A 121,194-nucleotide genomic window follows, 5' to 3' on the forward strand; every position below is an offset into this window, starting at 1 on the left:
TCCAATTTTAGTAAATGTTTTATTCAACTTTACCATTTACAATAAAAAATTTTAATTAATTTCAAATTATGTACAATGTTTTATTTTAGTAAACAAAATATATTTCTATAGTTAAAATTTGTGCAATTCTTATTTTCATTCAATTCCTTGTTCCTATTGTGCAATTTAATAATATTCATATCAATAAATATTCTACCGAGAAAAAGACGTTGTCACGTAAAATCTTCGCCCGTAAAACCGACTTTACAGGCAACCATAATTTTTTTTTGCAATATTTCGAGGCTATTGCACATTTCATTCTCGAGATTCCTGTGGTCAAATAAACAGACAGACACACATAAAAATAATATTTACATCCTCCCGGCAGACCGAAAACTTCTGTCACCATTCTGAGTGATAGGATTCAATGACGCTCAGCCAAATTCCATGGTTGGACAAGCACAATCATAGAACATATTCTTTACTATGTAGAAATAGAATTTCATGTAAAGATTTAAGGTTACAGATGATCATTATCGTGATATCTTGCCACATGATGCATTAACATTTCGTTATGTTTCAGAGCGTGTTTAAATAATAAAATTTTGGTTGAGGTGGAGTAGCCAGCAGTGTAATATTGCTCCAAGAAAGGCATGATAGATACAGAGATCCGGTCTTTATGTTGATACCCTACAAAACTCTCAACTGCTACATTAGCCTCGCACTCCTGCTATTCGGGTTGCTTGCAAATGTAGTTGGGTGCGGCTTCACTCGCATAGTTTTCCAGAACTTCCGTCCACAAACATGACAGTCTTGGTGTACTCAGGGATGGTCTATAAGAGTTTGATCACGGAGAAAGTCCTACTGACGGTCGTCCAGTGGCATGTAGCAGACACTTCTTTGGTGAATATTTCCCACACCTGTGCATCAGCTGGGAAATGTGAGTTCGGGGAGCCTTCTTGTGCAGAAGCGTAGTGAAGGCATTGCCTGCGATTCCGCGAGTGCTGTCTTATGCGTTCGCCTACATACCTATAGTTAGGCTACAAGTTAAAATAAGTTATATGATTATGGTGGGAGGACAGAATTAAAATAACACATTTGGTGGTTTACGCTTTCAACCTTCATGGGTACCCGCGAGCATAAGGAATACAGGTTATCACAAACAAAATTCTATTACACTTGAGCCTGGTGCGAAACTGGGCAGCTCCTAACTGAGATTTTAAAATCAACAATTGACAACCCTGCAACCTTTACAAAATGATCAAATAACATATTACGTACAGTTTACAGTTTACTCATAGTGATAACTCAATTTCTGTCCATTTATCACCAACTAGGCTAGTAAATTTATTAAAAATCCCCTTTTCACTTCATGACGATGATTTTCCAAAAATTTTTAAACAAAATTTGAAAAATATGTATGCTAAAACCTTGTTTTTGGATTCCAACATAGCGCACCGTCCATGGTAACGAAAGTCAACCCCTAGGGATCCATAGGTTGGTCAGACGGTGAATTGAATATCAGTACCGGCCTCTGAGGCTTGAGACAGCCTTCTGACGCCACTCAGAAATCTTTATTATTCACCTGTAGCGACAAAAGTGAGTAGAAAGCCGGAACCAGTGTCTCACAAAAAGAACAGTGTTCACAAACACGGCAACTTTCAACAAATAATTCATAGACAATTACAAATTCTGTATATAGCACGAATCTGATAAAAAATACAAATCTAACATTAAAAAACAGATTTTTATGTTATAAATTATTACTTTTTATCATTTGGTTAATTTTTGAAGTAATAAAACTTTTTGCTTTTTGTTTAGCCAAAGTTTTATAAATAGGCAATAAGTATTAAAGTATTAAAAAAATATAGTATGAAAACAAATTTTAGCTTCATTTAGTTATTGTTATAAAAAAATTTTGAATTTTCGTGCTAAAAAGTTTTGAGTGTGTTTATAAAGACTATGTTTTTTTAATATTTTGGAATTAAATAATATGATTTCCTAAATATTCTTCTGAGTGTACAATACAAAATTTATTTGCATTTTATAACCACTTTTACAAATAAAATATAATATAGTTGCGAATGTACAAATTAGCTCACTGTAGCGAATTTATGAAAACATTACCATAAATACAGTTTTTATTTTATTAAAATATACTACATATTATATTATTCCTAAGTAAAGTTTTCACATTTTCAATATTTTCGATTTTGTTACGAAACTTTTTTTTATTCCTTATGTGTTCAATGTTAGAGCTTGTATAAAAATGTCCATTATTTACATCCTAATAACATAATAATTGCGAAAGTGCCTTTGTTTCTTAATTTTGCTTTCACGCGTAAACTATTTAAACGATTGTACTGAAATCTTACATAAACATTCTTACGGTCCCTGGGATAGATATATGCCTTTTTTTATTTCAAAAATCCTTCAAAGCAACACCTCACCTGTTTCTAAAGTTGCGAAAAATCCTATCTTGATCTCTAAAGTTGTGAAATATTAATTGAAAGGGCCTGTCAAATGTAATAAACTAATGTTTTATGACAGCATAACCAGGTTTTAAATTAATTTAACTACTATTCCCAATTTTCTTACATTTATAGTGTGTAGACTATCTAAGGATTAACGGTCTGTTTTACGCAGTTTTTAGATGTCAGAGATTAGGTAGGTATTCATCTACCTTAAAATATTTGTCTAAGCCATAACATGGTCAGAATTTGACTCCGAAGACTTCCTGTGAAGAAGGCAATAACTATGCTAGATGACAGTTTTCTAGGCTGTACAATTCCAGCGTAAAATATTCTAAAATATTGAAAATAATTTTTAGTTCGTAAAAAATAAACACGTATACAGTGTCCTTGTTAATGTACTCTTAACATCTGTTGCCATAGAGTACATATCTGTTATTTTTATCAGATATTAAGTTACTATCTAACTTCTACTATAAATTTAAAGACTTATAAAACCCATCTTAGTAGGCTTCTCTGATCTGTGATATACAATGACCTGTCTTTCAATCTATAATTTCAAATTATTTTAACACGATTTTTAAAAGAGTTTTATTGGTACGTACTTTGGATGACCACCGATACAGTACACATCTGGAGAGGTTCGCCTGCAAGAAAATCTTACGTGTGTGTGGACTCTCGAAGAGTTACTTTTGATGAGGAGTGCGGAGGAATGCTAGAAAAAGGTTTATCACCAGTATAAGTGTCTTTCTGAGATCACTCCATAGGTGTGATCAGGAGCACCTAAAACATGAACTTCATAAAACTAAAAACTAATTATTAAAACCAAACTACAGAATACAGGTCACAATAAGTCGGCACTCACCTACCAACCACATAAAAATAGGTTGAAATCGTGGGAGCTATTCTATAAAATATACGGAATGTGCCCGCACAGAAATTGCGGGCGAAACAGTGAGTATGTGCTAGTAATGTTATAAATGCAAAAGGGACTTGATTTTTTGTTTTCTTATCACGCTTAAATAATTCAACCGATTGTTCTGAAATTTTACATGGACATCCTTAGGGTCTCTGATATGAATATAGGCCTATTCTTATTTCGAAAATTTTTCATGGCTACGCTGCACTGGTCCCAAAATTTGCGAAGTATCCTATTTTGGTCTCTAAAATTGCTAAATCCTAGGTGAAAGAGCTTGTTAAATGTAAGGAACTGTTCTATATACATTGTTTTATAGGAGTACAACCAAATGTTTAGTTAATTTAACGACTACTTTCAATATGATTACATTTGTAAATTTGAAAGCATAAAATAAGCTTTATAGTAATTTCTTATTTAAGTTTTCTACTAGCGCTGTTGAGCACAGAGTAAGGAAATATCCAGATAAGAAAATTAAACGTTTTAGTAAAAATATACTTTAACTGTATATTTTAGCGTTTATTAAGTTACGCTGTACTTGGTAAGTACTGTAATACAGATATCAAAGACAAAGTTATCATCGAACTTTTACTATAAATTTTAAGACTGTTATAAAACTCTTAGTTGTCTTTGACAGAAGTAGGCTTCTCAGACCTATCTATGTATATATATTTCCTTGATCGGTGAATAAAAACAAAATCTACTATGGCACAAAGAATACTAAGACCGGAGTAAATTACAATGACCATAAATATGAACATTTCAACAAAGTTTATTTGTCGTGGCAACAAGTCAAACGGGACATTGGCGTCGGAAATACAATGACAGCAGTGTTCATACACGTGAAAAGCCTTCGAAATTGCGCGCGAAGCCGCGGGTAACTGCAAGTGGAATCACAAAGAAATACACCCGGCACTATTGTAATGTTTAATTAAATAAAATCTTCGAAGTAAATTGCGTTTATTTTTCACTCCATCGCATTATATCCTTAAGGCTTTCACTAAGAAAGCTAAGAAATTTGGGTTTCTTCAGATCAATCTAAAATAGTTCCGGCGTTGCTGAAATAGTTGAAACTATTCAATGGAATGTTAGGTACAATGTAATGCAGATGCCGCGGGTAAGTGCAGGCCTCCTACAGTTCCACGACTAAAAATGAGGTTGTGAATGTGTTCAGTGTTGTTCGTTGGGGCCAAATTAAAGTGGTCAATGGTGAAATCCAAAATGCCAAAAACACTTATCAAACAAGGAAAAGGATTGGGGAAAGTTGCGCTTTTCCAATAAAGGACGGGGTCTTCTTGAACTCTGAAGTCTTCGAAAAAACAGAATGAATTCTTAGTTAGCTGATATCCTCATAAGTCATCATTTTGACAATAACAGTAAAATTAGAAGATCTTTCATGAAATTTTATTCTATTTCCCGTTGATTAACTTTTCGGATACAATATATAAACTAAAGGTCTTTAAAAACTTAGTGTTTGGTGTTTTACGGTCTAGAAAACGTTTATTTTTATTATAATAAATAAATGAACTTTAAATTATATTTTTATTTACAAAAAATACAGTTTCAACTAGGTCTTTAAAAATTATTTCAAAGAAATACAAAGAAATAAATATTTAATAGACTTTATGTTTTTGAATATACACTGTGGAAATAAAATGTGACACACTTATTTTTATCATATTTTTTTTAATTCTGATGGTATATGCGCCTACATCATGCAAACCATTTGAGTTGAATGATCTTATATGATATAACTAATGTTATCAGTAGACGGATAATAAAGTTGCTATACTTGTTATCATCATTATTATTAAGGAACCCTTGAACTCTTAAGCAGGCTATTGTAAACCTTTATTTCCAATTCTAATGTCTGTACTGGTCAGTTCAGTTACTAATCTGAACCAAAAACCTCTCTCTCTCGGCGGTGCACTACGCTAGAGCAATTGCTTTCCTTTGTTTGAAGTTTTTTTAGACGATGGGACGATTGTGAAAGAAATGGGACTTTTCCAGACACTTGCCATCGTTCAGCGATAAAATTCAATCAGTAACAGTACGTTTCGATATCTGCAATCTGACCTCTTCGTCAGGTAAATAACTAAACTAAAGCATGACTATAACCTAGGTTAAAGTAAACAAAACGTACCAGAACGTTGTAACATTCATAAGTCAGGAAGCACAACAGTCATGATGTGTGTCTATTCCATGCACACTAACTCTAAAACATGCACTTAATAAAACTAAACACTAACTACAATTGTTTTGATTGAAATTAACTAACAGTACGTGAAGTTGCAAGTGTCTCAGGATAAGCAGATACTTGATGCTATCTTGTGACATTTGCCTCTTCAGCAGTGATTCGGTTCAGACTGATAGGAAGCTATGAAAGAAGAACAGGTTCGGGGCGAAATAGAGTTACAACCGCAAAGAATGACAAGTATGTTGTTTCTTTGAGTCTGATGAATTGGTTTCGAACATCCTTTGAAGTTTGTAACGGGCTAAGAAGGATTTGTGGAGTTGATGTAAGTACCAGAACACTTAGGAGAAGACTTCAAGGAGCTGGACTGAATCCCTATCGCCCGGCTACAGGATACAGACTTCAGGCACGCCATCGAAGAGCTCGTTTCCAATTTTTTCAAAATCACGTTAACTGGAAACAACGTCAATGGAACAGAGTTACTTAGTCAGATAAGTTACAATTTAGCTTACGGTCTCCAGATGGACGTGAGAGAGTGTGGACGTGCTCTAGAGAACGATGTACTCAGTGCAACATTTCCCCTAGGGAGAGTTTCCATGGTGGCTCTCTCATGGTTTGGGTAAGTATTTCAAGGGACGCACGCACATACCTTGTGGTGTTTAACAGAGGCATCATAAAGGGTATATGTGGAGGAGGTTTTTCGGAGCCTGTGCTAGTTTTTGCTGGGTTTATTCGTCCTAGGTTTATTTTCATGCATGGTAACTGCCGACAACTCACTGCCAGGTTTGTGCAAAACAACCTACACGAGATAGAAATTAATGTTTTATACACCGACCATCAAACAGCACAGTGATCTGAATCCTATAGAGCACATGTGGGATCAAATAGAAGAGCCATCAGATGACGTCGCGGTGAGTTGCAGACTCTAGCACAGCTTGTCCTACAGGAGGAGTAGGAAAACATCGATCAGCAGGTGATCACAGCCATGATCAACAGTATTCTATGCAGATTGCAGGCAGTCATTGCAGCCAGGGGAGGCAATAACAGATATTAAAAACAGTTTTACCATTATGAGCGATAAAAGTGTGACTTATGATGTTTAAAATTTTCAGAAAACTTGTGCGTTTTAAAATTCCCTCAGTGTAAAATCATGTTTGGTGTTTAGATTGTGTTAAGAGATTTCCTTAAGAATCCGCTCCTGATCTTAATTAATTATTATCCGTCTGAACTGAGTTTTTCTAAGACAAAGGATGAGTTTCCATTGGGATTCTCCGTTCATTAATAAGAAATAGGGTTAAATGTTTTCATTTGATTAGTCGAATAAAAGTTTATCTCTTCTTTTTATTTGGCCATTGACGAGATAAGTTATTGAATTACCGTGACAGATGGTGCTGCCTCACGGCTGCGGTTAGAAGCACGAGTGCAGTGGTGCGCCCTGGCGGGAACTGGAGGTAGTGCCGGCGCGCAGGGCAGTAGCGCGGATAGCCTCACTTTCCCTGAAGGCGGCGTCAGCCGTGTCGATGGTGAAAATGTCGGAGTGTGTGTGACTATAGCTGAGTGCAGTGCTGAGTGCAGTGAGTGTGCAGTGTAAGTGCAGTGAGCGCCATGGATACACGCGATCAGTCAGCAGGACTCGCCACCTTGGACAGTCCCAGGAGAGACACTACCGCTGTACACGATAGCCACACATATCCGCAATGAGTATTGTAAGTCCTGTTGGGGTTATTTTTAGGCCACTCAAACTCTTATCTCAAACACACTGGCTCGTCCAAGGAGAAATAAAATAAAAAACTATTGAACTAATACTTTATAATATTTTTAAATTTTAAATAAATTATAGTCAAGTATACAAAACTAAAAGTGTTTTACAAAACGTAATGATTAATTAATGTAAATAATCTTTATTAGAACAAATTACGGAAAAGGTAATTAACAAAATTTGGTATAACGACGAGAAACTATTTGACAGATTCGTGTATTAAGTGGGTTGTGTCACTATCAGAAGATAATAATCAAACTAAACTATCATTGTACGTGCCTACGTTAATTTTAGCTTAAGACTAGATCTAGGAAGGACATACGATTTAATCATAAAATACAGTACAATGGATGACAACCTAAACATATAATTATAACATAACGATGGTTTCCAATTACAAACGAGACCGCTGCAACACTAGTGTTTGAAATTGTTACACTTGAAACTTTTTAGTTTGAAAAGTAAAATATGGAAATGCAGATAGAGAGGGCGTTGTTTACATAAGTGGTCCGTAGCCCCAGACGTCGAGCCTGACCTAGTGACCCATATATGATGCTGCTATCTATCTAAATCCCCTTCATGCTCTGGCCACCCTTTTATTATGCCATCCGCTAATTTAAGTGGTATCCACGACACGACGTGACGCTATGTACGCAATATTTGCTACATTATACAGTCATTCATTATTACGGCTTATATAACTTTTGAAAGACAGTTATTTGCATTTTCAATTAAACTTTAGGACATGAAGGAAATTTCATTTGAGGCAAATGGTTTTTATGATTGAAACATTGAAAGATATATGTGCTATGAAATAGTTCTTATAAACACATTATTATTTCATTATAAAAGTTATCAGCCTAACTCCAATAATTCTAATTTATTTTAAAGTAACAACGATTTTATCCCTAAGCCGTTTAGGGATGAATTCATTTAGGCTTTAATTAATCTAAATCATGTAATTGTCCAGTGCACATTTTACACTGTAGAAATAAAAAAAATTATTGCTACTATAAAAATGTTGCAACTTTTACTGTTCTACCGCACACTATTTTTAATCTTATTTTGCATACTAACACACGTGTAATATGCTTCTAAACAAAGGAAGGAAATAATAGAAAGTTTAAGTTAAAATTATTTTAAACTTTTAAAAACTTGTTTTTAGATCCCGTATTAAAGTTTTGAATAAAAAGAAAAATAAATCTTACAATCAATAATAACCACATAAGGATAAAACCAATTTTAACACGATAAAAACGCACACATTTTTAAAGAATTAATTTTTCACAAAATGAGGAAAAGAGTCTCCTCAATAAAGGAAAGAAAACTAACTTAAATTATATAAAGTTGATCACGTAATATATGCAAATATTTACGTTTACGACTTAAGAAGACAGATACAAATTTCAAAACTTGCAAACGTGGTTTAAAATCGGTTAAGCGGATACACATATTTTAATAGATTTTCGTACACATTTGTTACCTATTTATATTCAGTTATTTGAGGGGTTACGTCCTGTCGTAATACTGTCATCATCATGTAGATTCTCAAATTTTGTGTAATGCTTTTCCAAATATAGCAGTCTGTGACTTTGTTTAATTGATTACTAAAATGACAAAAATTTATTGAATATTCACGTGGTAGTCATGAATATAACTCCCTTATCTACGTGTACAAAGCGAAATGATTGTGGAAGCGTACCAAAAATCAATAACGTTAGTTGAAAGCAATCTCCGCAACCAGCATATCTTGTTGCACCAGAAATTTCTTCCCTTCCACATTTATTGGACATCGTGAACCCATAATTACACAAATATTAATAAGGAACACCAGCAAATTATATACATAAAAGCTGGTATGTAGCGGTAGCTTTCGTCTAGTTTTGCCTATAAAGTACAAAGGCGACAAAACTAAGTTTCTTGTTCAGTGCGATCCCTCAACATAATAACTCTTTTTTCCATACCTTCGGTGTAAAACGATCACGGAGTTTACTTTACTTGTATCAGCTACGTCTGGTGAAGTGTTTACTAAGTTGACGTTTTTTGTCCTTTGCTCTCCCAGTTCCAACAAACTGTAGTTCGTTATTGTGGGGTAACAGCTCAACACTAAACGACTCGAGAATTTTGAAATCCATAAGCCCTTTAAGACAACTTCTTTGAAGGTAGACACAGTAGAACGAATTGTTACTGACCACTTTATGAAAAATTGGAGACATTTCAAGTAGCGAATTCATGCCATTTTGTAATCAGGTTCAAATTAAATAGTCCTTGAAATAAAAATGCGTTCTTTTTACAGTATGCACAACAGTTATATACTCAATCAGTGAAATTTTTTTATTGATTTGTAGCTCAAAGATATTATATATTTTTAATTAAACATATTTAAGGAAATTTCATTTAATGGTTATGTTAATTAAGCCTTTTAGGGATTTGTTTATACGAGTACATATAAAATACGTAATCCGACTAGTCATCTTTTATGTACATTCTATAAGAAATCCATATCCTTTTCTTCAACCCTTTTTGGACCCGGTTGATTTGAAAATCCCAAAATGTTGCTTCTAACTCCTACCACTTCTCGTGATATCATTAAATAAAATAAAATAATATTTACAAATGTTATTTTCCTGCCATCTTAAAGTGCTGGTTGAATAACGTTATTCAACTAAAACCGATTACACAATATTCATGTTCAGTTATTTTTATAATGGGGAAAAGTTACTTAATAAACGCATATGAATACAATAGGCCCAACAAAGAATCTTTTAATCATGGAACATTTCACAAATACGTACATTTCTAAGATGCACATCCGTAACGCCTTCAGGGCCGAGATATGTGATTGAGATGCCACGCGCATAATGCGTTCATCCTTTTGAAGAATGTTTAATGTAAATCTGGGTAGTCGTTCAGATATTCCGTATTCAGTTATTTAAATTCTTTTCACTCACATCAGGCATCGTTTATACTGAATAATTTTGTAGTGTAAACATAATTTTATCTCCTTAAAATCTGGAGTCTAAGTAAGTTTTATTTATTTGGTTTGTTAAAATAAATACATTTAATTAGTCATGGATCTTCTTTTTGTAACTACACTAGTATTTTGAGTTTTTATCTCTTTGTCCTTGTGAGTACAATCCGTTATATTTTATTTTTTTTGGAGTAGAGACGGGGAAAGTAATGTTTCTGAATAGACTACAGTCTCACTTCTCAAATATTGTTTAAATTTTAAAAGCTTTATTGCTTTGTATGAAACTGCCACATGAACATTAGAACATTGAATAATTGATAATATTATTCCGCAAGATCAGCAGAGTATTGCAACATTATAACATAACATCAATAGTTCTATAATATTATAACTCAATAGATCAATATAGTTTGGTAACATTATAGCACCACATAAATAAAGTTTTGTGTGACAATAATAGTAATCATTTATTAACATATATAAATTTAAATTATGAAACCAGAATTCTGCAAAAAAATCTCTTTTCAATTTACAAACAGTTTGATTAATAATTAATTATTTAAAAATGTATATTCTTGGAAATATCTAAATAATTAAAAATGTAAAAATGAAAATATGGATTTAGTTAATTATACTGTGTCATGTCGCATTAATTCATCTAATGCTCAGGATTATTACATCATACCAATAGTTCGGTAACCTTATCAAGATCAAAGCAATTTCGAATAAGCAACGGGATTTGCGTCTTAAAAAATTTGCAGGCTCTTCAGGAATAATTTATTTGTTTGTATAAACTATAAAGAAATAGTACACCACTGATATGTTAAAATCTAGCGACACAATTAGTGGAATTGTTTTAGTGGAACAGGAAGGGGTATGAAGTAGGAGGCTGGGCTGGAAATTAAGAAATTAAGTAAGTAGTCGTTGGCCTAAGTCTATGATAGCTTTTTCCCGTATAATTATATCTAACGAGCAAAGTAATGGTGCCATATCTAAACAATTAAACAAATTTTTATGCCTGGAATGTATGCCAATCAGAACCATAGTTTTCTGAGTCCCTAGTAGATTGTCCAAAACGTACGTTAATTGAATCGACAAATATTATAGGAATTCAATCGCCCTGAAATTGAGCTTTTTCTTGCTTTATAGTGCGATGAAACCAAAATGTTATAGGAAGACATATCTTAATAGTATAATATCTCGCACATATATATATATATATATATATATAAAATATATATATATTATATAATTTCAATAAACATTGAATCACAAAAAAGTACTTGCTCCGCCGGGACTCGAACCCGGATCTCTCACTTGCCGGGTGAATGTGCTACCTGCTACGGATATATATATATATATATATATATATATATATATATATATATATATATATATATATATATATATACACTATTTAATAACTTTTAGCATGTTACTAATTCTCAACAATTTTATTTTCTATTATAATACATTTTTAAATCCGGAACACTTACTTTTATACAACCAATAGAAGATGCTATTCAAAATAATTATTAATTAAACTGGTTTTACATATTATCAGTTTGGTTTCATGTGTTGGAAAAACACATATGGTTTAAGAGCAGGTAGAGGCGTAATCAATGAAAGCCCCTACCCCAAAAAAGTCTCTTCTCTAGAATTACTTTTAACGCGTACATTTTATGCTTTTTATTTCTAAACTAAGCACTTGATTTAGGTGCGATACACTTTTATTAGTTACGGCAACCAATCATTAATGCCAGGACAATATTTCTTGAAATACAGATTTGCGATTGGTTCATCGATGGGCATGCTCGCTTGTCGCACCATAATACGTAAAAATATTATCAGAAAAGTTTGAAGTTTGTGTCTATCCATGAATTATTCCGTCACAACCCGCTTTAATTGTATTATATCCTTATCAATAGGAATATTATAGAAGTAAAATAAAATAACCATTTGCATCTGACTTTAACTATTGGTAACAGAGTTAATATATAATGCATACGTATGAATACCGTTATCATATAATATTGGCAAAAGTACAATCCATACGATAGTATGTTCATGGTATTCAAACAGTACAATAGACAAAAGCATAGGGGAATCGTTATCATGCACCTTTTGTGTGATACCAGATACCCACAGCTGATATTATTTCATACCTTCACGTGCGTTACTAAGTGAATAAAGAGACTGGTACATAGTGGTAGAAGATAGGGGCATACGTGAATCGTTATCATGTACCTTTTGTGTGTTACCAGATACCCACAGCTGATATTATTTCATACCTTTATGTACGAGTATGTTACTAAGTGGATACCGAGACAGGTAAATAGTGGTAGAAGATTGGGGCAACCGCGTATCGTTATCATGTTCCTTTTGTGTGTTACCAGATACCCGTGGCTGATATTATTTCATACCTTCACGTGCGTTACTAAGTGGATACCGAGACCGGTACACAGTGGTAGAAGATAGGGACATACGCGAATCGTTATCATGTACCTTTTGTGTGTTACCAGATACCCGTGGCTTATATTATTTCATACCTTCACGTGCGTTACTAAGTGGATACCGAGACCGGTACACAGTGGTAGAAGATAGGGACATACGCGAATCGTTATCATGTACCTTTTGTGTGTTACCAGATACCCGTGGCTTATATTATTTCATACCTTCACGTGCGTTACTAAGTGGATACCGAGACCGGTACACAGTGGTAGAAGATAGGGACATACGCGAATCGTTATCATGTACCTTTTGTGTGTTACCAGATACCCGTGGCTGATATTATTTCATACCTTCACGTGCGTTACTAAGTGGATACCGAGACCGGTACACAGTGGGAGAAGATAGGGACTTACGTGAATCGTTATCATGTTCCTTTTGTGTGTTACCAGATACCCGTGGCTGATATTATTTCATACCTTCACGTGAGTTACTAAGTGGATACCGAGACCGGTACACAGTGGTAGAAGATAGGGACTTACGTGAACCGTTATCATGTACCTTTTGTGTGTTACCAGATACCCGTGGCTTATATTATTTCATACCTTCACGTGCGTTACTAAGTGGATACCGAGACCGGTACACAGTGGTAGAAGATAGGGACTTACGTGAACCGTTATCATGTACCTTTTGTGTGTTACCAGATACCCGTGGCTTATATTATTTCATACCTTCACGTGCGTTACTAAGTGGATACCGAGACCGGTACACAGTGGGAGAAGATAGGGACTTACGTGAATCGTTATCATGTACCTTTTGTGTGTTACCGGATATCCGAGGCTGATATTATTTCATACCTTTACGTGCGTAACTAAGTGGATACCGAGACCGGTACATAGTGGTAGAAGATAGGGACTTACGTGAACCGTTATCATGTACCTTTTGTGTGGGTTACCAGATATCCGAGGCTGATATTATTTCATACCTTCACGTGCGTACTCTAAGTGGATACCGAGACCGGTACACAGTGGTAGAAGATAGAGGGACATACGAGGAATCGTTATCATGTACCTTTTGTGTGTTACCAGATATCCGAGGCTGATATTATTTCATACCTTCACGTGCGTTACTAAGTGGATACCGAGGACCGGTTACACAGTGGTAGAAAGATAGGGACATACGTGAATCGTTATCATGTACTTTTGTGTGTTACCAGATATCGAGGCTGATATTATTTCATACCTTCACGTGCGTTACTAAGTGGATACCGAGACCGGTTACACAGTGGTAGAAGATTGGGGACTTACGTGAATCGTTATCATGTACCTTTTGTGTGTTACCAGATATCCGAGGCTGATATTATTTCATACCTTCACGTGCGTTACTAAGTGAATACCGAGACCGGTACATAGTGGTAGAAGATAGGGACTTACGTGAAAATCGTTATCATGTACTTTTGTGTGTTACCAGATACCGAGGCTGATATTATTTCATTACCTTCACGTGCGTTACCTAAGTGGTTACCGAGGACTTGGTAAATAGTGGTAGAAGATAGGGACTTACGTGAATCGTTTTATCATGTACCTTTTGTGTGTTACCAGATATCCGAGGCTGATATTATTTCATACCTTCACGTGCGTTACTAAGTGGATACCGAGACCGCGGTAATAAATAGTGGTAGAAGATAGGGGACTTACGTGAATCGTTATCATGTACCTTTTGTGTGTTACCAGATATCCGAGGCTGATATTATTTCATAACCTTCACGTGCGTTACCTAAGTGGATAACCGAGACTGGTATAAATAGTGGTAGAAGATAGGGACTTACGTGAATCGTTATCATGTTACCTTTTGTGTGTTACCAGATATATACCGAGGCTGATATTTATTTCATACCTTCACGTGCGTTAACTAAGTGGATACCGAGACTGGTACACATAGTGGTTAGAAGATAGGGGACTTACGTGAATCGTTATAATCATGTACCTTTTGTGTGTTACCAGATAACCGAGAGCTGATATTATTTCATACCTTCACGTGCAGTTACTAAGTGGATACCGAGACCGGTACACAGTGGTAGAAGATAGGGGGACTTACGTGAATCGTTATCATGTACCTTTTGTGTGTTACCAGATATCCGAGGCTGATATTATTTCATTACCTTCACGTGCGTAAACTATAAGTGGATACCGAGGACCTGGTACACATAGTGGTAGAAGATAGGGACTTACGTGAATCGTTATCATGTACCTTTTGTGTGTTACCAGATATCCGAGGCTGATATTATTTTTTCATACCTTCCGTTGCGTTACTAAAGTGGATACCCGAGACCGGTACACAGTGGTAGAAGATAGGGACTTACGTGAATCGTTATCATGTACCTTTTGTGTGTTACCAGATTTCCGAGGCTGATATTATTTATACCTTCACGTGCGTTACTAAGAGAATACCGAGATCAGGTACACGAGTGGTAGAAGATTAGGGAATTACGTTGAATCGTTATCATGTACCCCCTTTTGTGTGTTACCAGATATCCCCGAGGTGATATTATTTCATACCCTTCACCAGTGCGTAACTAATAAAAGTATCCACTGGTACATAGTGGTAGAAGATAGGGACTTACGTGAAATCGTTATCTTGTACCTTTTTGTGTGTTACCAGATATCCGAGGCTGATATTGATTTCATACCCTCACGTGCGTAACTAAGTGAATAGAGGACCGGTAACACAGTGGTAGAAGACTAGGGACTTACGTGAATCGTTATCATGTAACCTTTTGTGTGTCCAGATACCCGAGGGCTGATAATTTATTTCATACCTTCAGGTGCGTTTACTAAGTGGATACCTGGTAAAATAGTGGAGATAGGGACTTACGTGAATCGTTATCATGTACCTTTTGTGTGTTACCAGATATCCGAAGGCTGATAATATTTCACCTTTCACGTGCGTTTACTAACGAGACCGGTACACAGTTGGGTAGAAGATAGAGGTATACGTGAATCGTTATCATGTTCCTTTTGTGTGTTACCAGATACCCGAGGGCTGATATTTATTTTCTTACCTCTTCACGTGCCGTTACATAAGTGGATACCGAGACCGGTACACAGTGGTAGAAGATAGGGACTTACGTGAATCGTTATCATGTACCTTGTGTTACCAGTACCCGTGGCTGATATTATTTCATAACCTTCACGTGCGTTACTAGTGAATAACTGACAGTACCTGATATCCGTGGCTGAGATAGGGAAATACGTGAATCGTTATCATGTACCTTTTGTGTGTTACCAGATACCCGTGGCTGATATTATTTCATACCTTCACGTGCGTTACTAAGTGAATAACGAGACTGGTACATAGTGGTAGAAGATAGGGACTTACGTGAATCGTTATCATGTACCTTTTGTGTGTTACCAGATACCCGTGGCTGATATTATTTCATACCTTCACGTGCGTTACTAAGTGAATAACGAGACTGGTACATAGTGGTAGAAGATAGGGATTTACGTGAATCGTTATCATGTACCTTTTGTGTGTTACCAGATATCCGTGGCTGATATTATTTCATACCTTCACGTGCGTTACTAAGTGAAATGAAATGAAAAATGCCTTTATTTACAGAGGCGAAGTTAGGACTTAAAAGTCCTCTCTACCACTTAACCTCCAAAAAAAACAAACAAAGTAAAATATTATCATACCTATTACAACATTGTAATTGACACTTAAACTAAATCACTTTAATAATTAATTACATATTGGATGTAACATAATAATGTATATATATAAATTATAATTAAAATTAACCATTTAGATTAAACTCTAACATAAATCTCTTTACAGGCAACTAATAAAACTATCCTATCCTAATCAGCTTTCATTCCCCATCCACGCAACTCACATACAGTTACCACAAGTGTGACCACAAGAACCACCAACCGTCACTCCCGCCGAGTCCGCAGCAGAAAGGCCCGAACCTCCGCCCCAAAGCGTTAAGTGGATACCGAGACCGGTACACAGTGGTAGAAGATAGAGGTATACTAGAACCGTTATCATGTACCTTTTGTGTGTTACCAGATACCCGTGGCTGATATTATTTCATACCTTCACGTGCGTTACTAAGTGAATAACGAGACTGGTACATAGTGGTAGAAGATGCTTTGTTGTTTAATCCATTCATGTTATTCTCATAAAACTTTCTCTCTAAATTTAGGTCTACATTTTCTAGGGATCTAGCTCGTAAAATACTTAATACTCATATGACAAGAGGCCTATTTACCCATCTCTTCAAAAGGTAAAAAATTGTAGACTGATATATTACGATAATTTAATCATTTATGACCAAAGAAAATGGAATCTTCGCAACTTTCAAACTATTCTGAAAAATTATAATTTATTATAGAGAACATTATCCAACGACCTATGTACAAATGTACATGTTTAATAATTCTTAACGAGTTCCCACGTGTTAAGTCCCAATGATTGTAAAAATGGGGAGTAACCTTCCGATACTAACTGGAGATGGTGATCCAGTAATTTTGGTTCTTGACTTGTTGTTGGTGTGATTCTATTAATGCTATTAAAAGTTTTATCAGCACGGTAAGCCAGTTGTGGACGTTTTCCTTTTAGATTAGAACCTCAATCGTACATATTCTGAGACGTAAAAAATATAATTATTTTTCAATACAAAGTACATACAAGGCTATCAATAGATCTAGTAAAATATCTAATCCAGATATTCAATATAATTTCCAATTTTCGCGGTTTATTTCAACATTTATGGTAAAAGCTAGACAGAATTTCACACCTACTAAATGGCACATAAACAGTTTCATAAACATGATTTTTTAAACTAACGCCCCATTGATATTATTTCTGTTGACATAAAAAATAAATGAACATTTACAAGTAATGATGGACTCGTAACTACAGAACTGCCGTGTATTTCGTGTCGTAAATTACAGGTTGGTAGCCTAATCCTATAATGTAAACAACCATTACTTCGCCTCACTGCAAGAATAGACTGACAAAATAAGCTTCCGACAACTAATCAATATTTGGGCGAGTGAGTGGCTCAATCATTGCCTGTTATCAGTTGTGATAGCAACGCAGACGGACAGACAGACATTCGGGCGGCTGTTATGTTGCTTAGCAACACCCACGCTCTCCCACCCACACTGCTTTAGGTGGAAACTTCGTCTTTACTAAATTACCAAGACAACACGTTTACATCCTCCTACATCGTGTTACTGTGTTTAATAAACAATCCCTAACTAAACTCGCTTTAGAAATCTAGCAATTATTTACAAGTTTACTGAATTATCAATACAGCACGTTTACATCCTCCTACATCGTGTTACTGTGTTTAATAAACAATCACTAACTAAACTCGCTTTAGAAATCTAGCAATTATTTACAGTTTACAAGTTTTTACTAAATTATCAATAGAGCACGTTTTAATCTTCCTACAACGTGTTACTGTATTTATAAACAGTCTCTAACTAAACTCGCTTTAGAAATCTAGCAATTATTTACAAGTCTTTACTAACTTACCAATAGAGCACGTTTTAATCTTCCTACAACGTGTTACTGTATTAATAAACAGTCCTTAATGAAACTCGCTGTATAAATTTTGCAATATTTACAACATTATTCATCAACTTTGGACAAACTTATTAATGAATACAATGAGTTCAACATTTTAGTCGCATACTTTACTCTATTTTAATCAAATCATGTGCAATTGTTAAGCTGATGAAAAAGAATTAAGAAAGAAATGTACGCATTAGTAAGTTAGATATATTCCAGGTTAATCTATGTGGATTATTACAAGGAGATATTGAATACAATTTGAGAGAACTTTTTGTGATACCCAGTAATATTTCATATATAACATCTATATACTATTCAGTATATTTGTTGTTTTTTCATGTATTGTACATAAATAATAATAATCTGCAATATTATTTGTATTTATAATATGAATAGGTACATATTATATTGTACAATATTATCCATTTAATAAAAAGAACTAATTAATTTAACTACACCGTAGTTTTTCAAACCAGAATTATGTGTTTTTTTAGTTAATATTTACAAGTTTAGGTATATTTGATAGATTTTGTAGAAATTTCAATGTCGTACACCCAACTATTGTGTTAGACTACATTAATTGTCAGGAATAACAGATTAATTCTCGGTTTCGTGAAAGTGTGTGAACATCCCGCATTGGGCACCCTGTTTTCGCTTTTGCTAATAGTACTATGGAGTTCATACAGTTACTAAATGTTTTATCTATGAATTTTCATTTCATAATATTAGAAAATCTCAGGCCTATGAATGTTATGCTTTACCACGCTATCCTCTGTATAAACGAATGAAGTCAATAGGTAAATTTTGTTCTTTAATTTTGTTTAAATATTTTGTGGGTGTGAACACAATATAAAATTGCAAAAAATCTGTTACTTTATATAAAAACCAACACATCTTAAAACCTATTCAGAATTTAGATGTAGTGTGTGTTAACATGGGCAGTCGGTATACTTTTTCATAAGGGACTATGAAGTCCCTTTCCAAAATGTTCACATTTTTTATAACAGTTAAAACAAACATAGTAAATAAAAGATCACGTTAGACTGAATATATCCGGGAGTGTCGATAGCCGAGCAGTCTAGGTCGTTGGACTTTTGGTCTGAGATAGCGCAGGTTCAAGTCCTGTCTATAACCGTTGCACTTTTTATCAGTACCATCGACCTTGTACTGTATCGACTCTCCCTCTTATTCTGTTGGATAAGATCGTCGCACAGGCCAGTGGCCAATGAGGACGGACAGATTAAGGCTTAAAAGGGGATCGGTCTCTCCTTAAAAAAAATCCTCTACTAAATTATTATAAATTGTGCGTGATCATGCACTGAGAGATATGTTTTGATACGAACTCCAGCAATACGGTGTCGGATAGTTGAGATTCAGAGCTTACATTGTTGTGAGTCTTACACATAAACCACTGAGAATTAATTTTCAAACTTGGCTACAATGAAAACTTTTTTGAAATATTATTTATTAGTATATGGTTCTTTTAAACCTTTTACGTAATTTTATAAACGTAGCAACAGCGTTTTTATGTATATAAAATAATCTGATAATTTCATCAACATGTTACATTGAAAATGAGAGAAAGTTAGGACAACAGAGTTCGGCACATGTGTTTTATATGTACCTACAACATACAGTATACTGTTTTGTTTTTATTGATTGTTTTTGTCACCTCCTTGATGTTTATATATATCTTTCGACAGTTATTGTACTTTTGAGCCAAAAAAAAAAATATAAATGTTATCCATTTTTATGATATTTCATAGACATATAAAACCTTTTTTTCAAAATAGATATGCTATATTAATATTTTATAGGATACAGCTCTTTAACCAAACGATCTTTTATTGTTTTGAAACATCATTTAATAATAGATGATCCTTTCAACCTACTAGGTAATTCTCTTAAATAGATAGTAGTTTTGTGCTAATCTAACATCTAGAAACCTTAAAATGCCTATGTCTTACGAAAGTAATTGAAATGTCACCAATATAAAAAGTTGAGGATGAAAAAAATGAGAGCGTAGCAAATTAAAATTGGCATATGCTTACAAAATATTCTGCTTCAAAATAAATTCTCATTTCCTTAATTTGTATCTATTTTCAACACACGAGGAGTAACACTTAATTAAAATTAAATGATATTTTACATGTTTTTTGGAATATTTTACAGATGTATGATAGAGTTTTATTACGCAGGTTAGGTCTGTATTGACAAGGCACTGTACAGAGCAACCACCGAAGCGTGTAATACAGGGTGAGGACGTCTACCCCCTAGTTATCAATATTCTACTCCAATCGACCACCTAATGGTCACCCTAGTCTTGCAACCGTAAACCTATCCCTCCTGGATTATAATAAAGCATCCTTACATTCTGGAACATATCCTGATCTATTGAAAATTGTGAGTGCAGATAAAAGTAAGCAAACACCAATAACCATTTAACACCGTATTGTACACTATAACCATTAAAATATATAAATTAATAAAGCTTTTATAGCAAAACACTTTGTAAAATATCTAAAACTTAAAAATATTACAATTTATGGCATGAGGAAACTTACAAATGTGATACAATGTACAAAATCCTGTGTTGACTTTAAATAACTTAATTAGAGTTACGATGTCAAGCCAGTCACGATGTTCAACGAATTGTTTACCACACAATTTTCAATTAAATATTCGTATATTAACGTGACTATGAAGGGTTGTTAGCATTATCTGTATAAATAAACTAGCAGTTAGCCACGACTTTACACGCAATTTGTTGCTGACGAATTAGGACTTGATAGTTATATACTTTACAAACATACTAAACACTCCGCCATTCTAGTGACAGCCATTGGAAGATATTCCAGTCTCCTAATCCATTTTTGGATGATTTGACTTGCACTTGTTTCTGTAGTCTTTTTATGAGAAACACTTATAGTATAACATGATGAACGGAAAAATGCATCTATCAAGCATATATTATTCAGAAGTTTATCGTTAAGAGGATCAGAGGTTATGCAATATTGTGACTGGCTTTTATTTTAGGTTTTCTGCGTATGGGAGGGAATGAATTATAAAGGTGGTCCAATAAAACCTGACAATTTTTAAACAGATGTTTCTCAGCTGTTAGTATGTTTAGAGTCTTGATTATTATAACAATTAGAAACAAAGCTGATGCCATTTCAGTAATCATGGAGCAGTAGACAGTTCAACATCGTACTTTTGTTATTGAACTTTTCTTTAAAAATAATGAGTCTATGATTGCTACGCAACGGTCATTTCGTAATAAATTCCATGCTCCTCGTCAAGAAGTTGGATTTTGAGAAATTAAAAGGTGGTTGAACAATGTCAGAAATTGGGCTTCTGCATTAAAAATTGAGAATAGAAATGGACACATTATGGTACCAGCAAGATGGAGCTATTGCGCACACGACATATGTCTCAATTACTCTAACGGAACATCTCATTTCACGTTTTGACGTGATCCTGATCTCCGGATCTCACTACTTGTGATCTTTGGTTGTGGAGTACCTTAATAGCAAAATTTTTTTACGAAACTTCACACCATTGCCGATTTGAAGAACTGCATTAGAACTGAGCTTAATGCATTACCAACGTCCATGGTACGCCGTGAAATGGCAAATTGGCAAATGTCCAGAAAAGATCACAGACATGTGTGGATGTTGGTGGGGAACATTTACGTGATGTTATTTTCCATAAATGAAAATGTCATCACTATGCACATACTTTGACTACTTTAATAAATTTTAAGTATTATTTTTTGTAATGATATTTCATTTCGAACACTGTTAGGTTATTTTCAACAACGCTTTATTCCGTCTCCACTGTTGAGATTGCCTTCTTGTCATGCAAGAAAATGTAGTTGAGTCTACCTTGTTGCCTTGATCAAGTAAATTTGTAATTTACCTCGTTATAAGGGATAGAGTAATAAACCTAACCTTGTACGTGCCGATCCCTCCACTGTTGCCAACACACCTACTCACCAAGATATGATACTCAAATGCAATAATTATGATGAATTGGTATAAATTTTAATAATGTTCAACGCCGAATAGTACTGTATTGATTTACTTTTTGCCATGAGTAAACTTTATGGGCTGACGTCAGTATCGAACACTGAAGCCTTGTATTTTAAAGGTATTAGCTGAGCCCGGCGGAATCAAAGAACATCGTCATTAACGTGCCTTAGACAACAAAAACTCATAAAGCCAGGAAATTGTTATTTCAAAAAGTTTGCTAATTAGTGTACTTTGTGGATTTAATCAAGAGCCATCAGTTGTGATGAGCTAAAACACAATACTGCAAGACTACAACAAAGGCTTTGAACAACTCCACAACAATACGAGTACAGCACGGTAGTCAAACCCGCCTAACCACTCTGCGTCGCGGGTATTCTGATTAAAACCTTTCTTCAAGCCGATATTTTCTATTTTTATGAAGTTTATGATTTATTTTCTAATAACAGAAACATATTAAAACATATTTGTAAAACGTTAACGGACAAGTTTGGATATCACTAAAGAACATTAGTCAGTAATTTATCGATTTTACCGTGCAATATTTCCCCATTTGCCGTAGTGGTTGGTAAAAAACAAACTGTGTATGCTTTTATTGAGAGACACTATAAAACTATATAATAATTTCAAATACAATTTCATTAATGTTGTATAATATAATTGTCATTATTTATTAGCTAAGAATCCAACAGAATCTGAATTAATACGTAACGAGGTAGGAGTAAGCCACACCACGTGTCACGTAGCAGGCTTCGTTGAGGTTGCATGCAAAATTTCAAGTCTACAGTTCATTTGGTTATAAAAATGTCCTGTAAATAAACAGGTAGACACACAGTCAGATAGAAAATAAATATTTACAGCCTCAAGGCAGACAGCAGTGGAATTCAGCCAATCTAATGAGTGTTGGACCCCCGTGACCAAATCAGGGATGGACACCATCATTGAACTCATTATTGTATACTTAGGTTCATGCAAATTTTGAAGTGTTCATATAATAACTTTCTCGAAATATCTTGTGTTCGTTCTAAGTTTATTTACAAATTTATTTATTCTGATATCTTCCTCCACATTCCCATTGTCCAGCCTATTATTTTCCAGATCTCTGCCAAAGTAAGCAGATGCAGAGTAAGTGAAGATGAAGTTTTGAAGAGCCGCCGAGTTTGGACTGTTCCAAGGACTGTGGCTCCGACGGCATCCCTCTTTTTGTTCTCATGATGTACAGTGATCTATTTCCGCACATCACCTACGTCTGCAATATATCTCTTAGAGCTGGAGTTGTTCCTGAACTCTTTAAACCCGTATATGTGATTCGTGTCCCCAAGTCTAAGGATGTTAGCAATGAAACATCTTACAGACTAATTGTCATCCTCTCGTCTCTGTCTAAGGTCTTGTGGTAAACTTTCTTGCTTCGGCATTCAACCAGATCTCATGGATGTACAGCACAGATTCCGGTCAGGAAAATCGACTACGACAAACCTATTCTCGCTGTAGACTTTTTTTGCCTTTGGGGGCAGCATCATCTATTTAGACTACGCCACAGCCTTCGATAAGAACAACCCATCTTCTAGTGAAACTCGGAAGCTGCTTGCACAGTTGTCTGAGTAGCTGCTGCATTGAGGTGAGGGAACTCCCAGTTCGTTTTGCTTCGAGCATCTCTATGTCGTTGTTAGGATCATCCGGTGTTTCCTAGGTATCTCTACTGGGCCCATACCTTTTCAATTTCAACATTAACGACGTGATCCGGCCAGTTTTGGTGAGGATACTTGTTTTCCGCGGACGATACTAACATTTTCACAGGTGGCCTTTTTACGAGGTGGCAGTTCCTAAGGATTGTAGGAGTCGTCAAGCGGAGTGTACCGAAAAGAGTGCGATGTCCTTTAACGTCTTCAAGTGCAAGCTCCTTATATTTCACAGAATATCTCACTCTATCTTTCACAGTTACTTCATTGACTCTGGACGTTTGGAACGTTGCGTGGACATTTACCATCTTGGAATGCTTCAGCCGTGACCTATCCCCGAGCCACGTATCAATAACTTTTGCAAGAATGCCAAAAGATCAATGGGGCTTTTATTCCGTCTTGGGCGAGATCCTTTTAGCACAAGAACTATACTTTTTAAAACAATTGTGTGGTAAATTTTTATTGCGAAACCTCTACTATTCTTTAGTCCAGTCATGACTTCAGTACGAAATAATCTGTTGGGGAGGTGCGTACAGAAGTCTAAAAGATAATCTTAGTGTCACAAAATCATATAGTGCGCATAATGCTAGGAAAAAAACTCAGAGATAGCTCGTTCCCCCTATTCCAACAAATTAGATCTCTACCTATTCAACATTTATATGTGTACAAAGTACTGAAACTATTTTATAGAAGAAGTGGCAATGAATGTACAACCTTCCTTGTATATGGAACAAGAAACGTAAATAAAAGGATTTTTAGAGTACCAAAAGTAAAAAAGGAAATATTTAGACTCTGCTTTCAGTACGTAGGTCCAAAATTCTTTAATAAATTACCTATTAATATTAGACCAATAGATAAATTAAACCTTTTCAGCAATAGTGTATTTGACTGGTTAATTGAGATAAATGATGTTAGATTTTTTAATAGAGCCATTAGCTAAAGTTAAAAGTTACTGTTTATTTTATTTAAAAATTAATTTGGTTTCATGTACCAATTGTATATAAATGGTTGTTGTATATATGTATAATGTACTATGTGTTATTGAATGCATGTAAATGCATTGTGTAATATTGAATGTGCTTAATAGCGCATTGATCATTCTATGACAGAAGTTATTTATATGTTTATAATGTTGATTTGTTTTCAATGTACTATGTTTGCTGTTATGTTTTTAATTTGTTTTTTGTTTTTTTAATTCGAATTCTATAAAGAGGATACTAATTGTTATGTTGTTTTACTGTTAATATTAGATTTTTATTCTGACATTATATGGAAAAGTAGTTCGAATTATTTCTATGTTGGTTATATTTTTTGTATTTTTATTTTTAGTTCATTTGTAGTTTCAGGCACCTCGGAGAGTGGCCAGCATGTAATTTAAAGCAACTGAACTCAAAAAGTACTATTAAGTTTATTTTATTTTGTTAAACCTAATCACACTACAGGACATGTGATTAGGCTATTCCTAAAATTTTATTTTTGTAATGTTTTTTTACTTTTTTGAAGGAATAAACCATTATTCTCATTATTCTCATACTTCTGATTTACAACTTCCTCGTACAGCAATGCTGGAATATTGTAGTATAGTGTGGGTATCGTACCTCAGTAATTATTGTGTAAGGTTGGCAGCAATTCAGCGGAGATTCTGCAGACTTGTTGGTGTTAGAATTGGCTTTCCTTTTTTGGATGCTCCAGTTGCCGGTATTATCTCTTAGTTGGGATTTGACTCTCTCTTAGTGAAGTAGCTGACCTCTAGCCTACTTATACAGACTATTGAGTGGGAACATCAGAAGTCCCGAGCTGCTCTCGCTAATCGAGTTGCGAGTTCCTTAAAGGACGAGATCCCGTGACCTATTGTTTAGGAGACACCATGCTACAAATTACCTACTCAATTATCCTCTCCCGATGATCAAACCGGGGAAATCCGAGTCCTCGGGGCTCGATCTTTTCTGCGATGCCTGTGCTCTGGCATCTAGAGGAAAGTACGTTATAATATCTGATTTTGTCTCTCGAGTTGGTGATGACACCTAGTATCACATATGGACTCATTGGCCAATGATTGCGTGAGGGTGAAGTTTAGTGCATGCAGTAGCGAATTCGTTCGTAATTCAAAGCATGTGTTTCATTTTCGTCCTTGTCGCGTTTCATATTAGTATTTCTTCACAGGTTTAGGTTTATACGAGATCGCTTTTTATTTTTTTATACTCTTACATTGAGCGTATTGTTAGGTGTTTGTCGATGATCCTGTTACCATATTACAATCATCGGTAACTTTCTTGTCGCTGTATTGTATTGCTATAAGTTAAATTCACTTGTTATTATTTATTGTTATAGTACTTTTGTTATGTACCTGTATGCATGCACCTGATGTACCTGTATGCATGCACATGATGTACCTGTATGCATGTACCTGATGTACCTGTGCAACTGCATGTACCTAATTTATATCTGACGAATATGGCAGCTTAGTTACCAATTTATTTTTAGATATTTAAAAGTTTTGTTGCAAAAGTAGCACACTGATGCATGTTAGACTGATTGCATGTAGTTACCATTTTAGTTGTTGAGATTCAGCTGAAAGTGACATAAATGTTTACTCTTTGGATGTTCCTTTTCTGCCACTGCTATCTGGTATATGCATGCTATATCCTGAATATGAATAGTTCATGTAAACGTATGTGTTTGATAAATAACACTGATCTGGATTTCAGTAATTAAGCTGGGCGGGATCGGATATAATAAATCTTAACATAATGTGTTAATATAGTTGTTAAGATTCTCAAGTAATAACCAAATGAGTCTGCATGGGCAATTCTACTGAATCTAGCTTGAGAATACGATTGTGAAACGTAAACGTTGGCCTGTTATACTAACGATAATTATTTGTAACGTCGCAGAGATAATGACTCGAGGCAGACCATGAAAACTCTTATCAGAGCGAATCATGTTGCAGAGGACATCTAATATGGCAGGTTCATAATAATATGAACGACGGAAGGTTCCCTTGAAGTACAAAAACTACTTCTCATAAAAATTCTAAAACTTGAAGAAACGTACTGCAAATAGATTAATAGAAATTCATTGACCATTTTTTATTTTATTATAGTTTTTATAGTTGTATTTTATATCATACTTTAGTTACTTACTTAATAGTATTTATGGAATACATTGAATAATGTCAGGATAATGTTTATTTATACATATATATGCAGTAATGTTCAAAAATCGATTCTTATCAACGAAGTAATATCACAAAGTAAAATTAAACACAGTTCATCTTACATTTAATTCGATTGCACTTTTCGTTTTGTTTGTCTGAAATGCAATCAGTTAAGGAACACAATATCAGATGCTTTGCCCTGCAAAGGAATTCGTCATAAAGCAAGAGAGTTGTAAAGAAAAGACGTTCGTGTGCAAGATTCAGGATTTCCGTAGCCAAGTGGTAGTCTAGTCTTAATATACCAAGACAACTTCTTTCCAAGGTACTCTGGTTTGATACTCTAGTGTTAAGTCTAGATCGTCATCTAGATTCTCACACAAGCATTTATTTATTCCAAGTACGACTTTATAATTATGATATTAAAACCACTACCCAATGAAAAATCATTTTCCTAATACGACAACACAAGTTCTCTTCTAGAAAAAATTATAAATCTAAATCAAAATTAATATTGGTTAATATTGTTCTGAAAGACATACAGAGGAGGCTTTTCCGGCATGTCGGCAAACGTATTGGCTTTCAATATCAAGAAGTGCCGTTGGATGAACTGAAACCTCAAAGTGATCTACATCCCTAGAGTGCCAGAGGTATAATCTCGGGCTCAATGCTGCAGAAGAAGATCATTACATTTTTAGTGGACTCACTGGAGTTGTTGAGCATGACTGTTTATTTTCGAGTATATTTTCGAACCATGATTCTGTCCCTCAAAGTACCATTATTCCAAAGATTAATCACCTGGGGAACACCTTACATGGCATTTTATACTTAATTTTCTTGCAGTTATGATGAAGTAGGCTTCCTTATATACGAACTGAATAGGGATGTGTTGATTAGGCAGTTTAACTCTTGTATATGGATTTGCTGTTGTGAGGACTGATGTATCAGACACATATAAAAGAATTTTTCAAGAATGATAGTGCTAGAGGTGATACTAAAGTCTACATTTAATTATTGTTTAAGTTTTAAGTTTTCGAAAACACATCTAATGTCTTGTAACGAATAGCTGTCATGACATAGCGAATGAAGAGTAGACTGTAATTCTATCAATATACCGGAAAAGCACTTTGAGAACTTATGAAGGAGGTATAATTTATTATTATATTTAAATAACGCAACAAAACACACACACACACAAGAACTAATACTCGTGTGTATAATTGGACAATGAGGTACAGCTTCATACTCACAATACGTTCGTTAACCTTTTATAAGTGATCCAGAAATATCCATAGCTAGTTTTAAATAGGACAAGACTAAGCACTTCGTAACACTTTCAGGGTAAATAATGATGAGCTAATAGTCGTACCATACACCAGGTAGCAGAAGGCCACACAACGTGTCGTCTAACACGCTTCGCTGTAGTTGCATGCATTTCAAGTCTATAAGCATTTCATAGGCTAAATTTGATAATATTTAACATGTCATATGATTGCATGCAATTTGTTTACACATGTATTTATTCTGTGATTCTCTCGTTGCCATAATGGTTACTCATAACACCAACGTAAATATTTTCGCTAACGCTCAGCCAAATCCCGTGGAGTGACGTGCACCATCGTGCGGAAAGACAGACATAAATAAAATTAGTTCAGTCCCTTGAGTGATAGGCTTTACCAACGCTCAGCCATTTACCTTATAGATGGCATTAATCCACCAACATTTAATATCACTAACATAGTTATTAAAGATTAAATGCTGAGACTTGAGATAATAAGACAACATTGGTTTGAAAATTAGCTGTCAGAGCAGCGTATCTGTTGAATCACGGGATGAAATGCCGCAGGGGAAGAAGTTTGGACAAATGGCACAATCGTGACTGCACGACTAAACATGTTACACACTATCTTTGGCGTCGATCCTTGCACTCTCCGCCGGGTGGGGTACAGCCGTCCGTAACATTTCTTTTTGAATTCTATGAGATTCTTCTTTGTATCCTGGTTAAAAACGAAAACATCCTTAAGAGCGCGAGAATTTTGTTCCCTGTCACGAACAAATCTGCAAATTTTACAAATGAAGCTGATCCCCAAATTTTGCCTTAAAATACAGTACTCATAATTACAATAAGCACCAAACTAAGCGTGGACATGGGGAAAAGCGGTTTTAAATAAAGACAATGTTATTTAAAACCCTAAGTTTTAATAAATGTGCGAACGATTGACTTTAAGTATTTAATTTTAATTTATGAAAACATACTAGTGCAGTAGTTTTTTCTAGCTCAAGCAAAGAAAAAGTATTCCCTAAATTATAAAAATTGTAATTTTTAATTGTATTGTTTATTGTTCAGGAACATTTCCTGAACGCCACAAAGTAAATAATTTTAATAAAGATTCGTGAGTTCTTTATCAACAACGCATTTAACTTAAATGTTTTACATTATTATTTCATATTGTACAGGAACATAACTTTGAATGTACAGGAGTACAGACTCGTGTCTGTATGAGGATTATGTGCCAGCTAAACTGTGTGGCGGTGGCAATTTCTTTGAGGCAATCTTTACATAGGACGAACGGGCAAATCACTAAGCTCATATTATAACAGTTATGTACTGTGTAACTATTGTATCTACTGAATATCGCTAAGTATGCTACCACGCAGTCCGAATGTTTGACATTTTAGTATTAGAATGATGTTAAAATATTACATAACCAAAGATGATAATTCGCACGATACTAAAATTAAATATGAGTTTTTTCTTTTTTCTGATATTTACAGCGCTGAATAATGACAGATCGAGACAGCTCGTATTTATTTTATCAGTAACGAAACTCTGTTTTTTCGGTACCGCTTACTTTTCATTTTCCTACAAGATTAAAACATTATATTTACGCAACGATTATTAAACGATTATTTTTTTAGCTAAGTGGAAAAGTTCCATTGGATAATAATGTCTCCAATAAGAAAATAAACCGGTACTACTGAGTATTGAATGGCCCGCAGAACATTACGAAAGATTTATCGGAAAGACACCATTTGACTTTTTGACCCCAAAATAGTAATAATTTATGGGAAACGGCGAATCTATATAAGAAGATTCAAATCTATTGAAAAACGTTATCGCTACACAGAAAAACAGAAGGGCGGGATACCATTTCAACCTTTGACCCCAATATAATGTTCTTTTATGAGCCACGGCGAATCTCTATACCAAGATTCAACTCTCTTGAACCATGATATCAAATGTTATCGCTCACACAGAAAAACAGAAGGGCGGGATACTTATTTCAACCTTTGACCCCAAAATAATGTTCTTTTATGAGCCAAGGGGAATCTCTATACCAAGATTCCGATCTCTAAAACCTTGCTATCAAGGTTATCGCTCAGACATACAAAAACAGAAGAGCGGGATACTATTTAAACCTTTGACCCAAAAATAATGTTCTTTTACGGGCCAAGGGGAATCTCTATACCAAGATTCAGATCTCTAGAACCTTGCTATCAAGAGTTATCGCTCAGACAGACAAAAATAGAGGGGCGGAATACTGTTTCAACTTTTGACCCCAAAATAATATTCTTTTACAGGCTATGGGGAATCTCTATACCAAGATTCAGATCTCTAGAACCTGGCTATCAAGAATTATCGCTCAGGCAGACAAAAACAGAAGAGCGGGATACCATTTCAACCTTTGCCCCCAAAATAATATTCTTTTACGGGCCAAGGGGAATCTCTATACCAAGATTCAGATCTCTAGAACCTTGCTATCAAGAGTTATCGCTCAGACAGACAAACAGAAGAGCGGGATACCATTTCAAGTTTTGACCCCAAAATAATGTTCTTTTATGGCCAAGTTAAATCTCTATACCAAGATTCAGATCTCGAGAACCTTGCTATCAAGAGTTATCACTCAGACAGACAAACAGAAGAGCGGGATACCATTCCAACTTTTGACCCCAAAATAATGTTCTTTAATGGCCAAGTGAAATCTCTATACCAAGATTCAGATCTCCAGAACCTTGCTATCAAGAGTTATCACTCAGACAGACAAACAGAAGAGCGGGATACCATTTCAAGTTTTGACCCCAAAATAATGTTATTTTATGGCCAAGGGGAATAAGCAATATTTAATATCAAGATTTATCGCGCAGACAGACAAAAACAAGGGCGGGATACCATTTGAAATTTTTACGCAAAAGTAGTGGGATATAATTCATAATACATTTCATAAATTAGTACATATGTTATATAAATTTAATCTCTAGACCCAGGGCTAAAAGATAATAATAATAAAAAACCTAGCTACAAATTTGTCAGTACACTCTCTTTATAAAAATAAATTTAGTAGCTGCTGTATTAAATTTCAAGTTTAAACATCCAATCAACCATGCAACTCAAGAACTCAGCAGATAAGGGATTGTTTATAGTCTGGAAATTGAGTCTAAGGGGTGTTTACATTCAGCCCAAAGCACCACTTAGAAAAGGGACGGAACGTGTCTTAAATTCTACACCTACGTGATCTTTCAGTATCATTTGATGGTACATGAAATAAAAGTGAATTCTTCTCTAACTACAGAGGTTGAGTAGTTACTTAGTTGTAAACAATTATTATTTATTGTTTAAATCCGAGTACTAACATATTTTTACCATTATTCAAAGTCAACTGAAAAAGGATCACACGGTTTGATGTTTCGGTTAAAGGACAAATCGTGATGTTAAATCAACACACATATTCTTAACTACCATGAAGATCATGTTTTAATGATGTCGACAGTAATTAGAATAGTGGTTCCGGCTGTTGTCTGATGATGATTATAAAGCTTATTTCCAACTAATGAATTTACAATTTTACGAAAATTACACGATAGCAACATACGTTTTTCCTTGGTATCGCAAGGGATAGTAAAACTAATACTTTTTTTTTTTTTTTTTTTTTTTTTTTCCTTTGTAATTTAAAGATTCGATGAGAAATATTCTTACAGATTACTACAGGAAAAGTATAATGCGGAATACTATGTACTATAATAAAAGGTCTCAACAATTGGGTTATAGGGTTATATTTCAGTTAATCAGCTAACTGGTTATCAGCCAACGTAAACCTTACAACATAAAAGCTGTCCTAAAGCAGAGAAAAGCTATGCTTTTTCAGTCGTGCCTTGGATAAATGCCAAATTACTGGAAATTCATAAAAAGGCATAAATATCTGAAATTGTTTGAAACACATTTCATCTGTCAACCAGAAACTTGCATGCAGACAGAGAGGTGTTCTTAAGGCCTGGCTTAAAATGTAAAAGACAGGCCAAATAAGTCAATATACAGCTTTTTGTCACATACTGTTTTACACAACGCTTTAAAGAAGACAATAGGGGCCAATAATGCAGTATATGTTCTAGGATTTAAGTCGAAAAACGTTAAAAAAACTCTTTATCTGTTAATATTATGAAAATGAAAAAAGAGAAATTTAACAAAAAAAGCACGATTGTAAGAGACTATAGAAGCATGGCGATTTCAAAACAGAAAACCTTTTGAAGTTTCAAAAGCATTTAAATAAATTATTAAAATTTTTTAAGGAAGTCTATAATATTAATATTTACCTTGTGAAACTTTAAAGTTAAAAGTAAATAATCTAATATATTTTCTGATAAACGCTAAAAACTTTATTATGTAAAATTTATATCTATAGAGTAATTCATATTACAGCTTTTACATATATATTATCTGTAAAAAGTTGTATAATAAATATATCATTAAGTAAATTAAAAATATAATTATAGTTGATATTATAAAATTGTCAACGGGGATGTAAAATAACAATCTCTTTTTGATATTTCTAAAGGAAATTGCTAAAGTAGTCTTATGCATTTTTTTTAATAAAGTTCTTTCTCATTCGTTTTGTAGAAGTAATCGCTATTAAATTAAAAATTGGTGCTTAAATAGGTTTACATTTGGGGATACACGTAAAATGAAATTTTCCTAGTCCAAAAAAATGTTTCGTTTCCTCAAAAACTCTTACAGGAACCCACGATATTGCTAAGCTAAGTGTTACAAACAGAATGTTGGAGAGAAAGCTCTTGTTACTTTTTGAAGGATTCCCTAACGACATGAAACAATGAGATTTCAAACAAAACCAGAGGCGTGGCCTGTGACCCGCTTGCGAAAATATGTCCATCGCGGCACGCGTAGTCTCAAACCGTATTTACGTAATTTACTCGTCAACAACATCTACTCGTATCCTTGACAAATTGAGATATGTTCGTGTTTAACACTTTTATACTTATCTTATTTATAATAATCTCAATAATTCCTAATAAAACGTTAAGAATCGAGAATACTTCTTGTTGTATAATTGACTTGCAAACTAAAAAATGTAGGTACTCACTTCCAAAACTTTTCGGAAATAAAAATAACATTTTTATTGCTAAGACATTTCATTTTAGGTTCTAATACATTACGACTTCTCTGAAAAGTTCAACAGACAGTGTAACATTCCTCTGATTTCATTATTAGTGATCATTATTAGTGATTAGTAATTATTAGTGTTTAATTGATTATAATTAATATCCAATGAAGTTAATAACTTAACACGTCATATAGGTGGAGGTGGATGGTGAAACATAATGTAAAATAGTTTTAAAAGTGTGATTAAAATCCCACAAGAAACATAATACACACCTAATCATAAAATCACTAAAACTCCATGGAGTGACATACCCCTAAATTCCAAGTCTACAATAGGTAAGTACGTACTCGCGATGTCGAGCGGACAAACAGACAGAGAAATGTCAGTTTTACAACCCTTCGATAAGTTCGCAAACTCTCAGACAATAATATATTTATAAACTTAATTGTTTTACTTTTTATAAATTCTTAAAAAATAACATATTAAAGATTGTTTTAGACAGAACAATCACAAAGTCAGATTAGCCAGATAGCCTTATTAATATTTTCAATTAAGCGTTCTTTGGATAATATTTGGGGATACTGTTTGTTTCACTTAGTAGTAAAAGAAAGACCAAAAGATATACTTAGCGGGATTGTGAATACAAGGTTTTATAAACGTTAAGTATCCTAACCACCATAAACTTTGTCCATATATACTCAGATACTCTTATATAAAATACTATCTGTTGCTCGCGGCTTCACACGCTTTTTGTAAGCTTTGTCCGTGTATGTGTACTTCTGGTTGAGGTGAATTACATTTCCAACGCCGATGTAGAGTTTGCCTTGTTGTCACGATCAAGAAAATATGTGTATGTTTATAGCCATTGTACACGTACATGTACTTTAAAGTGGTCTAAGACTCAAACTTTAAGTTGAACCAGAAATTTATCTTAAAGACAAATATGCATCATAACTTAGAGCCTTCAATTAGTATTTGGCTATTTAAATACATTACTGTCTCTTAATTGCAGTTTATAGTGAGCAGGCACTTTGAAAACTTGTATCTTTTGCAGCGCCACCTGGTGGCGAGTTACATCAGTGGGCATAGCATACAAACCTTCTCTGTGGAAAAATACATATACATACAAATTTTCATAATAATTGGTCAAATAGAGTACGATTCTATAAAGGACATGCATACAAACATTCATATATGTATATTTATCATAGAGTGATGTTTTACAACAAAACCCCTCAAACAACATACGTCTGCAACATTAAATCGAGAGGTTCTCTACAGATTGGAATTTAACATAAAATATTTTACAAAACCAAACATAACCTAACTTTTCTAAGTTTTATGTACAAATTACATAATAAAGTTTGAACAATTCGTTTTAATTCTGCTATGCAGCAAGATACATTCCTTAACCTGCGATTGAACCAAGGCTCGCGGCCTAGTTATCACAAGTACTGCACTCTGCAATAGCTCTCGAGTAAACCATCTTCAAAAGCAATCTTTGATATGGTGGATGATAAATCTAGTCTATATAAACAATTATTTATTGTTATATACTGTTTTCAAAAACAAGAGGTGAAAAATAACTGTTCAAAAAATATTCACAATAATTAGCCTAGTACGTTGTTAATATATTGTTGGGTTTGCCGTGGCAAGTGTTTGTAAACCTAAATCAGCCTCTACATGCATTCGCTACATGGATTACTAAGAATAATGATGAACGAGTTTATGTAATAAGAAAACAATAGCATTTATGTGAAATAAGGGATTTATGTAGACTAGATTTTTACTTTGAAGCGATTACAGGAATGTTTTTCAAATACCTCAAAAAACTGATGTGATCAAGTTAAGTGAATACTGCAATCTTATAATAAGGGATATTTTGTAACTCATAATGTAAATGGGATTTACTTATTTCAGCACTTTATCCAGAAAACATGTATTGAAAGTTTGAATGCTTGACCCCACTCCGTGTTTTAGCTCATAAGCTGTGGTCGCAAGAAACTTTCAAGAATAATAAAAACTATCTGAAGTATTACAAAACAAATATATTAAAATATGTTTTTAAGATTTTGAAGATCTGAAATTATTCTAAAATGTGTTTGTAACTTTCCTAGATTAAAAACTCTTATCATCAGTACCTTCAGGTAGAGAAGTCCTATGTGTATATTAATAGACCTACATCGGCGGAGTAGTCTTTATTCTTTATTATTTATTCAAAATCTTTAGGTTCTGACAGGCGTCAATGTGCAAAATTTCATAAATCATCATTGAAAATAAACAAAAGCGGTGTGGGCACGAAGGTTGCTAGCGAATTTATTTAATCGGAGTATAAGATCCCCGAGGAATACAGCCTGTAAACTGTACGAACGCTGACCCCAGGTCAAGCTCGCATTTATTATATTCTGGCCGAAGATGGAATATTATCGAATTTACAGATAGATAGATTCTGTTTTCTGTAGTGCATTAAGATATGATTTGTATATTTAATATTATCACAGTAATAACATTTTATAGATAGAAGAGTTTGTATTACCAAATAATTAGTTTTCAGAGCTAAATTATTAATTTGTGCTTCAAAGTACCAAGTGTTACATAAGAAACTATTATATTACTTATTATGCAATAGTTATCATAATAAAAAGTAATTAGCGTATTACTTGTAGTATTAAAATTTGGAATAAAATTTTCAATGTAGGGTCATAGTGAGACAAACATTCCTCTGAATTTATAACACTAAATAATAAATACATTATTAGAATTAATAATGTCCAAGTTTGAACACGAAAAACATGGAATCATACACTTCCTGTACGTTTTTGATAAGTAACATAATGATTTTAACAACCATCATGTGAAGTTTGATCGTGTACATACATATGTTATGTATAAATACTATAAAAAACAAACATATGTCGTATAATGTATTGCTTTCCACTTATCTGTTTTCTAATAATCAGTATTATGATTTAATTAAATATGTTTTATCAAATACACCAGCATAGTAACAATTCAGAATCTAAGTTAACTATTTATGGCAATAGTGTATCAAATGAGTTTTAGATCTAATTAATGTATTGTTACAAAACATAATGAAAACCGGTAGTTTAAAGGTATATATAAGAAAATCTAAAAAACAAATAAAAGTTTCATGGCGTATCGTTTATTTAAAACGAAAAATAAATAATGGAAGAATACATTTTTCGGTCGTTATTAGAAGCCGAATAAGACTACGTCACTGTTAGTACCAGGTTAAAAAATATAAATTAAGTATATATTTAGTAATAAATAGTGTGATTAACATTAAAAGTAAGTTTAAGTACAAAATCTCTATTTTACGTACTTTCACCCAGAGGCGCTCCGACGGGGGGAGGACGAACGGATCCGCCCCCTCCAAATATTATTTTATTTTATAAATCAATTCCATATTAGTTTATTAGTTAATCCCATATTCGGTTTTACTACGAGGCAAAATAGACCTGGGCAGTGTCACGATTTGCGCGTTAAAACTAGCAGTTGCCGGTTGTGGTAAATTAACAAAACGTGTTCAATTTAATCTGCGTTAAAAAGTTTTACAAAATTAGGTGTTTAATGACGTGACCAATGCCGAATTTTGAGGATCTCCCAGTCAAGAATTATTCACATACTATTCTAAGATTCTAAAACATTACATACTCAATTACAGCACTCTTGCTATATCTTGTATAAACACTTAATCATTAACGAATCACAAGTGTCCGAATCACGAATGTTAAAAGTTGGAGTTTGGTTGAAAAGTGCCAAAAACCGATATTATTCTCGTTGTCATTGATATATCATGGAGGTTATTGTTAGTAAACAGTTATAAATGTAAAAATTCAGAAATGAACAAGCTAAATGTTAATATAATTCCTATTATTGGAGCTCTATTAGTTTTTAATCAGAGAGTAGACATCAATATTTAGCTGTACTCTTGATTTGTGATTTAAACTTAACTATTACGTTACATATTTTGTTAATGTAATGATTAAATTTTGTTTTAGTTAAAGACAGTCTGATGTCATTAAAATAGATTTTCCATTTTATATATTTTCTTGATTTTTATTATTTTATGAATAGTTGGATATACAAAACACGTATATTCACATTTGCTAAGCCATCCAATTAAATTTTACAACGTTATATGGCATAAGGTTGATTTTTTCATTTGTGATTCTTATACTAATACAACTTTTGAAATATGAAGTTTTTGCTAAAGGAATTTGATCAAATATGATGAGATGATAAAAATGCCAGAGTAGCAGCAAGAACTAAGAAGAGGAAGCTGAAACACTGGAAGAATAATCAGGGTTTTATAGACCTGGAATTGATGATGTTATCTGAATAGACACAATCCTCTTTTGTCTTGATTTGCAAAAACTTCAAAGTTTCAACTATAGGTGCAATTTTTTTAAATATTTAATTTTCGCTACATATATCTTTGAACCTACTTTTTATAATATACATGACGTTAATAATAACCATTACTAAAGTATAATTTCAAAAAATTCAAGTTTTTAGTGTTATTTTTATTTACAAACACTGTGACACCATCACTTTTCCCTCCTTTTATTTGACAAAAATACTAGAAAATAGCCATTTTAGGACACATTATTTCTCTGGGGAGTATCCCTGTTCCTGTCCCTCTTCCAGGGGTTGTTTCCATACCCCCGACTTAACGATGAACCGGACACCCCACGGAAAAGATTTCTGGGTGCACCACTGCTTCCACCCAAGTGGTAAATTGTCATCGACGAATGAATTATTATGTCACTATTTTTAAAAACATTTAATTAAGTTACAAGTTGTAAATATCTATAAACAAAAGAGTAAATTTGAGATATTCACTAAAATGGTTACGTTTACAACAATATGTTTATCCCCCATTTGCCACGTGCCGAGGCAATTCAACAGAGACATTACAGACAGCCTTTATTGTTGTGCTATCCCACACACGAGTAGTATCCCAGCTTGTTATACTTACAACAGCAGGAATCTCAAGTCTAGCCATGTGGGACTATAACTTCTCAACGATCGACAGCCACGTGCCGAGGCAATTCAACAGAGACATTAACAGACAGCCTTTATTGTTGTGCTATCCCACACACGAGTAGTATCCCAGCTTGTTATACTTACAACAGCAGGAATCTCAAGTCTAGCCATGTGAGACTAGAACTTCTGAACGTCTGACTGCCACGTGCCGAGGCTATTAAACAGAGACATTACAGACAGCCTTTATTGTTGTGCTATCCCGCATACGAATAGTATCCCAGCTTGTTATACTTACAACAGCAGGAATCTCAAGTCTAGCCATGTGGGACTATAACTTCTGAACGTCTGACTGCCACGTGCCGAGGCCATTAAACAGAGACATTACAGACAGCCTTTATTGTTGTGCTATCCCACATACGAATAGTATCCCAGCTTGTTATACTTACAACAGCAGGAATCTCAAGTCTAGCCATGTGGGACTATAACTTCTGAACGACTGACTGCCACGTGCCGAGGCTATTCAACAGAGACATTACATACAGCCTTTATTGTTGTGCTATCCTACATACGAGTAGTATTCCACTTTTGTTTAAGTTCTATGCTAATGTTTTGGCACAATATAAGTTTGTGTGTGTTTGTTAGAAATTATAAATCGTTCCTAATTTTACACGCCTAATTTTGAATTTAAGAAATTTAAATGAGGTAAGTTATTGGTGACAAACAAAACTAAGAGGTTAATGAAATATACTCAACACTTCAAAATATACTCGTTTCTAATTATTTCTTACGATCACACTCCTAATGATTGCCATTGTATATTTCGAACAAGGTTAAAAACAAAGTTTAACTGGAAATTTGTGAGGGATTGACATATTATTGTACAACATTTTTAATGATAAGAAAATGTGGTATGGCCAATTTCCTTACGTAAAATAGTCATTATTCCTACATATAAAACCATATTTGCTTAATTTAAAAACTTAAAAAGATCGACATTTTCGTAGTGCAACCAACCAGAAGTCACATATTTCATTTTGCCTCATGAATGTTATGTCGGATTTTCGGAATAAAAGAATGTGCCGAAGGCACAACAGTTAGTTAGCAGTTGGTCAGATAGGCATAGTTGTCTTGCATGATAGAGGGCGCTACTGACGCCGGTTATCAAAGGTCGGGGGAGTCGCTCAAAAGACGAGCGCAGTTGTTCCGGTGGCTCCGTGGCTGTATGGGTGAGATCCTTCCAATAATTCTTAGGACTTAATTTGGTTAATTTTAGAGGAATTATACTATGGTGCTTTTTTACAGAAGATGCTATTACCATTTATAAATGTGGTGCACCTTAGTTGCTGTCTGAATAGGATCACGTTAGTTTTAAAACCGGGGATTAGATTGAATTAAATTATATTTTTTAAACAAAAAAACCTGTCAAAGCTGGCTGTCTCTGCACCTTGAGGGGTGTCCACCTCGACCTCGGGCTCCTAAAGCTTAAATTAGTTGGTGAATTGCAAATTGGCGCGGTCAAATTATTTATTAACCGAGACACGAATCAATTTTTCGTTCACGCACGTGCTTAGAAACGTTGCAAGAATTATTACTAAGGGTGAGGTAATCAACATAATTTACTTTTTTTGTTTAGTCTGTTCAAAATTGTTCAGTTTCTTCACTCGTTTTATACATTTAACTTCGAGTTTTCCGTTCATTAAAATTTCGTGTAGTGTAATTACATTCTAGAAATAGTAAAACAAACTGACAGTGATGTTATCCGTTTTAATAACAGTAAAAATATAATTTTATCTTTGTAGTAATGTATTTTTGTATGATACTTAATATGTTCTCTTTACTAATTATGTAATACTTTATATACCACTGTTGTTTTAAAGATAAATCTGTTAAAAGATTTTACAATATAAAGTAGATTTTAACTAAATACTTAATAATTACTTTAATTTCATTTCAGAAAACTTGTGAGCCTACCTCGAATAAGTTATTACTAGATTTAGATGAACTAACAACTAAGAAATGGATTTAGTAGGGAAAGAACGTATAAGTTCTGATAGAAGATATGTGTAAGCCTCTTACTGATAATCTGATTGGTAACAAGATCTTGTCTGATCTTCGAATTTATATATTTGTTTTTAATTTTAAATTAATTTTGGTATCCTAAGAGCCTTAGTATCCCGTATACTTAAAGAACCTAATTCTGATATAATTTCCACTAAAATACATTGTCATACAAAAGTATAAATTCTATAGTTAAGATCTTTTTTATGATGACATTGAAAGTTGAGAAATATCTTACCATACTACCCATGTGTATTACATGTTGCCACTGCATATAACACATCATTACAACATCAACAAACCGAAATGTATTAATCCACCAGATCTTTGTAAACTCACTTTTTAAATCATCTTAAATTCACAAACAATTTTTCTAACAAATGCTACGAGTTTTACACAATATAATTATATTACAACACCGTTTCGTGGTTTGAAATCTATCCTCTTCTTCAGGTAAAGATAACCCAAGTCATTAAAAAACTAAAAAAGTTGCAATGGATAGCCACTCAAGATTAAAATAATTAGGTGGTAACTGACAAACTGCAAGAGTCCAGGCTGGAAGGAATAAACCCAAGCGATATTACTGCACATGAGCCAACATCACAATCACGTCACACCCGAACTGACCGACTGTAAAAGTCCAGACTAGCATATTCCAATAAAATGTCCGAAATCATATTATTATTTCAAAACTGTTGTCGTAAATAAGTTTCACCTAAAGAAGGTACATTTCAGTCCTTGAAAGGGGATGTTTGACTATTTTGTAACAACACAAATGTCCGAAATCCTAGTATTCTGCCGTACCTCCCATCGTCAATAACAAACTTTCATTTGAAGAAGAGGGCAGATTTTAATCCTCGAATCGTAGCGTTACATTTTATTGTAACATATTATTATTGCAAATGGCAGAAATCCTATTATCATTGCAAATCTTTCATCGTCAATAACACACTTTCACCTGCGGTAGAGGGTAAATTTAAATCCTCGTAACGTAGTGTTAAATATTTAGTTATCATATAAACATCAGTTGGAATAACCTAGATTCTTAAAAATTTTCTCCATCTTTTGGCCTAATTTTGGACCTTGCCTCTTCCTACGACCTAACAAAAATCAACCCTGTGCGGAACTTCAGAGGAGAGTATCTCGACCTGGTGCTTTTTATAGACCCAAGCTTGAAGGTTGAACGAGCAGAAGATCCACTGCTGGACGAGGACAGGCATCATCCCACTCTATCTACTACTATGGTTACTACCTTGCCCTCCCCAGTCACTAGTCCACGAGAGTTGCTTGATTTTCGACGTTGCGATGTAGATGCTGTCCTCAGGGAACTCCAAACTCTATACTATCCCACAACAAATGAGAATGTTCGTAACTTGGAAGATTCTTTTACGGGTTTCTGCAAGTATTTAAGTGCTACCATTAAAACCAACATTCCTCTTAAGGATATCTCAAGCAACTTTCCTCATTGGTTCACGGGTGCTTTGAAGAGACTTGTGATCAAGAAAAAAACTCTTTATAAAAAGTATAAGCAAATCAATTCCATACATGACTATGTAAATTTCAGAATGGGGAGAAGGGCCTGCAAAGAGCTAACGAAAACATGCTATTCCAATTACATAAATAAAGTTGAGCAAAACATTCCTCACAACATGAAATCTTTTTGGTCTCATATTAGCACTTTGAAGAGTTTCCCTAAGTTACCCCCAGTTATGTTTTATGATTCAAGCAGGGCAGCTAAACCTGATGAAAAATGTAAACGTTTCTCCAAGTATTTCGGATCCGTCTTCCGGGTGACCGATGTCCCTGTTCGTTCTTTTGATTTTGGATATGAGCAGTCTATCAATTAATGCACGTTTTTGCCCTTGATGTCCAAAAAAAGATAGAAACACTTGATCCAAACAGAGGGGCTGGCCCAGATGGCATTCCTCCGGCAGTCCTGAAGTATTGTGCTCCTGTTCTTGCCCCCCACCTTACTGTGTATTTCAGAGAACTTCTTTCTGCGGGAATTTTCCTTCACGTCCTCAAACAGAGTTTTGTTGTGCCCATTTTTAAAAGTGGTGCTAGATGTGACGTGAGAAACTACCGACCCATTGTCATCCAGTCAGTCTTATCCAAGGTCTACGAGAGTCTCATCCTTGACCATTTATACTTTCAACTGCACAATCGTATCTCCCTTGAACAACACGGCTTTCTTCGTGGACGATCTTCGGCCACCAACCTATTGGTTTTTCAGGAGTTTGTGATGGCAGCGAGCTCTTCACAGGTGGACAGTATTTATCTAGATTTCAGCAAGGCCTTCGATAGCGTTAACTTCGTTTGCTGATTGCAAAGCTTGAGGGTCATGGTGTTTGTGGATCGCTGCTTCAGTGGCTTACATGCTACTTGAGTGATCGTCTTCTCATTGTAAGGTGCGATGGAGGTAACTCGTGCCCTTTTCCTGTACTGTCTGATGTTCCTCAGGGCTCTCACCTAGGACCATTACTATTCAACATCTTCATAAACTACATCACCAGTGTGGCAGCCTCTCGTTTCCTTCTCTTTGCGGACGATATCGAGCTGTTTAACAGAGTCACTTCTTCATTTGATCAAGATGAACTCCAGCGTTCCATTGATAGTATATGCAAGTGGTGTGAGGTGAATCCAAAAAAGTGCGTCGTGATGCACTTCAGCCGCAGTGAAGTGGTTTTCTCTTATGGATACGCAATTAATGGGAACAAGCTGAAGACGTTTGATGAGATGAGGGATCTGGGTGTCATCACTACTCCTTCCTTATCTCATTTTCCTCATCTCCAACACATTTCCTCAAAAGCTTCTTTCCTTCTTTGTTCTGTCCTCCGCTCTACTAAAGAACAATCCACACCGTGGAGAAATTGTTCGACATCCAACCACTCTTTTTTCGGCGGGCTTATCAAGACCTAAACTTTCTGTGAGGGCTGCTCAACGGCGATATAGACTGACCTGACCTGCTGGGAGTTGTGACTTTCACTGTGCCGAGGGGGACTCGCTCGAAGTCAGTTTTTAGTAGACGTTTCCAGCCAACTATCTATACTCAAAACCACGGCATATCCAGACTCCTGAGGACTGGCGAAGCGGCTTTTTCCTCCGTCAATTTCTTCGGGAATTCTTCTTTCAGGACGGATGCTATTGGTTAGACTGGAAGTGATGCGAGGTGCATCATTCCTTTATTTAATTCCTATATGTTAAAATACCTTGATATTGTTTTGTTTGTTTTATGTTTTGTTTGATTGTATACATATTATCTATTGTTGGTTTCATTCGGATCTACTTGTAATATTTGTAAAATTGGTGTTGTACCGTTGAAATAAATAAATCATATAACGATGGCAAATGTCAGAAATCTCAATATCCATGCAAAAACCTTCTATCGTAAATAACAAAGTTTCACCAGCAGGAGAGGGTAGATGTCAACTTTCGAAACGTAATTATATACTTTTTGCTTACATTTAACGATGGCAAATGTTTAAAATTCTATTATCCTTACAAACCTTCCATCGTCAATAACAAACTTTCACCTGGAGGAGAGGTACCTTTTTGTAACGTATAACGATTTCAAATGTACGAATTCACATTAAACTTTAAAACCTCCCATCGTCAATAACAATTTGATCTGATGTAGGGGTAGATTTCAATCCTCTAAACGAAGTGTTATACTTTCTTGAAACATGTAACTATGGCTAATGACTGAAATCCTGTTATCCTTGTAAAACTTCCATCGTCAATAACAATTTGATCTGATGTAGGGGTAGATTTCAATCCTCTAAACGAAGTGTTATACTTTCTTGAAACATGTAACTATGGCTAATGACTGAAATCCTGTTATCCTTGTAAAACTTCCATCGTCAATAACAGTTTGATCTGATGTAGGGGTAGATTTCAATCCTCTAAACGAAGTGGTATACTTTCTTGAAACATGTAACTATGGCTAATGACTGAAATCCTGTTATCCTTTTAAAACTTCCATCGTCAATAATAAACTTTCACCCGAAGAATTCAATCCTCTATACGTAATGTTTACTTGTGACATATAACGATTGTAAACGTCCTATTATCCTTGCAAACCCTACAACGCCAATAACAAACTTTTAATTTCAACCTTAAAAAGTGTTTGATCATTCTAACACAACCAACTAAATCAAGTTTTTCAATAGCTCCCTCTTTTTGTCTTTCCGCACTATAAGTATTGGTAAAGCATCAGTTTTGTAATTACTGTCTTATCACATTTATCTGTAAATTTATACCTGACCATCATTTCCATTGCGGCTTTTCCAAAATTCCTAACTCACAGCTCCAAGTAGCTATCCATCGGCTTTGCTAAATCCCTATACTGTCATATTCAAGGCAGTATAAACTTTTATATTTTTTATAGACATTGAGGACGTTTTACCTCATATGATACATCGTCACAACCCAACTTCGGCATTTTCAAGAGTATCAAGTTCGTTTCTTCTCTTAAGCTTTAGGTAATTATAATGATATATCCATAGAAACACACCTATCATTCTAGGAAAATGTCTTGACGCTACGTTGCTGACCTTGTTTTTCTCATGAATATCTTGACCACTCAATTTTACTAGTTTACAATAGATAACTTAAAACAAATCAATTGTATTTTTATCAAACTGTTTCATGATTCTCGTATTTATTTTATTGCACTATAGAGGGTACCAATTATTGTCAAGAGGGTGATGTAGGTCGAAATAGGAGGGTACCAATGGGGTTTAAAGTATGAAATGATAATTTTTTAGATCATACTCTTTTACCTCGACACAACAACCATCAGAGACGTAAATAACTGTTGAATCTGCGTCAGCTAACCATATAAAAGCACTCAAAGTGGTGTCTTTCAATCTTTTTATCTAGTTTTCTAATGATCGTATGCCTATTGTTTACGTGGCTGATGGTTATTCTTAAGCGTATTATGAAAAATATACGAGATAAAAAATATATTTTGATATATTTAATCCTTTCGATGTCCTCCAAAATTAGTGACCTCAAAAGTCAGCTGTGTGTGCCGTTAACGTGAGAAAAGGCTTAATTTAAATTTCAAAATTGTAATTTTTGAAATTGAACTTATGGATAATCAAACGGACTGTTTCATAGTTACAAGTTGTTAACGAATTTTCAATAACTTGTTAACAACTCATCCGTGTTATTATGGGATCAGTTCGTTTACTTGATGAATAATAGGCTGGTTGATTTGGTCCTGGTATTTTAAATGCCGACGTTGCAAGCGAACCTGTCATTCAATTCCGCTATATCATTATTCTAATATTTTTTATAATTGAGTAAATAAACATAATTGGAATGGTCCCCAATATATAAATGAGTAATCTTTACTACAGCACACATTTACGTTGGGTTTTTCTATCTGCGTGAGATTATTGTACCCTCCATCTTATAAAATTTGACTAAATGAAGAATTCATTATTGTTATATGTACACTTTAAAATTACAGCCGCCGCAGCTTGTCGTATGTCCTTTCATGGAAAATAGATTGGGAGACAATTTATGGAATATTCAATTATGTAAATTCTGAATGAAGGTGGTTGTTTTTAGAACCCAATTTACATGCAATATTGGACTAAGATTTCCCATACCTCCAATACTGTTCGTTCCTGTTAGAGCGTTATACCTCTAACTCTATTCATTCAGTTGATAAGATAACAAACACATGGCATAATAGATCAAATTACAGTACGTTAAATTTCTAAATTTAGTCCATATAAAAATCTTTCCCAAAAATCCTCCCCAAATATATAAATATTATTGCTCTTATAATTGTTGCTATTAAATATCTTTGCAAAGTTTAGTAAAAGTGTTGTTTGATATTTATGTTTGATTTCTGCTAAATGTTTGAACGCGTTATGATTGAATTAACTGTTCCTTATTGCTTAGCCTTACATTCTCCCAGTCCGAGCAATTTTTAGAAGATTGATTAATAAATGGTGTAATTAATGGTGATTGATTATTAATGGCCCGTGAACAGTTAAAATGAGGAAACTACATTTTAACCAAATGGGCTCGAATAGATAGTATAACATTTCTGAGTTCCTGCTGACTTAGTAGACATGAACGGTAGTAAAATTTTCTGCACAAGGCTCTAGTGCCGAGGAAAACAAGTGGACCTCTTGTCATCCCCGCTTGAGAACATTGTAGTATCACCTGCAATCTTGTTAGAATGTAGATGAGTTATACAGTATCCGTATGCTGGAAGAATATTTCAGTCAAATCAATAAATCCATGATAAAAATAACATCATACAATGTTATTTCTATTATTAATTATCTACCCTAGTTGTAACTCTTACCAGTAAATAAGGATGAAGGTACAAGTAAAATTTCTCAACACATCAAGGGAAACCCATTTTGCTTTTAGGTAGATTTTTAGACAAAATCTTCTCATTGAAATTGTACTCGTAGTAGCACTTAAGGAAAATATCTGCATAACTTAACCGAACACGATCGATCTTTCAGCCAAAAGTACCCCCCTTTCATGTATATATAATAAAAGATTACTTTTAGAAACGATAACTATCTGAGAAAAGCACAAACAATTTATTAAAAAGATTTATTTTGTAAGTATCTTGGCTAAGTTCGTCGCCCAGCATGGTACGCTGTTCCGTTCTATTCGTTCAAACTTTAAAAAAATCACATCTTTGTTATTGAACCTAGAGAAAAAAATAAAGTGCTGTATAGTGTTTAGCTCGAACGGCTTTGGCGTTATCGAGTACATGTAAATCTCATGAGAATTAGTAAATTATATTTTAGTTGTCACAAAATCTACCTAAATCTGGGCCGGAAGGACAATGTTTTGTGCTCTCCACTCTGTTGAATTCCTAAATGGTAACATTATCTATCACTTTGATAAGAAAGGCTAAATGTTTCCTAGCATCACTGACCACGGGATAATAATTTCAAGAAATTCTATGCAATAAAATTTATTCGCCTCAAAACTCTAGGAAACATTCGATTGCCTCTTAGTACTGAATCCTATCATTAAGTATAACAATTCCTCTTAACATCATTTTATGTGTAAGACCTCTTAAATGTGCGAAACCCTAAAATGAGCAAAGGTCACATAGCATCCCTGAAGTAAAGCCAGGGACAAATTCCCATCTATCCATTCCATCCCGTCCCTTTGCTCTCTGACATGTATTCCTCATAAACTTCATCTGGAGTTTCAGTTATTCCGAATCCATGTATAAAAAATGAAATATTTCCTAGTATCTTTTAAGCTGTCAAGAAAAACCCATCCTGCAAACTATCAGTCTGACTGACACACAACATGTTCTATGCGACTTCCAACAGACTTAAACTTACATCCAGAACTGCGGTATGAAATATTAAATGTCCACAGCTGTTGGTTCTTATCACATGACCTCCTACCGTGACGTCACTTGAAATCATGTCATAAGCAATGAAATGTTTCCTAGTCTGAACAAAATTTCTTAGGTAAGCCATACTGATAGTAAGAAAGTCCCTTCTCTAATCTTTTAGTAGAGCCATAAATATTATCGTATTATTTATCGAATAAATATTTCTATACGACCTTATTTCATGGAAGGAGCTGAACAACATTTGTCTCTGGCCATAGCTTAGTAGCAATGTTTTCAATATTTACGTTTACAAGATTTATTTGCCTATTTTAACGTATAAAATGAGAGCACCAGATGTTTTTATTAGATGGATCCCATCGCAATATTGACATAACAAACGAGCGCAAAGTTAGTTAATATATTTCAAAAAGATATTATTTGGTTCAATTTGATGTGTCAGTTAAAACCAAAAATAAATGGATTGATTATGATGAATTTCAATTTTCCTGAACACTGTACATCACAGACTCATTAGTACCTTAATTATATAGTAGAGGTTGCAAACTTCAAATTTTTCTTTGCGTCTATCAGTTCCAGAGATACAGATCTTATGGGTGTGTTACGAAGCGCTCTATACGATGTTTTTGAAGTAATATGAATGTTTAACACATTCGCTACCGAAATGTAAAAACTTTTTCGTTAATATGGACCGGCTGGCACACATATGTGCCGGCTAGTTGATTCTTATAGACCGATGGCACATATTTGTGCCGCTCGGTACAGTTCCAGTGGACCGACGGCACATATTTGTGCCAGTGTAGTATTATTAAATAAAAGGCTGTGGTAACGATCGGTCTATTCTTTCGACTTCATTCTTTCATATCGGTCTACAGGGATGTCTGGCACATATTTGTGCCGCTTGGTCTCTCGGTATGTTCACTTTTTCTTCCTTGGTGCAGTTCAAGGTCTCAGGTCAAAAAAGCCATGACCCAGTCAAATTGAACAAGAGGCTACGGTGTCATGTTTGTAGAATAAGACAGAAAAAGCGGAAAACAACTTTCTTCACATGTTCCAGCTGCACAGATGAAAAGGACAATAAATTCGGACTCTGCATGCCAGAGTGTTTCAATGAATTTCACAAGTGAAAAACTAAAACAAAATGTGTGTTACCTAAGACATTTTTATTTCCTAACTGTTTTATGTCAAAGATAAAATGTAGCTCATTACATAAATGGAGTCATAAATAAGAGACATTTGTGTGAGTTTATTTTAATAACATATTCTGCTATTTCCAAAGTGTTTATCCAAAGATCTTGTTTTAGTTTGTACAATACACATAACTACCATGTCAACACTAGTTTTTATTATTTTCCCAATGTGTCCTAACACAGTTATGGCAATTTTTACGTGACTTTCAACTAGAAAAAGTTTATATTTGAGGTTTAGCCTAAGCCTAATTTTTTACTACAGACCGACCGGCACATATATGTGCCACTAGCCAAAATGTATACAACGTAAAAAAGGGATGTGGAATCAAGTTATACGTTTGCCTAAGGCTATAAAATGATATATAAATTGATTTGAACAAAGTTGTACTCTTGGGCCACGGTAATGACCACACTACTTTGAGCTGGTCTGTGAGAAGTGCCCAACTCACACAATGGTGGTCTATCTTGATGGACCTACCGGCACATATATGTGCCGGTTGGTAGCGAACGTGTTAATATAAATTAAGATAATTTTTATTTGTATAACCAGTTATGTACGATAATATTTTAGTAGTTAGGTATTTCTATACAGAGGCTGAATACTTTGTGTAACACAACATATAATGTTATCATGAGCCATTTCTCAAAGTCTCATAATAGGACAATTTCATGATAAGGAGTTGGTCTCTTATGAGAAGAAACTTCAAAACTTCACTTAGTCATAAAAAGACCTCTAAGTTTCTCCCTGAGTGATAGAGTAATCTGGATGGGTAACTGTACTTACTGCCCGGAGGAAGATGATGTTGTTCATCACACCTTCTTCGTTTGCGGGCGCTTCACAGAGGCCAGGCGAACGCTCGCCACCGCAGTTGGCGATGTTTCGGCAGACGCCATTGTGGAGATGATGCTGCAGAGTGAGGACGCCTGGAATGCAGTCACCACTCATGTACATGCGATCCTTCATCAGAAGCGTGAAGACGGATGCCTGGCTGACCCCTAGCTTCCGAAACAAGCAGTTTCGTCCTAGATGGGACATAAGACACACAGACCAGGCAAGATGTCATCCAAAAGGGTTCCGGCCTGGCCCTCCGTGGCCCGTAGGGGGTTTACTGGGTAGTCCGCAAGGGAGTCCCACACTCCGTGCGCAAATGCATTCCCCCTACGTAAAAAAAAGGTTGAAGGCAGGGGCGCCTTCTGTCAAGATCCATTACGAAGGATCCTGGACATTAATCTCAGGCATGTCCCCTTGGTAGAATGGGAGGCCAGCTTTGTACCATCCATAGGAATGCCCACTTTAAGTAACATATCGGTTTTTGCTGTACCCAGTGCAGGTTAAACTAATAGGTATAAACCAGCCAGAATTGCATCCTCCTGGGGTGATAATGAGTTAAGATTTGTATTGTAATATTCTTCTTGTTTGTTTACACACAGATAGTAAACATTTTCTCCTTAACAGCTTTGGTCTCGGTATACTCAGCCAATTAAATATCTCATTCTGTCTCATTCTACAGAAATATCGATATATCATTCTGACAATTCGGATATCTATGAAGATGTATTATTACTTTTAGTTTCATTACACTCAGCCAATTAACATTCTGCAGAATGAGGCAACTGTGACTTCCCATAGTCAAGTACTTTGTACAAGTGATTATATGATAGTAACATAGGTCCTTAAATATGAGTAATAAAATATTAAGTTATTTACATTATGTACTTATTTTCAATTACGCTCACTTTCTGTACTTACCGTACACCTTGTTGAAATTAAGAGAGCGAGTAAAGAAAACTCGCAAGTAAAAATATTCACCTCACTTGCGCTGTGGTGGGTTGGGGGGGAGTAGGGGGGCCCTTTGTTCCTTACCTGGTGGCGAGGGGCAGAGTGGAGGAGAGCTTTGATCAAAAGCCCGCAGGTGCTTACATTTCTCAGCTTTTCACAACCGCAGTAACGGAGCTCGATCTCATCACTCACCAGGATAATATACATATTCAGATTGTATTTTACATCCAAAATTAATTTTTATCTGCCCCAGCGGTCAGCTTCCGAGGGATGGTGCTGCGGTACAGTCACTTATTTGAGAGATTCTAGGCGACAAGGCTTGCTTACGATACCAGACGTTGGTTAGACACTCGTTTTGGTAGCAGCAATGACGACTTGTTAACTAGTTACTATCGGGTTCGCACCCTAGTTTAAAATAAATAGTTCTTACTTAGTTTGAATTTTCGCTGGTTGACTCTTTTCAAGGTTTAGTATAGTTTATATTGGAATCCTGTGGCGTTTGCCACTTTATTTTGTTGGCCGTTGGACGGGCCGGGAGCTGTTTCCCTACAGCTGGTCGAGTCGTCTGTTTTTTCCAGATGGTTTATCTCTATTTCTAGATGTTTCTGTGGAATTCTGCCTGTTTGATTGGTTCTAGTTTTCAGGTTTCTAGATATCTGGAATTAGGTTTCTTGCTCTCTTCTCTTCTGGCTTTCGTAGGGCGAGGACATCTTAGAGTTTCTGTGGTCGGAGTTTTATGATCAAAGCTAGCTGCCCGCTCCCTCGACGAACCGGCACGGTGTTTTGGTGTTAATATCGTGGGCCTTACCTTCCAATCAACGTTTCACGACCTCGTTTAATATTTAGGACCCAGTCGTTCCAAATTTAATGTACGAATTTCGTTGCAATCCTACATGATATCTCATTTATTCAACCTATGCAAAGAGTTTGGAATGTAAAATACAGCGTCAACATATTTACAAAGAGGAAGGTGAGATATTACAGTCTCTAAGAGAATGTTATGTTGTTATTTTTATTACTAGCGAATAATAAAATTCAGCGAAATTATGAACTTTACTGTTAGAACTGTAGGGACCGTTAAAAGAAATTAAAGAAACAAAATCTGTTTATCAACATATATTCTATTATAATATTAGCGTACACTTAATTTTTAATTGGAAACAACAGAAACTAATATAAACACATTAATATTTTTAAAACATTAAACTACTTCAAGATGGAATTTTTAATTTTTGGAATTAATGGACATGATTGATTTGCTGAACTCGACATTTTGAAATGAGAATAACTCTTAAAAATTGAAAAGTATCAAAAGAAAATGAATACTATTCCATAGCTTATTCAGTTATATCCGACCAGAACAACCCAATCATTCATTCACGGCGCCTCTGCCATTAGTAGGCTATACAAAATCGCTAAGAACTAACTCGCAATAGCAATCCAGTTATATACTCGTACATACTTTCCCAGTTAGAAGTGAAAGTGACTCCTAGGATTTTATAAAGGATTCAGAAAGGTATTTCGTTTACTATAATCTCATAATAACAAATTATGTATTTACTATCTCGTATCTTAGCTTTATATGGTTTGTATCATCTCAGAAGCAAACTTTATACTTACAACTTGCCTTCCTTAGCTGGCCTTTATCTAACTCGTGGTTTCTTCTGCAAGTGAGATCCGTCCTCAACGGTGTAAAGATAGAGCCAACAGAGTAAGTTTTTCCAGTAAACACGATCGGCACTGACCTCCAAGCAGCCTACAGGTCTCCGTCCTCGCCCTGGTTTCAGCGGTTCTGATAATACAGGTAAAGTACCTTGTGAGAGCAAAGTCAACCTACATGTCTTTAAGTGCCGTTAATATCCTCCTTAATGTCCACTGTTCAGGAAACAATACACCGTACAACTATATTGCAACCCATGGACCTCCAATACTTCCTCCGTCGTTCCACTGACATTTTCCTTCCAAACCAAAGCCTTTTATAATCGATAAAGTACAGGTGCTTAAGGTGCACACCTTAACCATACGACTATGTTGTACGCGCATCTGGACCATGTGATGCCAATATACCAAGCAAGAGACGACCAATTATGGATGAACAGAAGAAGGAAAGCTCTCTCCTCGGGAGTTCGTGAACTGTCAGCCATTCTGAGAGTAGGCAAATGAGACATCTAGGATGTCAACACTATTTATTTGGACGTCGTGAAGCGAACAAAGCGACCACACTAGAAGGAAAGCACCCAAGTTAAAGACGAATATATAGGCAATTTTTAAAATGTCCTAACACATCCCTGCAAGTTCTGTTTAACCACTGTGATGACTATAAACACCTGATTGGGTTTAATAAGAGAATGGATTTTTAATTTAAGAGCAACGCAAACAGAAGTAAATTGAAATAATGAATTTAAAAGGGAAAGAAATTAAGGATAATATGACTAATCCCTGTTTAATTCTTCCGAATACTATCCGTGACAGGTAGACGGATTACCCGCCAGTTCTGGTGTTAATAAGACACCATCTCCCCTAGGGGCGGATTTAGAGTGCCATTGGGGGGACGGGGGAGCTTGGAATACCGCTACCAACACGGTCATCTCAATTTAATTGTCTTATAATAATAATTATTATTTACTGTCCCAGATGAAGGCAATAATTTATTAAGCAAATAAATATGGATGTAACAAATATTTTCATATTTCTTAAGATACCAAGTCCTGATGTGAATGTAACAAATATTTCTACAAATCTCATGAAGTAAAAATATATTAGCATTTATGTTGGAAATTTTTTGTTACTGCAGGTATAATAAATATTTTTATTTTGATGACTACTTAATATAGTACAAATGGAATTCAAATTTAATTTTATTGATGTTACATTTATGTACAGTATAAAAGCCATAGTACAACAATTTGTATTTGTACCTAAATGCATATTTCACAAATTTCAACCTCAAAGGTGGTATAAATTGCTTAGTATCGAATTTGGTAAGCAGCCGAAATGCTTCAAACAATTAGAACGGTCTGTGGACAACATAAATGTTTAGAAGAAGTGGTATGAGGGGGTGGGATTGGGTGGGGGCAGGCCACATAATGCAGTGGGACGAACGAACCCTGGCATTGTGCCCTCTGTGTTGGCTCCTATCCATGTTTAACGAGAGCAATGACGTCATCCTCCCCCTCCCCCCTACACCCCCCAAACCCCACCCTGGTGGTCAACTGTGTAGTGGAGACCACGTTGGGAATTGATAAATCTGTTAGACCTCAATATTATAAAGCGACTACGTAGCGAACAAGCGTGACGTGACGTTTCGTGACGCTAAACGAAATCCCCCCCCCGTGCAAAACATATTCACAGCCCGCCAAAAGAAGTATTCGCTTCAAAAACTGTTTGAAATTCTTTGTGTTGGAAGTGTGGTGGAAACATTATCATTATTCGCCTACAAAAATGCAATTTCTTAAACTTTTAAATTGTATTCAACCTACCAAAAAACGATAAAAGCAGATATAATAAGGAAATGTATACATGACTAGTTACGTCAAAATCACAAACAGTAACAGGCAAACGATCGTGCTTTCTTGAGGCACCAGTAATGTTTTAGCAAGCATTTTAATTCAACAAATACTAAAATTAGCCAATTTATCATACAATCGGTGCAAGGAGTTACATCGTAAAACATTTTTAATTAAAAAAGGCCTTTGTCTTTACTCGAATAAAACCAACCAGTATCAATACAATACAAAACCCAGTATTCCATTACAATACAAAAGTATTTGATTAAAATTAAATCTCAATCTTGGGATATACATATAATACTAAAATATCAAATTTCGTTTGAATTGCTTCAATATATCCATTTTATAATCATTTCTAGAATGTTTTTTACTGTGGGGTCCTGTTCTACTGGAATCGACTAGATTGAATAAAGAACTCAAGTTTCGTGTTTACAAAATGAAATTTTGTGCCAGTTCTGGTGACAGTTGGACTTGTTACTTTGCAGTGTTTAAATATATGCATGAGAACACTCTGTTGGAATTTTCACTTTACGCTTCAGCACGTCAGAGGACAATCTGATTTATCAATATTTTTGCATCCCATATTAATCAATTATATTGACAATTTAGGTAGGAAATTACTACGTTAATTTTGATTATTTAAAAATCTCAAGATTTCTGCACATGCATGCACTTAGGGCCAACGCGAATAGTAGCGGGACCGTCGAAATCGATTCGGCTGTTTCATCAACTTTTCAGACTCGATACTAGTTGTTACGTACTCATAGTAGAATAAAGCTTATAGATTGTAAAGCTGAACTGTATCACAGTCCTCTATCCTACTGTATTTTGCCAAGGGACGGTTGTTCAAATATATTTAATCTAAAAGCCAATCCACAAATATTATTAGAACGATACATCATAACACTCTTAACATACATATGGTTTGGAATAGGGAGTATGTTATTTGAAGGTTCAAAAGTGTAACAGACATATACCAAAATACTGTCTATCTTTATGACACAGATTTTTTAAATCATTATAAATAAATTACTTTAATCTATGACTTAGTTCTATAGAAATAAAATTACCCTTATTTCTATATGCATACACTCAAATATATGTGTGTGTGTGTAAATAAATACACACACACACACACACACACACACACACACACACACACACACACACACACACACACACACACACACACACACACATATATATATATATATATATATATATATATATATATATATATATATGTATGTATATGTATTTATATAAATTTTGTAGACACGAGTAATATAGGCCTTAAAATTATAGTGCAGTACTTCTGAGAATCAATTACCGGCGCCGGGTAGGCAATCTAGCTACAGTTGTACTTGGCACAGGACTATGGCCCTCGAGACATCAGGCACCAGGCGTTGCTGCACCAACACTACATTTCCTTGGCAATCAATAAGTAATTGCAGGCAATATCATTGCTCATACATGAATGTACGCATTATATTTCTAATCAAATACTAAAGCTTCTGTTCAATTAGTTATAAATGTCCCAAACATTTTTAATTAAATTACTGGTTATATATATTTTAACAAAATGTATAAGGCATCAATGCCTGCCCATTAATTTAATTTTTGTAGCTGTTCCATATGGCCTTCAAATATCCAGTGGGGCTTATTCGTTTCCTTAATAACGGCAGTTGTGCCGATTGACTGTTCCAAAAAAATGAGGCTTCGTCACTAAATAATATCTGCGATATTAAATTACTATTCTTCCCAATCTTCTGCAACATTTCATCACAAAACTGAAAAGTCTTAGGTCAGAATCGTCTTTAGTTAATTACTGATTCACTTGAATTGTGGAACTTGTGATGCTTTAGCATCCTATGTATAGCATCTTTCGAAATTCCTAAATCAAGCGCAGTAAAACGTAGTGATTCGTTTGGTTTGTGGCATAATTTGCTAAAACTTGAACTTAAGCCTTCTGTCATAATGGCAGGACGCCCTGATCGTGGAGCATTTTTGACACTGAAAGTGGTTGAGCATTTTTTGACTAAACACGTAATGTGTGCCCTGTCTACTGGCCTATCCGGATAGGCAGCATTGAATAAACGGACTGCTTCATAAACATTTCTCCTAGCTTCACCATAAAACAATATCATCTCTATTCTATCTTTACTTGAACGAGCCATTTTTATTATATACGAAATAACAATGAAACGTTACACAGTAACTGGGCTGAAAGTGTCTCACATACGAACTGGTAACCAATAAGAGATAACAAGGAAAATCAGCCATTGGTATTCCCAGGACGTCCTACTGGACTTCGGGCAGACAAAACAAAACCTAATAAATGCTATTTCTTGATTTTTATTTAATTTCAACGGCAAAACCATTAAGTATACAAACAATAAATAGCAAATAACAAACTATAAAATACAAATAATACATAACAAAAAATAGGAATGTACAGTAAATTTAATTTAAATATTCATGCACAAGAATGTTGGGATACAGTCAGTACTCTTCTTCGAATTGTTGAGGTACTTTAATTAAATAAATCGATGATATGGCAGAAACTGTTCCCCGGCTTCATCATTCTGCCAAGTAGACTATGGAAGTCATAACAACGTGAGTAGTAACTCCTGCAGAACAGATCAAGTGACCGAGTCCTTGATGCAGTACGGAAATCCACTTGAGAGAGGAGCATTGGGCAGTAGAGCATCAATTTTCTAAAAATAAGCTATCTGCATCTTGACGCCTGATTTAAAGATTTGGAAGGAGAACCTCGGCCAGTATGTGGCACCTCTCTAAAACGCAGTTACTGATGCATCTCCACCAGTGTTAAGAACTTCCTCTTGAAAGCTTCAAGCATATTAATCAGACCAAGCTGTAGGAGAACCAAAAAGAGCTAGCATACTCCAGGAGCTGACGTAATAACTTGTTTTAAGATTTGGTATCGTAGCTACTCTAAAAAAATAGTGAGAAATTTTTTATCTACCATATAATAACTTTAAATTTCACTTAAATTGGGGAATGTTTGTAAAACCATTAAAACTTTAATTAACCACCAAATTTGATACAGTAACATTAGAGACCTCTAGTTTGTGCCATTCTTCTTATTTTTATAATATATTTAAGGTGAACTTTTACATGCCCCTAAACTATCCCATAGTTGGTCATGTAAACAGTTAAAGTAAATATCTTCACCTCTATTCATGGGTGGACTTCCCCCCTTATATAATTTTAGGGGGTTTGAAATAATTTTATTGAGTTGTTTGGGCACAAAATAGTAGGAGGGAAGTTTAGTTGAATCGCAGATTCTATTTTAAATTGCGATACCGTTACAATCAGTGGCTCAGATTTTTGTTAACCTTGCAACAGTTTATACTCAATTTTTGAAACTTACCGCAAAATTACAGTAATTTTATTTAATTTTTAAATGTATTTATATAACTTTAAAATAGTTTACGGTTTTGGGTAGGTGTTGTCAAAATTTGACTGCAGTAGCTGCTTTGTACGCTGAACGCTTCCCTGAAAGATATCACTACTCACGAAAGGTAATTCGAAGCTTAGCTGATCGTGTTCTTAAAACTGAATTTTGGATTGTGATGATAAAAAAGATAAGAAGATTGCGAGGCCAGTTGAATGAAAAATCTACCGACGTTTTAGCGAAGAATAGCGGCTGACTCTGGGTTGCGTTAAATGACAGTTTGGAGAATTATGCACGAAAAGTGAACCCCTACAAGATATATTTACTTCAAGAGCTTAGCGAAGATCTTAAGTGTATTAACTTTTGTTCAATATGAAGATCCATTATATAATTCTTTAATGATATCCTCTTGTGTGATGAGGGAATGTTTAGAGGTAACGTCGGGCTATGAGTTATTCGTCCTTCGAGAATCAACATTGGATGCGTGCATTAGACAAGCAACGATATTAGAAATGTGGTTGCAGCAAGATGGTGCCCCTCCACATTATGCTATCACTGTTCTTAATGCACTTAATGAACATTTTCCTGATAAATGGATAGGACGGGGTGCAACAGTCGGTAATCGCACCCGTTCTCAAGATCTAACCTGTTTGGATAACTATCTTTCGGGGAGGTTGAAATGTGTGGTTTCTGCTAGAAGACCAACTAGAGAGGAAATGATGGAAAGAATAAGTTTCCTTTTGTCCAGAAGAAATCCAGGCAGCTTCAGGGGGCTTTGCATTGGCAACGATGGGAAATACCTGTAAGATATTAGTGGGCTTAACAAAAGACTTTTCAAAGTATAAATAATGTTCAACTGCCCTATTACAATTTATTGTATTAAAAAGGCTTTATTTACAAAATGGCGGCGTATTAAAATCTTTAAACGTAAATATCTTAAAAACGACATTGATAAAAAGTCAAAGTTATTACTTTTGAATTAGTTAATTAAAAGTCCAACGGTAACAAATTTTAGGAAATTGGTTTAGAAATATGGGAGATATTGATAAAAAAACCATGTACTAAACAATATCAACTATTGCTATGTAAAATCACTGCTTCTGAGTCACAACAATCGGCTGTTTTAATTTTAGCTGTTGTAACCAGCTAATTATATTCTAATTTTTAGATGATAACACTATAAAGAAAGCCCAGTATAACCCCAGTTAGGTAATAAAGTATACAATTGGTTGGATGGTAAAGTTTATAAATTCGTAGTTATGTATAATTACTATACTTAGTTTTACTAACAAAACAAATTTGTGGGGCAAATTGACTGAAAATATTCATATTCATAAATAAATACTAATATTTTCTTTCATGAACTTACATTAAAGGTTAAATAATACTAACCAATATAATTATTACTATGTTGTGTAATAGGTATCAGATATAACGTATTTCATTCAATAAAGCACTCGACATTTCCATTTCATTCAACTCTCGTAAGCTCGTTAGTTGTTAATGAACGAGGCTGAGAGTTGTAACGATCGCTGAGAGTAGGTTGTGACGTCATGGGATGGGTCAACTTAGTTCTGGGAAGTATGTAAGGTCAAAGTTCAGTTGACTGCATGGAGAACGCCCTGACGCGTTCATCACTGTCTTGCTTATGTATCGAACTATAACTTCCGTTGTAGGATCCAAGAGCTGTATGTAGGTTAATATTAAATAATTATAGTTTGCAATATATTTAATTGAATTTAAATTTCGAGCTTATGTTGTTTACACTATATCAGTGGGTTCCATTCTCTATTAAGTTGGTTTCACCAAAAAATCTGTAGTAAAATTCATGAAAAATAATAATGTATCTTTAATTAGATTATATCATCTAAACATTACTTGTATATCTTTTATAGAATACTCTTATATGTAATAGTTTTCATAAATTGTTGGAAAGAAACATTGAGTGATTCTAATATTCAGGAAAAATACATTAAAGGTCAAATGTGATGTGATTTATTGTGAATTTCGTTTTGGAAAGTTTAAACCAACAGCGAAAATATTCGAAAGGTAATTCATTTTAAATAAATTTATTTCTCTACACAATAGTCTAATTAATCAAATTTTATCGATCGTTTGCTACATTGATGCTGTTATAATTAATTACTACAAACGTATTCAATATATAAATTATGAAAATATAAGAGTATATATATGCATAAAACTTGTCAAGAAAATTCTGATACCCTCAGTCTATGAGAATATTAGAAGTAGGCACTAATGGTGCTCGAGGTTACATTTAATTAGCGGGAAGCAGTAGGTAATCTACCAGATGCCACCCTGAACAAAGAGAATCATAGTGATTGTTTACATTCAACATGGTAGCTGTGATAAGGAGAGGTTGTAGCAAGCTTTATGGTGCCGGCTGTGGCGAGGAGCAACAGCGGTTATACTAGTCGTGTGCGACATAGTGTCTATGGCGAGGAGCGACTGTAATATTCGATATATCGGCTGTGGAAAGAGTGGTTCACGCTTGCGATATAGTGTCTATAACGAGAAGCGACTGTAATATTCGATATATCGGCTGTGGAAAAAGTCGTTCACGCTTGCGATATAGTGGCTATGGCGAAGAATGACTGTAATATTCGATATATCGGCTGTGGAAAGAGTCGTTCACGCTTGCGATATAGTGGCTATGGCGAGTAGGGACTGTAATATTTGATATATCGGCTGTGGAAAGAGTGGTTCACGCTTGCGATATAGTGGCTATAGCGAGGAGCGACTGTAATATTTGATATATCGGCTGTGGAAAGAGTGGTTCAAGCTTGCGATATAGTGTCTATGGCGAGTAGGGACTGTAATATTTGATATATCGGCTGTGGAAAGAGTGGTTCACGCTTGCGATATAGTTGCTATGGCGAGTAGGGACTGTAATATTTGATATATTGGCTGTGGAAAGAGTGGTTCACGCTTGCGATATAGTGTCTATAGCGATGAGCGACTGTAATATTCGATATATCGGCTGTGGAAAGAGTCGTTCACGCTTGCTATACAGTGGCTATGACAAGGAGAAGTTGCAGTATTTTTAAAGGTGATTGCTCACCCAGTGTAAGAGTGACCAGTCTTCTTTATTTTGACTGCAGTGTACTCATACGTTTCTTAAGATTACGGCCTGGTCTACTAAGCCGTATTAGATTGAGAACACATATATTGGTTTTAATAAAAGTAATATCAAGGCAATATCTTATCTATTTCTACTACTAACCCATACTAAAGTGTGTATACTTTAAACCTAAATGAGAGCGAGTCTTATATGGTCTCAACAGTCTTCCACTTCCAATTAGGATTTAGGTAAAAAGATTTAATATCAAATGTTACTATGTGTGAATGCTCATTCGGTTTAGTAAACGAAGGATTGTGGTAACTTAACTACAACGAATTAACTACGAGGCAAAGACTGTACGCAATGGTACTTGGTCAACTTTGGGTTCACTGAATAAAAATATATGTAAGAGCAGCAATAAAAGATAAAATATTGGAACCAATAATCTTGTTCAGTGGAATATAAATCTTATATGCTGCAGGAATCGGTATAATTCATCAGTAGAAACTACTGCAGAAGTCAGCAATTCCCGTCATTGGCCATTCAGATGTGCGCACAACCCAGGCTTATCCAACACGATAAACGGTTTAAATATACTGTTTATGAACGTGATATGGCAATTTGTACAACTGCACGGTTATGAAATTACCTGTTCATGTTAATACACAACGAAAACTATATACGTTTTATGCATAATTAATGTTCGGACACACATTGTCAGTGACATTTATATGAGATTGTTTCATTTAATTTTCATATTATCAATTTGAATCTAATTAGTTAAGTTAAATAACAAAATGTGTTTGATGGACTCAAGTAAGCCCTCTTCAACGCCTACACTGCGGGTCTATACTGAGCGATTTTGATTATGGTATCTTTCTCAATCAGTGGGAACACGTTCACTACCTCGACTGAAGTGAGCCCTCTTCAACGCATACACTGCGGGTCTATACTGAGCGATTCTGATTATGGTATCTACCTCAATCAGTGGGAACACGTTCACTACCTCGACTGAAGTGAGCCCTCTTCAACGCCTACACTGCGGGTCTATACTGATTGATTCTGATTATGGTATCTACTTCAATCAGTGGGAACACGTTCACTACCTCGACTGAACTTTCGTATCTTTGTCCATCTGTTTATAGGGTGATTATCGTCCATATGTATTTTGACACATTTATGAGTTATTGGCGTTAGAAGCGAGGCAGGGATTACACAATATTTAGAGAATTACTCTTAAATAGTAAGAAACTAAGCAATATACTATTTGGAGTAGCTGAAGTCTAGTTGCGGCAGAATGAAGGCAAGAATATCATATGCTAGATCATAAATAACTAACCTTATAGAAATTATGTTATTAGCCGTAAATTGTATAAGATTATATTTGAGCTCTGTTTTTCAGATAGTGTTATTTGTATTAAAAATGCTGTAACAGTATGTTATAACTAGTAGAACATTCGTTCTTATTTACATTTCGTAGCTGTCTATCCACTCTTTTAGATATTACTCTTGAGCTATTTCTATATTAGAAAGAATACAAACGAACTTTTCATTTGACAATGAAGACTGTACCGATACGAAAAATGTTTGTCACTTGAACTTATTTTTGTAAATTTCTGAACCATTGCATTTTTTCAAAATTATATTACGTGTTTATTATACCAATGCTCATAGCTATGCACATTGACTAATACTTGTTACAGAATGACACATTTTTCAAAATGCTACAAACATAAGTTTTAACAACTGATATAAAGTACCAGTGGTTTATTTTAGTGTGAACAAAACTAAGAAAATAATTTTGCTCAAGTGAGATATTTCTATTTCAAATTGTTTTGTGTGCGTGTGCTGTATCGAATGAAAGATCCACTCACTGTTTAACTTTTAAACAACAATAGTTTCTACGGTGAGCGTAAATGACGGTTATATAAATCCATATACTTACGAATACATGTGAGCAACAAAAACCGTACGTAAAGTAATTAATACTGTAAAAACTCCATCGATAAAAAACGGATTGGAAAATAATATGTAGACTTAGTGGATGGCGTCTTGATTTCATTTAGAACGTCTAGCAACCGAGGAGTGACGTATTGTTTGCCAATTTAGCAGCACATCGGGTGCACTAAAATAGTTAATTAATTACCACCCTCTTCCTTCCTACTCTTCTCCCACTCCTGAACTGGACTGCCTCCTAACCCATTACAATTCACAAAGTGCCTAGTTGGAGTATAATATTTACAATATATATTTTAATCTCTAATTACATTTTTTGTTATTATCAAATCTGAAATTGACATTTGTAGGCCAGTAGCCAAAATTCAATTTAAATTGTATATAAATACTACTTTTTTAGAAATATATAGAGGAATATCACCTGAGAAAGTAACTTATCGTCACCACTGCTATTTTTGGTGGGAGCCAAAGATGGAGGATATAAAATGCTAAAAGGGTAAAACGATAAAACCTTTCATATATCATATTTTTTAGCTTAACCCCCTTAAGGAGACTGGGATGACCCTATCTTCCTTCACCTTGTTCATTTCAGCATATTCATGTTTCTTTTTATCAAAAACTAATTGAGATAGATTACAGTTTTTTATTTTGAAAAGCTTACATTTTTATTCATTTTAAGGAGAGGGAGGTTTTAAATATACGTTTTACACATTTGTGATTTTTATGGAAGTAATTTTAAAAAATTGCTATAGGCTAAGAAAAATTCGAGACATAAGTAAAAACTGCCTTCGTAAATGAACAGATTAGTAATAGGAACAAAAACTAATAATTTAACTATCCATAGTGGTTCTTGAAGAAGACATTTACCTTTATTTACCTTCGAAAACATTTTCTTTATAAATCGCAAACAGAGATAAATAAATGTAATATAAAAGATTTATATTACTAACTTTAAACATACCTTGTGCATGCGAAGGATTATCTGGGTTATTTTCTTTTTGCCAAATTTTGTTCTTGACGATACTTTTTAGGGTTTCCATAATTTATTTTCTGCCTCTTTAATTCAAGTTTAATTCATTGTGTACTCTGTTGAAGTTAATTATTGCTCAGATTTGTAAATATTGGCTTTATTTCAGACATTACAGTTTGAAGAACATTTGTATGGTTAGTAAGATAATATTTTTAAGTCTTAGCAATAGCTTGTTTGTATCTGCTGGTTGTGCATAAACTTTCAGTTCTCTTCGAACATAACAGGAACTGTGGGTTATCATTGGTTAAGTATAAGTGATCAGTCCTAACATTAGTCAGTAATAAAATATAAAATATTTAAAGGCTACTGTAGTTTATTAAATATAATTAAATTATATATGTATATATATATGTGTGTGTGTGTGTGTGTGTGTGTGTGTGTGTGTGTGTGTGTGTGTGTGTGTGTGTGTGTGTGTGTGTGTGTGTGTGTGTGTGTGTGTGTATAGCAACAAAATTTACACAAGTAAATAAATAAACATTTGCATAAATAAATAAATAAATAAACAGGAATTTTTGAACATGTGATTAACACCAAAGAGAAATATCATGAACAGAGAAAGAATCTAGAAAAATAATTTAGAAAAAATAATAATAACAAAAACAATTGATCATTTCATCTTTTATTCAGACCAAAGGGTACTTTTGATTTTAATATTAACTGATGTGCCTGTTCTAAATTTTCTAAGTAAATTTTGTTTCCATCTTCTGGTACTTTGCAAATACCTTTCAATGAATAACATTGTTCAAAATTTTGTTGGTGGCCTAATGCGTGTTGTGAAACCAATTTTTCATCCTGTTTTTTAGACGAACAACGATGATTATTCATTCTTATGTGCAATGGATTGGTTGTCAATCCAACATAATCCATTGCACAATTATTACATGTTAATTGATAAATTACATTTTTACTTTTGCAATTAATTTCTCCTCTAATAGGGTAAGTTTTCTTTGTTTTACTACTGGTAAAAGAATTGGACGATTTCATAATTTTGCAAGTATTACATCGTTTATCTTTATTTTTGTTTTATACCTTTTATTATACCTTTTTGAAAACGGCAAAGCCGAAATATTAAAGGAAATTTAAACTAAGAAGTCTAATTTGTTATAATAGAGCAATTCTGCATCATACAACCGAAGTGAATATATATATATATATATATATATATATATATGTGTGTATATATATATATATATATATATATATATATATATATATATATATAATTCATTTTTCGTCAAATCGAAATATTCTAGAAAGTGGCAAGGACGTCAAGAAAGAATGTATGGCCTTACATACCGGCAGCGGTCCATAGCTGGAGAGTCACGCTATGTCTGTAACCGTAGACTCAAGCGAGATCATCTTATCTATTTCACATCATCTAACAATATTCACAAGTTATCTGCTTATAGCATGCTTAAGCTCGTATAATATTTCAAATCTAGTTTATTAACAGGTTTGTAAGTTCTAAATATTCAAATTTATATTTGTCTTGTGAGATAAATTAATAGCTCCAGGTCTAAAGTTAACTTACTAACTTGTAACAAAATACACGTTAAATTCCTAATGAAACGACATTATATAATATGTGAAGCCACCACTGCAGTAGAAGATTAGTGTTTTCAATAACCGTACCTTAGGGTTCATAATTACATACGAGTAGAAGCACAACGGTTTGTCATGCGATGGTAGTAAATTTACGTTACATCACCAGTTTAACTGTAAATAGTTTGATCTACAGTGTTTGGTTATAATATAACAGCGGTTTTGAAAAATGTACGGTCTTAATTTTCCTTTAACTTAATTAGGAGCAACATCTATAGGATTCGTGCACTAACCGGATCATTGCGCGCAATTGTTCGGCTCCATCGAGCTTACAGAAGTTCGTTACTTGCTAAAAAAACAATATTTGGGATTCATGTGGATTTCAGGCATAGGGCTAGAGTGCGAGGTGTTTCTAGATAACCAACAAGAATCTATTATTGTAAGTTGACAGTTATTTAGACAGGTAAAACCCTGAAATGCAATATTGAAACAGAAAACAGCAAAAGATTGTTAAATACGTTACTTTTATTGACCATATGATTACAACTAAGGCGTCAGCTCCTTAATAATGCGCAAACTTAAATATTGTAGTTGCTAACTGCACAAAACTGGCTTCAAGGATTTCCCAGTCTATCACATTACATAAGGCTAGAATTAGATTATTATTTCTTACCTTTTGAAAATGTCATCCCCGAGCCGAGGTTCCAACCCCCTCCCCCCTAATGTTATAAGTTGAAATACTATCCACCTTTACAACCGGAATAATAAAGATACGCAAATCACATCCAACAATGTACTAACCTTTAAAATCCACTAAAAGAAGATCCTCAATTGGGTCCATTACGTATATTCTTGATTATTGCGGAAGCAAGGCGTTTTATCTGAATTCATGTGATTCAATTCCAGAAAATATATACAGAATTAATATAAAACTTACAAAATACTGTAACAAAAACGCGTCCCTTTGGAAGCAGAACCCTTCCGAGTTTGAAAACATCTTATAACTTTTAAGTGGCAAGTATTTCTTAAAGTGGGAAGGCGGGGTCCTCTACAAAACCGTCTGAGTAAATAACAAAAGTTGCGGACAAGAGAGTATTTCTAATAATAGTTGTATTATCAAATATAATGTTTTAAATTCGAGATCTTGTACATTAAAATATAAATGTTTATTTAAGAGTGATAAATCTGCGTTATTAATTTCCATTTCACTCTAAATTACAGCAAACCCCATATCGAAACTGTTCTCAGAGGGGCCATGGGCGGGTTCTGGTATAAATCTTTGAAACTATGAAGACTGGACATAATTTAGACTCTTACTTGTAATTATTCTGTTAAAATCCACTTTCTTTTTATTTGACATTTGGTTACGGGTCTCAGAAATCTGTAGTAATAAAATTTGGCACCTTAAATTCGGTATCCGTTTCCTGGTTAGTCATAATAGTTTTAATACGTTAACTACAGGATTTTTAAAGCTGTAAAAACCCAGAAAATCCAGACATTTAAAGAGAGGAATAATATAAAAATTAAATAAGTCTGTGAATTCACGTTATTCATAGTGACATAATAGAGAGTCGTAGCTTGTTCCACATTACTTACTGATGATTGTATGTTATATAACGAGGACTTACATTATAAGAAATGAATGTAGTTTTTTACTGGCAGAACTTTAGCTTTATCTTGTAGGTAAAAAAGTGTTTTCTCTGATATTTTCTAAATTGTTATTCACATATGCTGTATTTTTTATGGAAAATGTTTTTAAAATGTGAGTGGAAGTATACTAACTCCTCCTCATTCGAAATAAAATCTGAAATCATGGTTTTTTAACGTCCCTCGCTCAACCCAAACTCTGAGTGTGCCACTATTTTTAAAGTTTACAGTTGTACAGAATTACTTTTTAACCACTAAATATAATTCCGGAATTTCACAGTACTTTTATTGGGACGAAGAGTGTTCTTTCTTAAAAGAGACGGTACTGCCTGACAAAATTTAAGTAAGAATTCTCCAAAACTAATAGATTCCATTCAAAAACAGCAACAACAACAACAACAATATATATATATATATATATATATATATATATATATATATATATATATATATATATTACTTACTTTTTCGGTCGTAAAAAATAATTTTTGAGAATTAATTTTGAAAGTTGAGAGTTTCAACGAATCAATTATTTGCTAATAATTTTCAACTACTGTCAGGAGGAAGGTATAGGAATAATTGTATGGTTTCATTTTATTGCACCATGGTACAAGATCGTAGAACTCCATTATTAGATCGAATATAAATGTAGTAAATGTGAAAAAATGTAAAGGCAGTCGCGGAACTGACCGACAGAAGTGACTGCTTCTTTTGACGAGCTGTGAATATAAATCTTAGGTATATTAATGTAAAAATCCTATAATTTCTAACATTTTACATTCCTCAGGAGTGTGATCTAGAGAAATCCATGAAAAATTCAAATCTTAATATTAAAACAAATTACTTAAAAACCAATTTCAAATTTATATAATTTCATTAATTTCATTTATTATATAAAATTTGGGTAACTAAACTATAACCGTAGTTATTCAAACATACCACCATAACCCTTTGATTAGTACGCGATTTAGAATACTAAGGTTATCCGAACAATATAATATTCTGGAAATCTATATTTCAATAAATACGCATTTTTTTCCAAAAACACACTAGAGAACTATTTGTGTTTAAAATAGTAATATTTATGTTTAAAATAGTAAGTTTTTTCTAAAGAAATACTGTCGTCCTATAACTTTCAAGATTTTAAATTAATTTAATTTAATAACCTACTGGAATCAACCAAATGTCATAACTTTAATAATATAATTAATTTTGTAAAACCCAATAAGTAATAGAACTTTATTTCAGCTGTTTTTTTTTTATTATCAAGTAAGATTAATTGCAGTTTTCTTTGGCAAATACATGTAAGCTATCGACAGTACATCTCTACATTTAATTTCTGAAGAATCCTTCTACCTCAGTTATTATGCATTTTTTTATTCCTAAGAACAATTTCTATTTACAAATATGGGTCTAGAAAAATATTAAAGCCATACAATTTTCAACCGTTTACTTATCTCAGTAGTTTGACCTAGAGAAATTAAAATTTCAACAGTGCAAAAGTATTTTAAGCCCAATTTCTATGCCTGTATTGTATATAATTTGTTTACCCAAATAATAGTTATTCACACATACCACCATAACCTTTTCATTAGTAAGCGATTTAGAAAATTAGATGTTATGTGATGAATATACTATTCCACAACTCTGTATCCCAGTAAACATAATTCTTTTCAAAAAACACTAAACAACAATTTGTGTTAGAAATAGTGAGTTTGGTCTAAATAACCTCTCTCTAGCACGCCTGGACAGCCACTGAAAACGAACAAGCGTGACGTGACGTTCCATGACGCGAGACGAAAGATTTTTCCCCGTTCAAAACATACATCCATAGCCCGCCTAAAGAAGTAGTTACTTCAAAAATGACTATTCAAACTTTGAAGAGCTCTAACTCTGAAAGGGTATTTTCTGCAACTGTGTTGTAGAATATGTCTTATATTCTATAAACACATATTCTAAAAGTCTTTCAACTGCACCCTAGAACTTTTGAAAGCCCTGTACTGAACACAGTTATAGATCAAGTAATGTATGTAATGCTGGCATTAAGCCATAGTATGTCCGTTAAACATACGACTTTTGCCAGAGCTCATGCCTTTACTTACTTCAGCCTCATAAATTATGGCTGTCGTACTGCGACCGTCTCTTGTTCTAAAAATACACTGCCATCATAAGTAGTATTAATACTGAACTCGAACCAGATTACGTTGTAGTACTCAGTAGTAACAAAATCGATCAGACCCGATCACCACAGTTCCCGGCTCCGAGCCGACCCTGGCCTAGTCCGAGTCTCTGATAGATGGCCAGTTCGCGTGTTCGCCGGTGGGAGCGCTGCAAGCGACATCATGCAACTGTCAAAACAATCCACAAAAATATCCACTTCTGTCTCTGACTGACGTCGCACGAAGAACCAGATGGCTCTTCTAGTCGGCAGAAATAAAGAGAACGCAAATCTCATACCCACGAACTGCCAGGCACGCGATGTTAAATCAACATCAAACAACGCCTTTAAATGGACTTTTAATTAACGGTTTTAATGTTTATGCGGCTCCCAGAAAATCATGCCTCTAACTTAATAAGGAAAAATCTGAAAATGTATTTCAGTCTTAATATTCGATAGTGGCAGATTTGTGTTGTCACACATGACGTTTATAATTCACTATGGAAAATTAGCGTTTCACCAAGTAAAATATGGTGTTTGGAGAGTTTGTTAGAAAATTTATAATAAATAAAATAGTTCTTGAAACTAAATTACTATTTTATGATATGACACTTTAAGACAGTTAAAGGTTTCTACTTTACACAATGTTATGTGCGGAAAACTAAAACACTCAATCAAAGTTATGAATTAAAATATATTTTTATTTATTTTTTATTTTTATATATTATTTTGTTTATTTGATTATATATATATATATATATATATATATATATATATATATATATATATGTGTGTGTGTGTGTGTGTGTGTGTGTGTGTGTGTGTGTGTGTGTGTGTGTGTGTGTGTGTGTGTGTGTGTGTGTGCGTGTATGCGTGCGTGCGTGTGTGCTTTAAAGCGCTACATAACTATTATATTATGACTGTACGGGGTACATACAGCTTATACTGTATATTATACAGTGTCAACACTCTCATATGGACGACCTTATTACTTTCTTTTATATCTGATTAGAAACTCATATTGTAATGATATTAGTTAAAAAATTAATGAATGATGAAGTTACGTTTTCCTTAAGGAACCTGTGCTCCTCTACTCAGGCAACACGTGTATAGTAGTGCTTATATTGCTGACTGCGCCGTGTCGATGTCCCCCTCCCCGCTTATTTCTCGCTTATTTAGAAACTTTATTAGAGCCACACTTAGGTTACATAAAATGAGTACTACATTAATTTTATCCTTGAGATTGGCTCGGTTTCATCAAAATTTTCCACAGACAGTACTAAGTAAGTTATTTACAGTTACTAAGTAAACGTTACAGAGGTTAGCCTGCAATTTAGAAAGCAATTCATTGTAATGTTCAATATTTTTTAACTAAGCGGAAATATATATATATATATATATATATTGACAAAAATACATAAAACAATGTGTATTGCCCTATCGAAACTAATTATTTGGGCATCACTATTATAGACCACAAATTGAAATGGGAATTACATATGAACAAATTGGTAAAAAGATTAAAAGCTGTATCTGCGAAACTCTATTACATAAGAAATACCCTTCCCGATTCAGTAATCAAGCTAATTTATAAGTCGATGTTTGAATCCTGATGCGGTATGGGGTCTAGGTGTGGGGTACAGCCTCTAAGTCGATCATAAACCGGGTGGATATATTGCAAAGAAAAACACTATATCAAATAGTGGGGGTGGGATTTTACAATTTCCTGATAGCCTTTAACTATACAGATACAATACCAATTCCAAACATCTTTTAAAATTAAAAATCATTAAAAAATACTATTTATCTGATTCGTTTAAAACAGAAAACACAAAAACGTGCTATTCATTTAGAAAATTAGATAAATATATACTGCCGAGATTTTGTAATACATACGGGGAAAAATTCGCTGATTTACATTATTCCAAAAGTATTTAATCAAATCCCTATAGAACTGCTAAAATTTAAAATTTTTACATTGCTAAGCCTTACATACTTGATTGGATGCTTAAAATGGAAAGTGATAAATAGACTAGTGAAAATTAGGCTTAGGAAAATAGATTATACTATATAACTTTTCATATAATTGTACCTTTGAATAGCGTTCTATCTTATACATTGAAGATGGATTTATATTCGTACAGAATAAAGTGTGTGTGTGAGTGTGTGTTTGTGTGTAAATTTATTGATATATGGTATTGAACTATTGTTGACATATTGTAATACATTTCAATGGAGTTAGTTGTAGACGGTCGTGAATATAGCACATGTTGATCATGTATATTATACAGTGGTTTAATTCAGGCAATATGTTTCTGCTATTACTTTATCTGTAATCTGGTTGTGCATTCAATTGGTAATGGCTGAAAGCACCGACGCCAAAAGCGCGTTTTAACGTTTTTCTTTTTGTTAATTATAACATATTTATATTAGGATGTTGTGTATAGTAAAGATGGGAACCCAACGATAAATTATCTGTAATTTGTTGGGACCCAAGATTGTAAATGTGTATTGCAAATAAATTTCTTGATTTCTTGATTCTTGAAGTAAAAAAACACCTTATTGCTTATTTGCCTAATAACTGCAAATCTTTAATAGAAGACAATTCTTTTTTGTTCTATGTTCAAGCCATTCATTTCGTTGAAATTACTTTGACAGAAGATGATGATTCCAAATTTAGATTTTTAACTGTGTTTTAAACGTTGCATATTTCATTGTTTGCAGTTTATTTTACCTTTTCTCTGTACAAACACGGTTGTATTAAAAGTAATATGTATTTTCTGAATGAAAAATGTGTATTAGTATTTGTATTGGTTAATTTGGTTAATTTAACAAATTAGTTGGAACTAAGAAACGATTTATTTTTTTGGTTGCAATTTATTTCTGATCCGAGGGTGGTATTTTATGGATTATGCACTGAAATGTTCAGTTTCAAGTCGATAATTGGTAATAAAGGTTACGCACACCAGATTGAATTAAATTTAGATTTTATGATTTAGTTTAATTCAACCATATTTCTAGATATGATATTCCTCTATTATCTTTACTTAGTATTTTTAGTAAGTAAGAATTTAGTAACTATAACATCACTAAATGTCACAGGTAGGTATACAGATATCAACAAATATTTACTTTGCTTTTTTGTGTATATGTATAAAATGTCAAATACAATAATAATACACATATTTTTCTTTGTTTGAAGTGGTGTTACTGATTTTGTGTATCACTGAACGATGGAAAATGTCCGGAAAATCCTGTTTCCTTCACACATTTTGTTATTGTACAGTAAAACAAACTACAGGGTTGTTGTTTGTCAGCTGTAGGCAATGCACTGGTTGTTGAAATATATTTACAGTACAGTTTGGTTATTTGCTGAGTCTTGTTGTCTCAGCATTGTCATAGCATCTACTATCCAAGTTGTCATAGCATCTACTATCCAAGTTGTCATAGCATCTACCATCCAAGTTGTCATAGCATCTACTATCCAAGTTGTCATAGCATCTACCATCCAAGGTAATCCTATTATGCTCCACATCTCTTTTGATACATTTAATCTTTAATTATCTTTATTTGCAATACTAATCGTTTAGAAACTCACAAATTATTACTTATTATTAATTAATTATTATCAATTAGAGCAGTTCTACAACTTTGGAGATCATTAAATAAATAAGGCCAATAAATAAGAAAATGTTGTGATAAATCCCAGTCCCATAGACGTGTTGAAATGCTTCGGAGAGGATTCATTTTGACTTTATGAGAGCATCATTTCTATCAGACCATCTCATTCCATTCAAAATTCCTTTCAGTGTTTCTTTGGACCTCCACCGATGCCTCGTTTACGTCGCATAAAGAGAAATGTGCAATACTATTTTAATTACCAAAGTGCTATAACAGTTCCAGAAGCCACTTTTTGATGGAAACCCCGCAGTGGATTCGCTTCTAAAAGCGGAAACGAGACCGCCTAAGGCCGTGATCATCAGCGCCATGCCCTAGTATAAACGTCAGCGTGGCATGAATAGACGTGTGTTAATGGGCATGCGACGATAGCCGGCCGGGCCGATACGGTATTTTGACGCAAGCTCTCCTCCCCCGCCCACAAACATCCACCCACACCTGTTGCCCATGACGTCAGAGACGCTGCATCAATAGCTGGCCCGGCCAACGTTACCACTAACATATCTCTTAATGCTCCCGTTTTCGAACGTTATAAAACTACCTAGTATTAACCTTCTTGAAAATAAACATGAACACAGCCTATAACGCGTATTCAAAAAATTTCCATAAGCACAGGGTACTAAAAAATAAAATTACAATTTTTCACATAGGGTTTTATAATATTTTGTTTAATAAAACTCTTGTTCCAAAACCAGGCCTTAGAAAATAAATATAGTTAGTTTCTCATGTGTGTGGAGGTTTAAAAATATTAGTTTTAAAATATTATTAAACTATAATATTTTTTAGTTTACACTAATAAGCACTGTACCGAGTTCCATGAAACCACATCTAATTTGATGCAATTGTGACGCCTTAATTGTAAATGCTACTTGTCAAAAATGTTGTCTTACAAAATTAAAATCCCCTTCTACGTCTTATAAATGTTCTGTCTTAAAACTACTACCGCTAAACTTTGGAAGAATATTTTTTCAGACAATAACCGTAGCATCTTTCCTTATGGTACTTTGACTTAGTGACTGAAATAGTGTTGAAAGGTCCAAAACGAGGAGCGGCGAGTAGAATACAGTAGGGTGGATCCTTAAAACCATCGTGAGAGGGGTAGGGATGACCTTAGTTCCGTGGTCTGGGAAGCCCCTGTCCGGTCCCGTCGAGCCCTTAGGATTAAGATAAATCGTTATGCAAGGAACACCAACTAGAATAAGTTTTATTATTTATATAGTTATGGATTAAGGTTTTTATTTCTAAACTTATAAATATAGGAAACGATTTTATAAAAGTTTTAAATCATACTTCAAATACACCAAAATTGCATTACTTCTTTCAAAAGACCAAAAATAAGTTTTTTCTGAACGAATTGGTAAAATAGGTTTTTTTATTTTATGCTTATAACCACCAATAGACACGCCTACGAAGAGGAGAGAAATCTTCATGGAGTTAGGTAACTACGTAGGTAATTAGAAGAAATATCTGTCTTTGCATACGATATATCTAATCGCTCTATACACTCGCGTCTCCAGATTCCAATTTTACAGTGGAAAATATTTCTAAAAAAGTATATTTCATTTCTACTATTAAATTCATAAGCTATGAAGGATTTTCAAACAACCAACGCACAATTTTACAAATTTGTTACCAAAATTAAAGTCATTACCACGATCAAAAATTTTTCTCTTCCAAAAATAGCCCATAATATAAATATTTAAAATCTTTATAGCTCTGTAAGGTTATGCCTCTCATCTATTCTGTAAGGTTTTATCTGTATTTCTAAAATTCCATTATGTTTAATTTAAAATAAAATATTTTTAGATTTTGAAGTGTTCTTTTTTCAAAATACTACTAGTAAATTATTTTGTATGAAAATTTAACTCTTTTTAAACTCTGGAATTAAGAGAGTAGTTATAAATCAATCAAAGAGGACTAGTATATATTTATAGAGGATGAGTATACTGAGAACAATCAAAATACTTTTTTACGTTACGTGTCAAAGTGTAGCTTGTACATCCTTTTTTGCAGGTAACGAGCTAGTTGACTACTAAGCATCACCCAGCGTGCGAAAAACAAAGAACTTTTTATTTCTGTTGTTCATATGGATTGTTACGCCAATTATATTATATTCTCACTTGTAATTAGAGCTTATGATCCAATATTTTGTTTTTATCAATTCCTTTAAAAAGTATGGCAAGTTGTTTTAGGAACTTTTATGATTTTAACACTGCTGTGAAACCTAATTTAATGAACAGAAATGATCAAGTATTATGAAGCAAGATATATCGAGAAATATTTCATCTGTTGATTTTGAATTTTGCGCGAAACAAGAACATTCTACATAGACAAGAATGAGTTCTATGATAGTGCATGTTCAACCATAACATTTAGCTGAGCGTCATTGAAGGCTGACACTGTTTGTCTTTCGCCTGCCAGAGGAGATGTAATAATTCCTTTATGGTCGTCGGCCTTTCTGTCTGTCCGAAGAACATCTCGAGAATGAATGAGCTACAGTTTTGAAAGTATGCATGCAACCTCAGCGAACCATGTTACGTGACACTCGTACCTTGTATAATGTTAAATATATAATAGGATACTGAAATATAACATTTTAGCTGGAAAACATTAGCCCGGATCACACATGTGTTTCCCATATTTGTCGTGATAGTTCAATCCTTTTTCTCAAATCAGTGTTTTTCCTTAAGATTTTAAAGTAAAATTCGACCTACAGTTTAAGTTGATTTCTCTACGACAGTACCCCTGAATTTTTATGTGCACTAAAACCAATATTGCAGCATTTTACTGTTAAATAAACACAAAAATAAATAAATACTGAGTTTGGATAACTGATGCGTGTACAGATTTTTCAGCATTTAAAAAAATTTGAAATTTAAAGGAATAAGTCCTATATTATGCAGCTAAAAACTCTCCTATTTTTTATCTAAATGATTATAAAACAAATTCGTACTTTAGGGACAGTTCTTTCATTATCAATCATGAATAGACTTATTCAGTAAATTTGTAAAATTCAATAATTGGTTTGATTGTATTTTAGTTTGCATTTAATATTAGTCTTCTTTGAAGTAAAACCATGTTTGTAGAGCTGGTAATGATTAATTTTGGGTCATTATTTTATACGATTTTATTAATAATGATAAAATTGCTTTTTTACTGTAGACAATTTTACAATATAGTGGTGTGCGTCAAGTCAAGAGCATACATTAAAGATTATAAAATGTATTCATATTATAAAGATAAATAAAATGAATAAATAAGTTCCGTTCAAATATAAAATTATAGAATATTGACACTTTTTGGCACTGAATGTTTGCTTTATAAAAAGGTTAAATGCTAGACGTAACGGCTCTCGCAATCCAACACAAATGATTAATCTGCATGATCCGTAAACTCACAACCAGAGTAGTATACCCCTGCACTAGTAGGTACCCTAACTTCTTCTTGAACGGTCGTTTCCTACTTTCAACACACAAGTCTAATGGCAGAATTTTTGAACAGTTTGGTCCACACCTGAGATGGCAGAGCTGTGTAAACCTGAAGCCTGTGTTGCGCGGATCTAAACTCATCCCGCTTTCTGGTATGGTACATCCCTGTCCCGTGTCGCCTCACATTTGTAACGAGTGTACAGAACGGTCTCATGTAAGTAGAAGGCCGGGAACTTTAGCAAATTAAGTTCTCCGACGTGATCCCTGCAAGATTTTCTTAATCTCATTTTTTTCAAATTCAACAATTTGAAATTTTTTTATAACTAAACACCTGTTGAATTGGACGTTTGCACAGAAAATGTATGCCGTATACATGTGTGGGTACACTACAAAGCCATAGGCCATTTCAGTAGTTGCATGATTCTGGCAATCTCCTCAAAGCATATATGCCTAAGGACACTAGCGGAGACTACGTCCACTCGATTGTCAAAGAACAAACTTTTATCAATGTAAATACCTAGGAACTTAGTGCTGCGAAGTTTATTAATGACCATGTCATTCAATGTAACTGATGAACAGGACTCATAAGACACCCTGTATCCCAAGACTTATATAAAGTTTGATTTTGGGTAACATGTTTTGTGTTTTATATTTGACTAGCAGTTACCCGCGGATTCACACGCAATTTTCAAAATCGAAGGACGTAGATTTGCATTTATGGTGTAAGATGATGAAGCCCTACAATTTTATTTAACATAAGTAGACATTATCAACTTTCGCCTGTATGAATTAATTTTCTGTCAAAGATATTCCAAGTCCCATAGTTGGGTTTTACCTTTGCACTGATCAAGAAAATATATACCAACCAAAGCGTTTAATTTTGACTATTTTAATTCACTTTCTGCCTAAGGTTTTTCAAGTACCATAGTGATCGTTAGCTTTTTTGTTACGATGACGAAAACATATAACTTGCGTACAACTGAAAAGTTACTGCGGTTCAAAAGAATCAAATACGATTGATTAAATTCACTTCCGCTCTAATTTATTTAGTTCCACAGTTAAGTTTACGATGTTGCACTGACCAAGAAAACAAACACATATGTGGGTTTTGGAATCCAACTTAGATGTTAAAACGTTGGTTTGCTGCTCAATGTTTATGGTGCTATAAGTAACATTGATTTTTACCCTTATGATGTAAATATGTGCATGCGTAAACTCAAAAAGACTATGCATCAATCTATTTTTGTTGCTTACATTAAGCTTCTGATATAAGAGCCATCCATTTTTCTTTTCCCGTAACTACGGTAAACTTATTAAGGAAGACAGCCAGTTTCCGTAATATTGTATGCAAAGCATTCACAGCTTTGTTCATCACGGTGGGTTTTAAATATTTCACACTTTTTAAATATTACTTCCAATGCATTAGATGATTTATTCTTATATAGTAGCTTTGTCTTTGCAATCTGCATAACACTACTGATCAAACACTGTTTACTTCTAATCCTAATAATATTATAAATGCAAAAGTGTCTTTTTTGGTTTGTTTTGCTTCCACGCGTACACTATTTAACCGATTGTACTGAAATTTTACATGGACATTCTCACGATCACTGGAATGAATATAGGCCTATTCTTATTTCGGAAATCCCTCCGGGCTACGACTTCTGGTCTTTGAAGTAGCGAGAAATCCCATCTTGGTCTCTAAAATTGTGAAATATTAATTGAAATAGGATGTCAAATGTACAAATCTAACAAACTTCTATGTAAACATTGCTTATTATTTTCTAATTGTTTACATTTATAGTGAGTACATTCTTTAAGGAGCACCCACTATTTGTCATACAGTGTTAGATTTCAGCGATTATGTAAGTACTCGTGTACCTTAAAACTTCCTAAAAAAGAATATGGTCAGAATTTGGCTCCGAAGATTCCCTTTGAAGCAGTCGGAAATTCTGCTAGATGAAAGACTATGAAACACAATTCTTGCTGGACTGTATTATGAATTAATGTGCCAATTCCAGCTCTAAATGTTGTAAACATTAAGAGCATTTTTCCGTTTATAAGAAAACAAAATCGTAGTGTAATTGTTAATGTACTTTTAACTGTAAATTTCTATCAAATACTAAGTATTACATCTACAAGACAATTTTACCATCTTAATTTTAATATACATTTAAAGAATGATATAAAACCAATTTTTGACATTTGAGTAAAAGTTTGTACGTGCAATACACTTAAATAAGTGTTAAAATGTTAGTTATACGAGATGCCCTGTTTTCCATTCACTACAATGTGACTACATCAAACTATTCATATTGATATCTAATCTAATTTAGAACGTACTCAGATAAAATAAGGAAAGACACCAGTGCGCTAAATTTTAACAATATATACAAAGTATTGTTGCTATAAAAAAAAATGTTAAGACTACTTATACTAGTTTAAATTATGAATTTTAATTCAAGCGTTGCACCTTAGCCCTTACGCTAGCTAATGTGTAATAAATTGCATAGGTGAGTGTATAGATGAGTGTGTAAAATTCTTGGAAAATAAAATACTTAGTAATGGCTGGTATATTTGATTGAAACCACAAGAACGTAAACTGAAACTCATAACAAACAAATGAAGCATTGGTTGTGAAATTCTCATTCAATGAATTTCACACATTCACACAATACCTGAAACTGTTAGGTTGGAATTGTGTAGTGAATGTGAATCAATCATAATATTTCATACAAGAATTTACTAATATATTAAATAGATATTACCTTAAGTATATAAAAAATTAATGAAAGTAGCTACAATATAGTAGTATATGAAGGATAAAATAACAAAAAACAGACATCAAAATACAAATAAAATATTTTTGAAGTAGAAACTTAAACGGCGTGTTTATTAGGAGAAATAAACAATTCAGTATAATTGGAAAGTAAAATTTACCTAATTTACAATGTTGTCAGTAAGAGAATGACATCATAGCGTAAGTACTATAGCTAGTAATGCGTACTCTTTAAACAATGAATAACGTTCAAAAGCCAATTTAGAACAAAACAATTTACAACAAAACAATTTAGAACAGGGGGTTAAAGCAATAGGTTGGCTGCTTTAACTTTAATACTGTACAAGTTTTATGTCTGAAGACAATTTATACACTTTTAATTAATATCTAATTTTGAGGTGGAAATGAATTTATAATTCTTAAAATTTATAAGCTCTTGTGGCCTTAATTTATGAACGTCGAATACTCAACAAATTTATGAGTGTAGAATGCTTAACAAATTTATCATCGTGGAATATTTATCAACATTATGATGGCCGAATTCTTAAAATGTGACGCAATCCATTCGCCATAGTCCATTAGATTTGTTAGCAATGGAGATATAATGTATAATACAAACGTCAGCTTCTAGTTTTAGACATATGTATCACTACATTATTCTGCCCTTGTATCAGGCTTTGAACACTAGACCTTGAATCTCATAGCCCAGGCCTAACAGAAAATTCAGCCAATTCGTTTAGAACAAGAGAAAATTAGAAAAAAGCACCTAGTCCTAAAAGGATATTTGCGCTGCTTCCGGAGTTACAGAGTATTCTGGATGGGTAAGGGGATAGGAACCGCCTCCTATCGAGATTCATGAGTAAACTTTTAGGGCATTAGTTATCAGTAATTTACCCTTGGAAGAAGGGGGAGCCAGCTCTAAACCAGCCTCTCCAGCCAAAACAGGCAGGGGGGCATTTTTCTAACCTATTATAATAAGATAAGAAAATGTATGTCGTAAAAAATTATGATTAGTATGTTACTTATATGAATATTTATACAGAGTGTAAATTAAGTCCTGATACACCTGGATATATTGCAAACTGTTTGGAAGGGAGGGGGGGGGCTCACTTTAAATTTTCAAACTGCAATCCCTATCTTGTGACATGTCAATTGAAAGGTAAATTCAAAAGAAACATAATGACATGAACAAAACATCTCTACGGTGAGTCCAGCAAAAGTTATTGGCAAACAACCCCTTACATATAAGGGTGTGAATTAAGTCCTGATACCCCGGTATATATTCCAAACGGATTAAGATATCAATGTGCAATCTTCACCATACTTATTAAAATACTTTTTTGGATTTTTGAGGGTAAAAATTTTTATCACCTTTTCAAAAGGAGTTAAAAGGGGGGTTTAAATTTTCAATTTGGAATCCCTAGCTTGTGACATGTCATATTAAAGGTCATATTTTACACCCTGTATATTTGATAGTAATTCAAATACCATAATGTAATGTAAGGTCTTCAAAAATCAATGTATATTCTGCAACAAATGGAGAATTCAATTATGTTGTTACCTACATGTTGTCGACGTAACTGTTAATAATATTCTTTCAAATGTCCTACGAGAATTATTTTAAACAATAGCAGTATGTAAAATTTAAGAAATCAATATAGCCTTGACATAATCACTTGCTAGATTAGTGAGGGTACAACAAATAGAATAGAACATGAACCGATACGCACTAATGGGTTTAGGATTACGCCAGCTTTGATGTGACCTATAAATGAAGGTCCTGGAGGATATCTCACGTGCATTATTTACTGACTTACATGAGAAACACTATTCAGCTTGAATTATTTATTTGTTCAAAAACAATCTCGTATAACTAAAAATAAATTAAAGGAAAGAAAATTAAACTATTTAGCACCGTTACTGTATTAGATTAAATAAAATGTTTATAACCATGTGTATACTTTACTACCCGGACTAGCCCGGTGTTAGTAGCTTTAAGATTATTTAAAATAATATAAGTCGCTCAATGACAATCTCACTAAGGTTAGTAATTTAAAGCAGCCAACAGATTTCGCTAGTGATGCGCGAGTTCCGTCAATAGTAGTCCCTGATCTGGCCACCAAATAGCGCTGTGAACAGTGTTCCAGCTTTTTTATTATAACATAACGCGATGTTAAATGAGTTGCCATTTGAAACTTTCTAGTGTCAAGACACATTTTCTATAAAGTAAAGTATTAAACGTGTGAGCGGCTGCTGTGTAGCAGCCTAAATTTCTAGTCTAGCAATGGGAAAACAAATGTTAATGAACGAAATTAGTTTTATTGTTTTACAACGTTGTCCATGAAGATCAACAAACTTTTGCATGTGTTATAAAACACACTTTTAGAATGCAACAGCTACTTCTTCGGATAATAAAAATCGTTGACCACGTAATTTGTGTTTTATCTTTGGGAACGAAAAATGTCATTAGGTACCAAATCAGGGCTGTGTGGCGAATGAGCCATCAATTCAATGTTTGAACTGATTTGAGACTGCTCGTATTGTCATGATGAAGATACACCTTAGCTTTAACTTTCCCTGTAGTTTTATAAAGATTTACGGCAAACACAGTCATGCACCTTTAGGGTTGACCATCATTGTCACCATGTAGGCGGTAATACCGAAGAATCAGGAATCATTAGCTTCTAGATCTGCTTTATTATACCTTGGGAAAATTGTTCAGCATTTCCTCGCAATTGATACAAGTCTCGTTAGAGTATTGCCAAAATGTGGAATCCAACGCAAAAAAATAAAGTTCAAGCAATATCATACAGATTCTTTTCATACAAATATTCAAAGCTACCTTAATCCTACCGTATTTTACATGGTGATCTATCTTTAGCAGTTCAACCACAGCATCGATGTTTTCTGGCACAACAAGCGAAAACCTTTACGGCATTCGCCCTGGACCGAACGTCAGTTGCATTTGTTAAACCAGATTTTACTGTACCGTAGGATGGCGCTTCATTATCGTACAGAGAATTGAGTTCAGTATCAACAGTGTACTCTGGTGATGTTAACTTCTCTTCGTGTAATTACACTTCGAACTTTATGGGAATAGCAGTGGGAAAATATTCACGAGTTAATTCCAATTTTACCCGAGATAATTTTTTTTTTAATTACGTAAACAACACTAGAGCTAAAACGAGAAAATGTTTGAAATATCGTTATGTTCAACAATTAAAAAATTTCAATGGAAACATCAGTTGGCGCCTCGGCCACAAATACAATTACCAAACCTCTATTGAGTAAACTGGGACAATAATAAAGAACCTTAGAAAAAACAATACGTAGTGACAAGATTTTGAAAGACCTAGTTAAATTTAATTTTAAATATAACCCATCAAAATGGGTTATTATTTTGAGACCCAAATATTCAAAGGTCAGTTCCAAGCAAAACGTTTAACATTGTAGTGATAACAACAAATCACCGTACATGACTAGTTTTACCGCACAAAGTGTCTATGCGTGCACGCACGCACGCACGCACGCACGCACGCACGCACGCACGCACGCACGCACGCACGCACGCACGCACGCACGCACGCGCGCACACGCACGCACGCGCGCACACACACACACACACACACACACACACACACACACACACACACATAAGCAAGCCAAAGGTTCTTGTTAGAAATAACAACATTTTATGTACATGGCTGTGAAATGCTTGTTTTTGTAAACAGCTGATAGTACGTGATCTCACTAATACAATTATACTATACAATAATACGTAGGCCCTACTCTCTGAGCTGACCGCGGTGAGATGGCTTATAGTAAGAGATGAATTCGGGAGGATATGGAAATGTCGAATCATCTCGTCCAGACAGAAGTCACAGACACTGCGTTCAGAGACACCCTCTTATTCCTTTAGCTACGATCCTTCTTTTTTCAGAAGTTAACACGTACCTACTCAATGTCGACTCGATGACAACATAAGTTTAGCCGTGGTAATGGCCAGTACCGACGATTCCTCGCTAGGTACATCCTTTGTTTATACCGCCGAATGTTTCACTATTTAGTGTCATAACTTTAAGTCTATCCTGGAGAGTCAAGCTCAGGACATATTCCTACGTTTCTTGCCACAATACTAAAGATAACGCACCGATCTTTAGAATGAGATTATTCTTTAATCGCTCTTCATCCCGTAGTCATACGAAAGAGCCTCCATGGGAAATTTATATCTGAAATTATCTGGGCGTACCCCTATCGCATGAAGCTTGAGATAATCTCAACGAACATAATAGGTAGGTCTACTCTTAAAATTATCTCTAGAGTAAGGCATCACCTTACACAAATCGCTTTCACTTTATTTCATCGCTTTATCAGTAAAAAAAAATTATGGTTGCCTGTAAAGTCGGTTTTACGCGCGAAGATTTTACGTGACAACGTATTTTTCTCGGTAGAATATTTATTGATATGAATATTATTAAATTGCACAATAGGAACAAGGAATTGAATGAAAACAAGAATTGCACAAATTTTAACTATAGAAATATATTTTGTTTACTAAAACATTGTACATAATTTGAAATTAATTAAAATTTGTTATTGTAAATGGTAAAGTTGAATAAAACATTTACTAAAATTGGAATTTGAAATTCTTGCTAAACACAGTTAAATTCTAACTCCGCGCGTGGTGATTGGTCGGTTTAGTTCGTTTTGTTTGGTCGCACTGTTATGACAGGTTAGAGGTTATAATTTGTTATTTTAAATGTTTGACTAGCAATACGCGCTGTTTCTTCTCAATCGACTGAATTACGATTGATTGCAGAGTGATTTAAACTAATAATTTACTTAACACTATCAACATTTGTCAATAGTATGACATAACCTATAAACTCAGTTTCTCAACTTTTGTGTCAATCTAACAATTAATCAATCAATCATAGTTTACGATAATGAAATATCAGTGTACAATTATTTACCTTTATTGTTGTAGTTGTTGTAAATGACGAATCTAAGCACTCCACATTTTCACGAATAAACATAGTTATCTGCTTTATCCCGTGCGGCGGACCCACAGTTATCTGCTTTATCCCGTGCGGATCCCGTGCGGCGGACCCACTGGACGGGCATCGTAACGTTACCGGGCGTTACACTTTTTCATGAGTGACTCCGAGCCGCAACCTAATTTAAGACGTTGTCACGTCAAAATTACCTTAATTCTTTGTTAGCTCTTAACGAGAGATCCGTGAAAGTCAGCCATGTTTTTGTGAAATTTTAGAACATTTCACCAGAACGCTGCTGTTCCTCATCCAAATGAAACTTCTGCAAATACTGGTGACTTTTGATGAACACATGATTTAGGACTCCGATTGAGATATATTTGAGGTCTTGTCTTTTATCGTTCTTCCTTTATAGCTTGTTCAAGTCTGCCGAAAAATATAAGAAGCTCTTGTGATTGTGCCAAGAATGTGTTTAATTCTGTTTTGAGAAACCTTTCGATATATATATATATATATATATATATATATATATATATATATATATATATATATATATATATATATAGGATTTCACTTATTTAAATGTAAAACAAAGACATAAAGCTTCTGTATATTTCGTGGGATTTGATACCCACATCTTCAGGAAGCATAATATAAATATCAAGAGAACAAGAAACGCAACAAATAAAAAGAAAATAATCAAACATGTAAATACGCAACTAAAACATTCAAAAACTCAGCTGTAATATCATTAATAGCACAGATGGAAATTTGGAAAAGATAATTTTATCTTAAATCTAAACCATTTGGGTATTTTGATTTTAAAAGTTACTGATGGGCTTGTTCGAGATTTTTAAATTTTAATCTATTTAAATTTTTTTCAGGACAAAGGAAGACCTTATTAATTCCTTTAAGGTCATAACACTCTTCAATTCTGTCTTTTTTGTGCTCAGCAGCATGTTTGGCCAATGGCTTCTCCTTGTCTTTATGGAAAATGTAAAATCTGTGCCCTGTTACTGACTCTAAGGTAGTTAGATGTTTGTCCAATGTACTGTTTGTTACAAAATTTACAATTAATTTGGTAAATTACATTCTTAGAGTCACACTTTACTTTGCCAATGATGGGATATGTTAAACCTGTTACGCTACTTTTGAATTCCTTAGAGTTTTTCATAAATTTGCAAGAACCGCAACGTGGTTTGCTGCACGGTTCACATCCATTAGTAACGGGTTGGTGTAATTTAGGTAGTTTAGGTTGGACAAGTTTGTTTTTCAAATTTGGAGGTTTTCGAAATATTACTCTAGGTGCTTTAACCATAAAATTTTGGGTACTGGAGAGGAAAGTAGGACATTATGGGCAATTTTCATAATACTGTTAATTTTGTGTAGTCCAGGAAAAAACTGTGTAATAAACTTTGGTTGTGTCTTATAATTGAAGCTTGGTGGATGTTTTGGTTTGTTTATTTGATTTTTAAAATTATATATATATATATATATATATATATATATATATATATATAATTATATTAAAATTGTATGTATGGTGTGTTCCAGAATGTGTGAGGGATGTAGGGAGGATGTCCGGGGAGGAGCGGGAGGCGCGGTCCGTGGCCTTGGAGAAGGCGTATGTTCATCAGGTGAGTTACGAACACAGTCCTTATTGCATTTTTGGTCAATCTAGCACAAAGTTTCAATGGAATTTTTAATTCTAATCTATAATACTACAATAATATTAATGTTACACTGAAACACTCTTTAGCATAGAGAACTTAACTAATTTAAATTATATTGATCCTGATGGTTCAACAAAGAACTCTTCGTCTGTGTTTTTCACAGCATTACTTCTGCATTATTTTTCATTGTAGAATTATAGAATAAGAGTCATTTCAAGACATAATTAGTATACACTTAAAAGCCTTTTTATTATTTCTATTGGTAATTCAGAAAATAAACCTCAAACTGCTTTCACTCCATTGTTTGAATACTAAAAAAGTATAGTTTCCAAAAAAAATTAAATTTCCCTAAATCTACTTGTGTGAGTTTTAATATTGCTGTTATGGGGTAAAATCGAAGTTGTTTTTACAACCTGCTCTCAACTAAGTGTACAACACAACAAAATACTGAGGATGGGATAATCAAGTTACAAATAAAGATTCTGGTTTACGTAACTTTCATAAATAGTACATTCAGTTGTACACTACTCTAGAAACATTTTATGCTTCCCAGTTTGCAAAAGTAGTCTTCCTCTATTGATAATAATGTACTTGCATATGCGGGTGTACCAGCAGATCTCGGCGGCGCAGTACCCACAACAAACCCACAAACAGTTGAGCGCTTGGCCCAGATGTAGTCTTACTCTATGGATAACTTGTACTTGTACATACAGGTATACCAGCAGATCTCGGCGGCGCAGTACCCACAAACAGTTGCGCTCTTGGCCCAGATGTAGTCTTACTCTATTGATAACTTGTACTTGTATATACAGGTATACCAGCAGATCTCGGCGGCGCAGTACCCACAAACACACAAACAGTCGCGCTCTTGGCCCAGAGTCAAGCAATTTCTGGAGGATCTAGAACCCGGCTCCCTCGTCTGCGACGTGGGTCTGTATATTTCCATACATCTAAAGCATTTATTGTGTTTGCTCATCATTATATTTAGATATTCTTCTGTCACATTTTAAATGAGAATAATGATTTATTTCTTCATATAAATACAAACACATCAATTACATCGGTATATTCTTAGGAATAGCTTAATCACATATCCAATTGCGTGATTATGTGCTACAATTAACATACACGAAATACAATACCTTTTGGATTCAGGTCTCACTAAAATAATTCTGGCCATTCTTCAAGGTGTCTGAAATTACATCCAACTTCCCAATCAGAATTAACATTTAAAAACAAAAGCTATAGTACAAGCATAATCAAAATGTTCGTTATACAATAAAAACAATTAATTTTCAAACGGACAATATGAACATAATTAATACACATTATTTTATATATACGTTATAAATAAGTATACACAAAAATAATTCATTCTCACTTAATCTTATACATACTTACACACACAAAAACAATAAAATCACAGAGATGAGGTAAATAAAGAATTTTTTAATGATCCCTATTTTATTTTAGATTGTAAAAATAAATATTTTATAAAAACATATTAATTTCAATAAACGTTGAATCACAAAAAGTACTTGCTCCGCCGGGATTCGAACCCGGATCTCTCACTTGCCGGGTGAATGTGCATTTATTAATTTAATAATTTATATTTTAATATAATAAAAATTTATTATTAATTAATAATAATAATAATAATATTAATAAAAATTAATAAAAAAAAAAAAAATAATAAAAACATATTAAAAACATTTATGTATATTCAACAAGATTTTGTAAAATGTTTATATTAAATTAGGATTAGTTCACAAGCTAAGTGTGAAGAATTTAAATTTAACTATTTGTATTAAATCATTGTAAGAATACATTTTGTTAGATAATAGGATATGAGAAAATATTTCATCCAATGCTAAAATCATCCTGATTCCAGAGTTCTAGCAGCAAATAACACTAACAGTGACTACTAAAGAAAAATATTGAACTGATAACTGAACTGATAATAATAAAAAATACTCAACGTTTTATATTTAATCTCTCTAAATAAGGTACTAAACAGTTTAAATAGATTACAATTTTCAGCAAAAGATTTAGCATTATAGCTATGTACAAATAGCTGCACAGATCTTGTGTACTGCATTATATTTCCTGTCACACAAAGCCCACATAAATGCAAGGTCCTATTTTAAAGTCAAAGATACTTGTGTATTTGGTGCATCAGATAACGGTAATGTAAAGAAACTTGTGTATTTGCAGGTTGCGGTAACGGCAAGTATCTCAGTGTGAACCCCTTCATCTACCAGTTAGGGGCAGACCGCTGTGCCCAGCTCACTGAGGCGGCTAGGCAGAAGGAGAACGAGGTACAACACCACTTAGTAGGGATCAATAAACTACATATTCAATGTGAAGTTAGAAAACTTTAAATTTAGTGCTCTTCAAACTCATAGTAAACCCAATGGAGAAACAAAAAACTGTTGTCTTGTTTCTTTCTGTCGTGACGATTGCCATTTGCTATTGGCCTCTAGTCAGTCATAGGTGGTTGGTAGACGAATGCAGATGTATTGTGACCTGTATTCTGTAGTTCAGTTTTAATGATTAGTGTTGCGTATAGCTTTTATATATTAAGTGCATGTTTTAGAGTTAGTGAAGTTGACACACAACATGGTGGTTGTGATTTCTATCTTAGGCTTGCCACAATACTTTGGTATGATTTGTTTATTTTAACCTAGATTGTAATTATGTATTAGGTTAGTTATTTACCTGAAGAAGAGATCATATTGCAGATCTCGAAACGTAGTGTTACTGATTTCTTGTTTCACTGAACAATGGCAAATGTACGGAAAATCCTGTTTCCTCTACAATCCTTCCATCGTCAAAATTATACTTCAAACAAATAATATTTTTCTCACGAGATCAACGTCATAGATTTACAACTGATTAAATATGCTTGGTTTGTTTTCAGGAGTATTTGTAAAATATATTTTGTTGTAATTATGTTGTGTGAAATAATTAAAAAATTCTACTGAGATTAGTATTAGTTTGTAAATTGATCGTGTAGGTACTGGTCTGTGACAACCTGGCGCTACCATTCCGCGACGACAGTTTCGACGCTGTACTGTCGATAGCTGTGGTCCACCACTTCGCCACCACCGAGCGTCGAGTGGGAGCTCTGCGAGAGCTGGCACGGGTCCTCAGGATAGGTGGTCGTCTCGTCATCTCTGTCTGGGCCATGGAGCAGAGGCACAGGAAGGTATAGTCGTCACTTTTTTAAAATTAGAACACCAAATGGAAAAACGCTCTAAATAATGACCTGATTTTATCATCTGGGGCAATTCCTGATAGGAAACCTTATCAAAAGCTCATTTCATGTTAGTGTGTAAAGAAAGAATAGTTTTTATTAGTAAGTAAATGATTCTGCTTCCTTGTAAACTATCAAAGTTCAGATAAAACTTAAAACTAATGTTTGGTCCTTTCCATCTCAAAAATAAAATATTATCACATGCCTTTTTACATATAACTGTAAAGTTGCTCAAAACTAAGAATTTTGGTAAGCAAAATAATGTAAATGTAAGTAGGTATTTTAATTGGTTTTAAGAAGGATTAAACTATAAGGATTAATTAATTAATACCCTTAGTTAATAGTGACTTAGTTTCGATGCATGATTTAATAGCGGCATCTTCTTAGATGAGAGACATCCGTTTGTAGATCTTATGTTATGGATTACAATCACAACAGACACTTGGTTAATCTTTTAAATCATGTTATACTTCATGTAATTAATTTCCCAGCATCAGCTGTAATCATCAAAAAGACTTTTTTTATTACTAAAATCTTCGTTTCTGTTTAGCCAACTGTCTTTAGAGTCAACATCTTGTGTCATTAGTAAATACGAGAATATCCTCGTAAAGTCTCAGAAAGGTGAATTTAATTGCTATGAAAAGGCTGTTCACAAAATATATCAATCTTAAATTTTACCTTGTTACTAGTACCTTCGCATGGTTGAAAATGCGCTGTCTTTACACTACGGATTTAGATCATGCTAAGGTGTCTGTCTGTCAGTTTGAGTCAATTTCCAATTGCTAATGTTTTGGATGAAGTAGTGTTTTAGAAATATTAGAAGTATGTGAAACATGTGTTCACAGTTGGTAGACTTCAAATGTGTTTTACGTGGCAGATGATGAAATGTGGGTGAGGCATATGGATTAATAAGCTGAGTATTAATCTTCATCAATTTTGTTTTGCATCTTATTTTAAAGGGTGTAGGTACCCTGGATGTAGGTTTTGCGATTTATCAGATAGTCAATAAATTCTTTGACTTTCCCAGATGTCTTTTTATGTGCTGGTTTAAACAATCGATATACCATACTAGCTAGTTTAAATAAGTGGTATTTTCAAACAGCTCGTAATTAGATGGTGCAGGGATTAACCCGGCTAACTGAAGCTGGCAATACTCATGTCTTGTTTAGTGCTCAAAATTAAAAGAGCTGAAGTAGTTACAGCTTCTACATTCGCCTTAATAGAAATTGATTATTCTCCAGAGCATCTGTCAATTGTGAGCATTGTTACTGTAGCATGGGCTCAAATTCTACTTTGACCAAAAAGGTCTTTTATAATTATTGGACTCTAAAAGTAGCATCTTTAACATTTCTCACAAAATGCATTCCTGCCTTTAATTCTCTTCACAGTCGTGTGCTTCATAAAATGACAACAGATTTAGATTGTTTTGTTCGTTACTTGAATATAGTGCTTATTGCAGCTAGATGTACAAAAAGACGTGGCTTTAAATGCTTTCACCATCTTCAATGGGCGACAATGGATTAAGTGTCCCACTTCTACTTTCACCACTGCTGAGTGATGGTTGGCAGAGTGCAAGTATTGTATAAATGGTTAAAACAGCAGATCCTTGTACCAAAAGAAGTTACACTAAATTGATTGGACAAGGAATTCTCATTTGTACTAATGGAGAAAGATGTTAGAGTTGAAACAGAGGATTTCATAGTTTAACATACACTTAAGCTTGAGGAAAATCCTAATACCACTGTCCCAAAAGCTTGTTTGGACTCTACTTATCTTGGAGCCCATATACTAACAGAGGACTTATGGTGCCACAGAACTTATGGTAAGTGATTACATTTCTTGTGCTCAAGATATAATGTTTGATATTAATGAGGGATGATAGTGTCAAATCCAGTAAATCCAGAAATGTTATTCATGGTACAGACAATCAAAATTCATGTTGGGAAAAATTGTGAAAATTAATCTTTTGGCTGTGAACTATGTCATAAACCACGTTGTAGTATTTGCAAAATTATGAATAAGATCAATTCCAATGTAGCATCACTAAGAAAATTGGACTGTAGCTCCAACAATTCAATTTACCAGCTAACCTGTAGGTTTTGTCCCAAGGACTACATTGGGCAAACCTCAAATTATTTGTGGGTAAGAATCACTGGTCACCGTTTTTCTATTAATCACAAAGATGAAAAAGAACCAGTAGCCTTACACGCTATTCACCATAGCAAAAGCTTTGAGGATTCCTGTAAACTCAAAGCTATAAGCAAAATTAAACCTTGTGAAAATAGCTCTCGAAATGATTTGAATATAAGGAATAATGAGTTGGCACACCATAAGGACTTAACATTACCTAAATTATTGTTTTCCACTTGAATCCTTAGATTCTGATCTACAAACTTACCTAAATTTGAAATTATATTATATTGTGTTTTATTTGTTAGATTAACAACTATTCATACACATATTAAATATTAAATGTCAAAATTGTTATTTACATTAAAAAGTTTATTATTAGGTGTTTCTTCTTTTGATTGTTTATTTTTTTCAGTGTATGTTTATGCAGTGTATTTAATAAAGTTGTAGTTACAATGAAATATTGTACAGAAAATAATTTTAGTTTTCTTTTAAAACTGCTCTAAGAGTATAAATAAATACAAATATATATATATATATATATTGTCGTACCATGCTCTTCTTTGTTTCTACCCTTTCTTGTTTCCATCAGTCTCAGTGTCTTCCCATATATATAGCTGGAAATTAAAAATATGAGTTACAAACTTGTTAATGCTGTCACGCAAACTCTTCCTATAACTTCCAAAGCTACTGCCTTTTGTGGCAAGAACAGAACTGTTTCCCCACCCTCAGTTACATGGAGCCTCTGCTATAACGAGTCATTTGTTATAGTTTGAATCGCAAGATGTCTTAGTGCCATGGCACAAACCGCAGCACCTCAGTACACCCTCCCTGGAGCTGACCTCCACTACCACCACCACCTCCGAGGAGGATGGACCTCCCCCCTACCATGCCTACACACAGACCTCTGATAGCGACTCATGCAGGTATAGAGTTTGAAGAATGGTAAATCTTCCAATATTACATCAAACAGTGATAAAACAACATCATTAGTTCCACTGAAGGAAATATGTAAACGTGTTCGTAAACTTGCAAGTTTAATTCAATAAATAAAGACCTTTATGTGGATTTACATAGTAATGAGCTGAATAATAAATAAACACAATTTTCATGTTTGACAATGAAAGAATATCTTATTTTGAATTTTAAGGTGTTAGATGTTAGAAAATACATGTGTAGTATTAGATTTTTATAGAACGTGTTTCACATAGTCACCAAAAATTATTTATATTACATCCATTCACTCTTATATTTCAAATTTAGACCAGGCCAACTACTAAAGACAATATAAACTGACATATTAAGATTTGTAATTCACAAAAAAGGCTATCTTTGAACATAAAATCATTAAAGATCTAAGAAAAAGGTCTTTTTATATCTCAAAGCTGACACAAGTATACTGTAATTATCATGAATAAACAGATTATTACAGTCAAGGTCAAGAAATAGTTTCCAAAGGTCCTTATATTAAAACAACTGAAAATCCTCTTAATAACTTCATTGAATTGATGATTACTACTTTAAAAGAATGCCAATTCCTCATGAACAAAGCATTATGCAGAAACCTAAAAGTTTCAAATCGATGTTTACCACGTTTAAAGATTCATAGGCCAGTAAACAAAATGAGACCAATAGTATTATGTATAAAAACTACCACTTACTTATTATCCAAATGGTTAGTTTAATAATTTCAAAAATTTCCACAACCTCCAAGTTTTACTATTAAAAATAGAAATCAGTTTATCTACATGACAAAATCCATTAAAATTACCAGTGAAAAATACTTAGTTTCGTCTGAAGTTACTTTGTATCCCAATGTCCTTTTAATAATATTATCAAGGAATGGTTATTATCAATTGATTTAACACAAGATAAAATTAAGGAATACATAATGTTAACAGCATATCTCAAACCACATTTCAATTTCAAACCCTAAAAAATCAACTATTGTCAAACATGCATTAAAAACAAATCACACCTTTAAAAGCTTTATATTATTAAAATCAGTTTATGAACAAGAAGAACTCAACGCTTATGAAGCATTATATATTAAAAACTATGAAAATAAAATATTAAACAAAGATTTTGGACTAATTCAAAATTCACCTTTCCTTTAGAATATAACTTAATTATTTTTAACCCAAACTTTTGTACACATATTAATTTTAATATTTATTATACTTCTATATATTTAAATCTTTTATTAAGCTTTATTCAGCTGATAATTAATTGTTTTTAAATTGTAAAATTATTTATATTATTTCAAACTGTTTGATTCATACCTGATAATGGCATCTTGGATGTTGAAAGGTCTTGAGTAACAAATTAAAAATGATTAAAGAATTAAGTGTTTCTTCTAAAGAAAATTAAATACAACATAATATAAACAGAGTTTAATAATTATAAAAAAAAACTAGTAAGAATGGTTTATGACTTAATCTAAGTAACAGTGGGACAAAGGGATGTTTAAGGAAGTCAATATAAATACTGTATATATATTTTTTTAATTTAACTGTCTTAATTTGTGGTAATGAAAGTAACTATAGTTTTCGCCATAAGAAGGCTATTACTGAAATTATTTAAAGTGGCTGTAAATATTATTGTGCAAAACTAAATTTGGGTGCGTAAGAAGACAAATCAGAACTTTTACAATTCTTAACTGGTTCATTTCTCTTGACTTCAAGTCAAATAATTTGTAGTTAAAAATTAACTACTCTTGGACTTTTGTGTGTAGAGCGGGAGCAAGTGGTCAACGCAAGCGAGGTCGGAACCGTCACAAGGGGCGTTCAATTGACCCAGCCAAACCTCTCACCAGCTCGCCCAGCAGTAGTAGTCTCTCCAGCCCTAACGAGACATGTTATAGCTTCGTCCGCAGAGCTCTCCAGGTACATCAGCTGGGTACTAACATAATTATATAAATGGGTATAAATACTTAGTGATATGAGCTTGAATTTGGTTACTATATAGAAGCTATTTTTCTTTTTTCGCCAGAAGGGCGGGGTGGCGCTGCTGGAGGTGCCACTGAAGCCCGCAATGATTTATTTTTAAATACATATGTATTAGGTATTTCACCTACTTATAGAGCCTAATAACGAATAGTAGATAGAAAGAGAGTGGCCTCATGCTCGCCGACATCGCTTCCTTTTGGGAGGCAGAAAATAAGAATTGATCGTCATAATGATATATAACTGTCACAGTAAGTCAAATAAAGGATGTTCTTTTTAATAACGTAGTTTTTTTATAGGTCCCAGTTAGAAAAACTCTTCCAAAAATAGTGGCCTTCGGATAGTACCATAGTACGGGGAAACATTGTATCTGAAAAAGTAGGCTACTTATACTACAAATGCAGACTTTTCGTGTAATGAATCCACTCAATATATAACCACTAAAACTTTGCAACATATCACTACTGAAAAGTAACATTTCTCTAATACATCTGATGATGTTGACGAAGTATGCAATGCATTTAATGAAAACGAAGATTTTACATCAGCTGTTGATGGCTTGATAAATCATTTTAAGGCCTCAGAGAACTCAACAAATTTAAAGATTGTAGAGAATAAAATAATTATTAGACATGGTTGCTTTGGTACACTGCCTACACAGTGAAAAAAGTATCCTGAGGTCGCTTGCAAATATGGTAATTTAACAAAAGACATTTTGTTTCTAGATTAAAATGGCTCCAAGCCATAACGAGAGGTTCATTAATCAAACTAAGGAAGATTAATTAGTGATAAAGTAAGAATTTTAAACATTTTAAGTTAGTAACATCTATAAATGTCTCAAGGTATTACATAATTAAGGAATATTATTAAAGTGAAATATCCTGAACTTGCTGATGCTTACACTTATGCGGTGGTGCAGGGCTAGTTACTGATTGAATCAAAAAGTTCAATTTTATGCCCTATGTCACTGTACAATGTTTGTATGTCTGTTTATGTTTGTATTTTTACGAGTACAGAAGATATTAGACCGTTTCAAGACTTTACATCTCCCCTGTACAACAATAATCTAAAAGGGGATCCAAATTGTAATAAGTTGTTAATAAAAAAGTGTATCATTCAGATATTTTTAACCCTAAAACTTGTAATGGTGGACAATACATATACTGTTGCGTTAAATTGTCTAAACATTACACTATGATAATATGCAGTGAACTTAACCTTTCGCTTTGGAAGACAAGTGGTTTCTTATCACAACCAGGAACCGAAGATAGCATTGAATTGTCCTAGAGTTCACTACAAGATGTCAAGAGCACTGTTTCATGTTATTGTGCAGTCTGAGATGTTCATTCAACCCCAGAAGCGTCTAATAGTCCGTGTTCCCCTAAACACATACTGGACACTCACACTTTGAATGGGGAAGAAAAGGGGGCTTGTATAATTTACTGTAACGATTACTCAGGAAAAGGGTTTGTTTAGAATTTTTAATTTAAGAGGAGACCAAGAAAAAAATCTTAAGAGTACCAGGGACCATAAACTATTCATGGTTGCAGTGACCATAGGCTAGCTACTTCAAGGGTTAAAAAACAACTGCCTTCAGAGTCGGGTCACTGGGTTATTTTTAAATTTTTTTCTATAGGAGTAAATAACATTGCTCTTTATGCCTTGCTCTCTCCCTCAAAATATGAGGGCAGCACCTGTCAGTACTACTAAATACTGTGCTGGGCAAGTGGACATTGTACATCTTATACTATATTACAGAGAAACTGAACATTTTAAAGCTAATATTTCAAACATAATCTTAGCCCACTCAATTATAGTTACCTAAATTAAAAATAAAACACATAAACACCAAAATAATCTTATAAAACTAAATATTGGAGGTCTGGTGTTGAGTTAGAATGTCAATAGGATGGCCTTCATAGCTGGCAGTCAATGAACAGTTGTATATCATAAACTAGATCATAGAGAAACCGAGTTTTTTGAAACTAATATCCCTAACACATATTCTTAACATGCGTTCTTCCCACATTTCATAAGTTTTATGGTTTACTCATATATATATACATGTTGGTCTCAAATTACGATTTACAAGTTTTAACAAAAACCAAATAGCAACAGTGTAACATTCTAATTTTATCTATTTAGAGTGGTGGTAGAGAAGTGTAAATACAGATTTTGGGTAAAAATTAATAAAATCCAGTTTGAAATCAAAATGTCAATTTTATTTTATATACTTGTGGCTTTATATTAAGCATTAGTAGATTTTAAAGGATATTATAAATCATAATAATAAAACCTTTTTTAATTTCTATAAAAAATTGTTTTTACTTTTATTAGCTAACACAAAATATTTTCTTACAGAAACTTGCTGGTAGCAAACGTGGTGGATCCCGCCACCGGCCTTGGTTCTTAGACTCATGGACATCATGTGCTAAAGAACCTCCCTCTCATCGTTACGACCCTGAAGGCTGTGAAGATGTCCATAATTTACCGATAGAGCTGCGGAGGCTAGAGGAAGAACAAGAGGCTCCACAGCGAAGACAAACATTTGCATGTTCTCATCAGCTATCTGACATTCCCCTAAATCACAAATCAAAGAGTTTGACAGACATTATTGCAGTGGAACAAAGATCAATTGTGAGGTCCCGCTCCAGTGTTCCCAGTCTGGAAGTTTCTCCTCCTGAAGAAGCAGAACCAGTGACTACTGAAACAACAGTGACAGGGACAAAGCCCAAATTAGTGAAGCAAAAGCAGTCTGTGTGTGATGAAGACTTTGATGGTGAAGATGGAGATGAGCCAACAGACATGAGAGATCTTGTGAAAGCTCTCCCAGAGTTCAAAATATCAGGTTATGGAGGAATAAAAAGGGGAAACGTCTTCAAACAAAGCTCAATGAATGAGGAGTTAATGTCAACTGAACGATTAAGGGAGAAAGAAAGAGTTAGACAGAACATTCAGAAACAGGCATCACTCAATGAAGATTTGATGTTTAGAAGAAACAGAACATTAGACTCACTGCGTGAATCATTATTTTCAGTATCCACTGCTAAACGTTTTCAATTGCTGAAAAATGGTTTCACAAACAAGATTAAAAGTTCCACAACAGGAATTGAGAAAGTTGCAGGAGCATCTTTCAAAAATGGTTTTGTTAGAATTTTACAAGGATGGACAGGACAAGATGTGGGATCTCCTATCCCGCAACCTGCTCCTCCTCCTCACACACCTGCCACAGATTCTCAAAAACTTTTGGTGGAGGAGAAGAAGGAAATTGAAAGGAGACATTCTAGAGAGGATGGTTCAGATTCGTCTAAAGACAGTAGTTTACAAAGTGATACAAGTGTGGATTCAGAGGATAGTTTTGCTTCAGTAATATTTGTTCCTAAACATGAACCTCCTCAGGAGCAAAACTCCAGCAACACTTCACCAACACTTCAGTCCACCCCTGCTTCACCTGGTCCAACATCTCCGAAAGTCAAACTCCCTCCTCCAATCTCACCAAAGATGAAACAACCACCACAAATTTCATTTGGGATGTCTTCACACCCATCTTCTCCTAAACTTAAACATCCTAGTGCTCTTCTTGGCTCACCCACTCCAAGCTCTCCTAAAATAAAGTTTTATTCTCAACCAACCTCCCCTAGGCCTTATCAAACTTCTTTTTTAACATCTCCGACATCAAAATCTACATTCAAACTACAAGCTTCCCCAAATGGTTCTAATATGTCTTCCCCAACCTGTAAATCATTTCCATTTACACATCCATCTGCTTCAAAAGCATCATCATCTTCAGGATCTTTCACAATTCCTAGTATTGGTCACATCACTCCTACCTCCCCTACAGCGGACCAACCTAGAGTTAATGAATCTTCCCCTATATTAACTCCTACTCAAGCTCCTACAGCAACGATCCCTTCACCAAAGGACGGTAAAACTGCTAGCTTGACCTCACCTAAAGAAGAAACCAAGTCATCAGCGTTCTTGGAACTTTGGCCCAGTTTGTCTCCTGGTGTATCACCAACTTCTCCTTCAAAAGACTCAACCAAGCGGTTACTATTAGATGAAGATTTGGATAGACCTCTGATAGAGAAGCAGACAGAAAAAATGAAAAAAATCCAAGATATATTAAAACAGAAGGAGAAATCCGGTAAGCATATATTTATTAACATGAATTTTGTATAAAATTTAGAGGTGATAAAAAATTAAAAGAATTAAATGACGATAAAATTAGCTCAAGGTCAGATCTGGCATCGTTTTATTTTGAATCTTTTTGATACTATCTAGGGAATAACACTTTCTGCTGTTCATATTTTGGATTTATCCTGACTGGCTGTGATTTCTTATTGCTTTATTTTTTAAATCCTATTAATAATAATGTGAAGCCAGTATAATACTTAAACTGATATTTTTATTTTTTCCCATCTTCTTCTTCCTAATAATAGCACTAAATGGTTAAATGTTTTGTTGTTTATACGTTTTTCCCAAGATAAAATTAAATAAGAAATTAAATTTTCAATTAATATAAAACTCTGCTATAATACTTTTCTACGTTAAATAGATCATGAAGTTTATATTTATGAATTATTTGGATTCTATGTGATTGTTTTATTCTCCAAATTACTCATGATTGTAATACTAAGAAATGTTATTTAAGAATTTAGTAAAACTGTTTACGATCTACGATTGTGGTGAATGAAATTGGAAATAAATTTCCCTAGGTGGATCGCGCTCACAGTTCCCCTTGGTGAGACGTGCAGTCACAGTTTCCACATCTCGGGGTGGGTCCGACACTCCTCCTACCCGCCCTCTACCACGTCTCATGTCTCTGGAGTTGTTCAATCCCGAGACTGATGACATGGACAGTGACTCTAGTGGTGTATCTTCTCCTGACTCGGTAGGCAGTGTCATCTCGGTGCTCAATGATGATGATCACTCGACACAAGGCAAGTAATTACACAAACATCTAACTAGATCTCTTACAGGATCATCAAGTTTTTTTTTTTTTTACCTTGCCACAGTACCAATATGTCTAAATTTAACTTTAAGTTCAAAAGCTTTATGAAGTAGTGGTTTATAAAAATACAATTTTTCACAGTCTTTCACAGTGATTTTAAATTGTATTAATATGATAGAAAACAGGTATACAAAAAAATTAAATACTTATTTTATTCGCAATAACTGATAATAACCGGTGTAACCTTTATTTAACAAATAATAAAGTAACAATAATTTTGTTTTAGAAATCCTGGAGATTTCAAAGTCTGGTGATGCAGTCTCCAATGACCCTGAACAGATGTCTTCAAACTCTGAGCTTAAGCTTTCATGTCTTCCAGTAGCATCTACCCAGGAGAAAATTCGCTTAGAAATTGAAGAAGCTCAAATAGAAACAATACACTCACCTCGAGTATCACCGTCCCAGAGTCTGTTGGAGGCTGCAGCAGATGTTGCAAGTAGTTTGGAAGAAACAGTAGATGCAGTCATTCAGTCGAGCCCTCGAGCAAAGAGGAAACAATTAAAACTCTTTGAAAACACAGATCCTTTAATAGTTTTGCAGGATGATTTGATCACTAGAAGAAGTCAAAAAATTACAGGGAGGGAAAAAACTGATGAGTCTCCATCCCTTCCTGAAAACACATTCAAGAGGAAGGTACAAGACCGATGGAGCCTCCAGCCTGAAGGATCTGCTTCGTTCCTGCCACTTGAGTCAAGCAAAGCAAGCAGTTTGGGTGCGATTTCCAAGACAAAAACCACACAACCCTCAGAGGACTTTTCAAAAGAGAAAGATTCTTGGGATGAAGAGTGTAGACAACATTTAGCTGATTTTGCTGAGAAATTGAGTGAAAAACTTCTTGCAGAAATTGATAGATATAGAGAGCAAAGCTCAATACCTTGTTTGAGTATAGAGAGTGAAAACTTACCTAGTGGAATACAAAACATGAATGATCCATATTTAAATAGATTAAGTGAAGAACTTCATGACTTAAAAACACTAAGTTTGGAACTACATGAAAGCCACACCAGTTTTGTTAGAAAACTCAGGGAGACAGATCTTATAGGAGTTCAGGTATCTGTGGATAAACCTAATGAAGAGGTGGATGTTAAAGACTATTTCTCTGAGACCATAGACCAAGAAGAGGCTCCCATGGCACCATCATCATTGATTCCGATATTGTCAATAGACCAGAAAACTAGTTCAAATGTAAATTTAGAACAATCAACTAGAATAGAAATTTTACAACCAGAAATCCAAACAAACTCAGAAGCCCAAGAAGGCAGTAGTGAAGATAGTGAAAATAGTAATAAGGTAAAATTAAAAAGTAATGAAGATGTAGATAGAAGTGTAGATAATCAAGAAACTGTGACAATAATAACAGAAAATTTATTTGAACAGAGAACAGAAGTTACGATTGAATTGAGCGATGCAGAAAGTTCTACAAGTAGCGATAACAGTTGGGCTGACTCTAGACGGAACACAATTTTGCACACGGACAAGCATCTGCATATTGCAAGGGGAGAAAAGAGCAATGTTTTGAGTTGTGGTGAAGATGTGACAAGAATAGAAATCCTTCCTGGCAGTGAGATCCCACGTAGGCCAAGTATCTCAATTGAGACAACTGATCGTGTAGAAAAGGCTGCAGTGCGTGAAATCTTTGATTCGGGCCAATTGCGACCAAATATCTCGGTGGAATCCAGTGATGCCGGTGACATTTCTGAGAGAACAGCAAGCAGTAGTGATGGTAGCAGATCTGGATCGAGACGAGACACAATACAAATCTGTGATTCAGGAAGTGTCCTTTCATTGCGACCGGGGACATCTTTAGAGTCTAGTGATGCAGGGGATGTTTCTGAACGGACTGGAAGTGGGAGTGAGGGGAGTAGGACCGGTGATTCGAGACGGAATACAATATCCATTGGAGATCACACAAGTGGGAGTCAGACATCACTGTTGAGACCGGAAGTATCGTTAGAATCAAGTGATTGTGGGGATGTTTCAGAGAGGACAGGTAGTAGTGATTGCAGTCGAGCCGATTCTAGACGTGATACGAGTTCAGCTGGGAAAACAGCCAGTACTGCTTCACTGGCTTCAGACAAAGCTAGTGATTGCAGTAAAGATGCCACATATGCGGATCGACGGATAGCACGCTGTGATGGGAGGTCATCCTCGGAAGAAACAGCACCTCAACGAAGAGGTTGTATGAATAAACTGGTACGGCAAAGGGCCTCCACACAGGAGCCTCCAGAAACGTTAACAAAGACTGAAAGTTGTGAGACATCTCTCAGTGGTTCGACTTCCCAAGAGTCTCTAATGTCGGACAGTGGTGGAGGTGCTATCACATTCCACCGTTATTACCATGTCTTCAGAGAAGGGGAGCTTGACCAACTGATAGAGCGTTATGTGGAGAACTTACACATCATCTCATCATACTACGACCATGCTAACTGGTGCGTTATTGCGGAAAAAGTGCACGTCTGGACGATCTAACTCGTGACAAGTTTTTAATAGCTTTAACTTAATCTATCGGTACTTTACTCGTACAAAGATCTTATATAAAATATCCTTAAGTAAAGTAATTTATATGTAAAATTTTGATCTTGTTTCTACAGAGTAGCTTAGCGGAGGGGTGCTATGGGGTCATTATTCTAAATACTTTGAGATAGAATCAATACATTATCAGTGTGCCACGACTTTATTATGTAAACCTGTACATAGTATTGTACTGATATCAATGCTTGTTATCAATATTCTTGTTTCTCTGTTGTAATATTCTGAATTCAAAGTATATAATGAATGTTTTGTAAAAAGTAATTTAAATTTATTAAGTAAGTATTTATTCTTGATTTGTAAGATAGCTTTTACAAATTTTAAATATCTTTATGGATGATACACAGATTACTGTGCTTTTTACAACTAGAATAATGTTTACTGAAAGAATGGAAACTGGTTGTGCCATTAAAAATACTGTAGGTCACAAAAATCGAATCCGATTTTATTGTGGAAGTTATTTTTTTTTTTCATTAGATTTCTAGAGAGCTACTTAGTACACTTTAATTAGAAAATCCTAATTTCCTAAAGATGTCACATGCAAAATGTCTGCCAACCAGAAAGTTAACAGTAGTATGAAAAATAAAATACTAAATTGCATTATATTCTATAACAACTTAAAATGGTTTCAAAATTATAACAATACAGACATTTTAAAACAAAATTTGTATTTGTTACAGATTTCAAATTTTACTGTATTTTATAGTTCATCATTTAAAAATTCTTAATTACTCAAACAGAATAACAAAAGATATATCAGTGATATTGTAATTTTAATTTACTATAAAAGGAACAGTTAAGTTATTTAAAGCTGCATATTCAGTGGTCAATTTATATATATATATATATATATATATATATATATATATATATATATATATATATATATATATATATAAATGGTCAAATCCAAGTAAAAAGTTAGAGCTCTGTGGTGTAGTGGTAGCATGCTCACCCAGCAAGTAAAAGATCCGGGTTCAACCTCCGGCAAAGCAAGTACTTTTTGTGATTCAATATATATGCATATTTTTCTAAGCTTGATACAAACCAAACATCTCACATGTAAATTAAAGTTAAATAAACGTCAGCTAACCATAAGAGAAAGACTGTTTGGTGGAAAGTAGAGACTTTCACTCCCTTTATCTAGTTGTCTGCTAGTGATTTAATAGTTATCAATGTACTCACTGGTCATTTTAACTATGTTATGCTAAGAAAAGTATGATATGAGAAAAGAATCATAATTTGATACCCTCCAATTCCAATCTCCATCGAAAGTACCACGGCTGATGATGGATTTCTTTCTTAGGGGAATTATTTAATCGATTTCTAGAAAAGTATGTTGTGTGCTTAAACAATAAAAGTTGGCTCTCAGCTCCTACATCCAGACTACAAGGATTCCTAGCTTGATGAAGGTTATTCCTGGTACATGTCTAATGGTTGTAGTTCTATAAAAGTTCTGATAGCTCTCTTTTGGATAACAAACGTCCTATGAAGGTTTGCATTCATTTTTTCTTCCAAGAATACACGGCCTCAGTTTTTAAACAAAGAGTAGTATGCTGCTGTGGTTAGTTAATAATGTTAAATTAGAGATAAAGTTGTTTTATATAGGGCGTCAAAGATGGGATTTGGCATATAGTTAACCTATGGTATTTTTCTAAATACATACTAGAGATTTAAAACTAAACCATTGATGTGGTGGTATTGTCCTGCCATGTTTAGTCGATTTTTATTCAAATTCGCTACAATTAGAGCTGAATCATCAGCATACATCCCCATCTCACAATCGTTTTAGTTTTGAAAGACGTTGATTAAGAATATGGGTCCAAGTATGGAGATTTTATGCAATCCTCTGGTTGGTAGTTGTTCAGATTTCACAGTTTTGTGTGAGTAAGTCAACTACCTGCTTTCTGATGCTCATATACTAACACTTGAACAGTTCATTGTCAGTGATTATGAGATTTTGCAACTGTTACATTATTAGTTAAGATCTAAAAGTCAATTGCCTTCGGAAATATAATTATACCAGTAATGAACTCAACCAGTTTTACTATTGTTATTGATGTGAATCTATCATTTGCAAACTCATGTTGTAAAGAAGAATATTATGCTGCTTGAAATAACATAGCAGTGTACTTACTAAAACTCCTTCCACAATTTTGAATATTTGGTAATAAGGGAAATTTGTTTGTAATTGTAAGCTTTATTATTTTGTATAATTTTGTATTATTAATCACTTTCCTCATAGCTTCTGATTTCTTCTTCTGTTTTTATATAATGGCTAAATAGTGTTCAAAAGGAGATATATTTATATACAAAATAATACATCATTCTGGTTGGCATATGTTTCAATTTTAAAAGTTTTAACAACCAAATAAAGAAAAGTATATTACACTGCACACATAATTTGGATTCAAGTACATTGAGGCCTGGTGCTAGTAAAAACATTATGGTGCAAAAAATCTCAAAATTATTTACAATATTATTAAATATAAGTAATATTACATAAGTTCTCAATTTCTTTGTTATGTGTTCTTTCTATTGTGAAGTTTTAAAAAACTTTATACTTGGTTTTCAAGTTCCAAAGTTCAGTTTAATCTAAGAAAGCACAAATTTTTACTTAGCACACTTTTACTAGAAACACACTACTTCACTGTTAAGATGTGATGTAAATTCAAAGATTTAAGAAGACAGTATTAAACCGCACTAAAAAGCTAAACTTAGAATTGCTAGTTTTTACGTTTATGTTGCTTTAAGTGGTAGAGTATAATGTTGTGACTCATTTGAAAAGGAGAAACTGGAACAAGAATAGTTTTATTATTTTAAAAATGTTTATTATTTCATAGTGATTGAATGACTCGGTTTTACTTCCTACATTAATAAGACTGCCAAATGCAGAGCTTAATAATAATACAAACCTGAAATTAACTAACTGTATCCTGCATTGCTATTTCATCTGGTAAAACAGAATATTACTTTATTACTAGTTCTTAAAGTGAATACTACTGGTAAACGATCAAATTTTTGTTATAAGTGAATGTAGAGAAAAGAAATCAATAATAAAAAAGTGCTGAGAACTAGTTATAGATTATAATCCTCATCATAATGAAAATAAACAAATTTACTCAAATTTGTTCATAAAATTTACAATTAATAGTTAAATTTGTCATTACTTTTCTGCTTAAATTGTTTAAAAGTAATTCTTTGAGGTAGTCCATGGATTACAATTATAATTTTTGAACATGCCATTTGCATAAAAATTATGATTATAGTTCATTATTATAATGAAACAATTACTTTATAAATTCATGACAGATGATCTATGATGGAAGTTGTAAGTTTTTAAGATTATATTATTATTTAAAATGATGTCACTTTGTGATAAGATACATGTAATACCTATTAATGTTTATGAAGGCTGCATATAATTTCAAAAGCCTTATTAAATAAACTTATATTTACAGTAACAGTGGAGTATATTTACAAAATATTAAGACTCATATAATGCCTGTAAGTCAAAATTTTGAATGGAATCTGTATTTTCCATATCATACAAATTACATCTCATATTATGTGCCATTTTATTGAGTGGGTTACTACACCCAAAATAGCCTTGTATTTAGGTCATATGTAAAACGTAAATATTTATGTACTGAGCCATTACAAAAATTGTCAAGTACTTTATCAAATACTTCTGCAAATGCTAAGGATTTCCAAGCATAGTAGATTATGGTATTCAGGAGACTAAGCATTGATAAGGTGGATGAGTATATACTGTAATTATTTATAATGTTATTACCTGGATGGATATACAGGGTGAGGCAAACTACCGGTACAGTACGTATAGCGGCCAAACCAAACGAGGTAGATTATTCGTAATAACTTAAACCCCCCTATTTCCACCCCAAAGAATTTAGAGAAATTATTTTGAAATCTCTAAAACTCCTCAAAAGGGTAGTTTTTTGGGGGTAGAGGTGGTTTTTGGAAAATTTTCAAATGTAAAGGTATGTTGAGTTATACCTCATTTTAAAGGTATTTCTTCACTAATTATTTTTATGCAAAAAGTTTGAACCTATCTTGCCGCTTATGTACAGGGTATACCAAAACGTTAAAAAATCAGGGGTTTGTGGGTAAATTTATTGCAACTACCTGCAAAAATGTAGAGAGACGATATTTTTATTCAAAACTAATGATGAGACGGCTTATCGAAAAATATCATCAAATGCCACTCTACCCCAAAATTTACACATTTTAAAAATACATAGGATTTTGAAATACTTAACAGTCCCAATCTAAAAAAAATCAAGTAGCAACCTAGGTTGTGTTGTACATAATTAGAAAGGTCTTTAAAAAATAATCATTTTCTACATTTAAAGTTTGTCTCTATCTCCAACGGTTTCAAAACTGTAGTACAAAAATAGATTTTTTAATAATTTTACTCAACGTATTTATTGTAAAAGTCATATTGGTATACCTTATTTGCCTTATTTTTATTCTAATGGTTTCAAATATAATTATATTATTATAACTGATCCTCATAACACTTAATAAAGAATTGAGAGACTATTCCACATGGATACTGATGTATCTTATACATGCTTTATTATTCTTAATACACACTTAATAATGTGCATAATATACATCATATAATCCATGATCACCTTAAAGTGAGAAAAATTACTGTGGTCAATTTTGTATATGTAGTAAAGCAGTGGATTAATGCAAGTAATATCCTAGTTGTAATAAAGATGTAACCTGATACAATTGAATCCTTTTTTTTCTTTAAATCTTGAGGAGTAGTTTAAATTTCTAGTATGCTCAACGAAATATATCGAGCTATATATTCTTGTTCCATTATCTTCCTTGGCTGTATACCATGAATGTTTTATGTTATGTGTGGTTATGTTCACTGTTATAACTGATTTAATGTTTGGTGTTGAATGTTTGTCCATGCAAGTACACAGTGTAGCCACATCGAAAATAATCTTTGTGTCTGAAAAAGTACAGATCAAAATGAATAAAATTACAAGAACATAATTGTCCACATCTCATTGAAACTAATAGAATATCAGTTATAATGTTGTTATGGTTGCAAGTCATTGAACTGAGCTGCTAGGCTAGTTCAAGTCAATTAATTTGTGCTACTTAACTTATAAAGTTAATTTAAATTTTAACTTATACTTTGGGCACTAGTATTATTATAGTGACATCTAATTATGTAGTTCATAATATAAGAAACAATTTTAGTATTGAAGCAGAACATAACATAAAAACATAAAAGTTACTAATACTAGTTGTTGTTTAATGTAACAACTATTTTTTTTAATATGATGCCTTTTTTCTATACTAAAAACATGTGCTGTATTAATAAAAACTTATTTTAACATTTATTAAAAATAGTTGTAAACACCTATATAGTGGGATAAATTATTAACAAATACTCTTTTTGTTGTACAACATTTCCTGTATAAAAATATTTTTTCTATAACTTGTTACGAATCAGATATTTGTAGTATCAGAGAAAAAAAGATGATATTAATAACTATTTCATTAATAGCCTGATGTAGTGAAATTGAGTTTTGTCTATAAGAACATGTTATGCATTATTTTGGTGACGGGTTTTGGGAATATCTCTTATTTTAATTATATGACTAAAACACATCTAAATGCTTATATTATAAAGTATATACTTTTATATTTAAACATTAATGTATAACAGTATTTGAAATTATTTTTATTGACCATTAATATCATAAAAACTAAAAGTTTTTGTATGTGTATTGTTCATACCTTTAAAATGAAACATCTCATAGATTGTATAAGTTTTTGAAGTTCAACATTGTTCTTATGGGGCTAAAATCTAAATGGATACCAGTAAGGTTAAGAAAATTAGTGAGATATGATAATTTTAGGATGTGGAATATATTTAAATGAAAAATTGTAAGTCCCTCCATTTTATACAGCAAAATTGAACAGATATATTAAAAAACGTCCAACATGTTCGCTAGTTAATTACGTTGTCAAACATTTTATTATAAATAAAAGTTCTAATGATGTAGAAACGATATGAATGTTTGCAGTGGTTTCTTAAAGATTTTCCCAGTGGCTGCACTGACTTAGCAGGGAGTGTTTATACAGAGTCTTTCAAACTGTTGGCAACACTGTCATAACTCTGGCAACACTGTGTTGTTAGTGTTTGTTCTTGTGTCGTTCAGATTATAATTGAGCAGAAGTCAACAGAAATTATTATGTTATTTATTAGAAGATGTTAGAAAATAGAGTCAAGATAAACAAAGTTCAAAATATATAATTTAATTTCATAGTAAAAAAGTCTGTTTGTACGTGAACTATTTTGCATGTATAGTACATACTGTACCTCATAATTTGTCTTAAGTTATAAGTTTTAGGAATGATATTTTGTTACTAAGGGAAGTTATTAAAAGTATTTTAAAGAATTAGTTATTGAATATTTTGTTATTTACTTAGAATAGATATCTAATGTAATTAGTGTAATATTTAGTTTTTTAATCAAGATCATTATGGATTTACATTCCAATAACTAATTTTAAGTCTGTGTTAATTATCTTGCTTAGCATTATATCACGTTTCAGGTAGTTGCTGATGATCTGTACAGCTTGTATCACTAGAAATGTAAATAACAAAACTGTTTTAATTCGACTTATCTTGGTAAAATTTCAGGAGTTAAAAATGTATACCATATAAATGTGTGATACAAATGTTTTAATACCTGTTTAGAAATAAGAAAAATTGTGACTAAAAGAAGGAAGTTATCAATGGTTCTTTTCAGGATGTATTAACCCTTCAAAGCATTATTTATTTAATCTATCTTGTATTTGTTACTTGAGAATCAGTTTTAACGTTCTGATAACTATGTATTGATTGATCCATATTTAAGTCTTACTCAATCTGTTTATCACTTCCTTGTTTACAATTTATTATTGACAATGGATGATTTAAAGGTGTAAGAGGGTTGCAGACATTTTTTACTGTCATGCGTGATAACAAAAGAAACATAAATGGTATCACCTTCAGGTGTCAAATCGTAGAATACAGTGGTGTATATAGAAGATTATTTCAGAGGGGGCTGTTGGACTGAACACACTGGGTGAATTAGAATGTATAAAATATCCTCCAAAATTAGGGGCTCAAGCATCTTTTTCCATGAAATTGTTAAGCTTAAGACCTCATAAATGTGTTTTAGCTTAAAACATACTACTGGTTGCAAATTCAATGTTTTTTTTATTTTAGAAGGGGTTTGAGCTCCTGAGTCCTCCCCTCTAACAAATGCCCATGCTAGAGCATATGGTTAAACATGCAAAAAAGTGCAAAAATATAAACATACGGCGGTGATGGACACACCAAAGTCAAAGTTGATATACAAGTAGATTCTCCTTACTCATTGCTGGATTTCATGTTATGTTCAAGGTTTTTACATTAACATTTTTAAATGTCCACTTTAAAATTTCATTCAGATGTGTTTGGATTTTTACTTCTTGGTTGCTTAACCTCATGTTTTAGGATTTTACACCTGAAGATTAGAGCAAAATTAATAACTCTATTTACTTTTAATACTTACGTGTACATTTTATTTCTAATATATTATTGATTGATAATGTAAAAAGAAACACACAGTATGTAGAACCATAGGGTAAAAATAAACGTGTTGAAGGGTTAAATATTAAATATAACAAATTAACAACTATTCAAAAAAGCCAAAAGGTTAATGGAATTTTTAGTGTTTAGTAATTTATTTAATTACACATAATTTATAAACTGCAACATTAAAGTGTTCACTTAGTTTGTCAACTGCAATGATAAAAAAATAGATAAATTCTAAATTTGTATTGAAATGTTGAAAACCAACTGAAACATTTTTAATTAGAGTTGAATAACAACGTTTTATAGTCTTCGATAAAACTCAAAATTTTATTTCTTCTTTACAAAGAATGTGAGAGGATGATGAAAAATTTGGTTAGAGTAATAGACAATTGAGATAAGATACAAAGTAATACTGCAAATAACTTTAGGGAAATTTATTTTAACCACATTAAAATTAATATATTTCGATTTTATTGGGAACAAAATGGTTTGATAGATAATTTGAAAGATATAATTTTGTAATTAACAAATTAATTTACTTTTGATAAGCTTGTACCATAAGTGAAAATATATCTATTGTAAATAATAATGATTAATACTTGAAACTCTTTATAAACTATACAGACAATATGGGCTTTAATTTATTATTTGTGTGAAAATCTATAAAAACTTACTATTACTTGTACCAATATATTAAGAAAGTTTTATTTTATCATTGTATGGCACAAGAATGACACCTGGTGCTGTTAAGAGTTGTGATCAAATCTGCTCAATTACAATCTATGAACTAACTTGTTATCGTTGACATGACGTTCATTGTTGTTTTGACTTTTGCACACAAACTGTGGCTTAAAATGTAAAAGTGTGTGTTTCAGAATTGAGTTTGTCCAAAAGGTGCTGCAAATTATATGCATTTGGATAGAGATAGGTAACAAAGCTCTTAATGATCTCTAAAAGCTAATGGCATTAAAAAGTTTACAAAACCGGATTGACAATTTGTCGTTATTTTTCAAAAGACTTTTTAAGATATCTGTTACAGCTAAAGTGTAAATCTGCTGTACATGTTTGCACATTAGATTTATCTTTAATCCATTTGTTTTCTATAGCAAGGCCTAATATTTTTTGTATAAATATTTTATTTTTATTTACATAACAAAGTTTCATTTTAAACCATACAGATTTACTATCCAACTTTACTTTTGATTAATCATTGCTAAAATTACTATTTATCATCAGTTTTCTTATCCGCTTGAAGAGATCAGTGATTATAAAAGCCCAAGAAGGTATTATCTATGATGCACACGTTTTCTATGAATTGTACAATATTTTCGGTGCCATGCAAACCGACAATGTATGGTATCTTCAGTCTCTGTGCCTGTTGTTGTTTTTATATATTCATGTCGATCAGGCAGACTCCTTCCCCCCTATTTATTGTGTTCCAGTTGATTCATATAAACATGTTGAAAATTTTACTTTGTTTTATTTCATACCTATCTCTCACTATACTAACATATAAGAGAGCCCGTAATTTGTAAATCACTTTTTTCACACCTGAAAAAAATAACATAACTTTTTCATATTGACTGAGGAAAAAGTTTGAAAAGTTGAAATAGATATGAGCTAAGTGGCAACAAAAGTTTTGAGAACACCCAGTTTTTACTGAGGGAGAGACATTTACATTTCTTGAAATAACAAAAGCAGCTATCAGGTGACTTGTCAGTTGCAATTAACCTCTTGGTTGAATTTCCAGGAGAATATTTGCATCTTCTTTGATCATGTAAGACCCCTGAACTCAAAACCACAACCATCCCAAAATTCATATATATTTTTGTATGTATTTAATATATAATTATAATTTATATATTTTAAATAATTATAATTTATGTAAAATTACAATTTATGTAATTGTATATTATATTTATTTATATAAATAATTTATGTATGTGTGGGCTTACTCAATATAACAATAGCCTGTGAACACAATACATGCCTTTTGTTAATAGATTCAGACTAAACTTAGTATAGAGACTGTATTTGTACATACTTTGGAAAAATTCATTGGCCAGTCCAAATCTAGTTCTGAAGTTCAAGATGGCAACCATTTGAATTTTTATGAACATTCAAATGTATTTTTCAACATAGATAAATGTAGTAAAAATAAATAGTACAGAATGTAAAATAAAATTAGTTTTTCACTTTTTTCAATATGATTGCAAGATGACCGTTTATAGTTTGGAATAAGAATTACTATATACACGTTATTATGCATTGTACAGGTAATTAAAAAAGTGTTTTAGAATCCTTGGGTTGTTAACAATGACTAAACATCAAGATTTTCCTGCTTAGAAGACGTCGATAAAATTGTGACAATTGAAATCTTAAAATATTTTGGTCTTACTTTGGCGAGTCATCAAATCTTCAGTCAACAAATATATCAAAGATTGCTCCTCACAAGGAAGATATTTCAAGATTTCAGTTGTGAAAGCAATGTATTGACATGGTTTTTACCGGAAAACCTTGATTTTATAACGACTACGGTTGAGAATGCTTAAACATTTACATTTACAACAATATTTGATTTTTTAAAGAAATTGTGAAAGGTTTTAATATACGACCATGTAAAATTTTGAGAAGTACACAAAACATTGCTGCTGCAATCCCTCACTGATTCAATATAATCTTATTACAGTGATATTAATTACACATGACAAATAATCTCAATCAATTACAAATTTCTAGATGGTTGCCATTTACGAGCCAAATTTCTATCTTGGGAATTTGACATCATAAACAAAAAATAACAAAATTAACAACTTTTATATTAACACAATATATTATATAACCCTCTGGAGACCAGCCTATATTACAAGAACTAAACCATAAATAACAGGCTATTTGTGTGGGATTTACAGAGTTTCAGGGAAATAGCTATATTTCAGGAACTACAACTCATATCCTTTACCTGTTTTTTTATATTGTATATTATAAGATCAGCTACCAGAATATATGTCATTTACTTGCATAAAAACATATTAGTTTGCATTTTTAATATTTATAAGCCTAAGTATTGTAAATTTACAATTTTTTTGAAAAAAAAAAATAGTTTTAAACCACTCCTGGCCAGTGATAAAATAAATTTTACGAGGCCTAAAGCCATATATTGTATTCTCAAGAAAATTCACATTTAGGAATATTATATATTTATATCATTGATCCTCTTCTACCGATCCAGTGATCCGGGTAGTGTGCATCTAGCCATTGTTGCAGAGGAAGAGCATAATGTGGAGGAACTCCATTTTGTTGAAAATAAAACACATTGTCACTTGAGTGCAGCATTAGTTTACTCAAAATCCTGTCTTCCCCTTGTCTTATTCTTCTAACTTATCTACATCAACAGGTTGCCCTCGTGATGATGCAACAATTATAGGTTGTTTTGTCTCTGCTTTTCTCTAAGGACACCAACTCCTGACAATTCTATTTTTACACCAACTTTGACAATTTCCAACCAATTTTACACAGAGGAGTCAGACAAACCTCTAATTAAAAACTGAATAATTCTGAGACTCTTGATATTATTTAATTGACAACTTTCCAGCTAATCTCACATAGAGGAGTCAGACAAACCTCTATTAAAAAAAAAACTGAAAATCCTGATAATGTTATGAAATAACGACAATATCCAGCTAATTTAACATAGAAGAGTCAGGAAGAAAGTTCTAAAATGACTTCAAAATATCCCTGTGGCATATGTGAAATCGGTGTAAAATTCTCTGGCATAAAATGCACTGGACCTTACCAAACATGGTATCATAGTGGATGCGAGAAAATAAAGGAAAAAAATCTTAAAAAGTGGGCTCCAAATGTAATTGAAAAATGGCAATGCACAAAGTGCAGTGAAGTTATCAATCCCCGCCTAGTAGCTCAACAAACCGACGCAATTCCCCCAACTAGCCCAGTCACCTTGAACAACTCAATTACAGAACTCAAAAGCAGCCTTATCGAAAATAATTTTTTAGAAGATTCTAATAATGAAGAACATAAACTATTAATGGCTGCTAAAATAGGGACAGCTTTGCTAGAAGAAAATAAAATTCTAAAAGGAGAAAAATTCAAGCTTGAAACTAAATTAGCAATAGTGGAAGGGAAATTAGAGGAAATGGCAATCTATGAAGGAAAATACATTGGCAAAATCGAAATCCTGCTGCAGCAGTTTGCAGAATCACAAGAACAGCTTGGCAAGGAGAAAAAACTTTGTCAAGAAGCACAGGCTATTTTTGAAGACCACGATCTTAAATTAGGACAACTCATTGACAATCATTTAAAAAAGAAGGACCAACAAGAAAAAACCATTCTTATGTTGCAAAAGAAACTTGAAAGTCAAGAAGTCACATATAAAACTCACAAGGATTCTTATACACAAACTGACTCTTCAGCAACTGAAACTTTTAAACAGTCACAAAGCTCACCCCCTATAGTGATTGAATTAACCGAGATAAAAACAAAACTTGACCAGGTGGAGTTAGCAATAAAATCCTTTGCAATCAAATCAAGAACGGAATCCACACTTTATCCTCAAGTGGCACAGAATAGGTCAAGGCAGCACAGTTTACCTCTTAGGAGAAAAACAAGTACTGGGACAAAAAATAATGTTTTCAGTGTCTCAAGTAGCTAAACACAAAAAACAGACCATCCCCAGACAAGAATGCACAGTTCTGGCTAGAGAGAGTCAAGGGCAGCTACGGGCATCTCAAACTTGCCAAGATAGGGAATACCAGAGAGAAACCATGACCTCAGTTACTTTCAATAGGCAACCTCCTTGTACAGCCCACAAACTAGAAGAAGGTGAAACATTGGAAGAATTTTTTACAAAAAACATTGCCAACTGTGAAAATAATTCAAAAACACACAAAAGAACATCCCAAAACATTCCCGCAGAGGTAGGACAAATCAGTACAGAGACATTAGAAATAGATTCAAGCTCCAATAATCAACAAACCACGAACGAACCCACAAGTCCCTCCACTGCTTTCTTCCCTCATAGTTTTTTAGAGCAGACTCAGTACAAGAAACAGCGCTACAGAACCAAAATATTCCTACGCACAAGATCAAATCTCTAAAAAACTTAATAAAAATCCTTCATTAAAATGTTCAGGAAATACAGAACAAAACGGACAGGATAATTAATTTCCTTGAAGTCACACAGCCGGATATAGTTATTTTTACTGAACATGGACTCAAGGATGACTTGCTAAAGAACACAATAATTCCTGGATTCGCCCTCAAGACCGATTTTAATCGAGTACTACACAGGAAAGGGGGAGTTGCCATTTACGTAGCAGAGGAATGTGAAGGAAGTGCTATGCCAGTGAATATTACACACTACTGTGCAGAATTGACTTGTGAAATGGCTATGGTAAAAATCTCTCAAGGAAAGGAACATCTCTTTGTTGTAGGTATCTACAGGCCACCCAATGGAAAACTTGAGGAAGCTCTCGATGTAATTTCCAATGTTTTAGAAGAAACAAGGGCAGAAAACTATTCCTTGATCATGATGGGTGATATAAATGTAGACAGCTTAAAGCCACACAGCCGGGACAACTTTATTTTAAATGAGAGACTAAACAGACACAATCTATCTAGACTTTTGCTTCCTGCCACAAGAATAACCCCTCAATCTTCGACCTCTATAGACTGTGTATGCACAAACCTCAAACATGACAAATTGAAAACAGCAGTTATTGAAGTGGGTATATCTGACCATACAGCCCAGGTAACCACGGCACAGTTTAAAAGATGCACCACTCCCTCCAACAGTATTATACAAAGACATTTCAAAGAAGAAAACATCAGTGCATTAAGAGCTGGAATGGAGTGTACAATGCTTCAAATACTGATGATGCGTACAACAGCTTCTCGGCAATGCTTACAATGGCTTTGGATGCTACTTGTCCGCTGGTAAGAATTAAGCTCAAGAAAACCTCAAAACACAAGACATTTTCAGATAAAGAAGCCATTAATTCAAGACGGAATACCTTAATTGTCTCAGTAAACATAAGCTCACAGGTAATGTTGAAGATAAGACAGCAGCAGCTAAAGCTAAGAAAAATTATGACCTCCAACTGAAAATGCTAAGGCAACAAGCATCTGCAGAGTATGTATATAAATCAGAAAACAAATTTAAAGCTATATGGCAGATAATAAATTCCCAAAGAAGTGACGATAATCAGAAGAAACCGGAACTGAAACTAGAAATTAATGGTAAAGAAACAAGCAACCCAAACATAATTGCAGAACATTTCAATAAATACTTTATCAACATAGCAGACAATACACTTGACATTAATAGACAGCATGGCAATAATAAAAATACATTTTAAGCACCTCCTTTAATCTGCCACCTCACACACCTGCTGGACACAAATACAGATGAAATTCAAAGCATAATCAAGAGCTTCAAACCCAAAACATCAGCAGGAGTAGATGGCATATCATCCAAGCTATTAAATCAATGCAGTAATATAGTTACACCACCTCTGGCTTTTATAACCAATATATCCTTAACATCAGGGGTATTCCAATCAGCCTTAAAATTAGCCAAGGTGTACCCTAAGTTAAAAAATGGAAGTCCAACGCAAGCAAGTAACTTCAGACCTATCTCGCTAATTTCAACTTTGTCAAAAGTGATTGAACGGGTTGTGCTAAAAAGACTGATGGAGTACTGTGAACAACATAAGCTACTAACAGCAAGTCAACATGGCTTCTTAAAAGGGATATCTACTATTACTGCAATTATTGAGCTAACAGAGTTTATAATTGACCATCTGGAGACAGGAAAGCTAGTTTCAGGCACTATGCTCGATTTCAGTAAGGCGTTTGATTGCCACTCTCTCATTTTAAACAAACTTGAAAATCTGGGCATTAGAGGTACTGCCATTAACTGGCTCAAGAGCTACCTGGAACAACGCAGCCAACTGGTCGAAGTTAGACACACGGAAAGACGACAGATCCATACTGTAAGATCAAAACCACTCCTTATAAATAGAGGTGTACCACAAGGATCTGTCCTTGGCCCTGTATTGTTTATCTTATTTACAAACGAAATGCCTCAATATTTGGACAGTCTCTGTATGCAGATGATACGACCCTTCTATCTTCAGAAAACTCTACTGAACAGCTGGCTCATACACCTCATTGAACATGGCATACCAGTACTGCCACTACAACGACTTGGTAGTTAATATGCCTAAGACTAACCAGCTAGCATTTGGTAGAAAACGAAACCAGGTACCAGCCCTACCAGATGTTGATGTAAAGCCACACACCAAATTTCTGGGAGTGATAATCGATGAAAAAATGTCATGGACACAAAATATTGACAAGCTATTTAAGAAATTAAATACCAGTCTTTATATCTTGAAGCGAATAAAAACAATCAGTAACACCCCAACAGCAAAGACTACTTACTTTGCATATTCAATACGGGATAGCCGCCTGGGGAGGAACAACTCAATAGAACCTACAACGACTACTGCGACTTTAGAAAAAAACTATAAGGATTCTTAACTGCCTGGGCCCCAGAGACACCTGTAAAGAAGCCTATAAGAACCTAAAAATCATGACAGTGATTGCCCATGTCATGATTCAGGAGGTTATACTGTATGTTGATGGGAAGAGACTATCTCGAGCTGCTGACCACCACGACTACTACACCCGACATCCTGCAAACTACCCACTACCAGCCCACCATCTTACACTGTTGATGTTTATTGGGAAGATACTGCAATAGTTGTGTATGATTCTTGGTACTAATCAGGCTCTCATCAACAGATAAATATTGATTGGGTGTGTAGTAGTGTCTGAATGTACTATTTACATGGGTCATAATTGGCTCAAACTTAGCACAAGGGTTATAACTAGGTTTATTGGACCTAGCTAGATTGTCATTATCAGATTAAAAAAGAATAAATACTTTCAAATCTATTGCGAGCAAACATTTTTAGAAACCAGCCTGAGAATCAGTTGTGGTCCAATACAATTTTATGGTAGATTTCTTTAATAGCCATGTTTATAACCACAATTAATTAGGAAGGCTTGAATTTCTCAACAATAGTAGCTGTCTAGGCCCTAAACTTATTTGACAATGACATATTGAGAATATTTTTGTTCATATATTGTTGGGCATATCTATTAGTCTCTTTTACCTTTAGCTCCAACAAAGCAATGTTCAAAAATAGATTCAAATAGTCTATAGGCTTAGAATCTGGTGAAGGACAGTGCTTGATTCCAGGTAATTCAGAGAACAAAAATGTATGTACAGGGTGCGGCAAAATGATCTGACGGTTTTCGCCACCGTGCTGTAGAGCGAGTAAGTGGTAGGGGGTGGTGGGGATAAGCGCGTTCGGGAGCCCACATGTGGACATTTTCAATAGCCATGGAGCAGTGGTTGGCTGAGCATCGTGCGTTCGTTGTTGAGGCGTTTTTTAAAAGTGGCGATTCCTGTGTTGCTGTTGAGCGGCAGTTCCGTAGACGTTTTAATGTTGGTCCCAGAGGAAGAGTCCCAACTCGTAACACGATTATGTTATGGGTGAGTAACTTCAGAGCTACCGGTTCAGCCTTATAACGTAAGTCGACTGGAAATCCAAAGTCAGCCCAGATACCAGAGAATATCGATCGAGTGAGAGAAGCGGTGGAAGCCAGTCCTCGGCGGCTGGCCCATAAACAAGCTGCTGCTTTACGCATGTCTGACCGCTCGGTACGACGAATATTGCGTTTTGATCTGCATTTCCACCCATACAAGATGGCTATCGTCCAGCAGTTGAAGCCTACTAACTATGCAAATCGGCAAGCGTTTGCAGAGACAATGATTTATTTGACGACTAATGACAAAATTGTCATGATGAGCGACGAGGCACATTTTCATCTGTATGGTTATGTCAATAAACAGAGCAAGAAGAAACAAACAAACCCCGCACACTGGTCGAACTAAAAGAAGCCATAAGCCAAGAAATTGCAAACGTGCCTCCTGCAATGTTAGAGAAGGTGTTCGACAGTTTCAGTGCTAGACTTGAAGAATGCTTGGTCAAAAAAGGACATCATTTGAAGGACGTTATCTTCAGGCCTTATATGTGTGAAATAAGTTGTACTGATGTTTCCATTAATTTACATCAACACCCTTATGTAATAACCAATTAAATACTTTTTACCACTTTTAATTTTTGTGTTTATTTTATTTTAAATACATCAGATCATTTTGCCGCACCTGTACTATCCTGGGGCAAGTAGGACATATCATTCCCTTCTTCAATTTCATTCCAGTCATCAACTTTTTCAACAGGAATGTCTGGAACACAATTATTGGCAACCCTTACACCCCTAGGCCTACCTATAGCCTTCCCTCTGCCTCCCTTGCTATGCCTACCTACTCTCCTATTTCTAACATGACTTTGGCCAGTCTCATCATTATTCTCATCACTATCACTGCTTGAAATGAAATAGGCCTACCAAGAGGGTTGATTTGATTCGATAGGTTCTCATGATGGATCTTCATCAAAATCGTCAATAAAGGAGCCATCCGCTCAGGAAATAATCTCAACTAACTCACTTCTAAAGGAGCCTATCAAGTTCACTAGTACGTAAATCATCGAAACGAACTCCTTCTTCACATCAAACGAATCACAGTGTAAATAACACTATTTGCAATGTAAACACGTCTTAGCAACTGTCTGTTCGTTTATTTCCAAGAAGCGTAGTCTGACCATAGAGAAAGCAGATAGGCAACATTGCATGTCATTATATTTTGTTACTTTGGTTACCTATTTAGGCTTTTAATAAAGAATAACATTTATTATGACGCTTTCGATAAATCAGAAGTTCCCCGTATTTGCTACTATTACCGACTAATTGGTCTCCAAAGCGTGAATGTTTCAAGATGGTGGTCACAAAAAGTTTGGAAATACTATTTGGTTATATCCAATTATTATGCATCGTAGAGCATAGCTAAACAAAGTTTTAGAGTGATCAGATTATTTACTATAAGTTTTGTATCTACATAATTTTGATATCTTTTTAGATTTTTGAGATAATGGCCATATCAAATTTGTACAAGTACACAATAACACAAAATCATTACAAGTAGCTATTTTTACAAACATAGTTTCTGACTAATTGAAATTAATATAAGTCCATGTTTTAGAAATAAATTTATATGGGCATAATTGTATTTGTGTTTTAAGAAGATGGCATAATAACAGTATAATATAATATATAATACGTATAATAACATACAAACCTTCTATCATCCCTCAGTGTACAGTAATACAATTAAACTAATAACTCATCCCCAGATATTTCTTGATTATGACAGCCTTACGTTAAAAGTATCTTTCTTCAATATAAAGCACAATGATATGACTCTACAATAGTAAGCATTATAATATATTTGTTACACATCACAAATTTAGAAACACTAATATCTTGTAACTTTATAGTTGATGTAACAAAGTATTAATTACATGAAGACTTTCTAAAACATGGGCTTAGTTTAGTTGCAATCGTTAAAAATTATGTTTGTGCAAATATTCTCTTGTAATAATTCAATGTATGTTATTGTATACCCATCTGTACACTTTCATTTTCACTAAGTCAATGTATACTTTTTTAAATGTATGGCTGATATTTAGAAACGCTGGCTGATTATAAAAAAAAAACCTGTAAAAACAATGTTCTAAATGCCCTTAATATTTTAAAATATTATATTATTTTACTCAACAATTCCTAATAAATAAAGTAAAATACATCAATTCTTCACTTAATATATTATGAAGTATAAGATTACGGTTGTTCAGAGTTTTAGTGAACAAGTTCAAGTTGAATATTAAAAATATATGGGCATAAAATTTGTTTCGAATTGCTTTATAAAAAATGTCTTCAAATTTACAAATCATTATGGTGATTGCAATAAAAAGATTTCTAAAAAATCTACAAAACAGCTGCGGAGTGAGAAAAGCAGCTGTGACAGTCTAAGGGGAACATAGATGCCTGTTTTATATATATGTTTATACTCACAATGACTACTTACGTATACCTCAATAAATTTTTATATAAATATCAAATTTCTTCACTTTACTTTTTATTTTTTGAGACATATATCGTTTCATTGTTTTTTATTTTTTTATAAATTATGTAGAATACAGAGATATTGATATGTATATTTGAGATAGTGTGTAAAAAAGAGCTTGCATAGAAATACCATGGGAGATACTTGTGTCATACCGTACAACAGAGTAGTTTCAATTTATTCTGATTAATATATTAATTTAACTTTAAAAATGTATCCTTTTTACTTACACCAATGGAAAAATTCAAAAAGTAATTGAACTATTAAATTATTTTTATGAATGTTATATTATTGTAGATAGTCAAATTATCACTTATTATCAAACAGGCATCTATGTCCCCTTAGACTGTATATACGAAGTGTGTCCAAAAAGTATCCGACCTTGATGTCTGGCATGAACTGACGTTACTCGGCGGCAACGGCAATCTGGTCCCCTTCAAAGTACTCCCCTCCACAAGCTACTACCTTATTCCAACACTCCTCCCACTTCCGGAAACACTCATTAAATTCATTTTTTGAAATGGCTAACAGGTGCTTTGTCGCATTGTGTTTTATTTGTTCAACATCGTCAAATCTTTTTCCTTTCAAAGGAATTTTTAATTTCGGAAATAGCCAGAAGTCACAAGGAGCTATGTCAGGACTGTAGGGAGGCTGTCGTGTTTGACCAAAAAACGCTGAATAAGATTTGAGGAATAAGCTGGCGCATTGTCGTGGTGCAGGATCC

General features: G+C 33.9%; 1 protein-coding gene across 1 annotated transcript; it reads left to right on the forward strand.

Moving 5' to 3' along the window:
* Window positions 1-783: 783 nt before the first annotated feature.
* LOC124358356 lies at window positions 784-101,773 on the forward strand. Its single transcript, XM_046810657.1, has 13 exons — window positions 784-919; window positions 6,946-7,147; window positions 41,781-42,012; window positions 43,109-43,397; window positions 85,748-85,830; window positions 86,679-86,796; window positions 88,081-88,184; window positions 88,883-89,074; window positions 92,024-92,178; window positions 93,987-94,137; window positions 96,559-98,341; window positions 98,913-99,137; window positions 99,435-101,773. Exons 1-13 carry the CDS (start codon window positions 784-786, stop codon window positions 101,675-101,677), a joined length of 5,913 nt encoding a protein of 1,970 aa, XP_046666613.1. The 3' UTR covers window positions 101,678-101,773.
* Window positions 101,774-121,194: the final 19,421 nt, after the last annotated feature.

The sequence above is a fragment of the Homalodisca vitripennis genome, chromosome 3 (genome assembly GCF_021130785.1).
Source record: "Homalodisca vitripennis isolate AUS2020 chromosome 3, UT_GWSS_2.1, whole genome shotgun sequence".
Classification (NCBI taxonomy): domain Eukaryota; kingdom Metazoa; phylum Arthropoda; class Insecta; order Hemiptera; family Cicadellidae; genus Homalodisca; species Homalodisca vitripennis.

Excerpts from the sequence above, each read along its gene's own strand:
- LOC124358356 (XM_046810657.1), top strand. The coding sequence starts at position 784 with ATGACAGTCTTGGTGTACTCAGGGATGGTCTATAAGAGTTTGATCACG. Across the intron at positions 88,185-88,882 it reads CTAGGCAGAAGGAGAACGAG|GTACTGGTCTGTGACAACCT; the intron begins GTACAACACCAC and ends TTGATCGTGTAG. Across the intron at positions 89,075-92,023 it reads TGGAGCAGAGGCACAGGAAG|TTTGAATCGCAAGATGTCTT; the intron begins GTATAGTCGTCA and ends CATTTGTTATAG.